Raw genomic sequence first — 144,179 nt, forward strand, 5'->3', positions numbered from 1 at the left:
ATTAACGACAGAAAAAAACTCACTACTATATATGATTGAAAAAATACTGACTTAACACTCGTTTAATATGTCATAAAATACCTGCTAGTGTAATTTAGGTGAATGATACAATTATAGTTTAGTAGCCACTCAAAGTATGGAGAGAAGACATCAATAGATTTTAAACTTGCAACAAAACAAAAAAAAAACTGTACAAAAAACTTCAACGTGCCCAATTTTGAAACTGTTCCTAATGCACTCCCCTCGTCCTTTCTTTTTGTTAAATTTCCTAGGTTAGAAAAGCTGATCTGCACTAAAAGGCAACATGTAGGCCGATAGTGAAAATTATGTAATGAGTGCATAATAGTCGAAATAACAGTGAGTCTAAACATGAAACTAGCTTCCTATGGAATTATTTGTAGGTCTCAATATAAAAAAACAGAAAAAACTGATAGGGGGGTCATAAATGCCACAATATTTCTAATAAAATGAAAAACAAAGCTGCACAAACGGAAAATTATATATCGTTTTTGCACTGAATGCCATCACAAAGCAATGACTATCTATATAACATATTTAATATAACGGAATTGTAAGCCTTTTTATTGTTTGAATCCCATCACTGAACTTTATTAGTCTATTTGTATGAGCAGAGAGACTTTATTGGTAAGATACTGATGACTACGGCCGGAATCGTTTTAAAAACAGCTTGTTAATACTACATTAGTCAAATTGACACATTGTGACTCTTCTTGAAGCACATGCAATACATTGTTTTATTCTCTCCTCTCGGTGGTGTACTCGGTTTAAATAGAAATACCAATGTCACAGAGACTAATCAGCAAAAAAGTATTCCAGCAAAGAATCATCTTGAGCAGTGTTTCTCAATTGGTGGATCGCGATACAAATGTGGGTCACGGACTAGTTTCAATGGATCGCGGGAGCTTAGGAAAAAAAACTATGTGAGGGTCTATTCCACTCTTGGACAGTTGATAAAAAAAAAAGCATGTCCAAACCTGCCAGTAATAATAATGTTCACCATTAAAGGGAAATCTATTTACTAAGTTGTTTAAGTTTTGCTGGTCATTTTGTTACATTTTTGAAAAACAACTCATTCTCATATCTCTTGTTTTGCATGCACAATCTTTTCATTCATTACATAACAGAAGTGGAAACTTGGGATGGGGGCTCCTGAAGTCAGACCAGTTGAAAACAAATGATCAGGACTGTGGGATGTAAACCTCTGTAACTTTGGTTCAGTCCGCCACATGTGAAATAAAAATAAAGAAGTCTGAGTTCAGATCGAAATGACACTTATTTTGCTTCTTGCAACAAGGACACCGGCCGAATGTGTTAGTCACCGTTTCGTCTTTTTATGCAGTTCCAGTCGTGAGAGTGCAAAACAGGATATGACTAATAAATCAATCATTGAAGACAGCTGAATCATGAGTTTAAACAAAATGAACAATGGCGACATTCACAGCGAGTGCAAGACAGGATATATATGTTTGAGAACAACCTATCTCATTTAAACTCAAGCACAGATGATCGGATGCTGTTTTGTTATCTTGAGTTTTATCAGCAGAAGTTCAAGGACACCATACATTGTTCTTCTGGGTTGAATATAAGGTCACATCACCCTCAGCAAATCTGAATTGATAACAGAAAAAGACACACATTTATAGTCTAAATTACCCTACAAGGAGATCATCCTAAAATTCCAAGTCCCAAGTTCAAGCCTCATTAGCCCATCTCTATTCAATAGAAAAATGTTTAACTTCTTTAAAGTCGAGCTGCGTCATTTGAGGTATCCTCAACATAATTGGATGTTAAGTATTGTCTCTATTAAGTATGTGTTAACAATGCCCAACTGAGTCTTAGGAGCCTGAATATTTTGTTTTCCACTGTGCCTATCTGCCTTTTCCTTACTTTAGCAAAGCTGTTCATGCTGAAAACACTAGGTAGAAGGAATTGAGGAATTTGGGGCTAGGTAGTGCTGGAGAGTGACGTCATGCCTGTTCCTGCGGGTTTTTGTTTATTTGTTAGTATAGGCCTGTGCCAAAAAGAGTCCAAATCCCAAGCCAACCCCAAGAAAACAAAGAGTTTATTCGAGTGCAACTAAACAATGCGCATACTTGCACACGCACCATGAATGATCAGACTGATGCTGCAATAACGACATGATCCAGTGAGTAAAACATTTCCAAATTCCGATCGCTTTCAATAAAAAGGGAGAGTTTCCGTTTATATTGAGTGTTAACAACGTCAGTACTTGACACACCGGATCACAATCCAATAAAAATCTCTAAGACCTCGAGTCCTTTTCAGCAGCTCATTTAAATGCTCTCTACCCACTCAGCAGCTGCGATTGGGTCGGACCTTTTCCAAATCCATCCCCATTAATCATTTAAGTGAAGCAATTTGTGAAGCACCTGTCCCGACCCTGAAGGCCGTTCGACTTTTCAACAGAGAAAAGCTCAGCGGGTTTAATAGCTTTTTTTTTTTTTCCCATGGAAAATGTGGACATAAGCGAACGGTTAATGGTGCTTGGTGGAACGGTGGAGATGATTTTAGCACTATTGCCTTTACAAAGTCATAACCTGTCTTTGAATAAGATTGTGTTATGTTGTTACAGTGATTGGTCACTTATAATGGCAGCCAGTATGACCTTCCAAAAGACCTTGCCTTGAATATAGCCGAATAAGAGAGATGGTAGGGTTTATTATAAATTATATACCTCAGGCACAGTTTACTGATCAAAGTAATAACTCAAATCTTTTTTTTTCTTTTTATCGAACTTGGATTGGGTGAAAACTTTCTACGTCTGTTATTACTATAGTTTTCTGTCATGATTACCGATGTGAATCACCTGTGCCCGCTCCTTTGGCGCCAACTGCCTCGGACTCTGATTGGTTCCCTGTTCCTATTTAAACCCAATCCTATCTGTCCCCTTTTGTCAGTCCGTCTGCGAACCTCAGTGTATACTAGGCAAGGTATTTTTTCGACCCCGACTCCCACCTGTCCCGTATTTGCTCCTGTCTGTCTCCGGCTACGCGTAACCTTTTTTGATTTTGACCACATCTGCTCTCCCGCCCCGACTTACGACCCGTTTTTGATTCCGACCACGTTTACTCTCATCTCCTTTCCTGGCTTACGACTCGCCTGCTCCCCTGACCACGTTTTTTGCTCTCCTGTCCCGGCTACTGACTCATTTTTCCGTTCCCGACACCATCATCGCTCGCTATGGAAGATCCACTTCCGCGTTCAGAGCGACTTGCTTCCCGCGCCTAGCGAACTCCGGATCGTGGGTGCAGCCCTTCCTCTTTACTTTAATAAAACTTGTGAGAAACGTAATGCAAGTGGGTCCTGCACCTGTTCTGGTCCTGACAGTTTTCTACTTTTTTAGATACTTTTAAAGCCATGTTTATCCTGTGTTAAAGCTTTAACCCAGGTTACAAAGCTTTAAAGCTGATTTGCATCTTGAGTGAACATTTTAAAGCCTTTTTAACTCTTGAGTTAAATCCTCAAAGTCCTTAACTCTGGTTAATGAACTAAAGTCACTTCGACTGTTTGTTTGATGCTATAAAGCTGCTTTGCCTCTTGTTTTGAAGCTTGAGAGACACTTAAATTCTTGCCTTAAAGCAGTGTCATTCAACTAGTGGGTCAGGACCTGTATAATCCGTTGCCTTGGCAAACTAATGTTCAGAAAGAGAAAAAACTGTAGGGTCAATAATATTCCTTAACAGTAGATGGCGCCCGAATACTTCTTCCTGTTTAGTCAATCTGCACGTTTCAGAGGAGACCCGTCTTTCATGTTAAGTTAATGCAACGCTAATAGCTAAAACCTTTCAGATGAGTTTAATGAGGTTTGTGTAAACACGTGCGAGGACCTGAACGGAAACAGGACCCAATTGCGTCACGTTTCTCACAAGTCTTATTAAAGGAAACAGGAAGGGCTGCGCCCACGATCCTGTGTTCGCTAGGCGCGGGAAGCAAGTCGCTCTTGTACTCGGATTGTGATCCGAACATGGAAGTGGATCTTCCGAAGCGAGCGATGGCGGTGTCAAGGACGGAAAAACAGGTGGATAGGGACAGAGAACAAAAACGTCGTCAGGGTCAGAAACGGGTCGTAAGCCGGGACGGGAGAGCAGACATGGTCAGGATCAAAAACGGGTCGTGAGTCGGGACAGGAGAGCAGACGTGGTCAGGATCAAAACGGGTCGTAGCCGGAGACAGACGGGAGCAAAAACGGGATTGGTGGGAGTCAGGGTTTGAAAAGGCTTGCCTAGTATACACTGAGGTTCGCAGACGGACTGACAACAGGGAACTGACAGGACTGGGTTACAATACTGACAGGGAGCCAATCAGAACCCGCGGCAGTTGGCGCCAAAAGATCGGGCACAGCTGAGTCACATCAGTAATCATGACAAAACGAGCCTAGCCTCGGCCCTCAAGTACACCATGACTAAATTTCAGGGTAAATGCCTATGCCATTTAGTTTCCATTTGATTCGGTGTTTAGTCAACAAATTAAGCATTATAAATGCATCAAGTGGAATAGTTTTGGCAAGCCTCTGGCCATTGTTTCCCCAAAGCACAACCACTGTGGAATATACAGCATAAAATCAACAATATTTTCCCTTTTAAGTAATCACCAGGCTGTATTTACCCACATGGATGTGCTTTTTATCAACCATGAGAAGACAAACGGGTGTGTCAACGTCCTCCTCTTCATTTTAACGCGGCAAGAACATTACACCGCCATGACAAGGTCATCCCACATTCATTTTCGCTCACAAGGGAGTTTTAGGCCCGAGGGAGGAGTTCTATCATTTTGAAATAGTGAAAAGAAGATGTAGAGAGCTGATAAATAACTGGCGAGGGGGCAAAATGTAAAGTCTGCAGCTGCAGAGCAACGCCTGTGCTTTCAATTTGCCTTTCATATGGCCTTTGTGTTCTAACGGTAGTATTATGAGATTAACTTGAAAATGGTGCACACGGCCTATATTTTTTTATTCTTTATTAGTATTCGTGTCGCTATCTTATTTGTTAATAACTTTGTACGAAGGTGAATTCAAAGGCTTCCGTTATTGTAGCTTCCCGTTTTCATTACGAGCCAAGCACAGGTTTGTGATCGTATAAGACGCCTTTTTTCGTCCTTTCATTTTTGCAGTTCACCTCCAGCAACCACAAATCAAACTCAAATGCAGGAAAGAGACATTAATGTTAATGCGGTTTTAAAAGTGGACCCCTAGATCGCAGCACTATATCATACGCCGACTAAGATTAATGGTCGGTATTACGGACTGAGACGCAAGATGTTCATTTGCCGATCATTAATATGGCTGCCCCTGGCAAAACGAATTTATTGTGACGAGAGGAATATATCTACAAACAAGCTGTCGTTGTGTATGCCCTCATCACACTTTGTGGGGAATATTACTTGCAGGGGCTTTCTCATTTGGAATGTCATATATAACTCAGGATTTATGTTAAAAACTAATTGACAAAATCCAAGGATTGATATATAGAATTTAAAAATGCACAAGTGATTGTTGGTGGTGTTTTTGTAACTGTGTTGGTTTTTGTAGTGTAGTTGTTGGGAATATTTTGTAATTGTTGTAATTATATTTGTTTTCAATTTGCAGTGACTGTTTTACTGTAGTTGTTGCTGTTGTTGCTATTTTTTTGTACAATTGTTGTTTTTGTAACTTATTTTGAACAACAGTTTTTGTAGTTGATGTTTTGCAGTTTTGGGCAGATCCTGTGTATTTGTATTTTTTGCATTTCTAGTAATTATAAGAAATGTTGGTTGTTATTTTTCTTATTATTTTTTGTATTTTTGTGTCAGAACCCGAAAAGACGGTGGACCCAGACGTGTAACGTTTTCACACAAGCTTTTTTTTTAAGAGAACAGGGCAGTCATGCGCGGGAACACAAACACCAGCGAAAAACGGGAAAACAGGAAGCCAGGGGCAGACGAGATTGATACCAGATACAGGATACATGAGCAGATACCGGACAGGACGGGACAGACCGGATCGATACCGGATACACAAGCAGAAAACCTGACAGAAAAGGGAAGATGGTATCAATACCCAATACTGGATACTGGAGGAAGATACCGGACAGGACGGGACAGACGGGATCGATACCGGATACTGGATACACGAGCAAGATAACGGACAGGGCAGGTTAGATGGAATCGATACAGAATACTGAATACATGAACAAGATACCGGACAGGACAGGACAGATGGAATCGATACCAGGTACTGGAGGCTGGAGCAAAATACCAGACAGGACGAAACAGACAGGATCAATACCGGATACTGGAGACTGGAGCAAGATACCGGACAGAGTCAAAATACATGTCTTGCAAGTGCAGAGATTCGTTGACGGACTGATAAAGAGTGAATGAGAGCACTGAGTTTAAATAGGAGGGGAGCCAATCAGGCTACGAGCAACAGCTGGCACCAAACGAGCGGGCCCAAGTGAGGGCAATGGGCAATCATGACATTTTGTAGTTGTGTTAAAGTATCGTTGTTGTAGTTTCTTTTGTAGTTGATGTAATAAGAAATTGTTTTTAATCATCGTTGTCGTACTTTTGTTGTATTTTGTAATAGCTGTTTTATTTGTATTTGGGGTTGCTTTCATTTTTCATGTAGTTGTTTTTATAAATGATGAGGTTTTTGTCGTAGTTTTGTAGTTGCGGCAGTTGTTTTGTTTTAGTTTGTGTAGTTGTGTTGTTGTTTATATTTACATTACGTAATACTAGTTGTTGATTTTAATATAGTTTTTTTTTGTAACCGATAACGTTTATATCCATGTGTTGTTGTTGTGGTTGTTTTTCTAACTTCTGTTGTCAATTTAGTTTTACTGTGGTTTTCAGTAGCTGTTGTTTTTTACATTGTTGTTGATTTTATAGTGCTAGTGCTTGTTGCTTTTGATGCAGTTGTTGTTTTTGTTGCTTTTGCAAAATCATGACAGTTTTGAGCGGTATATCATTTCCATGTGACATAAAAGTAGAAGAAAACTACATCCTGTCACGAAGCTCCAGTCAGATATTTTTTAAAACGTGCCATGAATACAAATGTGTGCCGTGAAAACATCCAGTTTCAAGAAACGACCGTTTTTCTGTGAGCACTTTTGCTTGAACCCAAAAAGGAAGCAGATCAAGTCCAGTGTTTTAGCAATCGATTATATTTGCCACGTATAGCATACATGAAAAATGTTTGATGGAGGACATTGCCAAGAAGACAGTTTTCCAGAGACTGAGAGGCTCCCCCCCTTTTTTTTTTGCACACAGGACCATTTATTTTGTTGCAGTGATCGTAAAGTGGACTTCCTTTCTATTATGAGATTGAGTAGTATCAGACGGGGAAAATGGATGGTGCGGATAAAGATTTTGTTTCGGAGGACTTGTTTGGAGATTAAAAGAATCAACATCAATGTACTGTATTTTACAGACTATAATGCACACCTATAAACCCCAAATTGGCCAGATTTTAAAACGTGCATCTTATAATCCTATATATAAGTTGGATACAATTTGAAATGCATTGTCATTATTTAATGGTCCTGTATACGGTAATTGTGCTGCCTTTGAGAAACATATAATATGATATTTGAGTGCCCTCTGGTGGTCAACATGTTAATTATTGTTGCTAATAGGAAACAAACGAGAAGCACAAACCTTCAACAGTAACTTTTGAATGCCTATTGCAAATCTTATTTGTGTTTTTTTGGGACAATAATTGTCCTTTGGTATGAAAGTTATTGAGATCACTTATATGAAGATTTTTTTTATTGGAACGTTTTGTACAAAATGATCTACTCTTATTGTTAGCATATCTTAGCTTAGATAAGAATGGCTCTGTATAGTTAGCAAGCTAGCGTGACGTTTTTGTACTTTGTTTATAGTTCAACACCGACTTTATAAGGGTAATGGTTGAGACCAATGACTGAATAAACAGCAACAAAAAAAATAAAGCTTGTTATTTAGTACTTTGACTTGCTGTCTAGCTGGTGAAAAGGGGATTCTTTGGGGTGAGGAATGCACAGTAACCATTTATTTATTTTAGTGGTAATGTTCATTGATATTCTATGAATTACATTAATTTCTATGCAACTCGAGCTCTAACTGTAGTTTTAATTCCATGCTGAACTTATTGTCTAGTGCAGGAATGTCCAACTCTATTGCACAAGGGGCCAAAATTCAAAACACACTTAAGGTCGCGGGCCAACCAGGATAAACATTTATTGAACACGCTTAAACTGAATGTTTTTGGAACATAAATATGAACAAAAAAAGACAAGAATATTAAATTTAAACTTTAAATAACTTATACAGTATTTATTATTTTGCTCAAAATAAAAATATCTTCTCAAATTATACAACTTAGAACTTAACTTAAACAACTTAACAATAAAATAACATTAAAATTCCTTTGCTCCCATGTAAATGTATATATTAAAAAAAACTTAAATATCCCTGCACTCTTTTAGACCCGGCATGTGCCTTACATAATGTACCAGCCGGAACAAGCATTGAACCCAAATGCGTAACGTTTCACACAATGCTTTATCAAGGGATCGGGGAAGTCAGGGTGAGAGAAAAAATACAGAAATCTGGTGCCCGCTGGGCAGAAGGAGCAGGAATCCCTCGCTGCCGGTGACAGGTGGCAAGTCGCGTAACCGGGACGGGAGAACAAAGCTTGGTCGTGGATCGGAAGCAAGTCAGGTAACTGAAGCTGATCGGGAAGCCAGGGACAGGGGATCGATACAGGAAACAGGGGACGGAATAAGGCAGAATGCAGGAACAGGTTGGAATCAAAACGGATGCCAGAATCAAAAAGTGCTTGCCTTGCATATGCTGAGGTTCGCTGATGGACTGACAAAGATTGACCGAGAATGAACTGCTTGAATAGGGAGAGGGAAAATTAGAAAACAAGTGGCAGTAGGGGCTGAAAGAGTGAGCGCTGGTGAGGGCAATTAGCAGGCAAGTGACAGAATCATGAAACACCCAGTGTCTATCCAAAGTATTTGCCCCTCAAGAACTTACTGTCATCTTGCCAAATTTCAGGCTTCAAATCTAAGGCTAAAAAAATTGAAAATATGTTCTATGAATGTGAGAGACAATCGTGAAGTGCAAACATATTATTATTATACATTTTATATTACATTTACAAAAAAGAAAAGTAAGTGTAGGCCAAAAATATTGGCCCCCTTTTCTCTCAGCTCAGCCAACTGACTCCAGACGTTCCCCGATGACTTCTGAATGATGCAACGTCGATCTAAATGAATAAAAATGACAAACAGAGTGCCCCTGTGCGTAAGACAACTATTAGTCATAGAATAAATCTGCCCTTTATGGAAGAATGAAGAAAGAGAGAAGAAAACCTTTTCTGAAAGAATACCATAAAAAAGGTCTGTTTGGCATTTGCAAGAAGCCACATTGGAGACAAAAATTACATGTGGAATAAGGTGCTCTGGATCAGATGAGACCAAATTCAAATTTTTGGGGCTAAAACCAAGGTGTTACATTTACCAGCAGGGTTGGGTAGGGTTACTTTTACTTGATTACTTTCAATTACTTTTGGATTACTCCAATACCAAATATTCTAATAAAAGACAAATAAACTAAATATGAATACAATTATGACTCACAACATGTGGTAAGCTTTCTCTCTTGGCTTTGATCTCTTTGATCTCCGGCAAAACTAACATAAAATGCGACAGAAACAAAATGAAAATAAATCCAAACAGCTTGCCAACATCATTTTTGCCGTTCCATGTATTCCGTTACTCCCCAAGCCTGCACAAAATGTAGTAATTTTATTCATATTTAGTTTATTTTGTCTTTTATTAGCATATTTGGTATTAGAGTAATCCAAAAGTAATTGAAAGTAATCAAGTTAAAGTAACCCTACCCAACCCTGTTTACCAGATGAGTAACACTGCACATAACCCTGAAAACCCCCATCCCATTTTCAATTATGGTTTTGGCAGTATCGTGTTCTGGGGTTGCTTTTCTTCAGCAGGGACTGGGAAGATCGAAAGAGTTGATAGAAAGATGGATAGAACAAAATTCTAGCAGAAACTGTGTTGGAGTTTGCAAGAGACCTGAGAATGGGGCGCAGGTTCACCTTCCAACAGGACAATTGCAGCCTGGTCATCCTGGAAAGGGGATTACCACATGTGCAGTCGCTTCTCAAGGTTTCTTCATTTTCCTCATGCTGATGTTTTTGAGTTTTTGGGGGGCCAATACCAATGGAAGGAATTGGTATACAGTGGAACCTCGGTTCTCGACCATAATCCGTTCCAGAACCCTGTTCGAAAAACGATTTGTTCGATCACCGTAATCATTTTTCCGATTAAAAATAATGTAAATCGTTTTAATCCGTTCCAACACCCTGAATGTTTACCTTGAATATTTAATGTTAACATAAAGCTAACCCAGGCTAATCGTACGTTCGCGTTATCGCAATCTTCCGTACGAAAGATAACACTAGCATGAACGTGTAAAAATAAAAAAATCAGGTTGTTTACAAGTCATTTAGCAACCGGGTCTCCACAACAAGTGGTGAGCGGTTCATTGGAAAGGGGGCTCCGTTCCAACACCCTAAATGTTGGGCTCCGTTCCAACACCCTGAATGTTTACCTTGAATGTTCAACGTTAACATAAAGCTAACCCAGGCTAATCGTATGTTCGCGTCATCGTAATCTTCCATACGAAAGATTATGCTAACATGAACGTGTAAAAATAAAAAAAAGGATAAAGAAAATAATTATGAATAGGATTTCTTACCTTTGTGGTGGTCAGCAGAAGGTGCAGGTAGACGGTGGGGAGAGGGATGGAGGGGGAAGGAAAATTATTGTTTGGAAGGATGTTCTTTTCTCTTAAAATACCGATCTAATGACACTTGCTTCTGCCTTCCTTTTAGCACTTTTCTAAAGTGACTCATGACAGTGTCATTAAAGTCATCGTACTATTGTACTGATCGTAGATTTAGCCATGCTGTATTCCCTAGCAGGATCAGACACTCACACACCTCCTTCATATTTTGCTATTATTTCGTTCTTAAATGCAATAGTTGTACGCACTACTTTTCTTTTTTCACCTGTAGCAACTTTGCAGCTTGCACTGACTTTCTTCGGAGGCATAATTAGGGGCTAAAACACTTCGTACACCTATATTAAAAGTGAAAGCAAAACGAAGCACGTCCGCACGCGATAACAGTTGGTCACAAGAAGAGCAATCTACACCCGTACGCCGCTCAGCATCGCACCCTAGCGTACGCACTCACGCATTACCGGCGTTCGAACTCCGATTTTTTGACCGAACAGCAAAGCAAGAATTTCTCGAAATTTTTGGTCGGACTCCGATTTGTTCGAACTGAGAGGCGTTCGAAAACCGAGGTTCCACTGTACCACAAAACACTACTTTTTGGGGATTCCCCTTATACCTGGTGTATAGTGTGCAAAATACTGTACTTGTTTTGGGGAAATACCATTCAGTACTGGGATAGCCTTATACTGTAATCTTATTTTAAAAAGTGTAAGTAATTTAGACATTCCTATGATATCTTATCAGGCAGGTGTCGCGGTCCCCCGGGCCAACAAATGTGTTTCTGGCTCGGCGGACCCATTTGGGGATGTGCACCAATAAATTGATCAATCTGAGAAAAACTGATAGAATAAAGCTTGATCTCCGCGGCAAGCACCGCTGGGAAATCATTGAAACGTTCCCGACGATGACATGAATCAAAGCGTAGGCAGACGCCGTGCGCCCCGGTATAGTTTTAATCTGGAGCCTTGACAGGGGAGGGTTTGTGCTCGTGGGGAAAAAAAACGAGCTTATTTTTCTTCACAATGAATAAAAAATGAGAGAGCAGGGACAAGAGACAAATATTTGAAGAAATGGATGTTCAATATATTTATTCTGATACCAGTACGAGTAAGATAACTAAACAGCATTTCATTATCATTTAAACAACCATTTCAAAATGAGTACTTTCCACATAATGTATTTTAATGTGTTTTTTTTTTCATATATTCTATACACATACTCACCAGAGAGTAAATCTAAAATGACATCAAGAGCTTGGCCGATACTGATATCGGCTGCCTCCACAAGTATTACCGTAAATTCCGGACTATAAGCCGCTACTTTTTTCCCCAAACGTTCAACCCCGCGGCTTATTCAGTGATGCGGCCAATTTATGTAATTTTTCTAACAGCCGCCAGCGGCGCTCGAGTACAAAAGGTAAGATTTAGACCGGTGGAATATATGCGCCGAGGAAGACTGCAACTTCTTGGCTTGTGCATACAGTAAATTAGATTAGCGTGAACATACCCTCATCATGTAAAATGCAAAAAGAAAGGCACATGACGCAGCTTTCAAGCTAAAAGCAATCGAGCAGTCCGATAAAGGAGGAGCGAGCGGGTTGCCAGCGTGTTTTGGGTTACGGGAGCGAGGGACGACATCTATATGACGAAGTTTCTTTTCGACACTGAGGAAGACGAGTTTGACGGCTTCAGTTCTAAGGAGGAAGATGAGGACGGTTTACCGTGATTTTTACAAGTACAGCATGTTTTTTTAACAGACCGAGCATGTTGCGAGCGTGTTGCGAGCATGTTACGAGCGTGTTGCTACCTGTCACAGGCACCGTTTGGGATGAAAACTCTCTCGGTGTACCGTCTTTCTTTGTAAATATGTGTAACCATGTATAATATGTATTTGCAACTGTATATTTTTGTAATGTCTTCATTCCAGACACTTATTCTGATGTTTCCCACGGGCAAATAAAAAAGAAGGGGTGAAAAAAACGCAGGCTAACAGGAAGTAGGGACCGGTAAAGGTGAGTGTTTGTGGACTAGGCAGACAATAGTGGATATATATTATTCCCACCCTTACCTTTGGAAATATAGATTTTTTTTTCTTGGATTACTTTCAACAGGACCCGGACTCTGCACGTCTGCATCAAACCTTAAGTACCAATATCATTTTCCGTTCATTTTGCCGGCTGTGATTTTTGGACTGTGTACTTTAATGAAGGACATTTAATTTCAATCGCAGGACTTAAAGTCGGGTTTGGGTTAATTTTGTGTTTGTGTTACATTTTTTTAATGTGGGCGCATGCGGCTTATATACAGGTGCGGCTTGTGTAAGTACAAAATCGGTTTTCCTCTTGAAATGTGGTGGGTGCGGCTTATAATCAGGTGTGCTCTATAGTCCGGAATTTACGGTATATTACGCTAATTAAAAAACATCATAAAAACATGAAAATGATTCCCAATGGGGCAAAGCTTTCTTGAGTCGTTATAAAATATCTCTGCTGTCATATGAAACATATGTATCTACATTTGTTATACTTTATTTGTATTTTATTTGCTTTTTTTTTACATTGTAAACTTTAGATAAAGGGAATAAAATAAAAATAATAGTGACACCTTTATTGTCACGATTATGTCGCTTCTCCGTGAATTGCCCTCACTCGCGCTCACTCTTCCAGCCCCAGCTGCCACTCGTTTCCCTATTTAACTACTCCATTCTCGGTCACTCTTTGTCAGTTCTTTAGCAAGCCTCAGCACATCCAAGGGAAGCACTTTTTGATTCTGGCTCCCGTTTTGATTCCGACCTGTTCCTGCATCTCGCCTGATTCCGTCCCCTGTTTCCTGTATCAATCCCCTGTCCCTGGCTTCCTGATCATCTCCGGTTACCTGACTTGCTTCCGATCCCCGACCACGCTTTGTTCTCCTGTCCCGGCTACCTGACCTGCTTCCGAACCACGACCACGCTTGGTTCACCTGTTCCGGATACCCGACTTGCCACCTGTCACCGGCCGCGAGCCCTTTCTGCTCGCTGTATTTTTCCTCTCGCCCTGACTTCCCCGATCCCTTAATTAAGCATTGTGTGAAACATTACGCATTTGGGTCTGCTGCTTGTTCCAGTCGTGACATTTATGATGTCTTTCATAGGCCGGTTTATTATTTTGACCAATATACCTCACTTGTGTTTGTTGTTTTGAGTATAACATCAATGTCATTATCCAAATCATGTTACGGTCCTTTGATTACCACACCCGTTAGGGTAGATCTGCGTTTGTGACCTAGGAGATTTAATAAAAAGAATGTGCTAGGAGGGGAGACCTTTAAAACAGGTTGAATTTTTTTATCTGAAAGCTTTGCTCCGACATCCTTAAAATAAAAATACACTGATGTATTTCTGCCTTATTTTGAGTGTCCAATAAAGCTACCAAATATATATATATATATATATATATATACATGTTTTGATGATATACTGTTATTGATAACAAAATGCATTTAAAGTTGAAAAAGGTTAATGTTATTGTAATGCAAACATGTTTGGACAATATTCAGGCTCCAATAAATGCTAATATATTAGTAACAGAATTGTCAGGGTTGCCATGGCGCCCAATTGGCCCCGCCCATGTGTCACGGTTGCCATGGCGTCTAATTGGCGCCAGCTGCAGCTTGTTGACAGATTGGCTCCCTCTGTCCTGTCAGTCCCCTTTTGTCGGTCCGTCTGCTAATCTCTGTTTTTACACGGCAAGCCCTTTTTCGCTTATCCCGTTTTTTGCTCCCGTTTGTCTCCCGCTACGATCTGTTTTGATCTCGACCATGTCTACTCTCCTCTCCTGGCTTTCGACTCGTTTCCAATCCTGACCACGTTTTTGATCTCCTATCCCGGCTACTGACCTGTTTTTTCCGCTCCCGACACAGCCATCGATCGCCACGGAAGTGCCGTCTTTTTTAAAATCTTCCGCGTTCAAAACGACCTGCTCTGCGCGACCAGCGATCACCGGATCGTATGTGCAATTCTTTCCCTTCTTCCCAATAAAATTGTGAGAAACGTTACACGAGTGGGTCCTGTTTCCGTTCTGGTCTTGACAAGAATAGATAATTTAGACTAGATGAGATTACAAAAACCATATAATTTTGCGACCTTTATTTTTTAGGGATAAAAGCAATACAGGTAATAAATACAACATACAAATGCCAAGTAATTTATTACAGTGGAACCTCGGTTCTCGACCATAATCCGTTCCAGAACCCTGTTCGAAAACAAATTTGTTCGATCATCGAAATAATTTTTCCCATTAAAAATAATGTAAATCGTTTTAATTTGTTCCAACACCCTGAATGTTTACCTTGAATGTTTAACGTAAAGCTAACCCAGGCTAACCGTACGTTTGCGTTATCGTAATCTTCCGTACGAAAGATTACGCTAACATGAACGTGTGAAAATAAAAAAAAGGATGAAATGAAATGAAATGAAATGATCTGCATTTATATAGCGCTTTTCAAGTCAAGACTTCCCAAAGCGCTTTACATTGTGCTTCACATTTTACCAATAGCGGCTGTGCAGCCATGTAGGGCGCTAACCTGCTTATTGGGGGCATTAGGGGTTCAGTGTCTTGCCCAAGGACACTTCGACATGTAACACGGAGGAGCCGGGATTCGAACTGCGATCACTTGATCCCAAGACGAGTGCTCTACCTCCTGGGCCACTGCCGCCCCAAAAAGGGTAAAGAAAATAATTATGAATAGGATTTCTTACCTTTGTGGTGGTCAGCAGAAGGCGCAGATGGACGGTGGGGAGAGGAAAATCATCAAAAGTTTTTCAACCTCTTCCAAAACTTGCGGCCGTTGCTTGCTTATAGCACTCACTCCCTTAGCCACATCACTAGATTTCACAGCCTCCTTATTCTTTAGTCTGATCGTAGATTTAGCCATGCTGTATTCCCTAGCAAGATTAGATACTAGCACACCTCCTTCATATTTGGCTATTATTTCTTTCCTAAATGCAATAGTTGTACGCACTACTTTTCTTTTTTCACCTGTAGCAACTTTGCTTCTTGCACTGACTTTCTTCGGAGGAATAATAAGGGGCTAGAACACCCGTACGGGGCTCAGCATGGCACCCTAGCGTACGCACTCACGCATTACCGGCGTTCGAACTCCGATTTTTTTGACCGAACAGCGATACAAAAATTTCTCGAAATTTTTGGTCCGACTCCGATTTGTTCGAACTGAGAGGCGTTCGAAAACCGAGGTTCCACTGTATCGTCAAACGTGGGCAAAACGAAATACGTGTGAAGCCTCAGCTTAGCTAGCCGACGTCCTTAAAGCTCATCTGTTCCACATGAGGCGGCGAGCCGGCTTAGAGCTATTGTTGCCTTCTCGGCTGTGAAAGACTCAGCGAACATCTAGGACAAGAGCGGCGCGGCGCTAATGTCACGCTCGCGTGTGTTGAGAATAGGCCGCCGGTGTGTTTAAGCAGAAGATATCAGCCCCGTATTGTGTAGTAATCCTCTCAGCATCACTACACTTCTTTTGAGTGCCATCTCATTGTTGGGTGACTATGCCCCCTCGATGGTCCAAACCACGGGTGTCAAAAAAGAAAAAGAGAGAGAGGGAGAGAGTGTGAGAAACAAAAGATAAAAAGTCGTGAGAGAAGGGGAAAAGAAAGGGAGAGGAAGAAAGAAATCCAAAGAGAAAGAGAAAGACAGAAGGAGAGAAAAGAGAAAAGAAAGTGCGAAGGGTATGAAGAGAGAAAGAGAAATGAGAGAAAAGGAAAAATGGAAGTTAGAGCAAAAGAGGTTAAAAGACACAGAGAGAGAAAGAGACAAAGAGCACCAAAGAAAGAGAAAAAGAGAGAGACAGAGATTGAAAGAGACAGAGTGGGAGAAAAGGGGTGGAAAAGAGAGAAAGAGAGAGAGAGAGAGAGAGAGAGAGAGAGAGAGCGTGAGAAAGAAAACATAAAAAGTCATGAGAGAAACAAAATATAAAAAGTCGTGAGAGAGGGGGAGACAAAAGGGAGAGGAAGAAAGAAATCCAAAGAGAAATAGAAAGACAGAAGGAGAGAAAAGAGAAAAGAAAGCGTGAAGGGAAAAGAGAGAAAGAGACAAAGAGCAACAAAGGAAGAGAAAAAGAGAGACACAGAGAGTGAAAGAGACTAAATGGGAGAAAAGGGGTGGAAAAGAAAGAGAGAGAAAGAGAAAGAGAAAGAGAAAGAGAAAGAGAAAGAGAAAGAGAGAGAGAGAGAGAGAGAGAGAAATACAAGTACAGTATCTTTGTTCGAGGCACCTGCCTTTGGCAACATCAAGTTGACATATTTCCACCTGCCGCTTGCTTTTCTCTTGCGCTTCTCTGAGTGTTGTCTCGCGGGCCAGATTCAATCCCTTAGCGGGCCTGATCTGGCCCGCGGGTCGCCCGTTTGACACCCCTGGTCCAAACCTTTTCGGACTTGTTTTCAGTCAGTCCACTTCACAACGTAAGACAAGGCTGTAATCTCTCTCCAACTGTTTTAAAATCTCTATGGAGAGGATCATGACCAAAGCCCTGGGCAAACATGTAGGGACAGTCAGCATTTGGAGGCACAACGTCACGAACCTTCGTTTGGCTGATGATATTGCTGGACAAGCAGGAGAAGATTAGGAACTCAGAGATCTGGTCAATTATATGGACAAAGCATCAACCCAGTATGGGGTGGAAATCATCATAGAAAAAACATAAGTAATGATCAACACACCTTAAGGTATCACTCTCAGGACCCACTCGCGTAACGTTTCTCACAGTTTTATTGGGAAGAAGAGAAAGGAATGCACGCACGATCCAGAGATCGCTGGTCGCAGGGAGTAGGTTGGTCAGACGCGGAAGTGGGATTTCCGTGGCGAGCGATGGCGGTGTCGGGAACCGAAAAGAGTCGAAACCCAGGAGAGGAGAGTAGACGTGGTCGAGAACAGAAACAGATCCTTATTTGGGATCCTTATTTCCCAGTTCGAATCCCGGCTCGTCCGTGTTACATGTCGAAGTGTCCTTGGGTAAGACACTGAACCCCTAATACCCCCAATAAGCAGGTTAGCGCCTTACATAGCTGCGAGGCTGCTATTGGGATATGTGGAGCACATTGTAAAGCGCTTTGGGAAGTCATTGACTTGAAAAGCGCTATTTAAATGCAGATCATTTCATTTCATTTCATCGTAACTAGAGACAAACAGGAGCAAAAAACAGGCGAAATAGGACTTGCCGTGTAAAAACAGATATTCGCAGACGGACCGACCAAAGGGGACTGACAGGACAGAGTTTAAATACTGAAAGGGAGCCAATCTGTCAACAAGCTGCAGCTGGGGCCAATTGGGCTTCATGGCAACCGTGACAGAAACTGGCGCCACAAGGCGGGGTCCAATTGGGCACCATGGCAACCGTGACAATCACAACAAACATCAGCATCATCAACCAAGAGCTTGAACCTGTCTCCAAATTTAAATATCCTGAAGCTGTTGTATCAGAAGAGGGGTCGCAACCAGAAATCATGTACAGGAAAGCTCAAACCACAGCCACACTTGCCAGACTTGAACCGATCCGGAGAAACAAGAATATAGCCCTGAAATCAAACATCAGAATCATGCAAGCGCTGGTTATTTTGATCTTCCTCAGAGACCTGGACTCTCCCAGCAAAGCTGGATAGGAAATCCAGGCCATAGAAATGTGATCTGACAGGAACCTTTTAGGCATTAACTACACAGCCCAAGTGCCAAACGAAAACTGGTCGGTAGCCGGGACTGGGAGAGCAAGACGTAGTCGGGGTCGGGAACAAGTCGTAAGCCAGGATGGGAGAGCAGACGTGGTCGGGATCAAAAAAGAATCGTAATTCGGGATGGGAAAGCAGACGTGGTTGAGATCAAAACAGATTGAGACAGGCGTGAGTCAGGATCGAAAAAAGCTTGCCTTGAAAAACAGAGGTTCGCAGACGGACTGACAACAGGGGATTGACAGGACAGGGTTTAAAAAGTGGGGAAGCCAATCCGTCAACAAGCTGCAGCTGTGGGCTTTTACTCTGCTGGGTAGAGTTAAAGAGCCTCATGGCATGAGGAAGAAAAGATCTCTTCAGTCTGTCCGTAGTACAAGACAGTGACAGCAGTCTGTCGCTGAAACTGCTCTTCTGTCTGGAGATAATGCTGTGTAGTGGATGCGATGGATTGTCCATGATTGACCGCAGCTTTTCCAGTGCCCGTCTCTCAGCTACTGTTGTTAGGCTGTCCAGCTCTTTGCCCACAACAGAGCTCGCTTTCCTAGCCAGTTTATTGAGACGAGAGGCATCCTTCTTCTTGACGCTGCCTCCCCAACACGCTGTCGCATAGAAGAGGGCGCTTGCCACAACTGTCTCATAGAATATTTTCAGGAGCTTTTTGCAGATTTTGAAGGAGGCCAGCCTTCTGAGGAAGTAAAGTCGGCTTTGCCCTTTGCGAGCTGCTCTTTTCCACATCACATGCGTGTCACAAGCCAGGAACGGAGACAGGACCCAATAGCGTTTTTTTTACTCAGTTTTTAATAAGAAAGAGAGCAGTGCTTGCATCCACGATCCGATGATCGCTGGTCACGGGTAGCTGATGGCAGGAACGCGGAAGTGGCACCTCCGTGTCGAACAGCGAGAAAAACAGGTCGATGGCCAGGACGGGGGAGCAAGACAGAAACAAGTCCAGAAAAGAGGTCGGCAACAGGTATCAGGCAGGAAATAGGGCAAAACAGGTCGATGGCCAGGACGGAGGAGCAAAAGCAGACACAGGTCCAGAAAAAGGTCAGCAACAGGTTTCAGGCATGAAAACAGGGCAGGATAACGTCAGAGAGTACAAAGCTTGCCTAGCTGAGAGCATAGGTTCGCAGACGGTCTGACGGCTTCCTTTCGGAAGACGGGAGTTTAAAAAGAGTCCAACAGCCAATCAGGTCCCGTGGCTGTTGGCGCCAACGGGGCAGCCGCAGGTTCCCCGAATCAGTATTCATGACAATGCGCTCTAAATTAAAAAAAAAAAGACGCTGATTCCTGGAATAATGTAATAACCCTTTTTAGAAAAATGTGTCCATGTAACTGGCAACATTATTCATACAATACATAAAAGGAACTAAATGGGAGGTTTGACAGTTCACGGATCCCTTAACTGCCTGGGATTGTCGGGGTTGCCACACCACCTACATTGCATATTACCGAATCTTATTGCAATATGTATTCTGTGTAGCACTATTTAGTTATTCTATACAACACGCTACAGTGGGCATTTGCACGTCACACTGGGTATTTGTATATTGTATTCTTTTTGCTTTATTATTGTATTGTTCTCAGCTCAGGGATGCTGCTGGAAATGTGAATTTCCCTTCGGGGATGAATAAAGTATCTATCTATCTATCTATCTATCTATCCATCTATCTATCTATCTATCTATCTATCTATCGCCGTTTTCCTTAGTGTTGCCACAAATATGTCGCAGTGTTGAAAATGCAGCAAAAAGTAGCTGTAAGTAGTCCAAAACGTATGGTATTTTCAGTCCATCCACCTCACAAAGTTAACCTGTCTAGTCCTTGAACTTTACTAGATCCGTAAACACGAAGTGGGCATTTTTTCCGAAACGTTGTCCACTCCTAATCTTCTTTTCCATCCGGCGGGTTAATGGAGACAATCAAACCAAAATGGGGTTTTACTACAACAACACATTAATTTTAACTACAAAGCACATTAAATTCACAACAGAGTGCAGACCTCTAAGGTGAAAACATGTCACGTTATACAATTCAGAAGATAACTCCGATTATGGTCGCTAATGACCCTGATGCAAACGTTTCGGTTCTGGGGAAAGTTTTGGTTTGTTTCTGTTGGATTGATTTCCTAATTTAAATTTCACATATACCGTAAATTACGGACTATAAGCCGCTACTTTTTTCCCAAACCTTCAACCCTGTGGCTTATTCAGTGATGTGGCCAATTTATGTAATTTTTCTAACAGCCGCCAGCGGCGCTCGAGTACAAAATGTAAGATTTAGACCGGTGGAATATATGCGCCGAGGAAGACTGCAACTTCTTAGCTTGTGTAGAAATTAAATTAGCGTAGACATATCCTCATCATGCAAATTGCAAAATGAAAGGCACATGACGTAGCTTTCAAGCTAAGAGCAAACGAGCAGTCCGATAAAGAGGGAAACTGTGCTACTGCGCGTAAACTTCACTTTGAGAGCGTGTTGCTAACGTGTTTTTGAATTAGGGAGCGTGGACTATATGACAAAGCCTCTTTCCCATACTGGGGAAGATGACTTTGAAGACATCAGTTATAAGGAGGTAGATGAGGACGGTTTATCGTAGTTTCTTCAAGTACGGTATGTTTTTTTTTAACAGACCCGTTTGCTGTGTTGCGAGCATGTTGCTAGTAGCGTTTTGCTACATTTCACAGGCACGGTTTGGGATGAAAGTTATAACATTATTATTAAAGCTTTGAAAACTCTCTCGGTGTACCGTCTTTCTTTGTAAATATGTGTAACCGATGTATAATATGTATTTGCACCTGTAAATTTTTGTAATGTATTTATTTGAGACACTTATTCTGAAATGTTTTGCGAATTAAAAAAGAGGGGCGGAGCAAACGCGAGATGACGGGAAGTGGGGTAAAGGTGAGTGAGACCTGTTGTCGCAGCGGACAATAGTGGATATATATTTTTCCCACCCTTACCTTTGGAAATATAGACTTTCTTTCCTTGGATTAATTTCAACGGGTACCCGGACTCTGCAGGTCTGCATCAGAACTTAAGTACCGGTATCATTTTCTGTTCATTTTGCCTGCTGTGGTTTTTGGACTGTTTACTTTATATTCAGTTACACTCGCGGGACTCAAAGCCGGGGTTGGGCTAATTTTGTGATCGTGATACATGTTTTAATGTGGGCGCATGCGGCTTATATACAGGTGCGTCTTGTGTAAGTACAAAATCGGTTATCCTCTTAAAATTTGGTGGGTGCGGCTTATAATCAGGTGCGCTCTATAGTCCGGAATTTACGGTAACTCTGTCAGTGCATCTTTGTAACTTTGTAAGAGGGTCTATGTTTCGCTTTGCGTCTGAGGCGCATGTGGATAACCGTCAAGTATATCTCCAAGAATATCTGACGGCCTTGCAGGGAGCTCCTGTCCGGGGGGACAACATTTGAAGAACATCATTCCGCTTGTCACTGTCCTCTTATCAGTAGATTGAGTCTGTGTATATATTTTTTACAAGATCTCAAGTGATGTTTTGGCCAGGAATAGCAGCATGAATGAATAATTGATGCGTGCTCCCACATTCGTTTCTTTCTTTAGTTGTTTCGTTATCGAGTCATATTTGGAGAAATTGCCTTCTGGACTTATTCGAGCAACATATTCTAGGTAACAGTTGTAAAAAAAGACAGAGAAGGAAGGTTTTTTTCCCCCTCATTTGTAGCCAGTAAAGCAGGGGGTTTCCTGTCAGGACCAGAACTGAAACAGGACCCACTTGCGTGACGTTTACCACAAGTTTTATTGAAAGAGATAGGAAGGGCTGCGCCCACGATCCGGTGTTCATTGGGCGTGGGAAGCAAGTCGCTCTCGTACTCGGATTGTGATCCGAACACAGAAGTGGATCTTCCGTAGCGAGCGATGGTGGTGTCAGGGGTTGAAAACTGGTCAGTAGCCTTGTTCAGGGTCGAAAACGTGTCGTAAGCCAGAAGGAGAGTAGACGTAGACAAAACCAAAAAGAGGGCACGGGAGAGCAGACATGGTCAGGATCCAAACAGGTCGTAGCCGGAGACAAACGGGAGCAAAAATGGGACAGGCGAGAGTAAGGGTCAAAAAAGGCTAGCCTAGTATACCCGGAGATTTGCAGACGGACTGACAACATGGGATTGACAGGAATGGGTTCAAATAGTGAGAGGGAGCCAATCAGAACCCGCGGCAGTTGGCGCCAAATGAGCGGGCACAGCTGAGTGACATCAGTAATCATGACATTTCTAAAAAAAAAACTTTTGTTATAACTATGTTGTTACTATTTTGTTACCAGGTTAATTATTGGAAGTAATGCTAAATAGACTCCCTCATCCACTCAAAACACACAATTTTCCAGCAGTGGTGAGCTTTTTGTAGAGCTGGTGCACAGGCAGCTTAGCCATCCTTAGTTGGCACCATGGTGCCCTTGAACACCACTGCAGTAAAGTTTTGCCACACCAGTACAGTGATCCCTCACTGTATCACAGTTTTTATCGTGCATTGTTTTCTGCATTCTTATTGGCTAAACAGCCAATGTCTGCCTTTGCGTCCATAACGTTGAATAATATGTACACATACGTAAAACAGCTTGCTGAGCGGACATAATGTATTCACAAATATTTTTCACTTTCATCTTTCTCTTGAAGCCATCATTGCAACAAAACGCTAAATTGGCCACGCCCGGGCCCAAAAAGCAGATTTGGACTTCTCAATGTGCTAATGAAAGATAAAAGCAGTGATCTAAAAGTAGTTAAATACTGACAGGGGAGCCAAAAAAGTAGTTTTGAAAAGGTAAATATCATTCTCTAATTATTTTTAACAAAGTTTGCCCCAGAAAATGGCCCAAATATGCAGGATTAATGATAACATGTGTCACAAGCCAGAAACGGAGACAGGACTCAAAAGTTTACGTTTTACTCAGTTTTATTGATAAAAAGAGCAGTGCTTGCTTCCACGATCCGATGATCGTTGGACATGGGTAGCTTATGACAGGGAGTGGCACTTCCGTGTTGAGCGAGGGTAGTCGTAGGCAGCGGGAAAGCAGGTCGATGGCCAGGACGGAGGAGCAAGGGCAGTAACGAGTCCAGAAAAGAGGTCGGCAATAGGTATCAGGCAGGAAACATGGCAAAACAGGTCGATGGCCGGGACAGAAGAGCAAGGCAGAAACGGGTCCAGAAACAGATCGGCAACAGGTATCAGGGAGGAGAAAACAGGGCAGGAGAATGTTGGATAGTACAGAGCTTTCCTAGCTGAAAGCATAGGTTCGCAGACGGTCTGACAGCTTACTCTTGGAAGACGGGGGTTTAAATAGAGTCAGGGAACCAATCAGCGATCAGGGCTGTTGGCGCCAACGGGGCAGCGGCAGGTGCCCCAAATCAGTAATCAAGACAACATGTGTCATAGTTGTCATGGCGCCCAAATGGCTCCGCCCGTGTGTGTCACGGTTGCCATGGTGCCCAATTGGCCCCGCCCATGTGGCGCCAGCTGTGGCTCATTGAGATTGGCTTTCTGTCTACATTAGGCTCAGCACTCTCTTGCTTCCTTTGTCAGCCCGTCAACAAACCTCTGCCCCGCAAGACGTGGGTTCTGACTTGGTCCTGTTTTCCTGTTGGATTTTCCTGTCTGGTATTGTTCCCGTGTATTTTGTCCTGTTTAATTTTGGTTTCCAGTTTTGTTTTTGTCCTGTTTATTATTTTCTCCAGTTTTTGTTCCCGTCTAGTTTTGCCTGTTTTTTTGGGGGGGATATCCTGATTCGTTATCCAACCTGTCTGTCCCGCCCTGTCCGGTATCGACCCCATCCGTCCGATATCAACTTTTGTAGTCGGTCTCTGGCTTCCTCTCTTTCCACGCCAGACCGACTGCCTAACGTGCATGACTCCCCGTATCCTGTAAAATAAAAGGCTTCTGTGAGAACGTCACGCGATTGGGTCCTGTTTCTGTTCTGGTTCTGACAACATGTTGTTACATTAATAACAGGTGCATAATTGATTTTTTGGGGCCTAATTTGGGCTGTTTTGATGTTTGCGAGCCCTCAGCTGCCTCACTAAAGCACCCACTTGATGCCTGTTCAAACAAAACAAAGCATTCCATCTGGCTAGCTCCTGGCATGTCCCAAGTTGTTGTCACAAAAAAGGACCTACTCGCCAATCAAATGATGATTATTTGGAACGGGTGTACGTGATTAGTCTACAAAAATGATGCCAGATATGTGTTGATCCATTCCTCCCATTGCCACGGTTTTGTTTATGTGTCTCCATAAATCCCACGCTTTTACATAAGTGGAATTTAGTTTTGGAATTCTTGTTTAAGTGCCTTCTAGTGCTGTCGAGACAGTCTTGCGAGATATCATTATTGTGTGGCCGTATTTGAATTTCACAGTGGCCAGAGTCCAAATACATTTTTCCATTTAACATATTCAGTGCCATACGCATGTCTCGAATAGGAGTGTTTTTGCCAAATGGCTTCTACCAGATTAACCCTGTAAGCCACAGTGTTGTAAAATTAAAACTTTTTGGGTTGAAATATTTTTGCTGTTGACATTTTTACAATAAAGATATACCCAAATTCTAAAACATGAAAAATGTGATAAAATAGAGCATGATTTTTGCATAAAATTTATATATACAGGGTTGGATAAGGTTACTTTAACTTGATTACTTTCAATTACTTTTGGATTACTCCAATACCAAATATGCTAATAAAAGACAAAAGAAACAAAATATGAATAAAATTATGACTCACAACACGTGGTAAGCTTTCTCTCCTGGCTTTGATCTCCGGCAAAACTAACATAAAATGCGACAGAACCAAAATTAAAATAAATCCAAACAGCTTGCCAACATCATTTTTGCCGTTCCATGTATTCCGTTACTTCCCAAGCCTGCACAAAATGTAGTAATTTTACTCATATTTAGTTTCTTTTGTCTTTTATTAGCATATTTGGTATTGGAGTAATCCAAAAGTAATTGAAAGTAATCAAGTTAAAGTAACCCTTCCCAACCCTGTATATATATATATATTTCATCGGTATGTCCTCAATTATGAAATAATGCATTTTGAAGCCAGCCTCTGTCATCTTTTATTTCCTGAGCTGTGAAATCATCAGAGTAACACCGGCACCCTCGCAAGCCATTCACCATGTTGGTTTGTGTGTTAACGGCCGAAGAGATTTAGAGGGTTTCTAACCAAATGTTGATAGTTTTTGAAGACAATGCAAAGGCGTTGTGTCGCAGATGGATACAGCACTGGTTCATCAAAGGGCGAAGAGCCAAAATGGGGGTACTAGGTAAAAATAACACACAAAGAGCCAACTGAGGCATACCCAGCCAGGAATAAACCAACGGACACAGCAGGGTAGCCGGCTGCTCAAGAGGGCTAACCAGGACTGATCCGCAGCAAAACGGGAGGCCAACGAAAAACATGCAGTCAGCTGCCCGGCTAATTGGCAACCAACAACGGAGAATGGTCACGGCAACAAACACAAACCCGGCCGGAAATAAACCAATGGACACAACAGTCTAATCGGCTGCTAAAGAGAGACAACTGGGACTGTCAACGCTAAGCCGGAGAGCCAAAAACACACAGTAAGTCGCCAGTCTAACCAGTAACCAACAAACAAAAAGCAAATACTGCGACAAATACGAACCAAACCTGTAATAACCCAATGGATGCAGCAGACTAGCTGGCTAGCTAGCTGCTAACGGGGGCCTACCTGGACCAAACTACACTAGAAGCCTCGTTACAATGGGAAGCTAGCCGGATAATATTATACTAATCCCGAGACACATGGTGAAAAACACAAAGGAAAAGCCACAATCGCCTACCTAAAAGGTGGTGGAGGTAAAAAAGGAAGCAGGCAACAACAGCTCTAAGTAAACTTACTTCAACACAGCTTTTGAAAATCAAAGCATTTCAAAACATTTCATTTTAATCTGTAAAGGCCTCTTATAACACCATCGAAGTGTTTTTTTTAATCTGTTTCTGGATCTTACATGGTTAACTGTTTTTAGAATGCCTATCGAAAATTAAATTCTGTAGGTATTCTTGCATGGAACTCACCAAATTAAAGATTTAACTCTTTTCTTTTACTAGAACGTAATTATCATCCTTTTACCACAGTACTGTGTAGAAGAATATTGGTACATTTTGTTAAAATGCTTGTTTACAATAGAATGGAACAAAACGTCATTGTAACATTAGTCAAATGCACATACCATTTCAAGGGAAGTAACAAAAAATATTTTTTGTTGTCACGGTTGCCCATTGCCCTCTCTTGGCCCCGCCCGTTTGGCGCCAGCTGCGGCTTGTTGCCTGATTGGCTTCCCTCCTATTTAAACTCTGAAGAGTCGAGAGCAGCTGCAGCGTTCCTTGTCCACGCTTCAGACGGACAGCAGACCCGACCTGAGGGAAAAAGCCCAAGAACTGCGCAGGCACATTCAGAGCCAGCCGTGAAAACAGTCATACAGATTTGTCTGTGGTAAAAGTACTGTATTTTCAGCACTACAAGGCGCAACCCCCAAAAATAATCTTGTCAGAGAGATTTTTGTTACATATGGGGCAGAAAGTTGCGTCCACAGTAAGAGCTACCGTGTTCTGTCATGTATAGCCGTTGAGCTCTTTACACACTTAGGGTATATAAAGAGTAATCAGTCTAATTAAAATCGCACAATGTTTGCACCAAAAATTTGGCGCCAACACTATTCCACTGGACAACGAGGCTTTAGAGTTTCATGAACCTCTGCACTTGCAAGACTTGTGTTTTGATTCCGTCCGGTATCCTGCCCGTGTATCCAGTATCCGATATCGATCCTGTCTCCTCCTGCCCGGTATGTTGCTCCAGTCTCCACCATCCAATATCGATCTCGCCTGTCTCGTCTTGTCCAGTATCTTGCTCTAGTCTCCAGTATCTTGGATTGATCCCGTCGGTCTCGTCCTGTCCAGTATCTTGCTCCTGTCTTCGGAATCAAGTATTGATCCCGTTTGGCTCGCCCTGTCCGGTATCTTGCTCCAGTATCCGGTATCGATCCCGTCTGTCCCGTCCGGTATCTATCCGTGTGTCCTGTATCGATCCCATCTGTTCCGTCCGGCTTCGATCTCGTCTGCCTCTGACTTCTCTGTCTCTCTTCTTCCGCCTGAGTATTGATTATTTGTACCATATATGTTGATGTATTTTGCATTGCTGCATGAGCCCGTATTTTGCAATAAAACCCAGTACATTTTTTATCATTACCTTACTTTCATCACTTTCACTAAGTGGAATCAGCCAGGGATGCATCGCCTAGACAGAAGCTGCTTATGGCCATCCTCAAGCACACTTCCAAATGACCATCAGTCATGGTTGAACGGTATTTGGACTTCATCAAATTCATGTGGGAAAAAGGCCGACTCACATAATTAAGTGGGGCTCAATTATGTAGTCAAAGAGGTATCACATTTCCTCGTGTGAGAGTACTTTACCTGTTAGAATACTGTATTTTCACGATCATATAGCACAGCGTGTTAGAATTCGCAGTCGCACTTCCTGGTTTTATTTCTGTATTTAAAACATACATACGGCGCACCTTACTATCGAGCGTGGGTGGCCTCTTCTATTGTACCGTGTCATTTTGGGGAGTAATTGGATCACTCCTCGTTAAAGACAAAAATACACATAAACAGGTACGGCTTCCTTGGAGAGCGACAATGTCGGCACCCGTTTATTGAAAACACAACCCTGAACTTCAACTGTCGTGCACACACTCACAAACGCCCATCTGTGTGTACTGTAAGATCAAACATCCAGTTGGATCCACCATTTCTGTTTGTCCCTCACCCCCCTCATCACACCCCCTCTGGAGGAAGCAGAGCCTATTTACAACAAAGACAACAAAGGCAGTTAAAACATGTTCTTTGTTCCTTTATCTCTTTGTTTCATTATCCTCACTGTAAAATGTGGAACTGGCGTCGTCCAATTTCGTTGTTAGAATATACCCTGTGTTGTGAAAATGACAATAAAGGCATATTCTATTCTATTCTATTCTATCTTTTTGCGCGTACACTACATCAAGTCAAGTCATGTTTATTTGTATATTCTTTAATCACAAAGAGTCTCAAAGGGCTACACCGATAACAGACCATTGCAAACTACAGACTATTATTGCACCATCTGATCCAAAACCTACATGAGGGCAAGGAAAAACTCAAAAACCTCAACATGAGGAAAATGAAGAAACCTTGATGAGGGACCTCACTTGAGGTAATCCCCCTTCCAACATGACCAGGCTGCAAAAATAAAATATAAAGTAATTGAAGTATAATAAAAATGAAAAATAAAAAGGATAACCAGGTTCCAAAGGATGCCCTCCTTTCATAGTCTTCCTTACTAGAGGGCAGTCTCAGTATTTTCTTTCCTACCCAATAACAATGCTTCTGGCTGGTCCACTTTTGCAGTGAAAAGGTTCTGGTTCACCTCAACCCACTCTGCTATATCGCTGCAATTTCGATAAAGTCGTTGAACTTGATACTCTTTTACTTGTGTGGCCACATCTGACGGGCTTTGGACCATGACCTGCTGCTTTTCTTCCTCAATCTTTTCTTCGACCCTCCTTTTCTCCAGCCTAAAAAACTGGCAGCACATCCCCTCGAAGGAGGGCTTTTGACACATCTGTCCAATGGGCAAATACATTTCCATGTCTTTCAGGTTCTCTTTCAGGAGGATAAACCACCACTTCTGCAATTTTGGCATGTCCCCAATTGCATAGTCGATGGGAGCATTCAAAGTGGTGTAAAGAGCATTTATCAACATAAAGAAGCCACAGTCATTTCCAAATGGTTGTCCTGGAAATACTGCTATAATACTGTATTCGAAATCTCGTCTCCACGTCCACCTTACAACAAAACAGACAAGCATTCAAGTGTGCCTCTTTATAAGTACAGCGAGAGTAAAACTGAGTTCAGTTGTGGTTTATTTAGAAATTGATTACAAAGTGCCAACGTTTTTTAATCATCGATAGGCGCAGGCATGGTAAAGCACTCGGATAAAAAAAATAAAAATAAAAAAAGCTGGTGCAAAACTGAGTTTGGTACTCACATTTTTTACCAATCATCATTATCAATCATACCCATCAAAGTCCTCATTCTATTTCTGCACAAAATCTCCAAAGAACATGCCAGGATCACTATTTTCATTGTCAGAGTCACTTTCCATTACGTGCTAATCCTCGGAAATGTCAAGTCAAGTCATGTTTATTTGTATAGCCCTTAATCAGAAAGAGTCTCAAAGGGCTGCACAGACCACAGATTATTGCAAACCACAGACTATAATTACACCATCCCCTGATCTAAAACCTACATGAGGGCAAAGAAAAACGCCGGCTTTTGAAAACATTTTAACAACAGTCTGAGCAGACAAGTTATCCCAAGGCCCCCAAGCATCTACAATCCATTTGCTAATTGAGGCGTAACGCGCATTTCACTCTTATTGAAACTGTGGTCTCCATCGGTCGTCCATCGCTCCCATGCCACTCTTAGCCTTACTTAAAACGGCCAGTCGTCTATTATGTCCTCCTTACAACACAATATGGAATTTGAAGAAAATATAAATCTTTTATGTGCCTCCTATGGGGCTGAAAATACGGTAGGTCCCAAAACTGTCCATGTGCCCTGAAATTCAAATCAATTCAGATTCAGATTCAGATTCAGATCTACTTTATTGTCATTCTAGTACACGTGTATACAGAACGAAATGTCGATGCATCTGACCCCCACAGTTTCCTTGAATGTACAGATATAAATAAAGTTGTATTGTATTTTGGCTACGTATAGTATTTTACCATAGTGCCGATAGTGCAAGAAGAGTAGCTAACCAGATGTGCAAAATGGGCAGTCAGGTTAACAAGTCAGGTACACAGTATGTCAGTAGTCTCAAATCACCTCATTCACTCTAAAAATGTTCAAGTGAAACAGTGCTTCAATTTTATTATGCCTGTCATGATTTGCCCATTGCCTTCACCTGTGCGCACTCGTTTAGCCCCAGCTACTGCTCATTTCCTGATTGGTTCCCCTCCTATTTAAACACATCACTCTCATTCACTCCTTGTCAGTCAGTCAGAAAACCTCCGCACATGCAAGGCAGGTACTTTTTGACTCTGGCTCCCGTCTGTCCCTGTTTCCTGCTCGACCGCCCCTGGCTTACCGATCGTCTACGGTTACCTGACTTGATTCCGTCCTCCGACCACGCTCCGATATCCCATCCCGGCTGCCCGGCTTGTTTCCGTCCTCCGACCACGCTGCGATCTTCCGTCCCGGCTGCCCGACTTGTTTCTGTCCTCCGACCACGCTGCGATGTCCCGTTCCGGCTGCCCGACTTGTTTCCGTCCTCCAACCACGCTCCGATCTCGAGGGCTCTCCTGTTTCAGCAAGCACCTGATCCGTGTCGTTTGTGTCCCCGTGCCTGACTTCCCCGATTCCTCAATAAAGCTTTCTGTGAAACGTTACGCGTTTGGATCTCTTGTCTGTTCTGGTTCTGACAATGCCATTGAATCAACCTTAGTATCATCCCAAAAAAGGTAGCACATCAATGTGGCGACTGGCTGCAATAAATCAAAGACTTGGAAGCGGTTGTCAAACCGTGACAGACAGGTTTTTGAAGTTTCCCAAATCACTGCCCTGTAGCTTTGAGGAGAGATGTTGGATTTTTCCTTTGAAACTTTCTTTGGCTGATATCTGAACATGTTTTTATCTCTACTTTTTGTCTCAGCTTGACGCTAAGATCATTCAGCATGTTAGTCTTTCGACTTCTTTAATGAAAATAAAAGCCTTGGATCAAACACGATAGGAAGCTAACTTGCCATGTAGGGGGCGCCCTTGAGTCAGGAGAGCAATTTTGAGAACCAACCTATCTATCTATCTATCTACTTTGGTCATATCCCTCAAGGGTGGTGACCGACAGCAAGACAAACACATACAAATACAAAGAAAATAAAAAAAGGGAAAAAATAGCAAAAAACTCACACAAACATTTTTGCACCATGGCCAACCCAAATGCCCAAACACCCAAACAAGTTATGCATCTCGGCACCTAAATTGGTCATGCTTTCGTCCCTCCAGATGAAACGGGACACAAGAAAGCGGCCATGTCACTCAGGTCAGGGTGACACAACACACTCTTTCGTTCAACAGCAGGGCCCGACAACTTTCACTGGTTTACCCCTGCCGCATCATACAGGTGCCCTGCTCATCCCTAAGAACGCATCCAAACATCCCACTATCCTTTTATAGAACCAACCTAACTGTATGTAAGCCAATCCTGTGATCTAATGATTTTTTATGATACAAAACACTGAGGAACTAGATAGTTTTTCTAAGTCTTCCCACATCAATGCCACAATAAACAGATTACTCGCAAACGTTTTTCACATCTTTTTCATTTGGAGCAAATTAATGAGTGAGTTATTTGGACCTGAAACCCAATGTGGAATAAAATCCACGCTGTGGCCTCTGCTGCCCTTTTTTTTTTTTTTGGTTCTGACTTTTGTCTTTACAGCGTTCAAAATTGAATATAACCACCTATTCATTTGAATGTCTTTCCTGCACTTTGAAGCAATATCTTTCACTGAATGGAGCTCTATAAATAAACACGCTCTGCCTGGTTTGAGTTTTAAACACATTCAAGCAACAAGCCTTTTCATACGTCAGTGATGTGGCGAATGAGCCCTGTGGGGATATTTGAGAGAAATGTGTTCTTGTTTTGTTTGCTTGGGTTTAATCTGCTAATGCCTTGCCGTGGGCGTCGAATGCACGTCCTACATGCACTATGGTAGCATCTTTCCTGAAGAATTAGTGATCTTGGGAAAAGTCAATTTTGCATTGTCTTATCTGTTGCATTCCAAAGATTTGACTTTTACGTGCAGTCTCATTCTCGGGTAATGCAACAAAATACTTCTCACATCTGTTTCGAATATTTTCTGCTCCCCATGAATTGATAGCTTTGAATACAAAGTATCCAGTGCTTTTGTATATTCTGCTAATGGCTTGCCGTGGGTGTTGACTCCACGGCGTACATGCACTATGGTACCATCTTTTCTCAGGAATCAGTGGTCTTGGGAAAAAGTCAACTTTGCTTTTTCTATACAGTTGCAATTCTAAAGCTTTGACTTTAATTTTAAGTGCAGTCTCATTCTTGTATAGTACAACAAAATGATTTCTATTCTTACTGTTACATCTGTTTTGAACTTGTTCTGCTCCTCCTGAATTGTTAATTTTGAATAGAAAGTATCCTTATGCATTGTCTTCAAAACACTTTCGAGTGGTGTGTTCCGGGTTTCTTGTTTAATATTGTCTGGATTTCTGTCAGATATTGTCAAAAGACAAATGCTCTAGATTTTTGCAGGCTTGCATCACTAAAACAAAGCCAACAACATTATAAAGGGCTCATCTAAATCCTCCCACCGAATCTTTGGACTGTTGCCCTCTGGTAGGCGCTACAAGTCCCTTAGAACAAGGACTTACAGGCTCGATGAGTTTCTTCCCCAGGACCATTACCATCCTAAACAGAAACACGAGACTGAAAATTATGAATTATGCCAGTTGCACTGTAAAATGTGTTTTCATATCTTATTAAGTATTATTTGTATAATTAGTTGTGGATCAATATCAGTGCACTAATATTACACTACTTTTCTTTTAACTATTGTTACAATGCAATTCATGTCATATTTTTTTGTATAGCCCTTAATCGCAAGGAGTATCAAAGGGCTGCACAGACCACATTATTGCAAACCACAGACTATTGGCTCTTGGGATCACTAGTAAAACCAACTTGTTTCATGATTAACAAAATCAAACTATAAAAAGAAAAAATATATGAACTTATTAACAATACGGCAGTAGCTCAGGAGGTAGAGCGCTCGTCTTGGGATCAAAGGATCCCAGTTCGAATCCCGGCTTGTCCGTGTTACATGTCGAAGTGTCCTTGGGTAAGACACTGAACCCCTAATACCCCCAATAAGCAGGTTAGCGCCTTACATGGCTGCAATACAAGGCCGCTATTGGGAAATGTGAAGCACACTGTAAAGCGCTTTGGGAAGTCATTGACTTGAAAAGCCCTTTATAAATGCAGATCATTTCATTTCAATAAATAGTTTTCTAAACTTTTTTAACATTAAATAAAACCCTTTGAAATTTAATAAAGATTAATTTTCAGTGCCTTACCTTATTATTCACTGTTTGAAATGTTATGTCGAAAGGGAGTTTTGTATGTCAGTTGCTTTGCAAGCTCAAGAAAAGGCGTCCTGGGAAAATATTTTTGGTGGCTAATAATAACTGCATTGGAATTGTATAGTACAAAACCAATTAAAAATGGCTTCAATAAGTTGCTGCCACAGACAAATAACAGGCCTAAGGTCTCTTTTTTTTGGACAGAAGGCTTGAGCCATCGGGATGATTTCAAGTGAGTGCCAGAATGGCATCCATCTGGATTCTTTTATGAAGTCAATGAGCAAACGGTCTTAAATTCCACTGAGAGTATTGGGCACTAGCAAAAGAATGATCATTATGGTGGAGGGGAAGGAGGGGGAAATCAGTCCTAGTTGAAACGTTTGTTGGAAAATACCTGAGGGAAATTTGATATATAGAGTGTTTGCTTTCCAACCCCAAATATTTGTTTTTCTGGTTCCACTTGACAAAGCGGGTCTGAAAAGCAACAATGGCTCTTCTCCAAATTGAGGGCTCGATACCATGTGATTTAATCACCTTTCCTCCAGCTTTCTCCTTGCTTAGTATGAACAAGGTTTTCCAATTTATTGCTCCGGGGTTTATATCAGATCTCTGCAGCTATGAACTTTCTCCCACATTTTGAAGTAAATTTCCTCAGTGTCAGGTCGTAAAGCCATGAGTTGAGTGAGCAATGATGAAACCCATGAGACCGTACTTCCCCGAGTGAGTCATCAACGCGAACGTTCTTGGATTTTAAAATATGACCCGAAGATCAAATGGGAATTCATCGGAAATGTGTACCATAGCAAAGATCTGAGAATGATGTTTCTGTCATTGCAGGATAATGATAAATCTTGATGTCGATAAGATAGTCGTTATTTCATTAAGTCATTGATATTGAACTAAGTCAGTGACATTCCTGTCTATAAATCGTTGCCGTTTAAGATTAATTTCCAGGCAGGGAATGAGTTAAAAGCAATATACAGTATAATAAATGTGTTAAGTGAGCAACTCGGTAGTCAATTTATTCTGTTTAAGCACTTAGTCATTCGGATTTTCTTTGGATAAAAGGGTAGTTTCAACACATTCAGTGCCATTTGCAGGTATAGACGTCAAACCTCAGTTTTTTATTTACAGTGGGAGTACAGTGGAACCTTGGTTCTCAACCATAATCCGTTCCAGAACCCTGTTCGAAAACCGATGCGTTCGATCACCGAAATCATTTTTCCCATTAAAAATCATGTAAATCGTTTTAATCCGTTCCAACACCCTGAATGTTTACCTTGCCGAACCATTGACACATACCGTTGGGGTGTGCAAACTGCTGTTTATTGATAACAGCTGGCAGGAGATTTAGCGCTATGCTAATGTTAGCATCCGGTGAAACGGTTAGCGGTGGAAAGTAAACAGCAAACACAAAGACCACAGTTAACTCTCCCGGTACATAGAAGGGTCTGCACGATACTGCTAGAAACTCCTTATCCTCACTGTAAATGTGGAACTGGAGTCGTCCAATTTCGTTGTCACAGCATATCCCATGTTGTAACAATGACAATAAAGGCATATTCTATTCTATTGAATGTTTAACCTAAACATGAAGCTAACCCAGGCTAATCGTACGTTCGCGTTATCGTAATCTTCCGTATGAAAGATTACGCTAACATGACCGTGTAAAAATAAAAAAATCAGGTCGTTTACAAGTCATTTAACACCCGGGTCTCCACAACAAGTGGTGAGCGGTTCATTGGAACCAACACCCTGAATGTTGGGCTCTGTTCCAACACCCTGAATGTTTACCTTGAATGTTCAACGTAAACATAAAACTAACCCAGGCTAATCGTACGTTCGCTTTATCATAATCTTCCGTACAAAAGATTACGCTAACATGAACGTGGAAAAATAAAAAAAAAGGATAAAGAAAAGAATTATGAATAGGATTTCTTACCTTTGTGGTGGTCAGCAGAAGGCGCAGGCAAGATCAGACACTCGCACACCTCCTTCATATTTTGCTATTATTTATTTCTTAAATGCAATAGTCGTACGCACTACTTTTCATTTTTCACCTGTGGCAACTTTGCTGCTTGCACCGACTTTCTTCGGAGGCATAATTAGGGGCTAAAACACTTCGTACACCTATATTAAAAGCGAAAGCAAAACAAAGCACGTCCGCACGCGATAACAGTTGGTCACGAAAAGAGCGATCTACACCCGTACGCCGCTCAGCATCGCACCCTAGCGTACGCACTCACGCATTACCAGCGTTCGAACTCCGATTTTCTTTGACCGAACAGCGAAGCAAGAATTTTTCGAAATCTTTGGTCGGACACCGATTTGTTTGAACTGAGAGGCGTTCGAAAACCGAGGTTCCACTGTATTTAAGTATTCAGTCAAACAACTAATTGTGTAATTTCTCCCACTTGAAAATATTAAGAACATCTTTTAATAAATGATGTAGTCATATCAGTTGTGCCTTCATATATTTAGAAAAGATTATTTCATGACCTTACTGCTATTCCCAAAATACTTACCTCAGTTTTTGGACACTTTTTTGTTGCACTTTTTTATTGTCAACATTCTATTGATACAAAAAATAAAAATATACGTTTTTTTTGTTTGTTTACCTGCAAAAATATGCAGAAAAGAGGAAGAATAAGTCCCCACCACTTTTTGTGAGTACGTGGGCAATGTATTTATTTTTAAAAATAAGCATGAAATTAGCAGTATTTTGCTTTGGACGTTGCTTCCAATAAGGTCAGCAAAATTGCTAAATTTTGAAATGAGTCCAATCTTATAAAGTAAAATATAACCAAAAACACCTCATGAAGCATCATAAATCCTACACTGTTGGAAATTGCTATTTAACTCATATTTAGGATTCTGCAACTTGCTTTGATATACTAATGAGCAGGCTATTCAGACCTATTGTTAAAATTCCAGGCAAATTCACTACCTGCTTTAGACAAAAGCAAAATACGACCTGAGATAGGATGATATCATCAACTCCACTGACACAGGAAAAAAATGACATCATAGAGTAGCTGTGACTCACCAGGTTAAGTACCTCGTACAGACGGGATTCGAATAAAAAAATGAAACCAGCGACAGTCAGAAAAGGAAAAATTAAGCAAAAGAATTGTAAAATGCAGACTGTAAGACTGCCTCAAACCCAGGCAATGGTGTCAAAATGCAAACCAGTGGCAAAGAGAACCCCGGAACATGTTGCATTGCTAAATGGGAAGGAATCTGAAAAAGTGAACAAACCTGGTGCAATAATTCGAGAAAATACCAGGGCTTGCTTTCTTAATGTGGTCAAAGAACCCGTTGTGAAAGGCAAAATACTCTGCGTCAAAGATCTGCTAACGACAGAAGATGAAACAACCCAGTCGTTAGACAGAAGTCCAGAACCTAGTTTCTTCCCCAATTTTCAGAGACAACTCTATTACCAGGATTTAATTGATCAAAATGCAAAGGAGAGGAAAAAATTGCAGAAGGAAGCACAGAAACAACACGAGAATGAACAGCACGAAAAACTCAAACAGTATCTGAAGTTCTACATGGAGGAGCTTAAACAAGAGGAGGAACATCAAATCAAGAGGAGTTTGTCGCGAGAATCGCGGCACAACATTTTGGACAAAATCACGGAAGGGGAACATTTTGCAAAGACTTTACGAGTAGAGGCTGCCAAAACGAGCTCAAACTTCAAACCTGATGAATGGACGCTGCAAAAAACTGATCAGACAATACAACAGCACAAGCACAAGTTACGAGTGGATGTTGCAGCAGATGAAGCTTTTACGGTTTTCATTCAGTGGTGATCATAAAACTGATCCCAGATAGCTCCCTCCAGATCTAAAAACCCAGGCAAGTGTTTATGTCCACTCGGTCCTACTTCATGTGTAATTTATATCCTCCTCCCAACTGGCTTCGGGTCAGTCGCAAATTAATCGTGTTTACATAAACTGATAAAAAAACATATGCCACAAATTGGAAAACCCTACAGAGGATAATAAACATGGCCCAAAAGATCACCGGCTGCACCCTGTCTATTCTGGAGAACATCGCCAGCTCTCGCTATTTCAGCAGAGCTAAACACATCCTGAAGAAGTGCTGACACACCAACTGTTACCTTCGGGCCGACGGATCGGATCCAACAAGGCTGAGCAGACTGAGAAGATAGCTTTTTCTCAGATTTTAACACCCTTAACCACCATTTTAGAACACAATTTTAAGTGCAATATCCTTGTGTATAGTTTTTATTTTAGATGTGAATACTTTATAGTCATCTATTTATAATTGTATATTTTGCCAACTGGAATGCATGCAACTCTAATTTCATTTTAGCGACACAATGTAGATAAAGGTGATTCCGGTCCAGATATCAAGTAGCTTTAAGTGACAAAGAAAAAATAATCAGAGAAGAATGCAATCTATGGTTAAAGAGACTTGTCCAAACATAAGGAACTCACTAGCCATAGCTATCAAACACAAATAATAAGTTCCGCAGCTCAAACTTAACTTAATCAAACAATTAAAACAGCCAACTCCTTTGGGAATTCCAAAACTAATCCCACCAGACTGGGAAAGTGTAAAATGATGCTCAAGTAATATTCATATATTTGGTTAAGTATGTAATATATTTCTTAAATTCTTACAATTTAGAAAATGTCCTCAGTTTAAAAACGAATTTAGTTATTATACTAGAAGTCATACCTAAAATAATTCTTAAGATACAAAGAATACGTAGATGAGAAAAATATGTGATAGTATATTCAAAATGAGAAAAGTATGGAATGCAAATTCTTACATGTAGATATTTTTTTTCATTTTAATATTTCTTTCTCATTCAACCATTTGTAAGTCTTAATATGCGGGAGTTCTTAAAGACAATAAGACACACCAAAAAAGCGAAAAACTGCCAGAAAATCAAATGAACGCCGCAATAATCAGGTGTGACTTAGACTGGAAAATATAGTGATTACAATCAGAAATGCATTATTAACATATTATTATTAATTATTAACATAATTTTAGATTCTGTTTATTCAATGCATCGCTCTTACTATTGTTTAATTTTTGTGTGCCTTATATTTCCGTACGCCTTATAAATGAAAACACATTTCACAAAATACGTTTTTGAAGGTGCGTCATTATTAGGTGCACTTTATAGACTGGAAAATACTTAATTTCAAAATGAGAACATATTCTCTAGTACAGTACAATACAAAAAGTATTTAAAAATGTGGAAAAATAATCTGATCTTTCCCAATGTTTTGTTGAAGTTTTTTCTTATTTTACATTAAGTCATTCTTAAAACAACGTTTAGAATAAGAAAATTAATATTTAAAATGACACACAAAAAAAACATGATTCAAAAATATTTATTAAATAATATAGTATATTTTCTATACTGTACATGAAAAAAAATAACTGAAAAGTGATGTTACCTATATCTATTTTTTTACATAGTTTTTCTTATTTTGCCATTCATTCTTAAAATAAATCTCGGAAAAGTAATGTTTGAAATGACAAAAACATTTAACAAGATTATTTTACTTAAAAACATGACTCATTTATCTGTTTTGCCGTGTTTTGTGTGTCATGTTAGAGGTTGACACAGAAGCAGGACTTATGATTTGGGCCAGTATCGAGTTAAAAATATGACATGAGACAACTCGGGATGTCCCAAGTCAACCATGTGACTGGAAATTATGCCCAATCACATGATTGTTAACTCCAGACTAAATAAAAGGTTATTTTTCTTTTAGATCCCACTGACCTCTGTATATGCCCATTTGTAGAATGAACATGTAGCAGTGTCCTTACGGATATGAATAAATAATAAAGGTTATCCTAGATGTTTCTCTTTTCCTCACTATTTTGGGTTGAATTTGAAGCATTTCTATTGGTTCTGGATAGAACGAATCAGAGTAAAGGCTCACGACTCCTGAACAGCGACGATTCGTTTTTTTTGGTTTTCAGTTTTGCATTTCAAATTGAGAAATTGTTGGCGGGTTCATTGACCGGGACTTTGAGGCAACTCAATGATATTAGATGATGTCGCCCACTGCTAAATGAAGTACAAACGTGTCACTCGGCTAAAACCCTATGATGTCGCTCCACAACCTTAATATAAAAGCAAGATGTCATTCGCTTTACACCCGTGACATCGTCGACTGCCCTGACCAAAAGCTGGCGCTGTCATGAATTTGCTCTGTTACAAAGCGCTCGGGACGACAATGTGACTCTTGTGACATTTATCTTGCAGGCCCTGAAACACAGCTTAGATTAATCACAAACAGCGACCCCACACAGAAATGTTCACAACAAGAGCGCCGAGACGCAGGGAGTCCGTCAGAGGGATAATACAGGAACGGGTTCCTTCGGCCAAATCAACACAACAACATGGGTCGGCAAACGAAAAGAAGTCGCAGGAAAAAATCAAGGAGGCGACTAAAGCAAAGTTGATCGCCAAAGCAAAAGAGCTGGCTAAAGCGAAAGAACAAGCCAAAGTGGACGAGATGGAGAAAGCTCAAGAACTGGCGCTGGCTGAGTTAAGGATAACCGAGGCCATGCTCCAAGCACTGGACCCAACTCGCCTGACCGCCAAGGAGATGGAAAGAGAACAGCATCTGGATAAATACCAGGAGATCTTCACTTTTGAGAAACACGTGGACGACACTCCCATCTTGTATACGGTCTTCCACAGAGACACCATGACGAACGAGAAACTCATTGAAGTCAAAAAAGGTTTGCAGACAATGGAGACCAAACGGGATAAAGTCTTGGAACATGACAAAAAGCAAGAGCTGGAGTCATACTGGAAAGCCAGAGACGAACGAGTCCGTCAGAATTGCATCAACGAGAAGGCGTTTTACGACTACAACCGCGAGCTTATGAAAGAGAAGCAGCGCTTGCTGGAAATCCAGCAGCAGATCGCTAAAGATGAACGAGACGAAGCGGCTCGGCGGCGCGAGCGGGATGCTCAGGATGTCAAAAAAGAGGAGGTCAGGAAGCACAAATCCAAGAAAAAGATGTACAAGGAGATACAGGAGGACATCTCAGACAAAAACAAGACGAGGGAGAAGAACGCCATGAGGTTAAGGGTTGATGAAGAGAAGGCCCGTTTCATGCAGGTGGACATCGACGAGAAGGAGCGTCAGATGAAACTTCATCACGACGTCAGGTTGCAGAAGCAGCAGACGCTCATCGACGTTGCCGCCGAGAAATACACTGTCATGATCATGAGGCAGGCCATCTCCCCCACCTGGAGGAACAAGGTCCAGTTGTTCAACGATTGAAAACTTTGATGTATAAATCCATATCAATAGAATAGTTATATATCTTACGTAAGTACAGTGGCCTTTCAACATAAAAGATTAAATTGTTCCCGTACAGAGCTTAAAACTAAAACTTCTCTTATCTGGAACAAACTTTGCCCATAAGAAATAACCATTTTCAGCCTCCCAAAATCATCCAAGTTAACCCTAAATAGCTATAATACACATTTTCATAGCTCACAAAGATCCATTAACTACAAGGGTGGTCTAGACACCACTTTCTGTGGTGTGTCTTGAGCAAGAAAAGCCTGGCCACTCCATTTTTAGCAAGGGTTTGCTTCCTCACATTAAACAGGTGCTGGTTCCCATGGTAACCTGTAGGGGAAACCCCCTAATCAGACTCAGATACAGGACCTATACCATCCGGTTGTTTTTTGGTGCAAAGCATCATCCCATTCAAAACAGATAAGTCGGGCTTCAGCATTGACGGGCAGCGGCATGGCAATACCGATTCTACTGTCGTTAATCTCTAATGAAAACTATTCTGTTTGAAATTTCGAGTATCACATCTTACTGGTCAGTTGAATAAATGTAAATAGTAATTTAACATAAAAACAGTTATTAGTGGAGAAAGTCGGCGGTTTCTAATTTCACTCTGCTTAATACATCAGTAGCTTTACTTTGTGGTCACCACGGCATTAGCATACAATGCTAAAATTAGTCAATGTCTCATGGGCTAGTGGGCCTGGAGCTTTTTCTCCTCAGCAGTGATGAATGTCCTGCATGGGCATTTTTTTTTCTAATTTTTTTATTAAAAGGTCTGTCTTAGTGCAGTTAAACACCTGCAACTGTATATAACCTAAAAAAAATAGTAAAGCAAACACTAGGTAAACTCGTCCGCGGCTTTGGAAAATGCACTCGCTGCTTCCCCATGCTGTACCACGGAGTGAAGGCAAATAATTTTCGAGCATTTTGCCTTCAGGCATTTTTGCTCAAAACACATTCGGTATCTTAAATTAGAGTAGTTCTTATGTGGAGGGGCCACTGTATATATATTATATCATATATACATATATATTATGTTTATAAAAACACACCAGAAGACAGCACGGAGACTATGATTGTCAGCCAGAGCATTTGCTCTAAAAATAAGTTCTACCAGCTAACAATCAGAACCTCGAACGGACCGTGGTAAACTCCAGAGAGGACGTCTCCTCGGTCTGTTGCTCAAACGCGTCGCTGGAGACTGTTTTCCTGCGTGTCAATTATCAACGTTTCCTCACATGGTTTGTGTTTTGCCCACTGCACAATATGTCACTCTGAAATATGATTTTCCAGTATCCAGGTACTAGTACTACACACCATGTGTGTATTAGAAATGTATCGATGATATCTGTAGCAAAATACCAGAGTGTTTTGGTAGGTAACAAATTCATGGCCGACTCAAATTACGGTAAAATGTCATGTCTATAGATGTCAAAGGATCTTTTTCAATGAAGAAGTTTTATACCTACATTTCATAGTGTATTTTTGATTGTTTTTCAAATAGTCAGAATCTGAATCAACTTTATTAAGAACCATATTCTCCAGAGGGGATCAGATAAAGGATTACTTGAATGAAAGATTCATAAGATAGACTCATATTGCTTGTCGCCTCACTTATTTTAAATTCAATGAGTTCTCAAATCATTCCAGCTATTAGCTATGAGTATGCTATTTACATGATTAGCGTTGCTAATCTTTCAGGGGTTTTCTTTGTTCTTTTCTTCGAAATAACATCTTTGGCAGATGGTTTTGTGAAACATTTGTTTATATGTTTATAATTGTCAATGTAGGTTGCGGTGTTGTACAGTTGCACTACATACGAATTAGCCATTTCGAGAACTTTGAACTGCTAGCCTTATCCATTTTATAGTTCTTCAGACGTACTGATAGAACGGTACGTCTATTTATTTTTGTAAACAACACAATAGGGATGTACAAATAAAGCTTCATGAAGCACTTGCCATTATTTTTATCTAAGGATCCACTTGAAATGTATTTCTGATAAGACTAGTCTAAATGTCCAAAACAAAATCAACTTAGAGAGTGATTCATGAAGCTTCATTTTCTCTTAAGTGCTGAAAAATAAAATATCAATTTTATCATTGTCTGGACCAGTGGTCTCTGACATTTTCTAGTGCAATGGGCATCCAGTTTGATATGCATTTACAAAATAATTTATGTTATTACTATGTTGTTATTATGTAAATTTAAACATTTAATAATTGAAAAAAATGTGAGCTATCATAAATGTTAATGTTTATATTTATTCATAGGTAGTAAAATATGTATTTTTTTACATTGCAATGGGCACCCAGTATGATATGCATTTATAAAATAACAAGTCATGTTATTACTATGTTGTTACTATTTTAAATCCAGGTTAATTCTTGGAAGTAGGTTAAAATAGACTCAGACTCATTATTTTACTAGAAAATCACAATGGCCCTGCACTGGAGCTATTTTCAGATTCGCTGGCACCTCAGTTGTCCTCAGATGGCAATGCATACGGGGACCATGTTGGAGACCCCTGGTCTGAACTATTATGATTTTAATGGATTTTAAACAATGAATAATTCAGGATGCACATTTATTTAGAGCGAGTTGTATTGATTTAAAATAAAAATGCATCCCGTAGAAAATATTTAGCCACACTTCCGTGTGAATTTAGAAAATTTTGCCTCCTTACCACAATTAACTATGTTTAGATATTCAACAGTTTTCTGTGGTTTAAATTAAAAACTATTAAATTCCTAACCTAGGTTTCTGGATATGGCAAATGTTCAAAATAAAGAATTAAATTAATTTAAATCTTGTCCAGCCTTGTTCTTTTTTGTTATTTTAAGTCAAGGGGTAATGGAAATTGGTAAAACATATCAAACAGAACATAATACAACTAAAATCTTGAGTGAACTCCATCCATCCATCCATTATCTGCACCGCTTATCCTAGTAGGGTCGCGGGGGTGCTGGAGCCCCTCTCAGCTATCTTCGGGCAGTGGGCAGGGGACACCCTGAACTGGTTGCAGGCCACACAGACAACTCACTCGCTCATTCACACCTAGGGACGTACATGTTTTTGGAATGTGGGAGAAAACCGGAGTGCCCGAAGGAAACCCACGCAAGCACGGGGAGAACATGCAAACTCCACACAGGAAGGTTCGATCCCATGACCTCAGAACTGTGCCGCACACGCACTAACCACCGTGCTGCCGTGCTGCCCTTAATGTGAACTAGTCCCCCAACTAGGAAAGAGGGAAATGTGACTCAAGTAATATCCTGATTTCTGGCCAAGTAAATTAAAACATTTTTGATTTCTTAACATGAATAAAAATTAAGTAACTCAGTATAAGTACTATTACTGACTCACAGATTAAACCAAGGGTGTTGAACTCGTAAGCCAGAAAAAGAAAGATACAGGTACCGGACTAGCAATGAATGGCATTAAAAGTGTGCCTTCGGTGTACGGTGTCATGATTACTGATGTGACTCAGCTGTACCCGCTCATTTGGCGCCACCCGCCGCGGGTTATGATTGGCTCCCTGTGACTATTTGAACTCAGTCCTATCAATCCCCTGTTGTCGGTCCGTCTGCGAACCTCAGCGTATACTAGGCAAGCGTTTTTCGACTTTGACTCCCACCTGTCCCGTTTTTACTCCCGTCTGTCTCCGGCTACGACCCGTTTTGATCCCGACAACGTCTGCTCTCCCGTCCGGACTTTCGACCCGTTTCGGACCCCGACCACATTTTTGCTCTCCTGTCCCGGCTTTCGACCCGTTTTTTCGTCCCAAATACAGTAGGTGGGTTCCTTTGGGAGTGGTGCCTGTTTTGGAAAGAATCCAGTGCAGGTTATTGTTTGACATAATGCAGCTCATTTTGCTCCTGTGCTTCACTTAGCATCTCGTGGGCAATGGCACCACCAGGTGGCGGTTTAGGGTATAAATTTGTTGGCCACCCCACTTGTCAGTATATCGTTAGATTGTTGTAGCATTAGTTATGGCATTTAGCTTTAGTGTGCCACCCAAGGATTTTAAGTGGCCCCATCTGGTCACCCCTGTAAAAAATTTCAATTGGTCAATCTGATGTGGTTGCGCCGTATGTTTGATACCCCTGGTCCAAATAATCTTTCAGGAATCCCCAAATCAGGATAGGCACTGATGTGGTTAAAGAGAAATATCCCCTCCCACTCTCCCTAAATTCAATTCCCACTCGTGTATATATTGAATTGCTGCAGTTCACCAACTCTACACGAAAATGCAAATTTCCGACTGCGCCATTTGATTGTGTAATTTCAAAAATCTTAATAATTCATCAATGATTGAAGAGGGAGTGCGTTATATTGGGACTGCATTATTCTCTTTGCGAATATATATTTTGCGGCTTAATCGCTCACAGACAAAATTGACTGATATAATTGCTGGGAAAGAACCATTAATAATTCACCAGGCTGAAAATGTGAAAAGTTGGAGCTGTGGTTTTGCACACTCAAGGGAATCGATTCTGCTCTTAGCTGTTTTTTTGAGGAACTGTGGAAATTCATATAAAAATGCTTACCGACGGGAGAAAAAAAAAATTGTTGTGGATATTGCCCAAAAATGTGTTGGTGCTGTACAGTTCTCATCAGTGTTCATTTTACCTCTGAAAAGTGATGGGTCCTGGGGACTCGCATGCTCAAAAATCTATGGGTCCCAACAGAGATCTATGGGTCCCCAAAATTTAGTGTTATCGCGGTTGAAATTGTAAATCGGCGACAAATATATAATATAAATCCATATATTCATTCAGTTTTAATCATCACAGTTAATTGGTAATACAAAGCATTTATCACTTCAGATTTTTCAGTTCACAATATTGTACACTATACAAAATAATATTGCTGAAATATTTATATAGTCTTGCAAATTTAATCATCACAGTTAATTGGTAATACAAAGCAGTTATCACTTCAATTTTTTCTTTTCATTTATTCTTTGTGGTTTCCAGAGTTGTAATGCCTTCTCAAGGTCCAATCCATTATCATCCTCCTTATAGCGTAACCAGGAATATCATTTAGTCCATTTTGGCAGAAAAGTCCTTTTCTTGCTCGGAGTATCCTTTTGTTTATTTCGCTGAATCGTTCGCTTCAAAACACATGTTTTCCTTGCCTTCACAGTCTTCTGAAGAATTTCTCCGCTGTTTTTTCGTGCCGGAATTATTGCCGTTGTTACCACTTTCTGCGTTACGTTTCGACTTATTACTGACACTGAAGAAATTACCAATTTTTTGTTGATTTGTACCTAATACCAACTGTTTATTCGGAGGCATACTTCTCTTTCACTCAACAACCGCCACAACAATGACGTCATCTCGAAGCTACGAGATCTCGTTTGCAGAGATCGGCGCGAGACCAAAACAACAATGGCGGATCTGCCTGACGAAAAGTTTGGAGTGCGGTAAATCTTTGTTGAAAAGAAAAAAAAAAGTAATCGGGTAATAATGACAATTTGGTGTCAAAAACGTTGCGTCCCGGGGACGCACGTTGATTTGACCCAATGCGTCCCCAGCAAAAATAATGGGTCTAGGACGCAGGGACGCGGGCAAACGAGAACACTGGTGTTGGGTGCGTTACTAAAAAGTAATGTTACAGTTACTTCATTTAAAAAGTAATTCAATTACGACCAACCCCCTGAATAGTACAGCTGTGTTTGTCGGCTGTTCCCTAACCTCGTCCACTGTTTTCTATGGTTTTCATCTGTCCGTCATGGTGTCGTCACGTGGTTAGGTCGTGTGTGTGTGTGTACAAAGGGTCAATAAACCCCCTTTAGATAATTATTTTGGCAGACCGAGGAATTATGTGACAACAGAAGTACAAGTATTCAACAATTGGATAACACTAAAATTCTGTATTTTCATTTATGAAATAGCGTGTGAACATATTCACGCAACCAATAGCAATGTCAGTTAGCAGAGCTGTTGGTAGCCATTTGGGTGCACTAAGCAAAAATTCTTTATGGTTCCAACACCACAAAAAAATAAATACATTTGAATTTCTTATTGCAACTCGTTTATTTACACTGCCAACGAAAATGAAAACTAAATAAGTAATTTTATTTAGTTTTTTGGGGATTAATAAGGTGACAACGTTTTAATTAGTTGTCTTTGTCATGATTACTGATGTGACTCAGCTGTTCCAGCTCCTTTGGCGCCAACTGCCTCGGACTCTCATTGGCTCCCTCTCCCTATTTAAACCCACTCCTTTCTATCACCGGTTGTCAGTCCGTCTGCAAACCTCAGTTTACAATAGGCAAGCCATTTTTTGACCCTGACTCCAACCTGTTTTTTTCTCCTGTCTGTCACCCGGATTCGACCCGTTTTTGATAATGACCACGTCTACTCTCCCGTCCCGGCTTTCGACCTTTTTCGTCCCCGACCACATCTACTCTCCTTTCCTGGCTTACGACTCGCTTACGACCACATTTTTGCTCTCCTGTCCTGGCTACTGACTCGTTTGTCCGTTCCCGACAACGCCATCGCTCGCCACGGAAGTCCCACTTCCGCGTTCAGAGCGACCTGCTTCCCGCGCCCAGCGATCACCGAATCGTGGGGGCAACCCTTTCCTTTCTTCCAATAAAACTGATAGAAACGTAACGCAAGTTCTCCGTTCTGGTCCTGACAGTCTTGGTTAAATATTGTTTTAATATGCTTTGTATGAGATTTGTGTTGGTAATTTAGTGCAGTTATAAGGATATTTTACATTATCCATCCAAAACTTTCATTGAGAGTGTGACACTGACAGTGAAAGCACGCCTCCTAGTGACAGTTTTCATTATCTGCCCAACACATCATCCACGTTTGAGGGCTTTATTTTAAAGAAAATGTGATTGCCAAACTGTTCAGTCATTTTATTTTTATTTGTTTCTACAATTTTGGTGTATTATGTTTTACCTTGTGATACATACTTGAGTAGACCACAATTAAACTCAAAACGTTTTATTAATAAGCACGCTTGTTTTGGTATTAAAGGCGGTCGCATGAGACTCGCATCTGATTGGTCATTGCGCCGAAACAGTCGCATCCAATAGGCCAACAAAAAATTCGAACCAAGAAGAGTGCGCCCTTTAAAACAGTGCACCAAATGAGTTTGGAAATACAGTACAACAAGGAGCTTTTTTTCTATTTTACCATTCACTACCGGCAAGCGTCGCATGAGCTTCACCTTGTTTCTTCTTTTTGTTTCTTTTCTTCGCTCTTGTTGGCGTTTCGCACAGGTGATCACCAAATTGTGAATGAGGGATAATCAAATATACGACTGTGAGGGGAGGGGGCTCCCATGAGCAATGTTCCCTCTAATTTTCCACGGGTCTGGGTCGTTTGTTCTTACAATTCTTTCACAAGATATCCATTTCTTTTTATTTCCTGATATGTTTTGTCGCATAATATTAACTATTTTGAGGGCTCATTTAGTCGGTTGTAGGATACAGAACTGTACCTAATCACATTTTTTAGTGGAAGTACAATGTTGGCAACAAGATTCACTTGATATCATTGGAAATTATTTGAATGCAACACAAACTTTTTATTCTTTTTTTTCTGTGTTTTTTTTTTTTACTTATTTTTTTTTAATTCCTTAAAAAAAAATCTCATTGTGTTTCTTTTCCCGAGCTGTTACTTTTTCCTTTTTGTTCTCTATTTACTTTTTTCCTACATTTCTTTCTTTTCTTTTTTTCTGGCTTTTTTCTCAATTTTTCCTTCTTTTTTACTTTTCCTTTTGTTTCTTTTTTTCGCAGCTTTTCACTTTTTCATTTTGGTATTTTTTTCTTTTTTGTTGTATTCCCCCCTTCCTTTAAGTCATGTTGTGCATAATTTTACTTAATATTTGGTCATGTTGGGATTAAAGAAGCAAAAACAACCTGAAGAGCCGTTTAGGACCCGAAAGAGCCGGTTCCTTTTTAATGAGCCGAGCCGAAGAATCCGGTTCTCGACATACTCTACTAACTTTACTCAACTTCGTTCGACTTCAAAATACCGCATTTAGGACACAACGTCAGGGGAACCCGTGTATTTTTACCTTCATGCACTGTAACTTTGACTTAAGTCGCTTCTTAATTAGTAATTATGAGCCCTCATTTTTGTGCGCTGGCTAGATTTTCTTGTGCGCTGAGAATGTGCGAGCAGTGCGCAATTGTGCACTCGCGCAGCTTAGAGGGAACGCTGCCCATGAGACAGGGGCACAAAGCAGATTCCCCCTTTTCTCTGGAAATTTGGTTTATACTGCTTTTGTATCGTTTAACCATATTAGCGCGTATTATTTGTCAGGACCAGAACAGAGACAGGACCCACTTGCGTACGTTTCTCCCAGTTTTATTGGGAAGAAATGAAAGGATTGCACACACGATCCGGTGATCGCTGGTCGCGGGAAGCAGGTCGCTCTGAACGCAGAAGTGGCACTTCCGTGGCAAGCTATGGCGGTGTCGGGAATGGAAAAAACGGGTCAGTAGCCGGGACAGGAGAGCAAAAAACGTGGTCGAGATCAGCAACGAGTCGAAAGCCAGGAGAGGAGAGTAGACATGGTCAAGAGAAAAACAACAGGTCGAAGCCGGGAAACAGACAGGAGCCAAAGCAGGAGTGAGTCAGGGTCGTAAAGCTTGCCTCGAGTAAACTGAGGTTCGCAGACGGACTGACAACCGGTGACAGATAGACGTGGGTTTAAATGGAGACAAGGAGCCAATCAGAGTCCAAGGCAGTTGGCGCCAAATGAGCGGGCACAGGTGCTTCGCATCAGTAATCATGACATTATTAACACATTACACTTGTTTTTCACGACCCTGATTTATTTTGGTGCCCTCCCGGGAATTTGATGACTCATGTGCGTTTCCTGTCAGTTGGGTAACCAGATTGTATAAATAACAGTTCTCAATAGAGAGAATAATAATTGCGTTGCAGTAACGTCATGCTCATTTTTGCAAAAACAAAAAACAACTCATCAAACTTTTGAAAAATGCAAGCCGAGGTCACCTTAAGTAATGGAAAACACACAAACACGGAGAGAAACACGCTAGCTGTGGCTATTGATACAAACGAGATGCCATTTAAACTCCCCTTTAGCCCAAACACATCCTGACATTAAAGGAACAAGATGTCTCGCTTTTTTCGGTTGTCACTCACCATGAACCCTGCTACCCCTTCCTCCTTACCTTACAATGGGAGTGTCAGCTCGTTTCTATGATTTTACTGCCACCTAGTGGTGTAAACGACGTGGGTTTAGGTCCCCATGGATTGTCAATAACAAAGGTAATTTTAAGGCAAGAAAAAAATTGATTTCACTAACTTGCTAGAAAATTCTATTTTGGTGGATAGTAATTTTCTCTTTTTTGAATACCTATACATGCAGATATTTAAATCTTATATTTTCGATTATATTATATTTGTTTTTAATGACATTTTGGTTTTGAATCACACACAATCGAAAGAAAATAATATATCAGTTCACTGTTTTAAACACTAAATTTCACATTAAGGTTTTTGTAGTGGTTTGAAGTATTCATGTAGTAATATTTTTGCAGTATTTCCTCAGTAATATTTTTGGAGTATTTCTGTTGTATTTTGTATTATTTATGTAGTAGAACCTTCGTAGTACTTCTGTGGTATTTCTGTAGTAGTATTTTTGTAGTAGCATTCATGTATTATTTCAATACTAGATTTTTGTTGTCCTGTATTTTACTCTTACTGCATTTTCATAGCATGTATTTATTTTATTTTATTTTCTTATCACAAAGAAAACAAAATAATTAACTGGCCTCCTTTTTAAAGGTTATACATTTAAAATTTGGTTTTGTGGTATATCTTGTAGTATTTCTGTAGTATTTTTAGTAGATACACTGAACCACTGGGAGCAAAGCCAAACTGAAAAACTACATATTTTTACTATTAGTACTCATATTTGGGAAGGTAAATTTTCAAATGTATGCAGTTATTAATCACCTTGATTTACCTTTTTTTGTGAAATGACTTCCAAAATTAGAAATTACCCAAACATACATTGCTTTGCACATAGCCACAAAAGGTTTACTCTTACTGCCTATTTCATTTTAAATTCATCTGTCAGAGGGTTTGTACATCTTTCCTTCCTTCATAAATAAAACCATCATTTATTAAGTGCATTTTTTATTTAAAACTAGTTACTTTACTCATTACTTGCTTTTGAACAAGACTTTTTTTTGCTGTAGTTAGTACTTGATTCAAAAATACATCAAAAATCTATGTTTTAAATGATCCCCCACCCTCATTATATTCTTGATCTATCAATTATTACAGTCCTAATTTATCATGGTTATTTTTTCTTTATTTACTGTAGGTTTACTGTTTTTATAACTGTTATGCTTGCAATATTTGCACATTTACTGAATATTGTGTGGGAGGTATGGTTCTCATGTTGACTTTGTTATAGTTCATTTTTTGTTACACTGCTGCTTTTTTGGTTTAACTATCATGAATTTTGTTCTGAAACAGTTGGAGTAAATGTATTAATATTTATTTTGATTTCTGAAAAGCGGGATGACACTTTGGGGTGGGTGGGTGATTGGATACCTAAACCACTAGGGTCATAGGGGCACCATTTTCTGTGGTGTGTCTTGGGCAAGTACAGCCTGATGACACCCATGAAAAACATATCAAGACTATCTAAGGGTGGTGCGGCTTATAATCCAGTACACCTTGTAGTGCGGTAAATACGGTACATGGGAATGACTGATGGATATCTGTGTAATTTAGAAAAAAATTCTCTAGACACATCGCGGGAAGATAATATTAAAATATGAATGTATGTTTCTGGTTTCATTTAGGAACCTAGCCACCGCTATAAACAAGGGATAACTGTATTTTAAAATCCTTTAGAAGAGGGGACACTATTACAAATGGGAGTGACTCCCTGTCAGTCCGTCGGCGAACCTCTGCATACGCAAGGCAAGCACTTTGGCTTTGGCTCCCGTCTGTCCCGTTTTCATCCGTATACCACCCGTCTGTTCCTGATTCCCCATTTTTCTCCGGCTATCAACCTGTTTTGTCCTTTTGACCACGTTCTGATCTCCCGCTCTGGCTATCGGCCCGTTTTTGTCCCGGCGAATCACTTCCACATTCCGATCACGCTCCGATCCCATGAGCTGCATGCTTCCCTCGTCAGGTGAGCACCAGATCGCTGGAGTTTGTTTTCCTCTATTTCTCAATGAACTTGTGAGTAAACGTTACACATCTGGGCCCTCCTCCTGTTCTGCTTCTGACAAAACAAAGAACCTGTAAGCCTTAAATATGTCACAAAAGCAAGGGATGGCAAGTTTGTTTTTCAACAAAAATATAAATACAATAAATGATACAATGCATATTATATGACCTGATACTCAAAAGTTTTCCTGAGTAATTTGGGAATAAGTACTGTCACACGCTGCTGCCCGTCAATACCGAGGTCAGCCTCGTCAATGAAAAGAGGGATGACACAACAAAAACAATGGCGACCTGATAATGACGGAGCTGTATCTGAGTCAGATCATGAGGTTACTCCTGCTACTGAGAACCGTGGAAACCAGTACTATCTCTTCAAACCCTACCCCAAAAAAAAAAAATAAGGAAAATAAGACTTAAACAACATGATTTATTTTCAGTGGCAAATGCTCAATTACATTGCAAAATCTTAACGTCAACAAATCTGAACGTCCCATTCCTCGTCCAGGCTGAGCCCCAAGTTGTTAACTATAAGTTGACCTCGCACCCCGTCGTAGTGGAACTCCATGGAGACGCCTCTACTGCCCTCCGACGCGAAAACCCGCACCGCCGACGGCTCGTCCCGTAGCCCCAGAACCACCAGTGCGCTCACTGATTTGCCGCATTTGTACTTTCCCCCTCCGCCAGAGCTTTTGGGCAAAAGAATCGTAAAGCAGAGATGTTAGGAAGAAATGTCACCTTCCTGCGATTGGACGGACTCACCGGCACTGCAGACGTCCCTTTAGCATGCTAAAGGAGCGCAAGGAAAAGTCTTGCTTGTTGCAGTACGAGAAGCTGTGGCCGTCGTCTTCGTACACTTCACCTTTGGCGGAACCCTGCCAGGAAACGAGCAGTGGCACCACATTTAATGAGAACCTCCACACCAGAGAATTTCAATACAAGTTATTTCTGGACAAAAATCTTTAGGGCAGTGGAGCAGTCCCAGAAGCTACCACTAGAGACCGCTAATCGCCATTAGCACAGTCCAGTTTGTGCATGCGATTCCCCCTATCAAGCACCAGATTCCGAGCCCTCAGTCATACTTGTAGAGTACCTGTATTCCGCAGGAAATTTGTTTTTATCACATCTCTTTAATCACATTTTATAGCATCTCCTATTTGAGAATTTTTGTGGCATTAGCCATCGGTTGCAGAAAAGGAAATGGTAAGGTATCTGAGAAAAGAAGGATATTGATGACAATTGAAACAAATCAAGAAATAACGTAAAATCCCGAGCATGGTGTTTCTGTGACCAAGTTAAGGAGTACAATCGGTGAAGCAGTGGCGATTACAAAGCTGCGGAAGGATTTATTCAGTACTTTCCTGCAATAAATTCCAAAGCATGTTACATTCATATGATATATATATATATATATATATATATATATATATATATATATATATATATATATATATACAGTGAAGAAAATAAGTATTTGAACACCCTGCTATTTTGCTATTTCTCCGAACATAGAAATCATGCAGGGATTGCAGAAATTTGCATCGGAAGTGCATGTCCACTGTGAGAGAGATAAACTAAATAGAAAAATCCAGAAATTACAACGCATGATTTTTTAAAAAAATATTTGTGGTATACAGTTGCAAATAAGTATTTGAATACCTCTGTATCCTCTAGAATTCTGACCCTAAAAGACCATTAGCAGTCCACCTGCACTCCATATATCATCCTGTATCAGATGCACCTACTTGAGATTGTTAGCTGCATAAAGAGATCTGTCCACCCCATAAATAAATATATATATATATATATATATATATATATATATATATATATATATATAGATGGGCAGCACGGCGGCACAGTGGCTAGCGCATGTGCGGCACAGTTCATGTCATGGGAATCTCCTGCGTGGGTTCAAATCCAGCTCCAGACTTCCTGTGCGGAGTTTGTATGTTCTCCCCGTTTGCTTGCGTGTGTTTCCTCCGGGCACTCCGGTTTCCTCCCACATTCCAAAAACATGCATTTTAGGTGAATTGGGCGAGTGAGTTGTCTGTCCCTGTGTGCCCTGCGATTGGCTGGCAACCAGTTCAGGGTGTCCCCTGCCCACTGCCCGATGATTGCTGGGATGGGTTCCAGCACCCCCGCAACCCGACTGAAGATAAGTTGTGCAGCTAATGAGATGAGATGAGATGAGATATATATATATATATATATATATATATATATATATATATATATATATATATATATATATGTATATGGGGAAAAAACGCTCTTAGTCTTATTAGTTGTTGCTTTCACTGAAAAAAAGAGCATCCAGAATAAGTGGCATGCGACAGCTCTCTTTCATGACAATTGCCTTAAGCATTTTCGTAACATTTTGACAAATCTCATAAGATACGTTTTTTGTTGTTGTTTTTTTTTCTTCTAAAAGACCTGTCGAAAATTGCGGATCTAGCTAAAAAGGCAAAATAAAGTGATGAATGAAAACTGACACAGGTAACGTTTAGAGCAACTTTAGATCTAAGTGCACAGTTAGTGCTTAAGCGTCATTTTAAAAAACTCCCACAACCCCCTTCTACTACCTTACCTCTACACAATACTTTTACATTTGACCTTGCGATTCATCATTTAATTGTGTTAATATCATCTTATTTACCTCATTACTGTATGTGTTATGTTTAATTAATGTTTGAATGTCTTTTAGTGATCAGGAAGATGTGTTTTCTCGCGTTTTTCGGAGGTCGGGAACGGGCCAATTCATTTTTGATCATTTCATACCGGGGAAATTCACTCATTACACGGGCAATTCAAGCAACAAGTACACTCCTGGAACGATATAGGCTTATATGTCGAGGTACCACTTTATTTCACAAAAAAAAAAAAAACAGAAGGTTGAAGGCTGTAACACTAGATGCTATCCCTCTTACCTGAGCGTCCAGAGCGACCGTGATGCCAAGGGGAGTTCTATGAAGGTCAGCAGTGCAAGTCCCGACTGCTATGGCGCGGCACACCATCGTACCACCTCGCTGAAACACTGGAATCTTGGAGAAGGTGAGAAGAACATGAATCCTCATTAAACGCAGTTTGTAAAGTTTTGTATATGGCTGCAAGATTAACCAAAATCGAATCGATATTTGTCAGGACCAGAACAGGAGGAGGACCCAGATGCGTAAGGTTTTACACAAGCTTTATTTTACGGGAATGGGGCGTGAACACAAACGGCAGTGATTCGGCGATCGCTGGGCGGAAGAAGTAAGACAGAAGTCCGGCATGAAAAAAGAGAAAGCCAGATGCCGACGAGATCGATACCAGATACACGAGCAGATACCGGACGGACGGGGTCAATACCGGACAGGACGGGACAGACAGGATCGATACCAGATACTGGAGACTGGAGTCGGATATCAGACAGGACGAGACAGACTGGATCGATACCGGATACAGAAGACTGGAGTCAGATATCAGACAGGACGAGACAGACGGGATCGATACCGGATTCTGGAGACTGGGGCAAGACGTCGTAAAGAATAAGACAGGCCGAATCGATACTGGATACCGAAGACTGTAGCAAGATATCAAAAAGGACAAGACAGACGAATCGATACCAGACACTGGAGACTGGAGTCAGATATCAAACAGGACGAGATAGATGGGATGGATACCGGACAGTCATACGTCTTGCGGGTGCAGAGGTTCGTTGACGGACTGACAAGGGTTGAGTGAGAGCACTGAGCTTAAATAGAAGGGAAGCCAATCAGGCAACGGGTGGGGCCAACTGAAGGCAAAGGGCAACTGTGACAACATCACGATGTGACGGAGTGCAATAATGTAACTACAAAAACCACTGCTGTTTTTTTTAGGGATTCCCACTTCATTTGTTACTTGATTGTGTTTGGCCGACAAGAATTGTCACATTTCGTGGTTTCACAGCACCGGCCAATCAGAATCGGGTTTTTTAATGGCACTACCATTAAAGGAGAGGCAAAGTTTGCAAAACGTATGTCCACGAGTCATTCTTGCAGTGCTTGCACAAATGGCCACCAAACCTAATGCCACAGCACGTAGGTTTAATTTGAGGGAGCTTGAACACGCCCAAAAACGGGCTGGTTATGCCCATGGTTTCACCGCTTCCACATGTTGGTATACACTTTTTCCTTTATTTATTTTATCAGTTACTATTTATAATCAGTCTAGGGGGTCAACTTCAATGTGAGTATGTATGATAATCTATAACACGATTACTTTATAAATGAAGTAACTAGTAACGGTAACTAGTTCTTCTTCTAAGTAACATACCGAAAATGGTTTATAAATATCAAATACTAAAGCAAAAATAACGAACACATCACTAGCAGAGTTTTGCAGCCCTAAAAGGTTACAAGTGTTTTGAATAAACGTCCACAAGAGGACGCTAAAGACCCCATAACAGCCGGCTGCTGCTACTGTCTCGAGTGTACAGTACGTAGACCCGACAGATCAGGAACCAACATGAAGCAATAGCAAATATTATAGACATAAATTGTTAAAAAAAAGTGATAATCAAATAACTAAAATGTAACTTTATGCAGGTAAAAGTTGACATGAGAGTTGGATCATGCTTTGTAATAATAATCTGTGGTCTTTGCAGCCCTTTTGTGATAAAGGGAAATATACAGTACAAATACACATGATGAAACTTGACTTGGCAAAACGGACCTCTTCAACATAAGTGTGCATGTGTTCTGTGTAGGAATTATGCCATTTAGTAATCTTTTGAAGGCACAGCATGTAGGAATATGAATTTATAAATGCTACGCTTTTTTCAAATTGCAGTATGTTGTCAGTAATGAGATGAAATCGGCTGATTGTTTTTCTAGGTGGTAAATATTTTCTTAGTGGGTAAAGACCATCCGGGGGGTTAAGGGTCCATGTGAACCGTGAAAGTCATTTCACACCTAAGACAAAAAGGGAGGAAATCAAATAAATTAACATATTTACCCTCTCAATGTTCACTGGAATACTCATTGTCCCGCCTCCTTGGCGAACCTCCGCCGTTTTGATATCATACCAAAGCTAAAAGAATATAAAACAAAACTTTGACAGTTATGATCTCCTAAATAAATATTTACAGAGCCATATAAGTCTTGAAAAACACATTTATGTTTTATTTATGTATAATTATTTTAACGGTTAAGGTTTTAACAGCAACTGAATATAAAAAAAAAGATTAAAAAAAAAAAGAATACAAAAACAATTGAATGATCAACAACTACGAGTTGGTTCTCAAATATGTCATGCACCCATGTATTTGTTTCAAGAATACAAAACAAACTTCAACAGTTATGATCTGCTAAATAAATATTTACAGTGTCATATACGTCTTAAACAAAATACATTTTTAAAATTTGTTTATTATTGTTTTTATTCTTAACTTGGAAAGTTTTTACAGCAACTGCAGTTCAAAACCAATGAGTGAATGGCGATAAAAGATTATTTTTTTCCAGAGAATAAAAAAAAAATATTATCCCCCTTAGAATTCTCTTAAAAAAATTATGTTGGTACATAAAAGCAGCGAAACATTTATTGTTGACAAATTTAGAAAATTATTATGATTTAAATACATTTTTTTACAAACCATCGAGGGACAATTTAGATGATGAACCCACGAAAACGAAATTTGGAGTAAATAAGTGTTTTTCACATCGCTAATTGTGAGATACTATTTCCTTTTGGTAGATTTTGAAAGTGTTTTTTTTTAATCTAAAAATTGAATACCTTTTTTGAGGGACGATTCAGATAATGAACCAACACAAACAAATTTCAGCAATGTTTTTTTTCACATCACTAGCTAGTTCGAAGCAACGGTTTATTTTTCAGGAGAGAACAACGTCAATTCATTAGCTTGGCTTTCTAACTGTTATTGTGGGAATTCAAATCTACAAAAAGGGTTATAAAAAATTAAGGTTGTTTAAGGTACCTGTTGCTCTCCCGGAAACAGAACTTGAAGTTCCACAATGCCGGATTCAGTGACAGGACACACCATCAATGCGTCACCTGTATTTAGCATGAACATAAAAATGATTATTATACGTTTTTTGCTGAGCAAACGAACATACACAATGGAACATCACCGAGCATGTATTGGCGTTCCACGCCGAAGAGGCGCTGTTCCTGGGGAAACTCAATCCAAAGAGGCCTGAGCAGATTGGAGAGTATATTAGGGATTCCCCCAAAACCCAATGACACCCACAAATGATCAGAAAATTTGGGATTTGAGGTGGAACAACAGCTACTTGGGACTTACCTGAGCACCGGCAAGCCATCTGTGTGAGCACGGTAGAAGAGCGTGTAAAGGTATGGCAGTAAGCGATACCTGAGAAACCAAACACTCATTATTTAGATCTGTAGGATACTGATGGACCACGAAAGCTTCATGAAGCAACTTGAGGTATTACTTGATGTTTCTGTGTCTTACTATTGGTTTACAGACAAGTTGGCAATTTGAATCAAGAAAGAACCATCTCAAGGAGTAAAAACTATATTGCAAGCAGTGACGTGTGGTAAGGATTGTGTCTGGTGAGGCACAGTCAGAATTACAGATAAATTAACCTACATCTTATTTATCATTTGATTGGCAGAGCAAGAAAGCAAAATATAAACGTAGAAGAAAACGTTTGATTGTTCATCCATCCATTATTTGCACCGCTTATCCTCAGTAGGGTCGCGGTGGTGCTGGGGCAGATCCCAGCTATCCTCGGACAGGGACACCCTGAACTGGTTGTCAGCCAGTCGCAAGGCACACTCACTCGCTCATTCACACCTAGAGACAATTTGGACTGGCAAATTAACCTGACATGCAGGTTTTTCTCTGGAAGAAACCCACACAATTTCGGTGAGAACATACAAACTCTGCACAGGAAGGATAGCAGCTGGATTTGAACCCATAACCTTAGAACTGTGCAGCGAACGCGTTAACCACTCATCTGCTGTGTCAAGTTTTATTGCCTTGCTTTAATTTATAAATAGAGTGCTTTTAAATAAAAGCAATAGATAATTAATCTTTTATAAATAAAGGCCATGCAACAAGAAAATGTTATTAGATGAAGCAGCGTTACCAGTGGGGAGGAGGGCAGGGTGGGGCAATGCCCACCCACGGACACGCTCTGCCCACCCAAAGAAAAGTGGATGGAGAGTGACGGCAATCTAGGCACTGGATATGCTATGACATTCATACATAATTTTGTATGTCAAAGGACACTGTACGTCAGTGATTGCAAGTGCATCATGAAGCTTCACGAAGCTTCATTTTCTTTCCAGAATACTGCACCTCTCTTCAATGATACATCGTATGGCTTTGGTCACGTCCTCGTTAAACAGCCAAGGTTCCCGACGCGGGGTGCTCTTTGCCGAGTGACCTCGGAAGAACGGCTGCAGACAAGCTGCTTGGTACCAGCGAAGCAGCAACTCGGTACTCGGTTCTGGAATGAACCCGCCAACGTCGGCTGGAAACAAATCAAAAGTTAGTTCAGTTAGTTACATCAGGAGTGGGCAAACTTTGAGGACCACCTTGGTTTAATAACAGGGGGAAAAAATGTCTGATTGATGTATTTGATTTTTTGTATGTGCCGATAGAGAGTCGTAAATACGATACTTCGGCAATACATGAGGAGGAAAAGATAAAATGGGCTAATCCATTTTTTTTCTGTTTTCCTTTCGCCTATAAAAGTGGTGTTTCATTGTTTAATGGTTTATAAATGGATCATTCCATCCAACTGGTTGTAAAACACCCAAAATTCACAACTTAATATATGTATTTACAAATAAACACATTGAAATAAAATACTGATAGTAGCAAATTAATATCACACTTTTTAAGCTTGAAATTTGAAAAACGCAATGGGGCTACTTCAGGAGTGTGTTATTGCATGACATTTTGATAATTAAAACTGATTTAAGAAATAAAGTACAGAAGAACTGAGCCAGAGGTTTGAATGTTGGCCATGAGCAAAATGAAAAATTACGTTTTTTCGTTGGCACATATAGGGACACTGGATTACATCCATCCAGTAGTTTCACTGCTTATTCTCAGGGTCGCGGGGGTGCTGGAGCCCATCCCAGCTATCTTCGGGCAGTGCGCAGGGGACACCCTTAACTAGTTGCCACAAACAGAGGGCACACAGAGACAGACAACTCACTCGCACATTCCCACCTAGGGACAATTTACACTGGCCAATTAACCTAACATGCATTTGTTTGGGAATGTGGGAGGAAACCGGAGTGCTCGGAGGAAACCCACGCAGCCACGGGGAGAACAAGCAAACTCCACACGAGGAGGCTGAACTTGAACCCCGAACCTCTGCACCGTGGAGTTGCGGGCTGACCACCCAACCGCTGTGGCGCCCCCACCGGATTACAAAGACACAACAATACCAACACATTATTATTTAGTGGTTGTTTTTAAAATATATGTTAGCATTATATCTTTAATATTTTTTTGTTTAACAGGCCCGGTTAAAATGCCAAAATAAATAAACGAGTTAATTATTTTAAAGTCTTTTTCTGCTTTTCTTTGTTTTTTTTTCGATGGAAATGTGTACCTACTATTGGAAAGATTGCTGTTAGATTTCATACCTGTTAGAAACGAGCTAAAGCTTATTTAAACTTTTGTAAAGGAACCCATAAGTGATTTTGTTATAGTGTATTTTTGAATCCGGGTGAGTGTAATTGTTTGCCTTAAACAGTGAGTCCCTGACTTTTCTTTTAAGAAAAACAACATCTGGATGGCTTGTTTCCTCAAATGTTCTCTGATTGATAAACGCTAGTTTGCAAATACAGCTCTGGGAGTGGCGCTTAGTTTCGGCTACATCCAGTGGACACATTTATTAATGCAGGTTATTGTTTGATGTGGTTTATTTTAGTGCTTCTCTCAGCTTTGTCTCACGGTTCGCATTAAATCCATTAGAAGGCCTGATTCAGCCCGCGGGCCATAGTTTGCTGACTTATATTTTAACTCAGGATAAGTAATTTAAAAAAGCATATGTTGATGTCCTGGGCAGCACGGCGGCGCAGTGGTTAGCGCTTGTGCGGCACAGTTCATGTCATGGGAACCTCCTGCGTGGGTTCAAATCCAGCTCCAGACTTCCTGTGCGGAGTTTGTATGTTCTCCCCGTGCTTGCGTTGGTTTCTTCCGGGCACTCCGGTTTCCTCCCACATTCCAAAAACATACATTTCAGGTGAATTGGCCGGTCCAAATTGTCCCTAGGTGTGAATGAGCGAATGAGTTGTATGTCCCCGTGTGCTCTGCGATTGGCTGGCAACCAGTTCAGGGTGTCCCCTTCCCACTGCCCGGAGATGGCTGGGATGGGCTCCAGCCCCCCCGCGACCCTAATGAGGATAAGCGGTACGGCTAATGAGATGAGATGAGATGTGATAGGTTGATGTCCTGTGAGTCGCCTTACCACCACAAAACGAAATCCCCACTACGGACATGGACAAACACATAGGAATGCAGATCCTCAGGTAATCCCAAGTGGCCATGTTGTCACCAGTCCACACCGCTCCTGCATGACAAAAAGCAAACTCACCGTACAAAACCTTTGACTAGAATGCAAAGACTCATACCTAGCCGCTGGGATCCGGCAAAGAAGGCACGGGACAGAACAAAAGGTCTCTCATTGCCACCGGAGCGAGTCAGCAGGCCGTCCACTGCTGCCATTTGCTGGCAGAGACAAATAAGATTGCTTGGAACTGTGGATGTTATAGATTAAATACCGATATATACTGCATAATCACTTCAGTATGTATCGCACTTTGTAACAGTAGCACTAGAAAATGTGAGAGAGGTACTGTGAAAATGCTGGGACAAAATTAACCTAATACGTCTCAAAATTGAAAAATTCCCTTCTTCAATTTTTAGAATGAAAGGATTGTGCACTTTAAAGCGGAGAACGACAAATATCTTCACATTGAAAAAAAATAAAAAAAATAAATGACCAGCAAAACCCAAATCACCTTAGGTACAGTATATACTGACATATAAACCTACAATGCATATAAGAGGCCCCCAAAAACTAAAACATAGCCACATACTAAAATAAATACAAAACATAAATAAAACTCGTATTTATACAACTTTAATTTTTAAATAGAAAGTAAAGACTATCCATCCATCCATCCATTATCTGCACCGCTTATTCTCAGTAGGGTTGTGGGGGTGCTGGAGCCCATCTCAGCTATCTCCGGGCAGTGGGAAGGGGACACCCTGAACTGGTTGCTAGCCAGTCGCAGGGCACACAGAGACAGACAAGTCACTCGCTCATTCACACCCAGGGACAATTTGGACCAGCCTGGAGGAAACGCACGCAAGCACGGGGAGAACATGCAAACTCCACACAGGAGGTTCAATCTCATGACGTCAGAACTGTGCTGCACACGCGCTAACCACTCCGCCGCCGTGCTGCCCGAGTAAAGACTAATATACTCGTGAAAAGCCAAATATATAACACTTTTAAACAGATACAGTACCTTCCAGCAGTCCTTGGAGGGCACCCGTACACTATTTTTTCGTATTTTACAATCATTTCCTTCTTCGTCTCAATCGTGGTCATTTTTTTCCTCTTTTCCTTTTTACTGTGGTCGTTTTAAACACAATTGAGATGGTGTAGATTGACTAAACAGGACGATTGGGTTGGGAACTATCGTCATCTACTGTTAGGGAGTGTGATTGACCCTCTCTTATTCCTTATTAATTTGCCAAGGTAAATGCCTTACGACCTACTGAAACTGGGTCCGTGAGCCACTTCTGGGTCCGACACACTAGTTGAGAAACACTGATCTCGGCAACTAACATATTGCTTTTCATTACGTTTGTGACTCAAAGTAGTGTTTTTTTTTAACCTTTAATTCAAGGATAAAAGTATAAAATGACGATGATTAAAGTTATAGTATGCCCAGAGAAAAACTTTTTTAACAATGGGGTTCAATATTGCATGCTGAAGGAAAATCTTTCCAATCAGCGTCTTTTTTTTTGCTGATTATTTATCCATTATTCTGGAATGTACTTTGAGAAAACTTACTACATTACTTATGTAATATATAAAATATTTTTGGGAAATAAAATCATAATAATAATAACAAATAAAAATAAATGCTCATCTAAAATGTAATTATTTTCTATATATTTTATAAAATATGGAAAACAGTACTTCAATGAAAAATATCGTAAGTGAAGTATATTGATTGTATTATTTAATATCAGATAAAAACGTTACATGAATGTTTGAATCCGGGTGAGTGTAATTGTTTGCCTTAAACAGTGAGTCCCTGACTTTTCTTTTAAGAAAAACAACATCTGGATGGCTTGTTTCCTCAAATATTCTCTGATTTTTTATCTTTTCGGAAAAAAAAAAAACTTTTTTTAAAATAAAAATTCCCTTTTTATTTTTTTCTCATTTTTGTAATGGAAAAAAAACTTAAAAAATACTTAATATTATTACTATTATTTTCCCTTACTAATTCAGTAGGTCGAAGAAGGAAATAGTCAAGTCAAGTCATGTTTATTTGTAACGCCCTTAATCACAAAGTCTCAAAGGGCTGCACAGACCACAGATTATTGCAAACCACAGACTATTGTAACACCATCCCCTGATCTGAAACCTACATAAGGGCAAATACTGTTCTTTGATTTTGCATTGCGTCTTTAAGAAGGGGGACCGGAGAGTGTGTTCCAACTACAGGGGAATCACACTTCTCAGCCTCCCTGGTAAGGTCTATTCAGGGGTACTGGAGAGGAGGGTCCGCCAGGAAGTCGAATCTCGGATTCAGGAGGAACAGTGTGGTTTTCGTCCTGGCCGTGGAACACTGGACCAGCTCTATACACTCTTCAGGGTCTTTGAGGGTGCATGGGAGTTTGCCTGTCCGGTCTACATGTGTTTTGTGGACTTGGAGAAGGCATTCGACCGTGTTCCTTGGGAGGCCCTGTGGGGGGTGCTTCGGGAGTATGGGGTACCGCACAGTCTTATCCGGGCTGTGCGGTCCCTGTATGCCCGGTGCCAGAGTCTGGTCCGCATTGCCGGCACTAAGTCGGATTCGTTCCCGGTGAGGGTTGGGCTCCGCCAGGGCTGCCCTTTGTCACCGATTCTGTTCATAACTTTTATGGACAGAATTTCTAGGCGCAGCCTTGGCGGGGATGGAGTCCGGTTTGGGGGCCTCAGCATTGCGTCACTGCTTTTTGCAGATGACGTGGTGCTGTTGGCTTCCTCAGGCCGTGATCTTCAGCTCTCGCTGGAGCGATTCGCAGCCGAGTGTGAAGCGGCCGGGATGGGGATCAGCACCTCCAAGTCCGAGGCCATGGTTCTCAGTCGGAAAAGGGTGGTATGCTCCCTCCGGGTCGGGGAGGAGGTCTTGCCCCAAGTGGAGGAGTTCAAGTATCTTGGGGTCTTGTTCACGAGTGAGGGTAGGATGGAACGGGAGATCGACAGACGGGTCGGTGCAGCGTCTGCCGTCATTCGGACCCTGTACTGGTCCGTCGTGGTGAAGAGGGAGCTGAGCCGAAAGGCAAAGCTCTCGATCTACCGGTCGATTTTCGTTCCTACCCTCACCTATGGTTATGAACTTTGGGTCATGACCGAAAGAACTCGATCCCGGATACAAGTGGCTGAAATGAGTTTCCTCCGCAGGGTGGCTGGGTTCTCCCTTAGAGATAAGGTGAGAAGCTCAGTGATCCGGGAGGGACTCGGTGTAGAGCCACTGCTCCTCCGCGTTGAGAGGAGCCAGTTGAGGTGGCTCGGGCATCTAATAAGGATGCCTCCTGGACGCCTCCCTCGGGAGGTGTTCCGGGCATGTCCCACCGGCAAGAGGCCCCGGGGGCGGCCCAGGACACGTTGGAGAGACTATGTCTCTCGGCTGGCTTGGGAACGCCTCGGGGTCCCGTCGGATGAGCTGGAGGAGGTGGCTGGGGATAGGGACGTCTGGGCTTCCCTTTTAACGCTGCTGCCCCCGCGACCCGACCTCGGATAAGCGGAAGACAATGGATGGATGGATGGATGGATGGATGGATTTTGCATTGGTGCTACCTTTCAAGGTATTTTTTCAAATCTCAGTTATTGATGGACGAAAATGATAAACATGTCATAAAATACACTGAAAGTTCTGCCACTGCTCTAAACACTACAGAATGTTTACGATCTTGAAGATATGAGAGACATGCTAGCATAAAGAAAATAACAATTTTTAGGTCTGCAGGTTTTAGTGGAGCCAGGGGTTTTAATCATACATGGTAAAGCAGCATATCTTATGTTGCACACAAATGGAATACACTGTCTTACGTAAAGCATAGTGTATTACACTATGTAAATACCTTCCGTTGCTTTAATTATTGGCACTTGCAAACATGCATGCCTCAGTTAATAGTAACTGTCATAATAGCATGGTATTTACTTTCACTTTTTACCCTCTCACCTGGTAAAACCCATACAGATTGTGCAGGTCTCTGTGTTCCCAACCCCCGTAATGCAATGCGTCCTTGGGTAGCGTCAACTCAGGTCCGGTGAATACGGTGGGCTCGTTCAAGTCTGTCCACACATGCAGTACTGATGTCGAGCCCTGCGTCCAGAAGAAAACAAGTCAAAAGTTCTAACAGGTCTTTTTGAAATCTCAGAAACATCCTCATGCATGACATAATTTGGTTGGACTTTAGTATATGCACTAGAGGTAAGAATTTAAGCCCCAGCCCGGCCCGACATTCGGGTTTGGCCGGTCCTAAAATGTCATTATCTTTGAGTTTGGGCCGGGTTTCACTCTCGCTGACTTTTGTTTTAATTACCCACCCTTCATTCTTCTTTGTTTATTTTACTTTGTGGAGGATCGGTGCAATGGATTCTGTCCCACTCTCGCACAAGGCAGCCCGTGTTCAAGTGCTCAGAGGAGCACCCCTCCTCCTCCCAAGTCCTCACAAATAAAATATAAAAATTTGGGTTTGCTTCTAGCTTAGTTCATCAAATCAATTAATTTGCTGGGCTTGGGCTGGTTCGAGCTTTAATATACAAGGGCCGGGTCGGGCTGGATTTTCCATCTTCTTACTTACTTCTAAAGCATGTGGAAACTTGGTACTTGTACGTGACAGAAAAGTTGTTTGAAATACAAAGGAACATTCTTGCACAAACCTTGTATCGATCCAGGGCAAAGCACTTGGCGTACCAGGCTCGTGCATGGGGGCTGCTAAAGTCTGGGTAATGCGATTCACCTGGCCAGCAAATTGCCTTGTATACCTTTCCCTCTCTGTCCAAGACAAAATGCCCTCCATCCTTTCCTTCTTCATAGAGCGACCAACCATCATCAATCATGATAGGGGGGTCAATGATAACTACGATCTGAAAAAAAAAAAAAAACAGGCTGATTTTTTTAACACTTTAAAAAAGTAATTCGTTATTGTTACTTATTATTTCTTCCAAAAATAACTGAGTTAGTAACTGAAACATTCTATAGTAAAAGTAACTAGTTACCATGGAAAATAACTATTTACGTTACTTTAAAAAATGTATTTATGTCAAAAATGTAGTTTTCTGATCAGTTTTCGAGTCAGTTGAATAGAGAATAACAAACACCTTGTAATATTTATTGCACCTCACAAGCAACATATTTATCATACATTCGAAGTGCAACAAAAAATAAACAGTAAACAATGTGAAACAACATGCATCAGTAAACAATATAAATTGAGTTTAATAGATTAAATCTAATCCTTTTAGCCTGAGACAGCTGGTCAAGTAAACATAGCTTACTTTACTTCAAGTATTTTCTTCACAACAAATGTCAACTGTAGAGCAATATAAAGAGATTTCATTCTATAGAATAATTCACAATCTCTAGTAAGTCAATTGCTCAAGTAGTCGTATGCTACTGCACTTCAAGTATTTTCACACAATAAAAGTAAACAGTTCAACAAACTAGTGCGTTTAACACTGCAGTGTAGAATAAATTAATCAAACTCTACAACCTGAAGTCAACAGTAAAACATTATACAGTGACTATCCCTCTCTTTATGTGTTGTTAAGAGCTACATTCCCCACAATGTCGCAATGTGACTGAGCATGCATGGTGTGTCCTTCAATGTTCAAAGTTGTATGTTATGATTTACTTGTGAGTGACACACCCGTCCACGCCAACACTCCTTGTCTCGATTTATTCAAAGTAACGCACCGCTTTTGACCGTCATTAACAGTAACGGTGTTGTTATGGCGAAAAAAAAAATAATTAGTTCGACTGCGCCATTCCTGAAAAATAAAATGCCGTTATGTAACTGTAATATTTAATATCAGATAAATTATAACATTGTTATTCCCAACACTGGTAGAGACACAAGTATTATGAAGTATTTCTAATTAATTCATACTTGGAACCAACAAATCGGCCACAAAAAAGATCCATGATTAAATATTGGGAAATAGTTCTGAGGACATGACTGAGGCTGCAGGTTTAGATAGATAGATAGATAGATAGATACTTTATTCATCCCCGAAGGGAAATTCACTTAGCGCTTGAGTATATGATTGAGAACTAAAGGATAAATTAGGTACGGTCAATCTACATTCCTACCCTCACCTATGGTCATGAACTGTGGGTTATGACCGAAAAAACAAGTGGCTGAAATAAGTTTCCTCCGCAGGGTGTCTGGGTTCTCCCTTAGAGATAAGGTGAGAAGCTCAGTCATCCGGGAGGGACACTGTGTAGAGCCACTGCTCCTCCGCATTGAGAGTTGAGGTGGCCCGGGCATATGATGACTCCTGGACGCCTCCCTCGGGAGGTGTTCAGGGCATGTCCCACCGGCAGGAGGCCCCAAGGACGACCCAGGACACCCTGGAGACACTATGTCTCTACGCTGGCCTGGGAACGCCTCGGGATCCCGTCGGATGACCTGGAAGAAGTGGCTGGGGATAGGGAGTTCTGGGCTTCCTTGTTAAGGCTGCTGCCCCCGCGACCCGACCCCGGATAAGCGGAAGATAATGAATGGATGGATGGGATTTAATATTTAAGATTTAAGACTAAGTTAAGGCTAAATATTTGGATAACAGAGAACCTTGATTTAGGAGAAGAGACCAGCATTCACTCTAATGGATGAGGGAACTGGATGTCAGACATTGGTCGAACAACCAGACATGATTGAGAAAAAGTGAAAACTGAGGGGCATTACTCAGAACAAAGGTGACAACCTTTCTGTTTCTCTCCTTAAGGTGGTGCTGCAGTCCAACCGGATCGGGAAATGTCTCAGGGTCCCAGGTGAAGAAGCGCTTATCATCTGTGTGTTCGATGTCCAGCCACAGAACATCATATGGTATGTAGTGGCTGTCGAACCCAGCATCCACCCCCAGGACAACCTCTTGGGTGTCATTGTCCCAGCGGGAATGGTGATAGCCAAGGCTGAAAAGCGGAGGGAGTGCTTGGTACCCTGCAATGCCAAGTTAGACTATGTTCCATTATATTTCACTTCCAAGAGGGTAATGAATTATTTACAGTATTCTGGCCATAGTGGTAGCGTTATGCCCTTTACAATATGTATTGGCAGTTGCTTTAAGAGTGGATGCACACATACCAGTCAGCTCAGCGTACTGGCGATAGAGCTGCGCTGGATTCGGGCCCAGCAGAACCATGCAGTCCAACACTCCACTCTCAGATAGCCAGTGGACATCAGTGTAGGGCTCTGGCCCATTTTCTTCCTGAAGGGAGTCAGGAAAATGTGAGATTCATTAATTTGAGGAGGGACAAAAATTAAATTCAGCCTAACGGACAATGAGGTTTTTGGTTCAAATTGTGCTGTAACTTCTTTTCCACTGCTTCTTTGTACTGTTAGGGAAGTTATGTGGTTAGGTTTGATTAATTGAGATTTTAGGGTTTTCCCCTCTGTTAATCCAGGTTTTAGGATAGGTGTTCGCTCATATCCTTATAAGCCAAAGACCTTGGTTCTCAAACTTTCACAATATCATCTTGTAGACAATGTGTCAATAATGTGATAGTCTTTTCTCTTCAAAGCCTCTATAGTTACATGTTTTACCCTGGGCTGGAATATCTCGTTGCATACAATGTTTCCCAAGGTTGATGTCAATGACAGTTAAGACAATTTCAATTATAATTATTTCTAACACAAGATTTTGGGACTTTACGAGCTAGGACGGCTTTGGGCAGTTTTGGTCTAAGGAAGTTCTGCATTTTTTCTCCAGCACATGTGTTTTAGACAATTAGCATAATTAACAAACTTCTGCAAAATTTAACAATTTCTCGAGAACCGAATTTGATCTTTGGACTAAAACTGAGGATTGAATAATTACCTGGCTGTAGTTGATGTGCACAAATGTGTTTGAGGCATTGAGCCAGAAGACTCCCAGTGTACGATCCTGCTTGTGGCCTACCACAAATGGGACACTGCCATAAGTACCGAGGCGGCTGTGTATCTCATAGGCATACACGTCCAGGTTGAATAGTCGGTATGGTTCACTGTCTCTGATAAAACAACAGAGGAGAAACTTGTTTGATTGTTGTATCTTTACCATGCTACTACAACACTTTGTCACAAAATGGATAAGGTATTTAAAAAAAACAACTATTTTGCTAAAAAATGCACTGATCAAAATTAGAGAATACTTTGAGATGCCTCCCACTAAATGGTGCTAATCTAGCACATGGTGCTAATTTCCTTGATTAGTTGGGTTCATTGCTGAACATGGTAAGGATCTGTCTTGCCGTATGGTGTCTTGCGGTTTAAGAGCATTTGGACTGAAGTCCCACACCGCAGTGATTCAACTTCTTATTGGCAAAACAAATAATCAAAAAGCTAGATTGAGCTTTGCTAAGGAGAAGGCTGTGTGGACAGAGTTAACTTCAGTGATGTAAGCAAAGTTAATTAATTTGGATCTGATGGGAAGCATCATGTTCGGCGACACATTGGAGAAAGACTAAACCTAAAGTGTGGCAAAAAAGTCAGTGAAAGGTGGAGGAGTGTGTGTGTGGCTAGGGGCATTATTTCTGCAGCAAGAGTTAGGCGTCTTGTACAGCTACATGGCCGAGTGAATGGAAATGTGAATCGAAACCTTCTTCAACAGCACATGGTTCCTTTTTGTGTTCATTGCCCAATCACCCTGCAGTCTTGATGCAGGACACAACCCCATGTGACAGAGCAAAATGGGTAAAGAATTTTCTTTAAGTTGAAATAATAATTAATCGCAACAGCCTGTCGAGAGTCCTGATTTCAACTTTGTCACAAAATCCTTGGTGACAAAGTTATGGTCAAGATACCCACTTCAATCACTGAAGTTTGGAGGAGGCTGGAAGAACGGGCCAAAATCATACCAGAACAGTGTGACAGACCAGTGCTATCCGGTGGCCGCAGATGTGCTGGAGTAATCTACAGCAGAGGCCTGTACAGTTCTTAGTATTTGCAGACTGATGTAATGAGTATTCCTTTATGATGTACTAATATATCAATATGTACTATCCATATGAATGACTGAAGATTTAGATTATTGGTCTGAAAAAAAATTGGAAAAAAAAAAGTTTATTCTTTCGTTTGACCGTTACACTCTTTTGATATTGCTCCTAGACAATTTTAACTTATTTGACAACAGCTCACTTAGAAACTCAAATGCAGTTCTTCAAAACCAGATTTCCTACAGTATTAACATAGTAATTTGGGGTAGGGAATATAATTATGCCGTCAATGACATCCAACATACTTCAAATGCCGACACCAATCATTGTGAGGATTAAATTATGTAAGGTGAATACTAGGGTGAAGCTTATTTTCAAAGTAGCAAAAAGTCACTGTCTTACCCCCTAATTGTGTTCTGTTACACAAAAGAACAATCGCTGTGCAGTTTGCTCTAAATAAAATACATTTTAGATGTAGCTCAATTGCTGAGAAGTTTGGCTTTTCTATCAGTTTTCTGAAATGGGAGTTATAGATATGCTGGGATAAGCCACATATGTGTTAGTTTATATCTCAAACAATAATTAGCCACAAGACATTGCTCAGCAAGATCAGTCTAATTCAACTAGTATAATTTCCCTTGACCTACTTTTGAAGACAAGGCCAGCAGACCTTTTTTGTCCTCCAAGAAGTGATTGACATTCAACGATCAGCATCAGGTAAATATTCAGTACATTCAAACATTTCTCACTTATATATTCTTCCTGATCACAGCTTGCACAAAACACATTTGTCACACCATTATACAGTTTAATATTATATCTGCATTGATAGTCAAGGAACATAATTGAGAGACTTTCTAAGCAATGTTCATCCATATTGCAAGCCGCCTTCCCATGAACAACATGGTTTCAACTAGATCAAAGAAAGAAGTGTATTTTCTTGGTACTTATGTTTCTGAACTAACTGGAAGCAAGCTACCATCAGTTCACATGGCTCTTGGTTTCTTTTTTTTTATCAACACTTGGAATTGCACAAGCCCATCAGACTGTCTTCCGCAGTGTCAGTGAAAGAGATATCATCATTTTGGAATAAAGCAGGAATTCCAATTCGAGATCCACAAAATTGTCTGACGAAACTTGAAAAACATTTTCAAGCATGGCGCTTGCTAAAAAACAAAACAAAGGACGACAAACAGCAACACAAAAAGCCAAGGAAAGTGAGTTTAAAGAAGAACTTGATGACTGTTTTGACATTGCTAATGCTCTCAACATAATGACAATTCCAGAAGACAAAGTTTTTGTTGGCTCAAGGAGCAAAGGGAAGAAAGGGGTCAATGACAGGTGTTGACAAAAAAATAGCAGAGAAAGAAAAAAAGACTTGAAGAAAAACAAGGAAAGACCTTGAAACGACGCCTAGAATCTGAAGCTGAGCAAAGAATTGCGAATGAGTAAGTTCAATTATCATATAGCAGTAGTAGTTCGGAAGAGGATAAACCAGGAACAAGTCATGACATATCAGGTGTTGGTATCTCAAATGGAATTAGTAATGATTTGTCTGGGTGCCGTACCTGCTAGGTGTGTACGATTTATGGCACCAGGAGCCATGCACCATGCCAGATGGATGTCAAAAGTGATTTATTCTTTAAAAACATGGATGTTTTGATCCCAGTTCCGTTAGACTAGAAGGGAAGAACAAGCACTCCTTGATGTGTGTGTCTTCACAGTAAGGATCAACGTGAAGGCCTGGATCATGGCACCTCTTTCTCTTTAGATTTATACACTGTTAAATGTCTAGAAGACTTTGTGTCATCTAAATCTAGCACTTTCTTCAAATTCATGGACCTTCCTGTTGGCTATCTTGATGTTGAAACACAGGAATGGGAATCACGAGACGACTTAAAAAAAGCTTTGGAAACTGTTCAGGCAATACGTGTGGTCAATGATCTTGCAGAACGAGGAATACTGTGGTCATATCACAAAAGATGAAACTTATCTGCAGCATCTGCTGTAAATAGTTGAAAAACACCGCAAAACTTTTCCTGACAGCCATAATGAGACTTTAATAATGGACTGAGTTTTTCGTATCGTTTGTATTATGTACCTAAGCCATCATTATTTTGTGTGTGCAAACGGCTTAGTGGGCGCTAATCCAAATTTATACAGTGATTGAGCTACCTGTAAATATCAATTTACATGACTGAAACCTCTGCTGTGTAGTTTTTGGTGGAAGTGGAACATTTTTGTGGGGTAAGAAAAAATAATACACGAAAAAAAATATATATATTGGTCCTTTAAGCTCCACCCTAATTAATACATTTCTCACCGACACTTACCTGGTGTCTACTAAACGGAGACTATCGGCGTGTTCTGGCACCCCGAAGACATCCCGGAATCCTTGTAGACGCAAGTCAACACCAATACTGCTGGGTCCTAGTGGAAACACACATGGTTTACCTTAGATTTGCCAATCCAAGAAACTTGTTCATGATTGATTACTGCATGCATTCTGAGGTATATTTAAAATGATATAAAGAACCCAACCATTCAATTTGATGTCAACAAAGTCACTGAAGGTTTCCCGCCAAAGGTTATCCTCATTCATCTGATAATAATAAAACATGACATAAAGACTCCCGTAGCCTCAAACCAGTTTTCACATTTGGAAGAATGCAATGTTTTACTAAAACCTTGTATCCTTCGGCTTTGATCCTAAAAAAAAAAGAAAATAAATACCAAAACAAAATTAAGCATGTCCAAGGTTAGGTAACTATTGTGGAACTCACTCATCGGGGCATTCCTGCATAGCTTCGAACCACAGTTTGCTTTGTGAGTTGAATGTCAACACTACTTGGTCATTGCACAGGAGCTCCACGTGGAAAGGTGACCGCCACAAACGGCACCTGTAAAGCTCTGAATCCCAGGAAAGCATCATGGAATCAGCTTGCTCATCTTCCAGCCACACCCTGTCAGCGAATGGCGACAAAGATAAAGGTAGGTATGTAGGTATGTACTGTAGGTATGTAGGTAAGTAGGTAGGTAGGTACGTTGGTAGGTAGGTATTTATGTAGATGGGTTGGTCAGTTTTTTGGTAGGTTGGTAGTTTTTTTTTTGGTAAGTAGGTAGGGAAGTAGATAGGTAGGTAGGTAGGTAGGTAGGTAGGTAGGTAGGTAGGTAGGTAGGTAGGTAGGAAGAGCCCTGAATCCAAGGAAAGTGACACAAAGTCAGCCTGCTGATCCGCCAGACACACCCTGTCCATGGGATGGGATAAAGATATTGGTAGGTAGGGATGAGGTAGGTAGGTGGGTAGATAAATACGGTAGGTAGGGAGTTAGGTAGGTACGTAGCTACGTACCATGGCAGGTAGGTAAGTAAGTACATACATAGGTAGGTAGGTAGGGTAGGTAGATAGGTAGCTAGATAGGTAGGTAGGTAGGTAGAACCCTGATTCTCAGGTAGGTAAATAGAGCCCTGAATCCCAGGGGGGTTAGTAGAACCCAAAATCCCAGTTATGCGTCAGAGTACCCCTGTGATCTTCCAGCCACATGATGTCAATGGGATGGGAACAAATAGATAGGTAGCTAGCTAGGTAGGAAGTTAGGTAGGTAGGTTTGTTAATTATGTTTGTAGGTAGTTAGTTAAATGAGTGGTTTTGTTGATCAAAAGACGGACGGATGGACGGACGAACTGACTGACTGTGAGATAGATAGATAAATAGATAGATAGATAGATAGATAGATAGATAGATAGATAGATAGATAGATAGATAGACAGATAGACAGATAGATAGATAGATATCCTGATAGAGATGCGCTAATTGAGATGTAGCAATTGAGGGTTTTATAACCAAGTAATTACAGTCACAAACTTGCCAGCACATACCTGACATCAAACCCTTAAACAGTTCTTGTTGATAAACAGGAATTTGTGAGATTCTTAGACTAGTTTCTGGTTAAAGTAAGCTATTTTTAGCTTGAAGGTCAAAGCAACTGCTCTGTAATTTTTTTACACATTTATTTTACCTTTGGCTCTGCGGCTCTTGGGTCAGAACATCCTGCACCCTGTAACGAGGTTTGATGGGCTTCAGTTCGTCAATCACAATCCTGACTGTGTGGTTTTTGCAAGGTGAAATGCATACGATCAGCTTACTCTGTGAACAAATACATACATTTGAGGGTAAATACTTTCAAATGTTATCCTTTAAAATCATTTTGAATTCTTTCTTTTCCTGTGATGGTGGACATACTCCATGCCCCCATACCTGTATATTTGGTTCTAGTAACTCAAAACGAGCTCCCTTTTCGGTGAGGACGAGGGTATCTAAAAGGGCTTGGTACTGCAACTTTGGACTCTGAGTCTGCCGCCTTGGAGGAATAAATTCATTGTGTTTCACAAAAATGACACATATGTACAGTATGTTACCATTCAGAATTTTGGGGTTGCTTGGACATGTCTATTCTTCAAGGTTTAGAGGATACATTTTTTTTCAAAAAAGGGTGACTTTTCATGGAAAACACAATATTGTCTGGTTGACCCCAAACCCCTTATAACAGTTATATATTTGTGGGGGTAATATAAAACAAACAACATTAAAATGTTGCAATGCAAATATAAAATGCAGTTAGTTTGTATCAATATTGCCTTTGGTTCAGCAAAAACATACATTTGTTCTAACTGTTTTCTCTATTCATCGTTTCAAAACATTGTGAATCATATAAAAATGATTTAATACTTAATAACACCTGTAAAAGGCAACTTCATGGCTTTTCATGAACTTGTATTTTCCAGGAGGCACCAAACTGTAAAAGCATCGGAGACAAAATCACACATTTTACATGATCACGGTTAAAGGTATCATAATTGCATCTGTAACAAAAAAATATATAAACAATACCTGACAAATGACTTTTTTTTGTCCCCCATGTTGGTGGTAAAAAAAAGGAATGTCACGCTGACGGACGAGCACCTTCTAAGAAGAAGCTGCAAGCTCGCACTTGTGACGTTTCACAATACAATAAGAGTATTCCAAACTAACATGACTAGTCTTGCAAGAAGTGCTACAGGGATTTATTTTTCAAAGTAAAAGAAAGACAAAAAGGCAAGCTCCCACTTTCTATTGGCTTTAGGGATTATTTAAGTGATTCATCCAAGTAATCAACTAAAGCTGATTTTTTTTTCTTGTTTGATAAGCAATTGAAGAACCATGCCAACCAGGCTGACATGTTAAAGAAACGAATTCATCAGCTTGGGGTGACTCATCAAACATTCAAATGCTGTGGCAGATTGGGTGTTGTGCAAAAAGTAGACAATCGGTGGAGTAAGGAGTAAAGGACTGAGAAATGAGCGGCGAAAACAGTGAAGAATTAGATAAGCGATGGAAGTGGGGTTGATAAATTGAATAATGAGTAGATACTAGAGTGGGAGGTGAAGTTAGGAGTCAAGAACTGAGTAAAGAGAAGCAAAAAGAAGTGAGTCAATAAATGAGTAATGAGTGGAGCAAACAGACAACGATCAAGTAAAAAGTCAAAAATATATTTAAGAATAGAAACGTATTGGAATTGAAAACTTAGCCAAGAATTCTGTGAGGAATGGAGTAAGGCAGAGATTGGTAACCTATGGCCTAAGTTGCTTTTTTCATGAGCACATCTGGCTCAGAGATCAAATAAAAACTGCATAATTACTAACTGTATTATTTTAAGCAAAGCGTTTCAAAGCAGGTCCAAAGCTGAGACAACACCTAATTTATGTTGGGTTCGGTCCAGTATATATGGGGCACAGTTGTAACTACAGTGTCACACCAACAGATCAAGTTTGGTGGTCCACCGCTCAATAATCCTTAATACGGAAGCTCATTAAACAATGAATGTTCACTCTTGAGACACGTTATGATGAAAATCCTCAGAACAAACTGTAAACACCCCAAAACACCGGACAAGCACCCTGAGCAATTTGATTGTGACCTGTAGGAATGGGCATAGCTATACAGCGCCAACACGCCTTCCCCCCCTTGCCCAGGGCCATCTGCACCAAAGGTAAATACAGACATAAAAGCTATTGTCATAAATCGTGTTTTTTTGCTTATGCATGCTCATTTGATTCTAGCTGACGAGAAAGTAGGTTAACAAAATAAAGGCTATGCGTGATGACCAGAAATTTCAATGGTCTTATTTACAGAACATTTTGGGCATTTCGCTCTGCTTCCTTCTCTCTCTTTCTTGCCCTGTCTTTCTCCCTCTTACTCTCTCTTTTAATCTCTGTAATGCTGCCCCCCCCCCCCCCCCCCTTTCCACTCTCTTCCTCCTTCCTGGTCGCTTTCTTTCTCCCTCTCTCTAATTCTGGCTCCGGCCCTCTCTTTCTCTCTCTTTCCTGTCCTTTTTCTATCTCTCACTCTTTAGTTTCTTTCCCTTCCTCTTTCATGACTGGTCGATATGAGTAGCGTCATCTCTATGTTGGTTGGTTCTTATAAATGATTTAAAATATTAAATTCGGGAAATTTATTTTGCCCTTCTCTTTTTCTTCTCCTGGACTCAATTGCCTATCACACATTTTTTAAGTCCCTTAAAGGTACAGCATTTAAAAAAAAACATTCATAGTGTCACGGTTGCCCATGGCGCCCAATTTGCTACGCCTGTTTGGCGCCAGCTGCGGCTCGTTGACTGATTGGCTTCCCTCCTATTTAAGCTCAGTGCTCCTTTGTCAGTCCATCAACGAACCTCTGCACCCGTAAAACGTGTTTTGACTCTGTCCGGTTTCCTGCTTGTGTTTCCTGTCCAATATCGTTCCTCTCTGTTTCGCTCGTATCTACTCGTGTAAGTGGTATCAATCTCGTTGACCTCTGGCGTTCCACGACAGACTGCTGCCTTACGTCTTCCGCCCAGTGATCACCGAATCACTGGCATGACTGCCCCATTGCTCGTAAAATAAAGCTTGTGTAAGAAACGTTACGCACCTGGGTCCTCCTCCTGTTCTGGTTCTGAAACCACTAATTTTAATGAATACATTTCAATTACTTTTGTCGTTATTGTTAATCTATTTCTAAATAGATAAAACTGATACAAGGTAGAGCACTGTATATTGAAACAATAACATCCAAACTAATGAAATAGTATAATACATTTTTAGAATTAATTAATATAGTGCATAGTTTTTTTGCAAACATATCGGGCAGCACGGCAGCGCAGTGGTTAACGTGTGTGCGGCACAGTTCTGAGGTCATGGAATCAAACCCAGCTACCCGACTTCCTGTGTAGAGTTTGCATGTTCTACCCATGCATGTGTGGGTTTCCTCCGGACACTCCGGTTTCCTCCCACACTCAAGAAACATGCATGTTAGGTTAATTGGCCAGTTCAAATTATCCCTGGTGAATGGTTGTCTGTCTCTGTGTGTCCTGCGACTGGCTGGCATCCAATTGAGGGTGTCTCCTGCCCACTGCTCGAAGATAGCTGGGACCCTACTGAGGATAAGCGGTGCAGATGATGGATGGATAAAAAAAATAAATATATATCTGAAGAACCATTCTGTAGCCAAAGAGACTTTATAAAGAGACGAATATCCTATCACTAGTGTGAGTATATTTTAAAACACCTAATTGGGTTGTAATAATAGCAATTATACTACTACTACTAAAATAATGATAATAGAAATATAATAATTATAATAAAAATAATCAAAATACTTTATAAAAGCAACCGGAAGTTACCTGGCTTAGCTTGGGTAAATGCGGGAGTGGAGCGGAAGTTCATAGAGTCCATTACCTGCAGTTCATTGTCTCCTCATATTTTTTTCTTTAATTCCATAACACATTCTACGATATGTTTCTGAAATAAAATAACCAATATAATAGTACTATAATACTCGTTTATGCTGCTCAGCTCTAATTTACCTTAACTCACCCACAGACGAGTCATACTCTTTCTTCACCACAAGAGAGAGCCACAGTAAAGGTGTCTTTTTCCCTTTCTGGACGGAATGACAAATTAGGGGTCATCAATTTAACATTTTAACTTGGATGAGTTACTTAACCTTCGTTATAAATGTATCAAAAACATATTCACTCGGTCAATTTCACTTGGAGGGTTGTATGACGTAGAAATCAACTTTATACAACCAGCTAATTTCCGAATATTGGCGCCACAATAATATTGCAGTTCGTGGGTGGCACAAACAAAAGATCCCGCAGTAAACATATAATGTTCTATAAGCGCGCACAAGAGTTCCGCAGTCTACCGTCCATTTCTCAGTGCCAGACAAAAGCATCCTAAGAAGGTTCGCTACAGGTGTCACTTGTCATTCTGCAACTGCATCTCTGCGGGAGATGCGTGGAAACAGAAGGCGGAGGTGCGTGGATCTCTAACGGGAGATGAATGGAGCTGCAGGATCTTCGGAACCGAACTGGGCTCGCTGTCTCACTCAGTATGGTGCAACAATGAAGTCTGATCCACTCCCAGATATCCACGCTGAATCGCCGTGTACGCTTTTTGGAGAATTCCTTCAGGTAAGAACTTTGATTTTGCTGCTCTTTTTTTGCATTTGTGATGCCTTCAATATCTAAGAAATGCTTTCCTTAAACACAAGGGCACTTTACTTGCAGACTAACATTTTATTGCAAGAACACACAAGTTATGCATGAACGATGCATGGACTTTGCCAGAAGTTTTCAGTATCTGATGTTTCCTGTGACGTGATCACACAATTTCAGTCACTCGGGTGCCGCCCACACAATCTCAATTACTAAATAGAGGGAGCAAAGCAACACTAACGGGGGTGTCCTCAATGTTTGGACAAATATATGGTCACCACCATTCTTGCCATGTAATGGTGATTTAGAATACTGAAGTAATTCCCAGAGGCTTGATACTTACTGATCAACAGCTCCTAAGCCCTATAATATATATTTTTGAAAATAAAACCAAAAAATATATTGTTTTGTTTGGCACTCAAGGACAAGGCTTATGACAACGTATTTATACTCGAATGAGTTTATACTTGTTGGTCAAAAATGTGTATTCATTTTACTTCACATGAGGCTCACCTAGAGGGAGCTGACTTGATTGTCTGCCATCTTGCTGGTCCGGGTACACCTCGAAACCAACAGCCATGTGATGGGCTGGGCAAAAAGAAAAACAAATGGGGAAACAAATTGTGTTTTTCAGTCACAATAAGTCTCCATAACTTGTATTTTCCTTTGTACTTTGTAACACTTGTTTTCCAGTTGCAGAACACCATACAGCTATTGATCAAACATTCCATACTCTCCCTCTAAAGACAATGAATGAATGAAAGACTACAATAATTAATAGATTAAATTAAATTACAGAAACAAAGACAATCATTAAATGAAATCTGAAAATTAAACAATCCCCCCAAAATATAAATCAAAATAAAAGAAATGCAATTAAAAAAATTGAAAAAAATTAAAAATCAGAATAATTCTTCGGTTCCGGAAATGAATGACTGACTGAACTTTTAGCTGGTCATATGAAAAAGCCTGATGGGGAGTTTGTGTTTTTTTATTGAGGGGTAATAAAAGGGAGAAAAAATCACACCGTATTTATTTGTGTGTAATGCTCGCTTGTGTATAACATGCTCCCCTATTTATTGTTGATTAAAAACCGATACATAATTTTGTTTCACTTTTTCAAACTAAGCTCAAACTAAGCATTGTAAGGGACAAACCATTAATATGTGCAGCCATGATTCAAATCGTTTATCGACAACGTCAACTATGAACACAATACCAACATAATATATACATTGTATTTAATGTCCTTCAAAGTTTGATTCATCATCAGATACACCAAAGAGTTGTTTACCTCATCATACTTTTTCCTGTTTGTATATATCTTTAAGGATAAATTTCTGTTCTCTTCATTCGCTAACAATCATCTCTGGTACCATGACTGAAAAGGTGTGACAACCTTTGATTTTTGCATTTCGGAGATGGAATATGAGCTTGCTCTGTCCACTCCACGCATCGGCCCGGTATTGCAGTACCTCCGGGAACGGTGCATTCGCAATGATCGCAGCAAGGCTTTAGGGCTAGGACCTTAGCTTGGCCTTTTGGCTGAGAGTAAGTGTCCCGGCTCCTAGGCTTTGTAGCGTATTATGAACTGACCGATAACGGATAATGGATAATGAATAACGAAGATAGATCAATAACCCTTAAAAACCCCTCTCATCACTGTGACCTGGGTCTGATCCCGTTGTACCCAATGGTTTCAACTGATTAACTAATGCCCAATTATGGTAATTACCCAAACTTCGAGTTATTTTTTTAGTTACAAAAAATACAAATAACTATATTATGGATACAGTATATCACCAGTAAAAGTGCTTCATCAAGCTTCAATTGTTCATCCTGATAGTGAAATGTCCTTAATGTTGTGTCTTGTATTGCCGCATGCGTCCTTTCAATACAAGTTCCAATAACAACCGTGCAGCAAGCGCACCTGCACTTCCTTCCAGCATGAGCTGAGTCACATCACCACCAAGGCTTGCTGGCCGGCTTTTCTTTCAGCAAGCCACTCAAGCTGAGCAACGGATTTTCCAGTCCCTTGAAAAGCAACTGGGTGCTCCCTGTCGCGATGGCTAATTCCTTTGGAACCGGTGGATCCAGTTTGATCCATCCCTCTGCTTCTTTTCCTTCTCAACCGCACGGTGACTCTTCCCTTCTCGTCGTCCCTGTCGCGCTTCAGGTGAAGTCGGGTCCGACCCCGACTTCTTCTCTCAACTCCTCACTTCCGAGCACTCTGCGTTGAAGGAAGATGCTCTCCAGAACTTTTCGTGCACACATAGCTAAAACTTGCTCTCATCACCTTCCTGGCCGGGTTTCTTGAACTGCTTTAATTCAACGAAGCAGAGTTTCTTTGCATTATTTAAGGGAATACAAGTGATTTGGATTTTTGGGTAGGGAGGGGGAGACGACTTTCTATCTCGTCCTTGAGTCCTGGACCGAAATTGACAAATCATTTTGCTCAGGGGAGACATTTGAAGGTAATTATATCAGCTGAACTGTATTTGTTTTTTTGTTTGAATGTGTTTTTTTTATTTGGGCTCAGCACAAAAGAAACAATCAGTGTTCAACAAAAAGAAACAACAAAATATTGCAGACCATTGCACATAAACAGCTGTACATATATAGATATAATAACTGTAGCAGTATTTTTAGGCGCTATAGCTCCTTCAAAACAAGGACCCTAATTGGGCGCACAAAACTGTAAAAACATCATGTGACTTATTTTTATTTTTAATTATTGTTGTTGCCCAATGTTATTGTACAAAGGTTCGAAAATATATACCATGTGACTTATTTTGGTTTCTTTGTGTTGCTGCTAAATGTTAATGCACTTCTTTTTATTGCACTATTGTTATGATGCAGTATTCTTTTCGTTCATGCACACTGCACTATGAATATATCTCGGGCTCTCTCGTTGAACTCTGTTGCAAAAGATGTTCTTATAAGAGTCTTTTCTCTTTAAAGTATTTTACATGTCCAATCGTGTTGCATACAATGGTTTCTAATGTTAATATGATAATAAAGACAATTCAATTTAATACAATGATACAATATATAATCATGTTCCCAAAATGTAGGCTGGAGCAAAAGCTTTTTAATACTAGAAGCTAAAGAAAATATTTTTTAAAGTAGAGGGTCAAGCGGATTTTTAAAACTTCAGTTGGTTCCTTATGAGTAGAGGTAAGATCTTGGGCCCAGTCCCAAACCTGACCCAAACCTGGCCTAACCGTTTACTTCACCGCTGTACTTCAAACTGCACACTTGATTTGAGGGACTCAGCCCTAAATAAACCCCAAGCTGTGAACTTCAGCTGAAGCGCGCACGGCGCCGAAGTACAGCTTCTGGTTTACTCCGGGCTCGGCCCCTAAATCAAGTTAATCGGCTGGGTTCTGCCGGCTTCAGGCTCATATACCTGCAAGCCGGGTCGGGTCGGACAGGATTTTTTTAGGATCGAAATTTACCTCTAAATGTGAGTAATTTTACAAATTAGTTCTTTGTTGTTTTTAGAGATTAAAAACCAAATGTGTATTTCAACTTGAATTACATGAACACAATACACTAATTCATTAATTCACTTGATACTGATGAGGTGTAATAGTAGTCTGTAGTCTGTACTCCCCTTTGAGACTTCTTATCATTAAGGGCTATACAAATTACAAGGATTTCACTTTTTTTTTTAACAAAACACGTTTTCACTAAAAAAAACAAAATATGAATGAACTCTGGGAATGGAAATGAAAATGTGTATGGCCGGCCATTCAAGTACTTTTTTTAGATATGTTATTGTTACTAATCTAGTATGTAGTTGATATGATAACAGAACAATCCCAGAGGAGGGAACAAAAAGGTTTTAGTGATTTTAAGATTTTTTTTTTCTCCTCAGCAGCAGCACCGAAGGACTGGAAATGGAGACACCCAATGGCTACACGGCTAGTAAGTTCCCCCCACTTCAATCCATGTAAACTAATCATCCTTAGCATGGTAACTATTTTAAATACCGATTTAAATGTACAGACTACTTCCAAGTCTTGTACGTTTTTTAGATATTCACATCAATGCAGAACTTTCCAAGTTTAATTTTCAAATTACATTTGATGTCAAGAATATTGCACCAACATAGCTAAGTAATTTTTGAAGTCCTTATCAAATGCTGTGGCGGGCCAAATCTCTTCCCTTGAGCCTAACCTGAAACCTGTTGATGGAGCAAACATGGAAGTGATCCGAGAAGATTGTCACAATTCTCCTTTTTTGCATTCCTTACATGCCCATTACAGAAAACAAGGAAACTGCTGAGCAGGAAGAGATAAACTGGTATTTTTTTTTTTTTTGATGGCACAGACTTAAAGCATGCTGGTAAACACGCAGAGGCAAGATGCCATTTATTGTTCTTTTAATCATTGATGTATTGTTGATATTACTGTACTCATTTTGTACTGAGCAGTGAAAAGAGAACAAATACAATTATCATAGTCAAGCTTTTGTTCTTCCTTATTCGTGATGAGATTTTTGCCAACATAGAATCTCATACAAATAGTTTTTGTACGAGAAGACTACTCCAGATTATTCCTGGAAACTTTTGTATTTAGTATTGTGACGGACTTACAAAAAAAAATATTGGCGAAACCTTCAAATGTGTTTCACTACTAAACCATCAGTCTCATCAGCCATAAAAGTAGAGTTATGCTAAAGGTCTTCCGGACAGACTGAAACCACAGGCTGAAAACACTGTAGTTTCATGGAGGAAAGAAGCACTACAGAACCGATTTTTAATCCGTGCATCCTATGTGAGAAGTTTCAACAACAGAGAAACCTCCATCAGGTTTTTGTTGATTTCAAGAAGACACTATGGCAAGCCGCTTTATGGGCCACTATGCGGAAGTACAACATGGGCCAGAAACTAGTTCAGACTTGTATTCCAATGCCAACAGTGCAGTACTGATCAATGGTGCCATTGGAGCGTGGTTTAGAGCCAAAGTTGGCTTTAGACAAGGCTGCATTCTCTCTCCAACTTTATTCAACATCTTCATGGAGAGGGTCATGTCCAAAGCTGTGGAACAGCACAAAGATACAGGCAGTATTGTAGGACACAATACTCACTATACTCTGTTTTGCTGATGATATCACCAGATTGGCAGGAGACAAACATATAGATCTTATAGATCTGGTCAATCGCCTGGACAAAGCATCAAGTCAGTATGTAATGGAAAGTAACACAGGAAAAAAAAAAAAAAAGTAATGACCAACAATCCCCAAGGTATAACCACAAAAATCACCATCAACCACAGAGAGCTAAAACCTGTCACCGAATTTGAATATCTTGGAGCTGTCATATTAGAAGAGGGGTCAGAACCAGAAATCATGACCAGGATAACTCAAACCTCAGCCGCACTTGCCACACCTGAACTCATCTGGAGGTACAAGAACAGTAACATCAAAGATAAGGCTCACACAAGTGATGGTTACTTCTATTTTCCTCTACACTTGCGAGACATGGACTTTCCCAGCAAAATTGGAAAAGAGAATCCAGGCAATGGAGATGCGATGCTACAGGAAACTTCTAGTTATTAACTTCTTAGCCCATGTGACAAACGAAACCGTGCTCAACACCATCAAAAGGCATTGACTGTTGTCAACTGTGTGCAGACGGAATCCTCAGTGGTATGGTCACGTTACAAGATTATCAGGACTGCTGCACGATTAACCAAAATGTAATGTAAACGTAAATGGTCTGCATTTATATAGTGCTTTTCAAGTCAATGAAAACCTCCCAAAGCGCTTTACGATATGCTTCACACTTTTCCTTTTTACACACTACCTTTTACAACTAACCGATTGCCAGCCATGCAGGGCAACTACTTGCTATCGGGGGCATTAGGGATTCAGTGTCTTGCCCAAGGACACTTCGGCATATAACTAGGAGGAGCCGGGAATCGAAGTTGTGGCCTCTTGATCCCAAGACGAGCGCTTTACCTCCTGAGCCAATGCCGCGTGATATCGCGATGTGACATTGCACGATAGTGTAACCACAAAACATTTTTTTAAAAGAGTATAGTTCCAGTTTGTTATTTGAGTGATGGAGTGTTTGGCCAACCAACATTCTCACATTTTAGGGTTCAACAGCATCGGCCATTCAGAAGAAGGTTTTAACGGCACCAGCCAATAAATACGGGGCAAAGTTTGCAAGACGTTTGTGCACAACTTTGATAGGCTGGTATAAGCGCTCGGTCAAGCAGCTGGGCGGACAATTGGCCACAAAACCAAATATGACAGCTCGTAACTTTAGCTGCTCGTTACATTAAAAATTAATTGATCAGGAAAGTCTGAAGAGTGCAAAGAAAAGCTAATCACCAGTGGGCGCTGCCTGCAATTTTATCACGTCCGGGAATTGTCTCGTCATTGATGCCCCGACGACCCATGTGATTAAGGGATCTGTATGTATTAATATCCATCAATTATCTGCACCGCTTATCCTCACCCAGCTAACTTCGGGCAGTGGCCAAGGGACACCCTAAACTGTTTGCCAGCCAATAGCAGGACTATATATAAATATAGAAAAAATAAAAATAAATGAATATATATTCATTCATTCATTCATTATCTGCACCGCTTATCCTCAGTAGGGTCGCGGGGGTGCTGGAGCCCATCTCAGCTATCTCCGGGCAGTGGGCAGGGGACACCCACAACTGGTTGCCAGCCAGTCGCAGGGCGCACAGAGACAGACAACTCACTCGCTCATTCACACCTAAGGACAATTTGGACCAGCCAATTAACCTGACATGCATGGTTTTTTTTTAAATGTGGGGGGAAACTCCACACAGGAAGGTTCGATCACGTAACTTCATAACTGTGCCGCACACGCGCTAACCACTGCATACTGCGGCGCCATATATATATATATATATATATATATATATATATATATATATATATATATATATATATATATATAGTGAGTTTGCATGTTCTCCCCGTGCTTGCGTGGGTTTCCTCCGGGCACAATTTAATGTTATTGTTATTATCATTATGGTCCTTCCCGCTACTCTAGTGAGGATGAGTGGTTCAGAAAATGAATTAACTAACTTTTTCTTGATGGTTTTTTTATTTATATTTATTTAAAATTATTATTTTTTTATTTTTTTTTTCTTAATTATCATGTATTCTTCACTTTTGCATTTGAAATTCTTTTGTATTTCCCACAATATTATTAAATTTCCTTCTTTTGTATGATGAGCATAAACGTAATATAATGTGTCTAACGCTATACTATTCACTTAGAGTTTCATATATCATAAGACCTGAATTGGTTCTATGTGGCCCTCTAAAAAATATCCTTAATTAAAAAGCGGGACTCGTCATTAAGACCAAATAACTTTATTGGGTTCCATATTTCTAATTAAATGCTGTTCGTGGAATTTAGCACTTGGAAATGCTAAAACCAGTTCAACTCTCTGACTCGGATTTCCACTGTTGACGTGTATTCCCGCCGTTTCAGTGAATCTTCTCATTGTTTTTCGTCAGACGGACAGGAACTGTAAGTCAGGACACAGTGAATAGTACCTAGACATTTTTCTATGGTGATTGTGTTGATTGTAGCCCCAGGGTGAAATGAATTACATTGTGTTAGGGAATCTCCTTTTGTCCTTTTTGTGTTGAAAAATTAACATTACACTAAAACACGATCGGAAATTTGTTATTGAATTTCAGGAGTACAGATTTGGATTCAGAGAGGAATGCTTTGATTTCACCAGGTTTATCTATAATCAGTAAAGTTTGTTGAAAGACCAGTAGTGTTTGTGTTTTGTGTGTGAAGAAGACTGTAGGGAGGAGGGGCAGTTGACAGGAAAAACCACATCCCGACCAAACAGGACAATAAATTGTGTCGTGACAGACGTTGTGTTTGTGTGCAAGCCTGTTGATAGTCTAACAAATACTAGTGTGCCTTTGTCATGAGTCCAAAGAAATGCTAAAGAAAAAAAAACGTGGCAGGAGCTTCAGCACCACCTAGTGTTGACCTATGCATACCCACCTTCATCCATAAATTTATTGTTTTAATTAATTCAATGCAATGGAGATAAAAATGCTGGTAAGGTGAAATATATCACTTTTTCAGAAAGTTGATTAGCACCTATTTTCACTGATATAGACAAAAAAAATAATTTTTGTTTTTATAAATATAGGCCCAAATTATTATTAGTCAGATATGAATCAGTTAAATAAAATAACTTATTTTTGTTATCACTGGTAGCACGTTCTGTGATATTGGCACATTAGAAAAAATAATGACAGAAACAAAATGAATTTAAATTGGACAAAAGTATACGTATTATCTTTATGTGGCAGATAATTTTGTTTTTTGTTTGTAATTGTCTATTACGTACATTGCATTTTCAGTATTATACGGCAGTAAAATAATAATTGCTGTATCTTGCTGCTACTGGTAAAAAAACTGCCAAAAACCTCAAGAAAAGCTGGGCAAAAATGAAAAGAAAAATGCTGCTCTTTGGGTTTTTTGAGTCTCCGTAGTTTGTATTATTCCTTGTTCTTTTTAGCACTTGTTTTCAGTTGCACTGCACAATTCAAGTTTCGTGAGCAAATAACACACACGCTCTCTTTAATACCAATACAGGATGCGTGCAAATTTTGAATTGAATAGAATTGTCTTGGCAGCACGGTGATGCAGTGGTTAGCGTGTGTGCGGCACATTTCTGAGGTCATGAGATCGAACCTCCTGTGTGCAGCTTTCATGTTCTCCCTGTGCTTGCGTGGGTTTCCTCCGGGCACTCCGGTTTGCTCCCACATTCCAAAAACATGCATGTTAGGTTAATTGGCCGGTCTAAATTGTCCCTAGGTGTGAATGAGCGAGCGAATTGTCTGTCTCTGTGTGTCCTGCGACTGGCTGGCAACCAGTTCAGGGTGTCCCCTGCACACTGCCCAAAGATAGCTGGGATGGGCTCCAGCACAGCCGCAATCCTACTGAGAATAAGCGGTGCAGCTAATAGATGAATGGATGGATAGAATTGTCTTTATTGTCATTAATATCAACGTTGTGAAACATGATATGTAACAAGATTGGACATGGCAGTTCCGGGTCAACATGTGGTAAAAGACTAAAGAGAAAAAAAGACTATCAGAACAAAAAAAAACAACAACATACATTTAAAATGTAGTACTTAGAGACTGGCCTAAGTTATAATAATAGCACAATGTTTGTGAATGTAAAAGAATAACTTTGTTTGAACGTATCAACACTTGTAGTTTCATATATGAATCGAGAAATTATTTAAAATATACCAAAACAAAACGGTTAAAATATGGTTTCTCCTGTTTCTACCAAATTGAATAGATTTCCTCCATGTTGTTGCCTTGTACTGTTCTTCCTGCACTGCCATGTTCTGTGTTTTGGTGCTTTCAATGTGATTTTGCCTTTTGATGTCTTAAGGATTTGATGTCACAAGGTTTTTCCTCAAAGATACGATGTCACAAAGAGTCTTTGGGAGTGTATAAGGGCACTCACAGTTTCCCAAGTTTTGTTGGATTATTGTTTCTCTCTGTACCTTCTTTCCTCATGATCACGATGTCTCTACTGATTGCTCATCGATCGAGCCTTTTGTATGGTAAATTTCGGTATTTTATAGTATTCCCGTAAATGTTCTATCAATGTGCGAATATATGTCTTGCATTGTCTTTCACGTTATTTCCACTTACAAGTTGGTTGTGACCCAAAATATTCTGCGCTGTTGTTCTGTCCACCTGTGGTAATGTTTCCTTTCATGTTTTGTTCGATACATTGGGAAAATGAAAGGAAGAACGTTGTTGTTTTATCCGTAAGTCTTTCATCTTTGTGTTTTGCTGAATTAAAACAATTTGGTATTCCAACCAATGTTCCCTCTAATTTTCCACGGGTCTGAGCGTTCACACAAAGTTAGCAGCGCTTGAAACAACAGTGAGCAACCATAATCCCAAGTGTGGCAAGATAATTAATTATCAAACATGTCCAAAACTTGACATCAAGTTACATTTTGCTGAGTTTCCGGTTTTATTTTTCTCTTTTGAATGAATTGACTCTTGTACTATTGCAAAGGTTGTACGGCCTACAAACGACGTTTGTTCTTACAATTCTTTCACAAGATATCCATTTATTTTTATTTCCTGATATATTTTGTTGCATAATACTAACATTTTTGGGGGCTTATTTAGTCGGTTGTAAGATACAGAACTGTACTTAAGCACATTTTTTAGTGGAAGTACAATGTTGGCAACAAGATTCACTTGATATAATTGGAAATTATTTGAATGCAACACAAACTTTTTCTTCTTTTTTCCGTGGTTTTTTTTCTTCTTTTTTTAAAATTCCTTTAAAAAAATCTCATTGTGTTTATTTTTTTCCGAGCTGTTACTTTTTTCTGTTTGTTCTCTTTTTACTTTTTTTCTGGCTTTTTTCTAAATTTTTCTTTCTTTTTTCTCTTCCTTTTGTTTCTTTTTTTCTCAGCTTTTCACTACTTTTTCATTTTGGTATTTTTTTTTTTTTGTTCTATTCCCCCCTTCCTCTAAGTCATTTTGTTCATAATTTTACATAATATTTGGTCATGTTAGGATTAAAGAAGCAAAAACAACCCGAAGAGACGTTTAGGACCCGAAAGAGCCGGTTCCTTTTAGTGAGCCGAGCCGAAGAAGCCGGTTGCCCGACAAACTTTACTAACTTTACTCAACTTCGTTCTCCTTCGACTCGACTTCAAAATACCGCATTTAGGACACCACGTCAGGGGAACCCGTGTATTTTTACCTTCATGCACTGTACTTTTTGACTTGAGTCGCTTCTTAATTAGTAATTTTGAGCCCCCATTTTTGTGCGCTGGCTAGATTTTCTTGTGCGCTGAGAATGTGCGAGCAGTGCGCAATTGCGCACGAGTGCAGCTTAGAGGGAGAACACTGATTCCAACATATCCCTTGTTCCTCTTTTACATTTTGTTCAATAACAGGTAGTTAATCTCCCAACATATTCCATGTTATTGTTCTGTCCACGCGTGGGAATTGTGTTGTCAACCTTCATGTTTTGTTCTGTTACAACCTGTTGGTGTTGGAACATAACGTTGTTGTTTTATACGAGGTTATGTTCCCTGCGGGGCAGCACGGCGGCGCAGTGGTTAGCGCTTGTGCGGCACAGTTCATGTCATGGGAACCTGTCGTGGGTTCAAATCCAGCTCCAGACTTTCTGTGCGGAGTTTGGATGTTCTCCCCGTGCTTGCGTGGGTTTCCTCCGGGCACTCCGGTTTCCTCCCACATTCCAAAAACATGCATTTCAGGTGAATTGGCCGGTCCAGATTGTCCCTAGGTGTGAATGAGCGAATGAGTTGTCTGTCCCCGTGTGCCCTGCGATTGGCTGGCAACCAGTTCAGGGTGTCCCCTGCCCACTGCCCGAAGATGGCTGGGATGGGCTCCAGCCCCCCCGCGACCCTAATGAGGATAAGCGGTACGGCTAATGAGATGAGATGAGATGTTCCCTGCATCATTTTCCTTTGTTATTTGTTCAATTGGGACAAGTTGCTATTCCAACATTTCCGGCCTTTTTTTACTTTCATATTTTGTTTTGTTAGAACTGGTTGGTGTTAGAACATAATGCAGTAGTTCATCCACGGGAGAGTATTTTCCCTGCATCCTCATCCTTTTAAATTTTGTTCAATTAGAACATTTGGTATTGAACAATATTCAATGCCGCGTTGTCATACTTTTACATTTTCTTCAGTTACAACATGTAAGCTGTACGGCTAATGAGATGAGAGATTATCTAGCAGGGATATCTAGTCGAGCCTTTGCCAGGGTAGCTTTGATACCTTTGAATTCTCAAGATTCTTGTGAACATTGCTGATCTGTTACTGTGCTCAAGGGGTGTCAAAGACAAAAGGATGGAAGCCCCAAATTAAAAAGCAGAGGACCAGGCTGATTTTAATGTTTTTGTTTTTTTAAAAAAAAGATGCATATGGTCTAGAAAACCTAATTGAAATGACTGCAAAGCTAACAAATATATTCCAATATGATCAGATATATAAACAATATTTTCTTATGGTTCTAGTCAGTCATCTTTAATTGTCAACAGGGACAAAATAGGATTTTCCTAATGTAAATAATTCCATTATATTAACATTCTTTGAAAGATGCTGGTATTACTCAGTGACCTTAAGTAGCCTATATTTTATATTTGAACATAATTTGGTTCAAATCGAACAAACCAGTCAAGTCAAGTCATGTTTATTTGTATAGCCCTTAATAACAAAGAGTCTCAAAGGGCTGCACAGACCACAGATTATTGCAAACCACAGACTATTATTACACCATCACCTGATCTAAAACCTACATGAGGGCAAATATTACACAAAAACATAAAAGCAATTTTATATCATATCCAAAACTTTAATGAAATAAAGTGATAGGAGAAGGAACGTCCAATGAAAAGGAACACACGATTCCTGGTTTATGATACAATAATCAATCAAGTTCATCACACGGGTCAAAGAAAACCTTCACATGGGCCTGATTTGACATATGTGCTGTACACTATCTGATACCGATTCCTTTTCTGTAAATACTGTATTTATATGTGTATAACACACTCATGTATAAGCCGAAACCCTAATTTTTAGGTATACGATTTTGTTTCACTTTTTCTCATCTCAACCTACACGCATTGTAAATGGCAAACATCGTTGACGTGCGGCCATGATAAAAATCATTCATTGACAATGTAAACTATGAGCCAAATACATAACATTTTGTATGTATTTAATGTCCTTTGTAGTCAGATTCTTTGCATTCATTTATATCTTTCAGGACAAATTTCAGTGTCAGTGTAATTTCTCTCATGTTTAACATTCATCTCTGGTACTGTGACTAAATATGATGTGATAAGATACAATGTCTATTTGTAAATCATCAATGTCGCTGGTGATCGAGTGGTTAAGTTTTGGTGCTCTCACAACCACGACCTAGGTTCAATTCTCATTGCATCTAATGCTTTGAGATTGTGGTCAGCGATATTTTTGAGCTGGTCAATCATTGCACGAACACGGTGATAAACTACCGTAAAACCGCTTATACAATGCATACCCAAAATTATTTTTTTTAAGTTAAAACATGCGCATTATACACAAAAAAATACAACAATTCATTTTCTTAACTCCTAATTAGAGTTTTTATTTATGGGATTCACTTCTCCAGCCACACTGGATCATGACAGGATTTTAACTCACCGTGGTCACCTGAGATTTCCTCTGTCCTGCAACCCGAACCCAGACCTGAGGGTTGTGTCATTGGCATCTGTCATCCCCCTCAAACTCTCTCTTCATGAAATGCTTTCTCTGTTACTTTTTCTGCTTATTTTAATACATAGTGCATTTTAAAACCTCCATTTGGCACTAGTTTCTCAGCTGTTTATTGGGTCAGTTGGGTGCGCTTGGCTGCAGTATTGTTTCTATGACCTCAACGGAGGAGGCTGTAAGAGGATAAGGGTTTGGTTGGCTCTCCCTGCGAGTAGACACAGGCTATCCATGGCCCAAGACTCCGAGGGCTTGCAATCCGACCCATGTTTGCTGGAGGTTCGGCTTCCATAGTTACATAAGGTCGCTTGGCTTCCTTATGCATTCAGTGGCGTTAACTCCGATGCAGACCCTGATGAAAACTCTCCGGCTTTTTTTAAACTGCGGCTAAGAAAACTGTATTTGTTGACAATTTGTGCGGCATTGGTAGACATTCAATGCAGCACTGCTGACCTTTATTCCCTCTGAACTGAAAGAATTTCTATCAGTGTTAATTGTTTTTTTTCACCTGGGATGTAAAAGTCAATACATTCTTTTATCACAAGTCTTGTAGGTTGTCTATCTTTTTTGACGTTTTTATTGTCCCTTTTCAGTGACTTTATTGATTACTGTATTTCCTCTTCTCGTCCAATTTGTCATCTGGCTGTACTAATTTAAAATGAAATTGCTAAGGCCGATATTTATCAGTGCCCTGACTGTTGATAAGAAGTCTTTAAAGCACTATTCATGAATTTGTGACTTAATAAAATGAATCTTAATGAAGCACTTATTATACTGTCATCTCACCCCTGTAGATAACCCAAACCCTAACCAAATACTGTTCCTATGGATCTTGCAGAAAAACTAGAGAGGTCAAACCCCAAAAGTGCTTCATAAAGCTTCATTTGTCAATCACTACATACTAGCCACATTTCCACTCTAGAAAGGGGAAAATAGGCTAATGTGTCCCAAGAAAAAAGCAGAAACACATTAATTCAAAATCATGTATCACAGTTCAGTTCCTTAACCACATAAAACGACGGTTTTGGTCTTCATCCACACAAAAATACAAAACACTAAAACAAATCCATGAGTACTATTGGAAGATTTGACAGAATGCTTTAAATCAATGATTACTTTAAGTGAAATAAACTGTCATCTACATAAGTTTTTAAAACACAGCTCTGCCCAAATTTTGTTCATAGAATAGCAAATTTGCTCACAAAAGACCATTTTATACACTTTGTATGGTGTGCGAAAGATGATTAAATTGATTTGAAATGATTCAGTTACGTATTAAGATTACAATTTTACCCAATTTTTTTCTGTTCGTAATTGCCATTTCATCTGAGTGAGCTTGGTAATAAAAGTACAGTAAATCACAGTTTGACACATTTTTTGGGAGTGAATGGATTGGATCTTAAAACAATGTTCTGGTTTGACTCAGTTTGTTCATACTCATAGTAGCCAGTGCTTGGGAAGTGACATTCACTTTGTTTTTCAGGTAATGGCCAATGCTCTCCAGGCAAGGAGAAATTGAGAACGTTGAAATCTAACGGACAAAATGATGCTTATGGTCATAATTCCCCCAGTGGTGAGTGTTCAGCAAATTTCATACACAATTACAATTCTTTTTTTTTTGTCAGGTTTAATTTTGAGTAGCTGTAGCTGTAACTACGTTCCTCCTTAACTGAAATCAACACCTCCTTACCAATGTCTGTCCTCAACCACAACCAAATGATATAATCAGTTCTTTACTAAGCTGGGAACGTGCTGGACAATTATACTAGATCCGCAACGCTTGTTGCCATCAGTTGCCAAAAGGCTCCACCAAATGTAACCTTACAGAAAGACATGTCGCAGTTCAGGCTTCTCAACAACGGCCCATGAGTCAATGATGGCCAGTTGAATGATTCAATCCGTCCTCCCACAAATTTCTGACTAAATAAAGGTCATTTCTATCAAAAGTAATCATTATTTTTTAGATAAATGCATACCAAATGCTCTTTCTGGCTGCTAGATGTTAGTGTTAAGTTTATATAATGTGGTTAGTTGGTTCTGGCGTAAAACTGCATCCACTCAACTAAAGTCAAATAAACCAGTTAACACATTCAATGTGAAAAATAATATTTTTCTCCATTGTTTGTGAATAAATGTGTAGTGTTTAGAAAAGATCCCTTGTCATTTGTGATCATAATATGTTACTAATGCAGACTGAATGATAAAGCATAATACTGAAAAACTAAGCTAAAAAATTGGCATTCTTTTACTGATCCTGCCTGACTCAGAGCAGGTTGTCTGGATCTGGCTCGAGAGCAAAATTGAGTTTGACATCCCTATCGTAGTCCATTATATAAAAAAAAGTAAATATAAAACGATAATTCTGGTAAGTTTATATTGAGTTGTGTTTACAAAGCCTTACATACACTGCCATTTAATAATCGAGTACCTGAAGTTGCCGTAAGTGTATATATATGAGTTATATTCAGGGTTCCAAAAATGCTAATTTGCTTCAAATGTGAATTACATTAAATAGCTGAAAGTGCTTGAAGTAATCCTCAAATGACCGCTTGAAACATTCAACTCAGTCGCACTAAAAGGAGACAGAGGTAAAGATGCAAGGTCCGTTCCTTGTTGCCAGGATACCGACGTGAAGACGAAGCCTTTTCATGATTTTTCTCCTAAAGTGGAAGTATAAATTGCGAGCTTTAAGAAGTGTCTGGAATGCCAGATGCTAATTTCCATCTTGGACCAAACCTTAAAGGGTTAAATTAAATAAGACTGCACTTGCCTGAAGGGAGAGCAGAAGGATGTCAGATTGGAAGCTGTAGTTAAACCACCAAATGTGGTCACGGCGTTATTTTTGCTGCCGGAAATCTAAAAACCAGATCATCTGGACCAGTAAGTTTGATGTCTAGGCACTTTTCACACACTGCGAAGATTGGAGCCCCTTTATAATAGTGACGGCATTTAACACCGCAGGCAACTTGTGTTTTACAAGAAATACGAAACAAATACTAAGTGTAAAGAAAGGAAGACGTGTACTGTAGTTAACAAAGGCACTGATTTTTTTATCTGTGAAAAAGAGGATTTAGTTGTTACGTTTTTGCTCTTAATTTACTATTTTTTCTGTACTGTAATCCCTCACTATTACGCACTTTGTATTTTGCATCCTCAGCGCATTGCAGGTAGAAAAATATTCCGATCACATTTTGCTGCAAGCGTGGGCTTGCAGAGCGCATTTTTGTTGAACCTCATCTCATCTCATCAGCTACACCGCTTATCCTCAGTAGGGTCGCGGGGATGCTGGAGCCCATCCCAGCAATCATCGGGCAGTGGGCAGGGGACACCCTGGTCCGGTTGCCAGCCAATCGCAGGGCACACGGGGACAGACAACTCACTCGCTCAGTCACACCAAGGGACAATTTAGACCGGCCAATTCACCTGAAATGCTTGTTTTTGGAATGTGGGAGGAAACCGGAGTGCCCGGAGGAAACCCACGCAAGCACGGGGAGAACATACAAACTCCGCACAGTAAGGCCGGGAGCTGGATTTGAACCCACTCAGGAGGTTCCCACGACCTCAGAACTGTGCCTGTTGGCCCTAATTTGCCTTTACATCCACCTAAAATGCACTTCAATTGTGCAGCTGCAATCCATTATCCCCGATCACATACTGCTGCGAGTAAGAACAGGCAAACCTTTGCCAGGCCAGGTGGCTCCTTGGGATCCATTATCCCCAATCGCATATTGTTGTAAATGGGGACCGGCTGAAAGCACTTTTGTCAGTAGCAATGCCGAAAAGAAAATGACCGATTCTGGCTGGGATCCGTTATCCCCGGTGGACTATTTCTGAGACAGAATGCATTTTTGTCGGGCTTGGCAGACCTTTTTTTGACATGTCCACCAAAAACTGAAATGCTCTCGTGTGGCTAAACCTAATTTTTGATAGCGACGCGTGTCCCAATAGTTTTGTCCAGGTCATGGGCTAGTTTTAGAAAGCATCTTAAGATACATTTTAAGTTTGCTTGACCCGTAAGCGAACATAGCCATGTGTAGAAGCGAATGTCTATATCTTCACGCACAGACGCGCATTTTTCGCAACAGCTAACCCGCATCGTTGCCTTCATATCCATTGCTGGGAAGGCGCAAAAAACATCTTGGCCTTCAACACTCCCTCTTTCCCTGGAGACAGCAAGGAACCAGACCAGCCTGTTTATCTTCCTTCTTTTTTTTTGCGCCATCGCTTCAGTCCATCCTAAAGCGCCCCAACACGTTCAGTTGCCAGGTTACGGTCTGTCCTCCAGACAAGTCCACTAATAATTCCCATTTATTGTTACAAGCAGTGTACCTTACTTCTCCTAAACATTTTCATCATTTCAAGTTGTATTGTGTGTTGAAAGTCAATTTATATTTTGTTTTATAGAGTTGAGTGATAAGCAGATAAAGGAAGAAGACACTTGCGAAGAGGCCGTCAACAGTCCAGCGAGGGAACCCCAAACAGTCGAAGAGGGGACACCAGTGGGAGAGTCGATGGCCGGGAGCCCGGGTAACGCTCCGGATGGAATATCTGGACAAAACGTGACCGTGGATGCACGTAGTCGGCACGCTAATGGTCAGTGCTACCTTAAAAAATTCACAAAGTAACTGTATTGATGACATGGCTCTAAAAGTAACTTACTTACTGCAATGATCACCTTACTTTAAAGGTGTTTTGTGTCAATTGTTTTCCTTAAAAAGTTGAAAGTTAAATATTTTCTGTGTTAACAATGCCCAATTTAGTCCAAACAAGCCTTTTTTTTCACAGCGCCTATCTGCTTTTATCTTACCTTTATCAGAGCTCTCGGGGCAGAACACATTAAGTTAGAGCAATGGGGGCTGAAGGGAGTGCTGGAGAGTGACACCATGCTCGTCCTCGCGATTTTGTTTTCTATTCGTTCTGTAAGTGTAGCATTTGAACATTGAGAGGCCTTCTTCAAGTACAGCTCCAACACCAACACAAACCCTAAGAGAATTGAAAAGAAGAAAGAGTTTATTCGTGAGCCTCTTAAGAAATGAACTCAAGGTTCTTTCATTTTCCTCATGTTGAGGTTTTTGAGTTTTTCCTTGCCCTCATGTTGGTTCCAGATCAGGGGATGGTGTAATAATAGCCTGAAAAAATAGTCTGTGTAAAAATGACTTGACTTGACTTGCCATTGTACCATACATGAGCTGACTAAGGCTGCAATTATGACTTTAAGCCAGGAGATGGAAGCAGAGAGTATCAGGGTTTCCAAATTCTGTACAGCTCCTTTGAAAATAACTTTACTGACTCATTGAGTTGAGTGTTTTATAAACGTATCTAAAAATGTTTTCAGTCTTTAGTCAGTCTTTACCAGATTAAGAATTCTATGCATTGATTTGCACTTTTAACATTTTAATTCTCAGCCATATGTATTCATGAAAAGAGCCGCATATGGCTCGCAAGCTATAGGTTACAGTCCCCCAGACATGGGGACTTGAGACTTAGTGACTTGGACTCGAGTCGACTCGAGTCGCTGTTTTTATGACTTGTGACTTGACTTGGACTTGGCAATCTAAGACTCGGGACTTGACTTGTGACTTGACTTGCCCAAGAAAAAAATACTTGGGACTTACTTGGGACTTGAAGGTGAAGACTTGAGACTTACTTGAGACTTGCACATGTGTGACTTGGTCCCATGTCTGCAGTCCCCTGACCTAGAGAGAGCTGACAGCTACTGGTACCCAAAGAACCATAAGGCCGGGCAAAATAAAGAAATTGAAGAAATATAGTGGTTTGTGTTCACTTTGAGTCTCCATAGTTTGTATTCTTACTTTTGATTTTTAGCACTAGTTCTTCAGTTGTTCTCCACAATTCACCAATGTCTAGTGGTCAATTAATACACACACTCTCTTTAACTCTTAATTTTGCGACAAAAACTCTGGAGTGAATTATAATTTAAAAAAAATAACATTTGCTTGGTGCACATAAAACTAGCGTCCTTTCGTTTTATGCTGAAAATAAGAGCCTTCTACAACTAGAATTATCTACTTTTGCGCCTTGTCTTCTATTTAAACAATTCTGGTTGTCTTCTTATGCGTGTAAAGTACATGCTGCGTCTTAAAGCTCAAGTAATGCAATTTACTAATGCAAAAAAATATAAATTTTCACCCATGTTAAACAATTTGACGTAAAACATTAAAAATGGTCCACACAAGGTCATTTAAGACAATTTTGATATTTTGGGTACCAATTTTCTCATTTTTCTAAAACAGACAAAAGAAAATATATCCAAATAAAAAAGTTACACCTAAAAGAGGCTAATTTTCTGCCAATAGGATTGTCACGGCTGCCCATTGTCCTCACTTGGCCCCGCCCGTTTGGCGCCAGCTGCGACTCATTGCCTGATTGGCTTTCCTCCTATTTAAGCTCAGTGCTCTCACTCACCCCTTGTCAGTCTGTTAACTTCTGCACCCGCATGACGTGTGTTATGACCCTGTCCGGTATCCTGTCCGGTATCGATCCCGTCTATCGCGTCATGTTTGATATCTGACTCCAGTCCCCAGTGTCTGGTATCGATCCCATCTATCTCATCCTGTTTGATATCTGACTCCAGTCTCCCGTGTCTGGTATCGATCCCGTCCGTCTCGTCCTGTCTGGTATCTTGCTACAGTCTCCGGTATCTGGTATCGATTCTGCCTGTTTCATCCTGTCTGATACCTTGCGCCAGTCTCCAGTATCGATCCCGTCTGTCTTGTCCTGTCCGGTATTGATCTCGTCTGTACGGTACCTGCTCATGTATCTGGTATTAATCCTGTCTGTCCCGTCCTATACAGTATCGACCCCGTCTGTCCGGTATCTGGTATCGGTCCTGCGCCCTCTGGCTTCCTGTTTTTCCACGCTGGACTTCTGTCTTACTTCTTCTGCCAAGCGATCGCCGAATCACTGGCGTTTGTGTTCACGCGCATGACAGCCCCATTCTCGTAAAATAAAGCTTGTGTGAAAACGTTACGCATCTGGGTCCTCCTCCTGTTCTGGTTCTGACAAGGATAAGATATAATTTTAGTTTGTATTTCAAAAACATCTATTAAAATTCAGGCGATTGGACAAGGGCGATTAAGGGTTGATGATTCTGAATCAGGGCAGCACGGTGGTGCAGTGGTTAGCGCATGTGTGGCACAGTTCATGTCTTGGGAACCTCCTGCGTGGGTTCAAATCCAGCTCCAGACTTCCTGTGCGGAGTTTGTATGTTCTCCCCGTGCTTGCGTGGGTTTCCTCCGGGCACTCTGGTTTCCTCCCACATTCCAAAAACTTGCATTTCAGGTGAATTGGCCGGTCCAAATTGTCCCTAGGTGTGAATGAGCGAGCAAGTTGTCTGTCCCCGTGTGCCCTGCGATTGGCTGGCAACCAGTTCAGGTTATAATAATAATAATAATAATAATTTCCTTTGTATTGTCATTCTTTGTAACAATGTACACAGAACGAAATGTCGATACACCTGACCCGTTGTAGCGAGCCGATGCAGCCGCAGCCAATAGAGGGCGCCGCCATTTTACCAATTAGGTATGACTCGGCCGAGGCGCGAACCAGCGACCTCCCAGTCTCAAAGCGGGCACACTACCATCTAGGCTACTGAGCTGGTCCCCTGCCCACTGCCCGATGATTGCTGGGATGGGCTCCAGCACCCCCGTGACCCTACTGAGGATAAGGGGTTGTAGCTAATGAGATGAGATGAGATTCTGAATCATCACAACAGGGAATATTGTGGAGGAGAGCAGTCAACTTTGTATGAACATCGAATGGAATGTGAATCTTATCTAAGAGTCCAGGAAGCTTCGGAATGGTCATCTTGACCAAACTTGGAGATGTTTTCCGAACTGGTATCCTTATATCGTCCGCAGGGCTCAGTTCTGATCAACTGTAATCTATGTTGAGTCATTTCTTCCGAGCAACTTTTGGTCAACATTTACTATAAAGCGAAATTAGATTACAGTTGATATATGTGTTTACTGCTATATCTGGCTTAAAAAAAAACGTTCAACCTATGTTTCAAGTTTAAGAGAATAAATTCATTAAAAACTTGTCATCCTTATTTCCTACTTAGTAAGCCAATTACTGGCATTATTATGAATTGTATTATATTTACAGGCAAACAAGGCCTTTTTTCAAAATCTTTTTTCCTGTTCTCAAGATGAGTCAGACATTTTTTCAAAAATAGGGCGTGGGGCCCTTTTCTTTCATTATGTGTGTTTTTTTTTTCTCCCAAGGCAACAACTCAGACCTGAAAATATTATCAGGGAAAAATATCCTCGGAATCCCCCGCAACCTGTTCCAGTTGACGCCACGGCAGCCGTGGTTGTCACAGCACAGGATCACATTTCTCCTTTCCAACTGCCTGCTGATCAAATGATTTTCCATGGGAACGTTGTATTGTAGTTACAGTATAACAACAAATGCTTTTTGTGCCTGGAAATATACAGATGAATCAGTTGTTTGCCGGTTATATAAATTGTTTTTACAAATGGGGGATATTTTGGAATCTCCTGCTCAGTGTCAAGAAAATGTAAATCAATGTTGCAACTTTTTAATTAAAAGTGAGCCTTCAAAGTCAAGCATTGCAAAGAACAGTTACGGTTCGTACGGGTTTTTGAAATCCTTGTGTTGTGTTTTCAAAGATTGAAAAGTCCTTGGATTTTGGGTGAAGTGCATGTAAATGTTTGAAATTGTTGACATTTTTGTCAAAAACTCTGCTGCTGGTATTAGTGAACCCTATGAAGCATCATTGCCTCTGCAGGAGTACAGGTGCATGCTGCACTTTATCAGGGCACTATGAAATGTGTATTAGTGCAAGGATTACATATCAATCATAAACATTTGTTACGGGCATGCAAGAAATTTTGGTAGCATTTCACAGTGGTTAATTGAATGGGAAGAACTTCCTGCAACTGAAAACGTAAGCAATATAGTACCGTAATTTTACCCAACATCTTTATGAGTAGAGATTTTTGTGTCAAAAACAAATATATTTACGATTTACTCAAGATCTTAATATTGTATGCCCCGATTAATGCATACACATGATTAAAACATGCATATGGGAATCACAGACATGTATGGGGATCCGTAAATTAAAAGATTCACACCGAAATTCTTTAAATCATACTGAAGAAATAGACAAATTTGCTTTAAAAGTCTTAAGAGGTCCTTGAATTTGGCCATGAAAGATGAACACCACTGAAAAGTATACTTTTTTATAATTATTGAAATATTTAGTTCTATTGTTATGTTTGTTTTATTTAAATAACCATAACCAGCGTTACTGATTGTTCATCAGTCTACACAGTGTTGTAAATTAATTTTCAAAATTGACAGTTCCTTTAATCAGTATGTCTCAATTCACATATCTGATTCCTCAGGTGAGCGTCCGTTCCAGTGCAACCAGTGCGGTGTCTCGTTCACTCAGAAAGGGAATCTGTTGAGGCACATTAAATTGCACACGGGTGAAAAACCCTTCAAGTGCCCCTTCTGCAGCTACGCCTGTCGTCGCCGTGACGCCCTTACGGGTCATTTGCGCACACATGCTGGTAAGACTTGTCTTCTTTTTGTTTTGTTTTGTTGTTGAACAGGCAAGCTCTTCCCACCTTCTTGACCTTTCATTGGCATATTTTATTGGCAACAAGTTCAACATTAAAAAACGAAAAAGTGTATGTGTTTGAATGAATGAATGAATGAAAACTTTTATTTCGAACATAAAAATAAAAACAGGACAAAAACAATGAGTCAACAACAGAATAATGTCACATAACATGTTCGAAAAGGGGTAGTCAGAAGCAGATGCTTATTTTTCCTATCCCTTTATCTTCCCTATTAAATACATTTTATAGATATCTCCTCTTGTGTCCAATACAACAAAATCTCATGGATATATTACATGGGTCAGATATCAATAATTATAATAGTTACAATAATCACATATTTTATTCACTAATCTTCGCAATACCATCCCTCAACATCATAATGCGCATAATGTCACTGCGGCACCAGTGATAATAACAATTAAAATAAACACAATACTTATAATAACAGTTCTGATAATAATAGCAACAATAACACCAAGTTAACCACAGTTTGAAATGCAGTATTTCCAATCTCCCTCATAACCCATTTTCTTCATCCCTGTATTTCACCAGTAATGCTTTTTTTGTATTTAAATTTGAACACATGGATAGTTGGACATTCTTTGATCTCATTTTGCAAATTATTCCAAAGTCTGACTCCACACACAGACCCACACATACTTTTCCTGGTGGTTCTCACCTTTGGGATTTTGAATTCACCACAGACCCTCAAGTTATAATTTTCCTCTTTCCGAGTGAATCAATTGTGTCTGTTTTCTGGCACTATGTTTTTGTTGACCTTAAATAACAGTTGTGTTTTGTCACTAAAGTGTGTTTACAGAGTCATTATAGGGCACAAATTGTGTTTTTTGTATATTGGACCCATGGAGTTAAATAAAAAGATGATTCCATCACATCGTGACAGTAGTGACAAAGGCCAAAAATACTCTTTGATCTGTTAGGTAAAGACACTTTCATCTTCCTGCAAAAGCTTTGTTGCTAGGAACCAAGGACACACTTCACTCACCCAGGAGGAAACTGATGGTTAAATAAGAAGCGCTGGTGGAGACTCATTCCGTCACCCATTTTCCTATCAGACAACATTTCTATGTGCTGCCCTCGTTTGCATCTCTAAAATCAAGGTCATGCAAAGCTGTCATTTTGAGCTTCGGGATTTAGTCACGCAGTTCCCTTTTTTATGATATAGGCGAATCCTGATACTGCTTCTGATTGACCTACTGCATTCCTTCTTCTACATTCAAGTTGTTTCATTACCGGAATGTGCTTGTAGCTAGAAATGCTTGCATCCTGGGCAAATTTTCCCCATACAAAATAACTGAAAAATCCATTCCCAGTCACCTAAAAGCATGCATGTTAACCCTAAATAGCTATAAAATTATATTCTTCCTGAGCACTAAAGGAACAGATTTGATGTGTGTGGTTTCCTGAGCCTAGTAAAAAACAAAACAAAAAAAGTCTAATGCGGTGAGCTGTCTTTAACAGTAGCATTCGGAAATTCTCGTAACTTTGATTCCCTCTCGCATGTCGGTTAAGGTTTCTGTCCGAAAGACATATCTCTAATCTCTTGTATCCCAATGGGCTTGGATGTAGAGGTATGACTGTATTTTGTTTCCAAAGACAATATCTATGTATGTTTGTGTGTATGTGTGCTTCCCTGTTGCGTGTGTTGTGTCTGTCTCTCTTTGGTGTTCCAAACTATTTTAGGAATGCTTGTAGAAGAGTCAAAGGTCCGTGGACAATTATTTTCTGACAATGTCTAATAATTTATGAAATTAAAAGTTGATTATGATATATTATTTAAAGATAAGCCTTTGTAAATGACAATTTTGAGTAAGCAGTATATTCTTGTATAATGTGCACATGTGAATAACTTACATTCTTTCTATGAGTTTTCAATGAATTAAGTTTCACTTTTTCTCAGCTCAGACTAAACATTGTAAGTCACTAACGTTATTGAATATTGTGCGGCCTTGATAAAATAATTTATTGACAATGTAAACTGTGAACACAAACCCGAAATAAAATTCACAATATTTATTTAATGTCCTTCAAAGTCTGATTCACCAACAGATACACCAAATAGTTGTTCCCATTCTTCTTGATTGAATGTGTCATTGGTGTCCCAGTCTGCAGAAACAGGTTAACTTCATTTTCTTCACTTTCTTCTGAGTCTGAATTCGACAGCAGTTTGTCTTCTCTAACATTTGTCTCTTGACACAGTCAATCTATCTGCTTTTAGCTTGTTCTCGTTTCCTCTACTTACCTTGAGTTGACATCTAACTGGTACCAGTGTATCAATAAAGTATGAAGAACACTGATTTGAAACTTTCTAGTTCAAACCAGGTCAAATGTATTTGTAAAGCACTTTTCAGGCAAAAAAATACCTGAAAAACATTTAACATACAACGAGACATACAATGGTTAAAATACAATAAGTACAAAATAAGTAATGATAGAGATGAAATGTGATCATGTCAAGGCACGGACTCTCCATGTGAGGAAAAGGTCCTGAGAGAGGCTTACCTATACTGATAGGGATATAGGGATGGCAGCTGATGGCCTCTAGCTTTTCAGCCATTAAATCACTCCAAATGAGGAAACACTGAAATATAGAAATAGAAAAGAAAAAGAAAAACAACTGCAGAACAAAACATAAAAGTACAGTATTCGGTAAAAAAAATAGTAGTTAAACAGATCAAAAAATTTAAATTAAAATGATCAATTTAAAGCCATATTAAAAAAGTGGGCCTTGAGCCTCCTTTTAAAAATAGAAAGGGTTCATTCGGACCTGATGTCCTCCGGCAGACTTTTCCATAGATGAAGACCAAACATTTTAATGATCTGTACTCTGTACTGTGGTTGCTTCTAAAACCAGACTGACATTTCTCTAAAATGCTGTTTTTCACTTTAAAAATAAGAATTCACCAAATTATAAGATTTTAGTTTAGTAGACACTCAAAATTTGGAGAGAAGACATCAATAAATTTTGAACTTGCTAGGAGAACTGGAGAGGACTGTAGAAAACCCTCACCACATAAAAAACCTGTTCTAAAGGTCCTCACTTGAGCCCTTTTCTTTTATCAAATCTTCTAAGATTCAAAAAGCAGATATGCCCTAAAGGATGTGGGGAACCATAGAGCAGCACCATGATTAAACAATGCATAATAGTCATAATAACAAGCATCAGTCTGTAATAATCCTCAAAAAGACCTAACCCTGGCATCATAAGCAATCTCCTTTGCGGGTGCACAAAAGTAAAAACGGAACCAGATTATTTATTGTAAGCAACATAATAAAACATAATCCGAAAAACAAATAATGATTTACTTATCAGTGTGTTTACTTTGACTATATTCTACGATATTTTACAAATGTTTCAATACAAATGAAATCACATAATTAAGTGAATGTCATCCTACATCAGATGTAAATCAAAAAAATAATAAATACAAGTGAGTCTTCCATTTATAAAAATAAAATAGCATCTGAAGGGTTCATTCTAAAGGTCTATTTAACACCTGCACATTGTCATTCATATGCTGCTGGGTTGCTAAATATAAAAACAGTTACGTCTCTTGCGCCCACGTGTGAAAACTATTGAAACTTGTTGCTGTTAGCCGCTGGCTTTATTAAAATTAAGTACTTGATTAGCAATAATTATATCTATATAAAACCTCATGATGTAAAAGTGACAAGATACTTGAACGGAAATGTATTAGTGTTTCAAATATATTAAGATGGAAAAAAACAGTGTTACACCATTGGGATTGTAATTAATGCTTCCATTTTGGTGAATAAATTAAAACCCGTTTATATTCTTTTCTTTTTTAGTTGGCAAACCACACAAGTGTAATTACTGTGGGCGGAGCTACAAGCAGCGCAGTTCCCTGGAGGAGCACAAAGAACGCTGCCATAGTTACCTGCAGAGCATCGGTCTGGACCCGGATGCCAACACCAGCCCTTATGCAGGTAATTTGGATTTCATGCTTATGATGTGTGGACCTTAGCCACCAGTGGGAAATATTGTAGAGACATACACAATAACAAAGATGAGTTTCACAGCTACTATGTTTTCATAGTTAGTATGTGATAACTGGTATTTTGGTGTTAAAGGCTGGATTTCAAGAGGCAGTCTCCATTTTTTTTTTCTTTTCTTTTTTATACAAACAGATTGGAACTGAAATAAAAAATGGTAAATGGTCTGCATTTATATAGCGTTATACAAGTCACTGAGGACCTCTCAAAGCACTCTACAATGTGCTTTACACTTATCTATTCATGCATTAATGCATTTTTAGTTAAATAAGTTTTCCACCATTAGGAGGTGCTAAATAATACAGTGGCTTGCGAAACTATTTGGGCTTTGTTTTTAAGGTACGCCTTATAGTGGAAAATATTGTAGTTATCTTTCTTTTTTTGTTGTAACATTCAACTTGGAATAACAACAAATGGCTTGAAGCAAGAACTACACTTTTTTAACAGGTATGAAAGAAAAAAAATGTTGCCAATCCACAGTTTGAGTCTCGTGAATCATTTATTACAAGTTAGGCCAGTCTCTAAGCACTATGTTGTAAACACTTATTTTCTGCCTTTAATTCTGATTGTCATTGTCTTTTTTTTCTTTTTAAAGTCTCTATTAGATGTTTAGCCTTGAGTGCCATGTTTATTCCCGTTGCCTACAGTGATTACGTTGTTATCAATTACCAATCAATTAATTCATTTGCCATTGTATTTTATTCGTAACTGTGTTCTGAGTAAAAACATAACAAACAAAATAACGCTTTTTAAAACAATAAATATACTATGATAATTTAAAAAAAATGTGGGAATAATTTGTCTTGACATTTTCTCCCCAGGTGAGGTTCCGAAAGAGCCGAGGCCTCTGACGACATTTGAGCGGCCACTCGTTATTGAAAGATTGCACAGTAATGTTGGAAAAAGGAAGAGCTCCACACCACAAAAATTTGTGGGTGGGTATTGATCAACACTGTAAGATAGATAGATAGGTTGGTAGTTAAGTAGGTAGGTAGGTAGATAACACATAGCTTAGCAGCTTGCTCTGTAGCAAACTAGGTAAGGAGACCAGTACAGAATAACTTGTATGAAAGTATGCTAGCTACAAAGCTAATACCTAGATAGAGGGGCAGCCTGAATTTGACAGTATTCAAGCTAGAAAGCTAATACCTAGATTGATAGCAAACATAGATGAGCTGCTTAATATAGTTGGCTAGCAGGGTTGGGTAGGGTTACTTTAATTGGATTACTTTCAATTACTTTTGGATTACTCCAATACCAAATATGCTAATAAAAGACAAAATAAACTAAATATGAATACAATTATGACTCACAACACGTGGTTAGCTTTCTCTCCTGGCTTTGATCTCCGGCAAAACTAACATAAAATGTGACAGAAACAAAATGAAGATAAATCCAAACAGCTTGCCAACATCATTTTTGCCGTTCCATGTATTCCGCTACACCCCAAGCCTGCACAAAATTGAGTAATTTTATTCATATTTAGTTTCTTTTGTCTTTTATCAGCATATTTGGTTTTGGAGTAATCCAAAAGTAATTGAAAGTAATCCAGTTAAAGTAACCCTACCCAACCCTGTTGGCTAGCTATATTGAATGGTCTTTATAGCTAACTTGCTAGATCTACAGGTATAATTACTGCAATAGTTCATTCTAATTTGATTCATTAGAAGATAATTGATCATAACAGATACCGTATTATAGAGTATTATAATTCCAAACCAAGCACCCAGTATTGTTAGATACAGAGATTAAGTACGTTCACACAGCCTGTGGCAAGGATTTTTTATTTTTTGTCTTTTCATTTTTGTGGTTCGGTACTACAGTACTGTAGCTTAGCTTTCTGCAGTCTTATTAAGTGTCAACAGCATACTGCATCCGTGCTCTTCAAGGTTTGATCACCTTTAGTAGGTGGATGGGGCTTTCCACTCATTGTTTCACACAATGAGCATCAAGTACTTGCAAATGACAACTGAAAGTTTGCCCAAAGCTCAAAAGAAAACTCGTTTTGACTCTCCTTCCTTGTGTAGTTCCTTTGTGGCTTCAAAAAAAACATTTCTCTTTCACATCCTCAAAGCCAAACATGAATGTATAGTAAAATGTTGATTGTTTAAAAATAACAAACACGTTCCAAAACTGTTTTTTTAATTTGCAAACTTCTAAAAATGACGACGCGTGAGGTGTACCTAAACGTCCATGCGCTATTACAGAAAAATGGGACCTTAGTGTCACAAAGTCTATTCATTGAGTTAAGAAAAGGAGCTTTGAAGAGTCATTGAATTGGTCGTCCTTGGAAATGTATTGGGTGGATTCATGGATCAAACATCCATTGTGAATTTTCCCGTTCGTTTCCTTGTTAGGGAACAATAAGCTTCGTGGAAAGTAATACATATTGAACTGTTAAACTTGAGCGTTCACAATTATAAAGAAGGTCATATTGCTTCATTGTGTATAGTCATAAAAGCCTTTACTGTCGGTCGATCCTGTAATCTTTTCCCAGAGCTCGATTGCTCTCAGTTTTTTTCAGGTTTGTTTACTTAATTGAAAAAGCTCACAGCAGTTTTAGAAAGTTTTGTCACACCATTTTATGTGTGTCTGAATCTAAAGTGCCAAACACTTCGACAGTGAACTACTGATAGAAATAGAACTAGGAGGCTTTGTGAAATTTCATAAAACACTTTCCATCAAGGCAAGATTATTACTATAAATTCCGGACTATAGAGCACACCTGACTATAAGCCGCACCCACCACATTTTAGGGGGAAAACCGATTTTGTACTTACACAAGCCGCACCTGTATATAAGCCGCATGCGCCCACATTAAAATATGTAACACAATCACAAAAATAGCCCAAACCCGGTTCTGAGTCCCGCGATTGTACCTGAATATTAAGTACACAGTCCACAAACCACAGCCGGCAAAATGAATAGAAAATGATACCGTACTTAACGTTTGATGCAGACCTGCGAGTACCCGTTGAAACTAATCCAAGGAAAAAAGTCTATATTTCCAAAGGTAAGGGTGGGAAAAATATATATCCACCATTGTCCGCCGCGACAACAGGTCTCACTCACCTTTACCCCACTTCCCGTCAGCCCGCGTTTGCTCTGCCCCTCTTTTTTAACTTGCAAAACATATCAGAATAAGTGTCTCAAGTAAATACATTACAAAAATATACAGGTGCAAATACATATTATACATCGGTTACACATATTTACAAAGAAAGACGGTACACCGAGAGAGTTTTCAAAGCTTTAATTATAATATTATAACTTTCATCCCAAACCGTGCCTGTGAAGGGTAGCAAAACGCTACTAGCAACACGCTCGCAACACAGTTAACGAGTCTGTTATAAAAAACATATCGTACTTGTAGAAGTCACGGTAAACCGTCCTCATCTTCCTACTTATAACTGAGGTCAAAGTCGTCTTCCCCCATATGGGAAAGAGGCATTGTCATATAGACGTTGTCCCACGCTCCCTTATTCGAAATCTCGCGAGCAACACGCTCGCAAGGTAAAATTTACGTGCAGTAGCTTTGTTTCCTTCTTTATTTGACTGCTCGTTTGCTTTTAGCTTGAAAGCTACGTCATGTGGCTTTTCTTTTTGCAATTTGCATGATGTGGATATGTCTACGCTAATTTAATTTGTGCACAAGCTAAGAAGTTGCAGTCTTCCTCGGCACATATATTCCACTGGTCTAAATCTTACCTTTTGTACTCGAGCGCCGCTGGCGGCTGTTAGAAAAATTGCATAAATTTGCCGCATCACTGAATAAGCCGCAGGGTTGAAGGGTTGGGAAAAAAGTAGCGGCTTATAGTCCGGAATTTACGGTAGTAATAAATTCAATTTCCAATTTCATCTTCAAACTGATAAAACTATAAAGAAGTTTACAAAAAATACCACAAAAGCTATATGCAAGGAGTCGTAAATATCTGATCCAATTCAAAGGGACAGTGTGTATTATTTGCCCTCTAGATGCCGCTGTATTGTGTTTAACCAAAAACAAGTGAGACAAAGCACAAAGAATAATCTAGGAAGATTCAGAGAGACAAAGCTTTCTCAAGGTTTTGGGTTTTTGGGGTACCAGTAGCACCAAGATGGCGGACAATCAGGTCAGCTCTCTCTAGGTTAGCCTCCAGTGATGTAAAATACAAAATTATTAAGTACTTACAAGTATTTTATGACAAGGAAATCTTGTTTATGATAGCTCATTTAGTTTAGTTATTATTCAAATCAATATAGTTTTTTAAATAAATAAAATGTTTTTTTCGCTAGATGGTGCTGAATATCACACAATGCCCTTTTAGGGTTTATATTTTTTCAGGAAAACATGTACGGATTGCAAAAAATTAGACTAGACAGACGAAAGTGCGTTGGAATGTGTTGGAAATCCATTATTTATTTTTTTAAATACAGCTTCTTGGGAAGCTAGCTAACTACGTACTCTAGATTGACACAATCTAAATACATTATAGACCTGCCAAACATTGAAAATCATATATCAGAATGGATAAAGAGAACTTTTAGATGTAATTTTTTTTTCGTAGTACCATTTAAATGTGCCATTTTTAAGACAATAGTAGCTCTTAGAAAGTGTCCACCAGAGGAACACTAATGCACCATAAACTTGCATATTTAACTACGATACGTAGTATTGGCGGGCAGCACGGCGGCGCAGTGGTTAACGCGTGTGCGGCACAGTTCTAAGGTCTTGGGAACCTCCTGTGTGGGTTCAAATCCAGCTACCGGACTTCCTGTGCGGAGTTTGTATGTTCTCCCCGTGCTTGCGTGGGTTTCCTCCAGGTACTCCGGTTTCCTCCCACATTCCAAAGACATGCATTTCAGGTGGATTGGCTGGTCCAAATTGTCCCTAGGTGTGAATGAGCGAGCGAGTTGTCTGTCCCTGTGTGCCCTGCGATTGGCTGTCAACCAGTTCAGGGTGTCCCCTGTCCACTGCCCGATAATTGCTCGGATGGGCTTCAGCACCCCCGCGACCCTACTGAGGATAAGCGGTGCAGCTAATGAGATGAGATGAGATGTAGTATTGGCGTACGTGCCAACCTTTTGACTTAAAACAGCTGTACACAAAAGCGTGTTCGAATCTGGAAGTGGCTCATTTTTACCAAAATGGAAATCTAATACATTCGCTCTTTATTCTCGCATAAGGACTTAGTCTCGCTTCAAAATAAAGCAGCCCTAGACTAAAACACCAGACTAACAGTAGTCCTGGTTCAAGAATTTTTTAGTTGATTTTAATTTGAAAAAGATGCTAGATTTTTTTTTTAATCTTAGGATTTTTTTAAGGGAAGAAAAGCGGTAGCCTAACACATAAGGTGGTAGTTTAGCACTGAAATCAACATGACAAGATAACAATATCAATAACAGTTCTTGTACCTACCTATGGTAAAATAACCATTAATATGCAAAAAGCATTTCAGTAAATGATGGGCATTCTATTAACAAATTAGGGTAGCTCGATACACATAAAGGTAGTGAATTCTAATCAACCTCTTCTGAACCCCAGTTATCGTGTAGTCTCACTAGTGGAAATATCCTATATAAATGAAGAAACACCGTTTTGCAGGTTATGCAGACATCACACAATGTTTATTTTATAGTCAACGTGTACTAAGCATAAGGCCCCAGTCGACCTTGTCTCAGAGAGATTCTGACAACTGCAAATAATTGGCATACTACACTACAGTTCAAAGATTTGTGGTCGCTTAGAAATGTTCTCATTTTTGAAGGAATAGCACTGTTTTTTCTTTTCAATGAAGCCAACATTAAACTAACAGTAATTTAGGAATACTAATGACTATTTTAGCTGCAAATGTCACCCTTTTAATCTACATAGGTTTAAGCCTACAGAGGCCCATTTGCACCAACTATCAGTCAAATTTTGTAATAGTACACTGCGTTTGCTAATTGCGTCATAAGGCTAATGGATGATCAGAAATCCCTTGTGCAATGATATTAGCAGAGCTGCAAACAGTTTATCTAGTTAAAATAGCAATAAAACCTTACTTTGAGCCCGTCAAGTTCTGGAGCATCACATGTGTGGATGTGTTTAACATTTTTGAATGGCCAGAGAAAAATAACTTACATGTGAAGTCTAAGAAACGAAGGCGTTCCATGCGAGAAATTGCCCAGAAACTAAAGATCACCTACAATGGTGTGTATGGCTCCCCTCAGAAAATGGCTACAACCAAAAAATGAGATCTAAGATTGTGTGTGTCATAAACAAGGTTTTACTATGTATGAGCAATAATTTAATCTCATAACATTGGGTGCAACAGAAATCGAACAGGGGTCACGGCAGCGAGAGCGCTAAATACTCAATACTAGACAACCCTTGACATAAATAATATACAAAAAGGCTTTAGGGCTGATCTCATTATTACTGTCTTTATTCACAGTACCAACAAAAATGTTAGGGAATGGAGAATAGAGAAGACAGAAAGTCATCTTGAAATATATAAAGAAACGCAAAAATAAAACAAAGGGGCAAACAACTGTGCGGTTTGAATATGACTTTGAAGGACATCAATAAAATACAATGTCAATTTTATCTTGGCATTGTGCTCATAGTTTTCGTTTTCAATAAATTATTTCAATAATGCGCACACAATTTTAGAGTTTGTCACTTACAATGCTTAGTTTGGGCTGACAAAAAGTTAAACAAAATGTTATATTGATTCTTAATGAAAATATTGGGATTTACAAGTAAATGCAGTAATTACTGCTAAATATAACCCAACTCTATTTTTAACAGGGGAAAAGATGCTGCGCTACAGCTATCCTGAAATTGGATACGAGATGGGCCTCAAGTTTGAGAAGCAGGCAGAACTCTTGTCCGCCCACATGATGGACCAAACCATGGGTGGCGCCATGGCATATTTGGGATCCGAAACTCTCCGACCCATTCTCCAGCCTACGAGGCACCCCCTCATGACCGACATCATGCCCTTGGTCAACCCTCTCTACCATCACGTCCTACCTCTCGACCAGAGAGTGGACCGGGGTAATATTGACTCGCTGCCTCCTCAGCCCACAATTCCCTCTGATTTCCCAAGTAAAACCTCCAACGGGCCGGCCTCCTCAACCCGTCACGGTAGACCCAACCAACCAGGACAGGATGAGACGCCGAGCAACAGCGGGGAAGACTCACCTGAATCGACTCGCAGCAGCCCTCAGGAACGTCACGCTGACCTCGGTAACAACCTCAGGTCCCGCTCCAGTCCCGGGGTGTATTCAGTAAATCATTTGATGGATGCCTCGCCAAGAACCGGGTCCGCGGGTGTGCCTCGAGAACCCCCAGAAAGACCCTCAGTCCAGGAAGGGGTCCGAGTGTATGGGAGGGAAGGTCGGGAGTTGCGGGCTTTCCAGTGCGACCATTGCCAAGTGCTCTTCCTGGACCACGTCATGTACACCATCCACATGGGTTGCCATGGATACAGAGATCCACTGGAATGTAATATCTGCGGTCATCACAGTAAGGACCGTTACGAGTTCTCTTCGCATATCGTTCGTGGTGAACATACGTTCCAGTGAAACGATGGATACTAAGATTTTCGTATTTTTCATTTTTTATGTTGCTGCTGACCCATGTAGCACGAGTACAGACTCTTAAACTGAAAAACCATATGAAAGCTTCGCAGTGGCGTGAGCCATGATAAACGACCAAAACTACTTTCTGCAGCCATGTACAAAGTGACCGGGGGCGGGTTTGTTCTATAGGTGCAAAGAAGTATGAAAAGCACTCTGAAGAGAGAACAAAAATTGACGAAAATTATCGTAAAAATATGAGAAATCGACAATTAATGCAAATATTTTTGTGGGGTAGTTATTATCAAGTGTTTAACAATCAAAATACTGATTTACAGTATGTACCAAATGGTGAAACAGTGCATGGCAGCTTTCTAAATCCCCTGTGTCTTTTTTGTTTACATATTTGTGGGAATTACAATGTTTGCTTGTTTATAGACTCCAGAGATTATCGTATTTCTGGGACTATACATCTCTCTGAATTATAATTCACGCAAGACTAACAAAAAAATGTATGAACGGCATGCTGGTGTACTACTTGTACTTTTAACGGGTAGAAGATTTTTTTCAGTTTAGAAGACAACAATACCTCATCTAGAGAAAAAGCTTCGTTTAGCATTGAAGATGCATGTAAACGACCCACCAGGGGTGGCGTGATAGCACAGTGTGAAGGAAACGCATTAGTGCAGCAATGTCTTTATTCACACAGGGTTTATTACACTGGGAGTCCGAAATCGATACAGCAGTGTCAAGATCACCAGAGGCAGCAGATCCAAGAAACAGAGTTGGTGATCTGGTGTACTCACTTTGGCAAAGGCGACAGTCCAAATGTTCCGCAGGCGGTACTCGAGGTCAGTAAAGGAGGCAAGGGTTTGGTGCACTGGAAAACAATGCTGTGACAATAAGGCTTGGAACGTGACGAAAAACAGATTAGCACAAATCCAAGAAAACAGGGGATTTAAATAATGAAGAGAGAGTGGTGTGATTGGAGAGTAACCAGGACAAGTGTCACTAGGTGTGATTTGGAGATTAGAGGCAGGAAGTGAGTGACCAAATAAGGTAAAGACAAGTGAGAGGAAGAGAAAGAGGAAATTAAACCTGACACCGTTAGCCTCTACCGGCTTTCAGTATTTTGACGTAAAATGAAATGCCAGATTCAAACGTAGAAATTGATTATTTACTTTTATTTAGTATTTGAAAATAAGATAATTTTAGGATCGAGGGAGACGCTAACTTCCAGAAAAAAATATACACTTGATTTTAAAATAGAAGAAAACAAAGCTAGCTTTTCAGGGTCAAGGATTTTGCTAGTTTTTGACGCCGAAAGAACATTTGTTTTGAGAACTGAAGCAAAGGATGCTTCATTTTAGCATAAAAGAGGAAGATGCTAGTTCTCGGTCTAGAATGACAAGGTATGTTTGAGCGTAGAAAACGATTAATGATCTTTTCAGCGACATTTATGTTTAGTACTTGAAATTTTGCTTATTTTCAGCATAGAAGGAGGAGTTAGTCTTTAGCATACAAGTAAATGCTGTATTTTTTTAACAAAGAAGAGAACTATGGTTGTTTTTGGGATTTAAGATTAAGCTAATTTTCGGCGTAGAAGTAGGAGATAAGCTAGTTTTCGGCGTAGAAGTAGGAGACACTGTTCGTTAGCACTGAGTAAATGTATGGTTGTCTTTAGCATTGAATAAGTGGATGCTATTTCTCACCAGGCAGCACGGCAGCGCAGTGGTTAGCACATGTGCGGCACAGTTCTGAGGTCATGAGATTGAACATTCCTGTGTGGAGTTTGCATGTTCTCCCTGTAATTTCGTGGGTTTCCTCCAGGCACTCCGTTTCCCTCCCGCATTCCAAAACATGCATATCAGGTTAATTGGACGGTCCAAATTTTCCCTAGGTGTGAATGAGCGAGTGAATTCTCTGTCTCTTTGTGCCCTGCAACCAGTTCAGGGTGTCTCCTACTCACTGCCTGAAGATAGCTGGGATTGGGCTCCAGCACCCCCGCGCCCCTACTGAGGATAAGCGGTGGAGAAAATGGATGGATGAATGATTAGGTTTCGGTGTAGAAGTAGTAGACACTGTTTTTGATTGCACTGAGTAAATGTATGCTTGTTTTTAGCAGTGAATAAGTAAATGCTAGTTTTTCACCATAGAAGACATTTTTTAACATAGAAAAAAAATGTCTTTCAGGGTTTAAAATGATGCTTATTTTAAGTAGGGAAAAGGCAGTTGGTTGTAGCAACAAAAGGATCCTTGTTTGATTTCACTAAACAGCCTACCAATATAAAAGAAGTACTTAAAGTCCTGAATATGCGATGAATAAATGAAGATTTCAAGTAGAATGCAGGTTTTTATTTTTCATTTTCTTTTTCTCCTTCTCAATTTTCTTTTCGTAAAAAAGAATATGCTGCAAGCTGTAGTTTGATCTCCCGATGCTGCTCTGTGTCCATTTGGATTTGTTTGCCACTGGTTACATTATATCTTGCTGTGTTGTAGGAATACTCACGCTTGTGCCATTATAATCTATGTTACAGTATTTAATTTAGTTTTTCTTCAGTTTTCGTTTGTGTTTTTAAATGATGATTTACAGCTAAATACAAACACATTGGCAATGGTTGCTCAGGTAGTCCAGAGTGTTTTAACGTTTTTATGAGTTTGGGTGTCTGGAAAAATAACATTTTTGTTGTTGTCGGGGGAGATTACACTTCTGTGAAAAGCGTGTACGCCCCTATTTTATTACACTGCATTGCATATATTATTAACAAATATTTAAGAATGTAAAAAAAGGTACTTTTCCATGGTATTGTAAAAATAACTGTAGTAAAGGGTGTGTGGCAATGTTTATATTTTGCTTTGGCTTTGAATTAGTGTAAAAGACAATCAAAACGTGCGTATATGATGAAATTAATCAACACAAATGATTCGGGTGTGAATTTTTTTAAGAAAAGCTTTGAATTAGGGCAAATATTGATTCACAGCAACATGAAATTCGGTTTGAATTCACGATATTTTTTAAACTCATGTCAGTTCGTACAAGTTTTGAGAAGGATTGCATGAAAAAAAACGGGTTGCATTCCTTTTCAAGCATTTTTTTCCACAAAGTACAGCAAAAATTAATGTTTATAGTACTGTTAATGTTACTGGGTTGCATCTGTAAAATGTGCTCTTGTTCATACAGTATTTTGAAAATGATTCATCCACACACTATGTGTGAATTACAATAGAATAGAATAGAATATACCTTTATTGTCATTGTTACAAAATGGGTTAACATATTGTGACAACAAAATTGGGCATGACACTCCAGAGTCACACATTCACAGTGAGGTAAAAAACCCAAGAAGATAAAGGAACAGAGAAGATAAGGTTATGAGACAAGGTGGATAAGGTTATAGTTATAATTTACACAAAATTTACACAAGAATTACATTAAGCCTTAAAGGGGCAGTGTCAATTATTTGACTACTACATGTTACTGTATTGGGTAGTACAACTGAAAACGAGTGCTCTACAGCAGAAGAACAAAATACAAACTATGGAGTCTCAAAGTGACCAAAACGCCCATATTTTGTTCTTTTTTTTTGCCTAGTCTTTTGCGTTTTTTAAATCTTGTTCGGGTACGCTAAGCAGCAACATGGCCGACCATTAAGTCTGCTCATTCTAGGTGAGGCTTATATAAAATAAATGTATTTTTTGGCCCCTGAGTATTAAAAAATCATATTCATGTATTTTTTTCTTAATTAGGAAATCATTTTTGTGTCTTTTAATGAATGACGTTTTATTTTTTACCACTAGGAAGCGCTAAATAATACACACTGTCCCTTTAAACTTTACCTCAGACCAGTTAATTTATATTTTGAACACAAGTTAAATATACGCACTCAAAAAGTTGTTGGATTAAAACTCGACCCGCCAATCTTTTGAGTGACACCGTCAAAATTCGTTATGAATTTATTCCATGAAATGAGTCTGTCAGGACCAGAACGGAGACAGGACCCACTTGTGATACGTTTCTCTCAGTTTTATTGGAAGAAAGGAAAGGTTTGCTTCCACGATCCGGTGATCGCTCGACGCGGGAAGCAGGTCGCTCTGAACGTGGAAGTGGGACTTCTGTGGCGAGCGAAGGCGGTGTCGGGAACGGAAAAGCGGGTTAGTAGCCGGGACAGGAGAGCAAAACGTAGTCGGGGTGGGAAGCGAGTCGTAAGCTAGGAAAGGAGTGTAAATGTGGTTGAGGACGAAAAAGGTCGAAAGCCGGGACAGGAGAGTAGACGTGGTAAGGATGAAAAACGGGTCGAAGCCGGGGGACAGACAGGAGCAAAGAAACAGGTTGGAGTCAGGGTCGAAAAAAAGGCTTGCCTAGTGTAAACTGAGGTTCGCAGACGGACTGACAACAGGGGAAAGATAGGAGTGGGTTTAAATAGGAACAGAGAGCCAATCGGAGTTGGGCACAGGTGAAGCATATCGGTAATCATGACAAAGCAAATTCTGAGAGGCATAAGAAGTCAAGTTGTGAACACGCACTTTGCGGGAACATTTTTCTTCAAGTGAAATTACCGTTGACAAAAACGTACACTCCTAAAAACATCCTATCCTTAATCTACCTGAGAAATAACGTCTTTGTTTTGCATCATTCGAAAGCAAAACCGTAATCCTCCGAGGTCAACTCAGCGACTTAATTAACCTCAGATTTTTTTCTATTAATTAAACATTCTCATTTAAAAGGCAGCTTATTCTTCTCTTCTTCTCTGGTGCTAAGCAACCACAAAACTTTGTGTCTGCAGAGCGTTGCAAAGAAATGTGTTTACATCTTGACCCTGTGAAACGTGTGCTACTTTTATCGAAGCGGCATGTGGAAAAAATGACTATTTTTCTCTTTGTGTTTTATATGCATATACCTCTATACATATAAAATACGGGTAGAGAACTTTTATTCAAAAAGGTTTTGATCCTATGCATCAAATCAAAACTTTCCACTTGGAAATTGAGATATGTATTGATTGATTTTTGAGGTATTCATGAAAGACTTACAGTATATCTTGGAACCGATATTTACCTGTCCCAAAAGGGGTGGGCAAACAATTTGAGGCGTAGGGTAAAAAAAATTACAGAGGGGCCAGGCTAGGAAGAAAAAAAATATTGATTCGATCGATTTTTTTCTCATCTGCTGATAATTGTGTCGAATCCGATACATCGGCGATAAAAAAGGTCAAACGACAATGTTAATCTTCACAATTTTCTCATATTCATTGATAAATATACATGTCGATATCTACAATTACTTTTATTATATTTTCTTTTATAATTGTTTACAAATCACTTAATTTCATTGTAATGTTTTGAAACACTCAGCATGAAAGAAAAGTGCCTTATTTTGCGGAGGCACACCTAAAAACGTATTTGAAAGTGTGCTAATAGACCAGAAAATACGGTGGATACAATTGGAATTGCATCTCATCTCATCTCATTAGCCGTACCGCTTATCCTCAGTAGGGTCGCGGGGGGGCTGGAGCCCATCCCAGCAATCATCGGGCAGTGGGCAGGGGACACCCTGAACTGGTTGCCAGCCAATCGCAGGGCACACAGGGACAGACAACTCATTCGCTCATTCACACCTAAGGACAATTTGGACCGGGCAATTCACCTGAAATGCATGTCTTTGGAATGTGGGAGGAAACCGGAGTGCCCGGAGGAAACCCACGCAAGCACGGGGAGAACATACAAACTCCGCACAGAAAGTCTGGAGCTGGATTTGAACCCACGACAGGTTCCCATGACATGAACTGTGCCGCACAAGCGCTAACCACTGCTCCGCCGTGCTGCCCTTGGAATTGCATAGTTACAACTAAACAGTAACTATATATTAATAAAATTATTTCTAGTGGTCAAATCAGATGTCATAATGTTAATTTGTGTTCTACGAAACAAATTATTTGGATTTAAATGTATTTATCTTTTATCCAACCCTAGTTAATACTGTAATTTTAATTCCATGCGTCTTTAATCTGGCGCGCATGAAAAATATATCATAAAAGGCAATTTTGGGGGTTTTACCTTTTAATCCAGTGCACCTTGTAGTCTGGAAAATACGGTAATATATTATGCCCCTCTTTTAAGCGTGAATTGTAATAATCAGGGGATGGTGTAATAATAGTCTGTGCAATAACCCGTGAAGCCCTTTGAGACTCTTTGTGAGTAAGGGCTATACAAATACAAATGACTTGACTTAAAAAACTCAAAACGCAAAATTGTTTTTTAATTGCACGAAATTTGACAAATATCTTGATGAATAAGAAAAAAAACATGCTTAAAAAAACACCAGGGGACATTGGGGACAAAAGAGGCACCAAAACATCATTTTTCACCATCATATACTTTTACCTTTTTTGGGGGCAGGCCGAGTTAAAAGCTTGCCGGGCAGTATGTGGCTCGTAGGCCGTAGTTTGCCCACCCCTGATTTACAATTTCATAGGAATTATTATCATACGTACAAATCCAATTTTGCCTCTATTCAAAATCCTTTTGTTGCACCACACAATATATGTATCTATGTATGTATATATATATATATATATATATATATATATATATATATATATATATATATATATACTATTGAAGGTATTCATATTCAATGAAGGTATTCATATTAAAGTGGGGTGTGTTTTCTGATGTATTTAACTTTTTTTTACAAATGAAACAGTTGACAGGAGCTCAGGTATTTGCCTATCTTGTACATTCTTTGACTCCTTTGATCGAAGCACTTAAATTGAGCTTCTCTTGTTGTAACACATTTTTGAAATACTGTATAAAGGCTTTGAATCAAGAAAAAAATGTATTACATGAAGGTACACTTGCTGTGAAGAATGTCTTTGTTTTGGTGGAACGGGTTTCTCTTAATAAAACTTAAAAATTCTGCCTTGATAAGTCGGCAGTTAAAATAAAATGTCTTTGAAGTACTGAACTGTTTCATGCTAGATAATTAAAACATGTTTGTCATGATGTGTCAATTGCCCTTACCTGCGCTCTCTCTTTCAGCCCCAGCTGCCACTCGTTCCCTAATTAGTCCTCCTCCTATTTGAGCACGTCATTCTAGTTTACTCCTTGTCGGTCCGTTAGCGAACCTCAGCAGACACAAGGCAATCATTATTTGACTCTGGCTCCCGTCTGTCCCGACCTGTTCCTCTATCCTGCTCGACTCCGTCCCTTGTTTCCTGTATTGATCCCCTGTCCCTGGCTTCCTGATCGTCTATGGTCCCCTGACTTGTTCCGATCTCCTACTAAGCTCCGTTCTCCCGTCTCAGCTACCCGACTTGTTCCAATTTTTGACCACGCTCCGTCTCCCATCCCGACTTGCTTCCAATCCCTGACCACGCTCTATTCTCCCGTCCCGACTGCCCGACTTGCTTCCGATTCCCAACCCAGCTTTGTTCTCGAGGGCTTCCTGCTCCTGCCCAGCGATCACCGGATCATAGTTGTTTTTTCCTCTCGCCCTGACTTCCCAGTTTCCTGAATAAAGCATTGTGTGAAACGTTACGCATTTGGGTCCACTGCTGGTCCCGAGTCGTGACAATGTTATATATTTGTGAACACCATTTCCATTGTGGCATTTCATATTTATCACCGTTGTGTGATACGTTTATAGTTTAGTTCACACTCAAATTAAGGAGAGAAGATTTTTAACTTGCAAGGGGAGCAGGAGAGGACCAAACCCTCGAATAAGAAATTCCAACCTGTTCTAAAAGCCCTTTCTGTCACGATTACACATTGCCCTCACCTGTGTCCGCTTGTTTGGTGCCAGCTGTTGCTTGTAGCCTTATTGGTTCCCCTCCTATTTAAACTCAACGCTTCCATTCACTCCTTGTCAGTCCGTCAGCAAACCTCCGCACACGCAGGGCAAGCACTATTTGACTCTGGCACCCGTCTGTCCCGTCCTTACCTCTATCCTGCTCGTCTGCCCCTGGCTTCCCAATCATTTCCAGCTCCCTGACTTTTTCATCCCTTCGACAACGCTCCGATCTCCCACCCCCGCTACTCGACCCGTGTTTGCCCACCGACCGCGCTCTGATCTCCCGTCCCAGCTACTCGACTTGTTTCTGCCCATCGACCACGCTCTGATCTCCCGTCCCGGCTACTCAACTCGTTCCCGCCTTCCGATCGCCTGAGCATGGCTGTTTGCTGGATTACTGGCGCTTGCTATCCCATACCCGACTTCTCAGCTTCCGCTATAAAGTTTGTTGTGAAACGTTACGCGTTTGGGTCTACCATCTGTTCTGGTTCTGACACTTTCTTTTTACTGAGTCTCTTAAAAATTGGATTACAAAAGCAGATCTGCTGTAGAGTGCTGAAATTAAAGAACTGCAACATGATTGGAAAATAGTATCTATGTAAACAGTGCATAATAGTCAAAACAATCAACAACAGTGAGGTACAATAGTCAAAATAATGAACTGGCATCCGATGCAATCTCTTTTGCAGTTGTTTGATATTAAAACAAAATAGACATATTGTGCACAACTTATTATACAGTGTTGTGCACAAATACACTCTATTTGGTGCTAGAATTCCTGTCATTCTCATCTCATCTCATTAGCTGTACCGCTTATCCTCATTAGGGTCGCGGGGGGCTGGAGCCCATCCCAGCCATCTCCGGGCAGTGGGCAGGGGACACCCTGAACTGGTTGCCAGCCAATCGCAGGGCACACAGGGACAGACAACTCATTCGCTCATTTACACCTAGGGACAATTTGGACCGGCCAATTCACCTGAAATGCATGTTTTTGGAACGTGGGAGGAAACCGGAGTGCCCGGAGGAAACCCACGCAAGCACGGGGAGAACATACAAACTCCGCACAGGAACCCACGACAGGTTCCCATGACATGAACTGTGCCTCACAAGCGCTAACCACTGCGCCGCCGTGCTGCCCCCTGTCATTCTTGTCTTTTCTCTTAAAAAGGAGAATTTTTTAAAGTCTCATCTCATCTCATTAGCCGTACCGCTTATCCTCATTAGGGTCGCGGGGGGCTGGAGCCCATCCCAGCCATCTCCAGGCAGTGGGCAGGGGACACCCTGAACTGGTTGCCAGCCAATCGCAGGGCACACGGGGAAAGCCAACTCACTCGCTCGCTCATTCACACCTAGGGACAATTTGAACCGGCCAATTCACCTGAAAATGCATGTTTTTGGAACGTGGGAGGAAACCGGAGTGCCCGGAGGAAACCCACGCAAGCACGGGGAGAACATACAAACTCCGCACAGGAAGTCTGGAGCTGGATTTGAACCCACGACAGGTTCCCATGACATGAACTGTGCCGCACAAGCGCTAACCACTGCCCCGCCGTGCTGCCAATTTTTAAAAGTATTTTTAATAAATTACTCATAATAACATACATATATAACCTCTGCAGAATGTCTAAATTTGTGTATTTTGTTTTGTTAAAGGGGCATTGTGTATTATTTAGCGCCTCCATTAAAACAAATGTTAGTTTTGAATGAAATGCAAAAATTCATCCATCTTAACTTTCACAAAAACGTGTATTCATTTTGATACCCATAGGTCAAGAAATGTGTATTTAACAAGTCTCACAGAGAGGGAGGGGACATTATTGTCTGGCATCTTGCTGTTACAGGTACCCCCACATACTAAAAACCTTGTGAAAGTCAGTGTAAAAATTATGTTTTATTATTTGTGCTTTTTGAACCTTTTGAGTTGCTGTAGATAGTATTCTTATTATTACAGTATTTTCCGTATACTCTGAAGCGAATAACAAGTATGATATATGAATGCATAGTATGCTATTAGCTCTTTTTCTTTTTTTTTCTTTACTGAAAACTAGCATTATCTACTTTAATCCCAACATCAAATGTGTTTCTATGTTATTGAAATAAAATATAAACTACACTGCTTTCAACATGATATTTCTTTCTACTGAAATATTACTTTTTAGCCGGTGCAACTTATACTCCAGATACTTGTGTTAAACAAGCGGCCTGCGGGCCCGCTAGGGGATTGGATCCGGCCCGCGAGACAACGCTCAGAGAAGTGCAAGAGAAAAATAAGCTGCAGGTGGAAATATGTCAACTTGATGTTGCCAAAGCCAGGTGCCTCTCACAATGACACTGTACTTGTATTTCTCTCTCTCTAATCTCTCTTTCCCTCTCTCTCTTCTTCCATTTTTCTCTCACTCTCTCTATCTCTCTCTCTTTCACTCTCTCTGTCTCTTTTTCTCTTTCTTTGGTCCTTTTTGTCTCTTTCTCTCTGTCTTTTTACCTTCTTTTGCTCTCTCTTCATTTTTTTCCTTTACTCTCTTTCTCTCTCTCTTGCTTTCCCCTTCTGTCTTTCCCCTTTCTCTCTTTCTCTCCTTCTCTCTTCTCTCCTCTTTTTCTCTCTTTCTATTTCTCTTTGGATTTCATTCTTTCTCTTTCTTCCCCCTCTTTCACTGTTTCTGTTTTTATCTCTTGTTTCTCACGCTCACTCTCTCTCTCTTTCTCTCTTCCTCTCTCTCTTTCTCTTTTTTGTCCCACCCTCTCTACCTTTCTCTCCCTATCTTTCTCTTATTTCTTTCTCTCTTTTTTTCTTTCTCTCTAGAGAGAATGTTCGTTCTATCGTGTGGCCCCCGAGCTTAAATGAGTTTGACACCCCTGCTCCAGAGTGTTTTATAGTCTGGAAAAATATGTTTTATGTATTGTTTTTTATTTTTTATTGTTTGATTTTGGAAGGGCTTAAACAATCACTAGCTATTCAAAATAAATGAGCAAAAGAGCAGCCAAACTAAGATGTATATATTTAAAGGGACATTCTGTATTATTTAGCGCTCCCTAGTGCCATAAAAAAATCATTTGAAAATAAAAACAATATTGAGTTAAATGATGAGAAACTATACAAAATCTATCATACAAACGTATATTTTTTTAAAAAAAGCCCCAGTGTTTATTATTTGGCATCCCTAATGTGAACAAAAACTAGTGCCACAGAGCACAGCGTAGCAGCAAGATGCCAGAGAAACATGGTGGCGACTTCTAGGTAGGGATTCCACTAATAGTATCGACCAATGATTTCTTTTTTCTTTTATAAAAATTAACCTTGGTATGATAATTCATGTATATTTACATAGTATTTAAATCATTTTTTCCACTGGATGAAAGTTATTTTGTACCACTAGGAGGCACTTCATATTACAAACTGTCCCTTTGGGGACTCATAAATTACAAAATTAGTATTTATTTTACATAATACGAGGCTCACCTGGAGGGACCTGACCTAATTGTCCTCCATCTTGCTACTACGGTGTACACTAAAGACCGAAAACCAGGCGAAAGGCAGGGCTAAAAAAATGAGAATAAAAATGACAGTTTGGTCACATCCAGTCTTAAAAGTTTGTGTTCTACCTAGGACAGCATTGGCTCAGGAGGTAAAGCGCTCGTCTTGGGATCAAGAGGTCGCAGGTTAGATTCCCGGCTCCTCTGTGTTATATGTCGAAATGTCCTTGGGCAAGACACTGAATCCCTAATGCACCCGATAGCAAGTAGTTGCCTTGCATGGCTCATGCTGCTATCGGTCAGTTAGTGTGTAAAAGGGAAAAGTGTGAAGCAGATTGTAAAGTGCTTTGGGAGGTCTTCATTGACTAGAAAAGCACTATATAAATGCAGACTATTTACCTTTTGCTCTGTAGCACGTGTTTTCGGTTGCACTACAACACAGGTGTCAAACAGGCGGCCCGCGGGCCAGATCAGGCCCACTAAAGGATTGAATCCAGCCCGGGAGACAACACTCAGAGAAGCGCAAGAGAAAAACAAGCTGCAGGTTGAAATATGTCAACTTGGTGTTGCCAAAGCCAGGTGCCTCTCACAAAGACACTGTACTTGTATTTATTTCTCTCTCTCTCCCTCTCTTCCTCACCTTTTCTCCCAATCTCTGTCTCTGTCTCTTTCATTCTCTGTGTCTCTCTTTTTCTCTTCCTTTGTTGTTCTTTGTCTCTTTCTCTCTCTGTCTTTTTAACTTCTTTTGCTCTAACTTCATTTTTTTCCTTTTCTCTCTTTTCTCTTTCTCACTTTCTATTTTCTCTCCTTCTGTCTTCCTATTTCTCTTTGGATTTCCTTCTTCCTCTCCTTTTTTTCCCCCTCTCTCACGACTTCTCTTTCTATCTCTTTTGTTTCTCCCTCTCTCCCCCTCTCTCTCTTTCTTTGTCCCGCCTTCTCTCTTCTTTTCCCTCCCTCTTTATCTTATTTCTTGATCTCTCTTTTTCTTTCTCTTTAATCTACTAGTCCGGCCCCCGATAGAATGTTTGTTCTATCGTGTGGCCCCCGAGTTAAAATGAGTTTGACACCCCTGCACTACACTATGCAGTGACATCTAGTGGTCGCATGTTAGACAGTGTCCCTTTAGGATTTTCTCAGGTCAAAATTTTAGAAGAGAATATGTTTACCACATAGCATTTTGAGGGGGGGGAATTGTCCATTCATAAGGGAGTGTATATATTGAAGCAGTGTGCTCGTGGTTGAATAGTTGTCATGATTACTGCTTCACCTGTGCCCGCTCCTTTGGCACAACTGCCTCGGACTCTGATTGGCTCTCTGTCCCTATTTAAACCCACTCCTATCTGTCCCCTTTTGTCAGTCCGTCTGCGAACCTCAGTTTACACTAGGCAAGCCTTTTTTTCGACCCTGACTCCAACCTGTTTCTGTACCCCGGCTTCGACCTGTTTTTGATCCTGACCACGCCTACTCTCCCGTCCCGGCTACTGACCCTTTTTTCCGTTCCCGACATCGCCATCGCTCGGCACGGAAGTCCCACTTCCGCATTCGGAGCGACCTGCTTCCTGCGCCCAGCGAACACCGGATCGTGGGTGCAATCCTCCCTCTTTCCTTTAAAAAAACTTGGGTGAAACGACACGCAAGTGGGTCCTGTTTCCGTTCTGGTCCTGACAATGGTACACACTGCCTTTAATCTGGCCTTTTTCTACAATTATTAGGGCATAGAACTCACTTCGAGACTCCAGAGAGGACCAAGAAGTAAAATAGAAGTAAAAATAAAAGCAAAGTAGTATAGAATTAAGCCAAGGTCTCCATCATGGCTTTTGTGTTGAGTACTTCAAGAAATCCAATTAATTGAAAAGAAAATTACGTTGATTGTGTTTCGAGAGGTCGATTTTCAAGTAGAAAAAAAAATTTGGTTGAACTTTAGAAAAATAATCGAATTAGTTATATAAAAACCACGAGAGCCATTCCGAATAAATGACACTTGAAATAATCATGGGTTCTTGTTTTTGAGATGACATTTTGAATAGCAAAACACATTAAAGATTGTATACGTACGTTGAATACGTGTCTGGCATATGGAAAAAGGAATTTTTTCTGCATTTTCACCTTTCCAGACTGATTACAGTTTTCGTGTCAGACGCTTTTGTAAAATAACATCTTTGCCGTTCCATTTCAAACGCGTTTTTTCCGACCTCCATGGCCGCATGGTTTTTCTTTCATGACTGTGCTAAAGGAAGAACTATTCACAACTATAGACTGTAAAGAAAATGCAAACAATGACGTTGGACCAGGTGCTGAAAAAGATCTTCTAAATAGAAATTCAGTTTGCAGGCAAAATATGAGTAAAATGTACTAAAAAACGCATTAATTTTAATTCTAAAAGCATACTCCACAATTACGATTATAATGATAATGTTAAGAAGTATATTAGCTCAAAAGTATTAATAGAAAAAAAATTGTCCTGTTTTTTAGGAGGCAGTAGCTGGAGTAGCCTGCTGATCTGACTTGAATACAGCACCTTCATCATCTGATCACCGTTGTTTTTAGGTGTACAGCTTCATCCCGCACCGAAGAGATGAGCCAGACTGATCCCAAGAGCCAAGAAGAGATCTACAGGTTCCAGAGCGTTCTCTATTCGAGCCCTGGTGTTGTGGAATACTCTGCCCACTGAGATTCGATCTGCAGCCTCAGTGGAACTGTTTGAATCTAGGTTTAAGAAACTTCTATTCTATAGCTTATGAATGACCTTGTCAGAACCAGGACCCTGATGCGTAACGTTTTCACGCAAGTTTTATTTCACGGGAATTGGGCAGTCATGAAGAAGCAAGACAGAAGTCAGGCGTGGAAAAACAGGAAGCCAGAGGCCGACGATACCAGATATCGGACAGACGGGGTCGACACTGGACAGGACGGGATGGACAGTATCGATACCAGATACACGAGCAGATACCGGACAGACTGGATCAATACCGGACAGGACAGGACAGACAGGATTGATACCAGATACTGGAGACTGGAGTCAGATATCAGACAGGACGAGACAGACGGGATCGATACCGGATATTGGACACTGGCGCGGGATATCGGACAGGATGAGACAGGCGGAATCGATACTGGATACTGGAGACTGCAGCAAGATATCAGACAGGACGAGACAGACAGGATCGATACCAGACACTGGAGACTGGAGTCAGACATCAGACAGGACGAGACAGACGGGATCGATACCAGACACTGGGGACTGGAGTCAGATACCAAACAGGACGAGATAGTCAGGATTGATACCGAACAGGATTCACAAGCAGGATGTCGGACAGACTCAAAACACACGTCTTGCGGGTGCGGAGGTTCGTTGACGGACTGACAAAGGATGAGTGAGAGCACTGAGCTTAAATAGGAGGAAAGCCAATCAGGCAACAAGCCGCATGTGACACCAAGCCGGCGGGGCCAAGTGAGGGCAATGGGCGACCGTGACAGACCTATATTTCATGTTGACAATAGATGTGTATTATTTGTTATAGTCATATTTAATATTAAATCACTGGGAGAAAACTATTTGTAGTATTACATTTATACTGTATATCAGAAGAAAAAACGTCTCACCCCTATTAGTAGATATTTTTATACGACCCCAAAACATGTAAAGAAGATAATGAAGATAATGGTTTTATCTTACTCGAAAATAAATCAGAAAAACTAAATATTATCTTTTATAATATACTTTTTTGGTTTTAGTATTATTTAAGTGTGCTGAATATATACTTAAGGGTGGCACGGTGACTGGGTGGTTAACACGCAGCTCCACGGTGCAGAGGTTCACGGTTCAATTCCAGCCTCCTCGTCTGGAGTTTGCCGGTTCTTCCCATGCCTGTGTGGGTTTCCTCCGGGCACTCCGGTTTCCTACTACATTCCAAAAACATGCAGTTCAGGTTAATTGGCGTGAGTGAGTGAGTGAGTGAGTGAGTGAGTGAGTGAGTGAGTGAGTGAGTGAGTGAGTGATACCCAGCACCCCCGTGACCCTACTATGGATAAGCGGTGCAGATAATGGATGGATGAATAAATAAGGGCGGCATGGTGCTGGGTGGTTAGCCCGCAGCCCCACAGTGCAGAGGTCAACGGTTGATTTCCAGCTACCGCAGGATCCCCATGTGGAGTTTGCATGTTCTCTCAGTACCTACGTAAGTTTCTTGCGGGCACTCCGGTTTCCCCCTCATTCCCAACACACACATGTCAAGATAATTGGCCGGTCCAAATTGTCCCTAGGTGTGAATGGACAAGTGAGTTTTCTGTCTCTGTGTGCTGGCTGGCAACCAGTTCAGGATGCCCCCTGCCCACTGCCCAAAGATGGCTGGGATGCGCTCCAGCATTCCTCGCAACCCTAGTGAGGATAAGCGGGACAGAAAATGGATGGAAATTTATATCAAAAAATACAAACGGATCTGGGGCAGCACGGCGGCGCAGTGGTTAGCGCTTGTACGGCACAGTTCATGTCATGGGAACCTCCTGCGTGGGTTCAAATCCAGCTCCACACTTCCTGTGCGGAGTTTGTATGTTCTCCCTGTGCTTGCGTGGGTTTCCTCCGGGCACTCCGGTTTCCTCCCACATTCCAAAAACATACATTTCAGGTGAATTGGCCGGTTCAAATTGTCCCTAGGTGTGAATGAGCGAGTGAGTTGTCTGTCCCCATGTGCCCTGCGATTGGCTGGCAACCAGTTCAGGGTGTCCCCTGCCCACTGCCCGGAGATGGCTGGGATGGGCTCCAGCCCCCCCGCGACCATGATGAGGATAAGCGGTACGGCTAATGAGATGAGATGAGACAAATGGATCTGGTATGACAGAGGTCATAATATGTTCATCTTGTTCTTGATTTTTTGCAATAATAATAATAATTTTAAATGAAATACATAATGTATAATATTTTTGGTACCTGGAAATCCACTTGGATTATAACAATAGGCCCCATGTTTGGAAGTATGCAAGACCTCTCAAAGCAAAAAAAAAACTGAACACATCAGAATAAAATGCATGTCACTTTCCAAATGGCGTGACTTGTCTCAATAGTTTTGAATTACAGTACAAGGAAACAGTTCCTGCTGTCTTTTTTTCCCACTGAAGTAAGAATCCTTAGCAAGGTTGTGTAATCACCTGGTGACAAGTCCAATTCCTGTTTTTCCTGCAAGGTCTGGTCCTGCCCTAAAAAGTTCACAAACGCCATTAAAGGCTTGAACAACTACACAAACACCCAATACATTTCTTTTGTGCATATTTTGTTCTGTGGGAATCCGGTCAAGTATGAGGTGCGGTATTTGCACTTTGAAAGTAAAGCTTATTTCTTGACAACTGTTATTGACGATGCTCATAACATTAGATGCATTGGAATTTTGCAATGATGGAACCAAAATTTTTAAATGAATCATCTCATTTGTAAACAGGTACAAATAGGGACAATAAAGGGTTTGCATTGTTTATGTGAGACAAAGACAAAAGCATTTACAATGTGAGTCAAAATAAAATTCAAAGAAGCCATGTTTGGACATGTGGGATTAAAAAATGTCATTCTGGATGCATAAAGCTGGATTATCTCATTATAGTTACCATGCAAAGGCTTCTGGGTACATTTAAATAGATTTGTGGTCAGGGTTCTCAAAAATTTCTGAATGTGAGAGGTGGAAATGAAACAGGACTGATATTTATCCAATTGTCACTAAATGATCAAAGAATTTACTCATTTTTACTCATTTTGTCCTGTGGTGAGGGGCCCTCTCTCCCTGGGCGGCGTGTGGTAAGAGGCGACTAAAGTGGAGGGAGCTAGCTACTGTTTCTCCTCTGTATCTCTATTCCCTAAGAGACAGCAAGGCAAAGAAAGGGGGAAGGGAGACCGAAAGGTCTCGCAAACCCTAGTTATAGGGTCACTAAATGTGAGAGGATGTGGAAGTAAAGAGACTGAGTGGAAGAAAGAGGAGATCGGAAGGATGATGACTAAAAGGAAGGTTCATGTGTTAGCCTTGAGTGAAACAAAGATGAAAGGACAGGGTGGATTACAGCTTGGAGGTATGTGTGGTAGAAAGTCTGGAGTTACGGGTGGACATGCTAGTGAAGGAGTGGCTGTGCTTGTGAGGAGATACAAAAGGAAAAACTGGTGGACTGGAAAGTGATATATTTTAGATTGATGTGGGTGAGGCTAAAGTGGGGTGTAGAAGTATGGATGTTTTCAGTGCATATGGACCTGGTTCAGAAAGAAGTGCTGAGAAGAGAGAAGAGCTCTGGAAGGTTTGGTCCGACTGTGTTGCAAATTGCGAAAGAAGGGTGGAAAGTGGTAATGAAAGTGGGTAATATGATTGGTAGATATGGAGTACCAAGAAGAAATGAGAATGGGAAGAAATTGATTGCGTTATGGGTGGAAAATGAGTTGGTGATTGCAAATAAAATGTTTAAAAAGAGGGACGTGAATGAGTATACCTTTGTCAGAGTGGATGGTGGTGAGATGGTGGACAGAGCACTGATGGATTATGTAGTGGTTAGGAAAGGGATGTTAAGTAGATTGTCGGATGTGCATGTTTACAGAGGTGAAATCAGTGGTATGCCTGATCATTTCATGTGGAAAACTGAGAATAGATGGATCGTGGAGGGCTAGTTATAAGAAGAGTAAGGTGATGAAGTGTTCACGTGATGGAGTGGGCATGGTGTTAGAAATAAGGTTGCATGGACAGGTGCTGGAAGAAGTTGAAAGCTTTAGGTACTTGGGTTGTGATGTGGCTGCAGTTGGAATGGAGTGTGTTAGGAAATAAATACATTAGAAATGTATCGTTTACCAAATTGTTTTGATTAGTTATCTGACTCCATTAACCAAACACCACCTAACAATGCATGCTCGTTTCTTTTTGTGAAAAGACGGAGAAGAGACCGGCATTTCCACATGAGGGCAGATTTATTTTCTTAAAGTATTTAACTAAGTGAACTTCATCGAAATAGCCAAATTAGCTGAATTAGCCGAATTAGTCTTCATCCAGCCTCTCTCTCGTTCGACATCAATCTTCTCTCAACACACGTCTTTCTCCCAAGCTGGCGTGTCGGCTCCTCCCATGGGCGCGTCAGGAAAAGCCCCCCACGTGGGCTCACCATCTCGCCTCGATGTGTGGACCCCGAGCGATTATCAAATCAGTGCCTGGCGTCCTGCGTCTTGGCATTCTCCGTCAGAGTCCTGTTATCAACAGAACTAAAAAAAACATTCGCATTCGGAATGGCGTGACCTGTCATTGAACTTAAGCCTTCTCTGTGAAAAATCTTCATTGCATTCAATAAATCCTTGTATAAAATCCTTTATAGTGAAATGTATAGAATCCTTTTAGTATGAGGTATTGCACAGAGTGAATCAAGGAAGCAAGGTTTTGGGTGCTCGGAGAAGAGTGATGGCAACAAGAGTATGAGTATGGATGTTAAGAGGGGACTGTATGAGAGTGTGATTGCGCTGACTGTGTTGTATGCTGCAGAGATTTGAGGCCTGAACGCAGATTTGAGAAGGAAATTAAATGTTTTTTAGATGTAGTGTTTGAGGAGTATGTTGGGAGTGACAAGATTGGATAGATTGAGAAATAAAATTGTGAAAGACAGAAGTAGTATGTTACATTTGATAAAATGTCAAATGTTGAGAAATGTGTATATCTTTTACATAGCGGAATCCGTAACTTATAGTCGGTGCCATGTTTGTCTGGCATCTTGCTGCTACGCTTTGCTCTGTGGTACTGGCTTTCATTCGCTTCAGACAATACAGTGCCATCTAGTGGTCAAATATTACAACACTAGGGCTTTAAGTAACTCATGTAGCCAATGTTCCCTCTAATTTTCCACAGGTCTGGGCGTTCACACAAAGTTGGTGAGCAACACTTGAAACTACAGTGAGCAACCATAATCCCAAGTGTGGCAAGATAATTAATTATCAAACATGTCCAAAACTTGACACCAAGTTACATTTTGCTGAATTTCCGGCAATGCAAAATTATTTTTCTGTTTTGAATGAATTGACTCATGTACTATTGCAAAGGTTGTACGGCCTGCAAACGTCGTTTGTTCTTACAATTCTTTCACAAGATATCCAATTCTTTTTATTTCCTGATATATTTTGTCGCATAATATTAACATTTTTGGGGGCTTATTTAGTCGGTTGTAAGATACAGAACTGTACTTAATCACATTTTTTAGTGGAAGTACAATGTTGGCAACAAGATTCACTTGATATAATTGGAAATTATTTGAATGCAACACAAACTTTTTCTTCTTTTTTCCGTGTTTTTTTTCTACTTTTTTAAGTTCCTTTAAAAAAAATCTCATTGTGTTTATTTTTTCCGAGCTGTTAATTTTTTCTTTTTGTTCTGTATTTATTTTTTTCCTACATTTCTGTCTTTTCTTTTTTATGTATTTTTTCTTAATTTTTCCTTCTTTTTTCTCTTCCTTTTGTTTCTTTTTTTCTCAGCTTTTCACTACTTTTTCATTTTGGTATTTTTTTCTTTTTTGTTCTATTCCCCCTTCCTTTAAGTCATTTTGTGCATAATTTTACATTATATTTGGTCATGTTGGGATTAAAGAAGCAAAAACAACCTGAAGAGCTGTTTAGGACCCGAAAGAGCCGGTTCCTTTTAGTGAGCCGAGCCGAAGAAGCCGGTTCCCGACAAACTCTAATAACTTTACTCAACTTTGTTCTACTTTGACTCGACTTCAAAATACCGCATTTAGGACACAACGTCAGGGGAACCCGTGTATTTTTACCTTCATGCACTGTAACTTTGACTTAAGTCGCTTCTTGATTAATAATTTTGAGCCCTCATTTTTGTGCGCTAGCTAGATTTTCTCGTGCGCTGGGAATGTGCGATCAGTGCGCAATTGCGCACGCGCGCAGCTCAGAGGGAACACTGCATGTAGTTGTATATTGTTGTTCGTTTTGGGCATTAAAACGTAATGAGGCAGAGGCGAAAGCTGTATACCAAAAGGAAACAAGGAAAATCTTTATGTTCTTCCTTCCACTTTATTATGTGCACGTGGGTTGTTAAGCTGCTCTTTTCCCCCCTAAATTCATAATAATAAATGTTCTCAGTGATTTAATGCGGCTCCTTTTATTTCTTGCTTGTTTCTGTCTTTTTTTTGTGGGTAAAATGTATTCTTTATTAATTTACAATAATAAAAACATGACTCAAAGGGAAAAAAATGTCTCTCGTTGTTTTGCTTTTCTCGTTTTATGACATTTTAAATTTTCTTCTGGTAAAATAAGAAAACAAATATATGGCAACTCACTAACTTGCAGGGCTCAAAAGCTGTACAACATATTTACCTGTTAATTCAAAAACACATTTAATAACATAGGTTATTTAAATTCATTATAATTTGGCACTCTCAGGCTTCCATACTATGAATTAGTACAATGAGGGCTATGGAAGCTTAACAATGCCAAAATGCAAAAATAAAAACAAATATGGAACTAAAAAAGCTCTGTTCTATTAGACCTAGAGCATCACCCGCGTTGAAGCAAAAAAGTATTTTGGAAAGGTCTTCAATTTGGCATAGCAAATACATTTTCTCGTTTAAGGATTGTTTTTGCACTTTATCCTCCCTGCGTGGGATTTGCACGTTCTCCTGCATTCCAAAACACAAATGTCAGCTTCATTAGAGGCTCTTATTTGGCCTCGGGTGGGAATGTCAGTTTAAAGGGGATGCCTGAAATAATAGACGTTAGAGAGAGAAAAAGAATAAAAAATACTCATGTACTCCCCGTGATAATGTGATTATTATTTAATTTTGTTTATTTTTATTCTTTTTAAATTCATTTTACATGATTCAAAAGGTACAATATTGTTCTCTTACCATTACTGACACCATGTGGTTTGATAGTGTAAACACAAAAATACATCGATAACTTACTTTTCCGTTCATTAAACGCATTTTAGTTTAATTTTGTGCGGAATATTTTGATTTATTACTGGAGCCAAAAGGCATTCAGTAAATACCTAATAATACCTTCGAGTTTTATGATTTTTATTTTGTATTTCCCAGCCTCCTCCCACTCCTACTTAAGTGCACTGTTTTTATTGTCCTGCAGATGTCAGCATTGCAAAGGGAAAAATATTTTCAGCTGTTAAAATATTTTCTTTCAATTTGGACAAACAAACGAATAGCGTTTCTTAACTTACTTTTTAATCATTTTAATTTTATTCTGTTACTTCCTCTAAGTCTTGGTTTATTCATACATTTGGCATTCAATCAATTGAAATCAATCCTTTATACATCAATGAAACACTACACAGCAAAAGTTTTAGAAAAAAAAAACAAAAAACAAACGTGATTCCTACTCCTTTAATTTTAAGACAAATTCATAGTCAACGTCTCATCTCATCTGATTAGCTACACCGCTTATCCTCAGTAGGGTCGCGGGGGTGCTGGAGCCCATCCCAGCAATCATCGGGCAGTGGGCAGGGGACACCCTGAACTGGTTGCCAGCCAATCGCAGGGCACACAGGGACAGACAACTCACTCGCTCATTTACACCTAGGGACAGTTTGGACCGACCAATTCACTTGAAATGCATGTTTTTGGAATGTGGGAGAAAACCGGAGTGCCCGGATGAAACCCACGCAAGCACGGGGAGAACATACAAACTCCGCACAGGAAGTATGGAGCTGGATTTGAACCCACGCAGGAGGTTAAGTTATTTTGATATTACTTAAATATTTCTTTTCTTTAGTTTGGCATTTAAATTGAATAAAGAGCTCGTGCACAGGATCAAGGGTGAAACTAATCCAGGAAGATGCCAAAAATACTACAAAAGTACTATAAATATTAAAATGACTACAAAACTAAATATTGGATTTAGTGCTTCAAAACCGGTACGTAATGTATTATTTTGTCTTAATTCTGATAAGAAAAAAAAGGCGCTATAGAAATACTACAAAAATATTACTACAGTGATACTAAGAAAATACTACAAAATACTATAACAAAAATATTACACCACAAATACCACAAAAAAATCAACTACAGTAATAGTAAAAATATTAATAGGAGGTAAAGCGCTCGTCTTGGGATCAAGAGGTCGCGGATTCGATTCCCGGCTCCTCCGATTTATATGTCGAAGTGTCCTTGGGCAAAACACTGACTCCCCAATGCCCCCGATGAGCAGGTAGGCGCCTTGCATGGCTGCACGGCCGCTATTGGTGTGTGAGTGTGTGTATAAAAGGGAAAGTTTGAAGCACATTGTAAAACGCTTTGGTAGGTCTTCATTGACTTGAAAAGCGCTATATAATTGCAAAATATTTAAATTTACATTGTACTGTTCATTTTAAAATTCCAAAGAAAATTCTTTCCTACTACAAATGATCCAAAGTGATCTTGCATGGCAGATCATTTTGCAAATTTATTTTATTAGTTTTACTTTATTGACTGAAAATACATTTTTAAACAAATCATAAAATAAGAATATTTGTATTTAAAATGAGCAAAAATGTTTTAACCTAAAAAGGTGGATTATATTTCTTGTTTTTTCTATGTGTTATCAAGCACCAGAACTGGATCAGGAACCAAACGCGTGACGTTTCTCACACAAGCCTTTTATTTTACGGGAAATGGGGAGCCATGCACGTTTGGCAGCAGTCTGCCGTGAAATGATAGGAAGACAGAGGCCGATCAGATCAGATCGATACCTATTGCCCGAGTAGATAATGGACAGATGGGGTAGATCCTGGACAGGACGGGACAGACAGGATTGATAATGAAACAGGATATCGAAATAAAACAGGACAGACTAGGCGGGAACAATACCGGACAGGAAATACCAACAGGAAACAGGACCAAGTCAAAACCCACATCTTGCGGGGCAGAGGTTCGTTGACGCACTTACAAACAAAGAGTGAGAGCACTGAGCTTAAAAAGACGGAAAGTCAATCTATGAATGAGCCGCAACTGGCGCACACGGGCAGGGCCAATTGGGCGCCATGGCAACCGTGACACATGCATCCAATCGGACTTTTAAAGGCAGGGGAGTCAAACTTATTTTAGCTTGGAAGCCAAATGGAAAAAGAACATTCACATGGGGGCCAAACTATTAAATCAAACTATTAAATAAATTAAAAGCATAAAAAGTAAGCCTTAACTGGAGGGGTTGCAAGTCTTTTCGGAGGCTCACGGTAAAATGAGTCAAAGATGTAAGATTTGATTATAGAACGATTATTGAAGGTTTTTTCCTTAATTCTTTTCCCCTTCTCTATGATTTAGTCTTTTGTAATGTTTAGCAAAAATGTATTGGGGAAAAAAAGAAAGAAGAAAACCAAAACAACAATTTAATTAGGGGAAACTCCTGCAGACCGAAATTTGACATGCATAGCATACAAAGACACCTGAGATGAGTGCAATTTTTGTAGTTTTATATATTTCTTTTCAATTTCCTTAAATTGCGACTTCTACTTTAAAAAGTAATTCTTTGATGGATTTCCTCACTGTTCTCTGGTTGATTAATGATCATCAACAAATCAGCTAGAGTGGGTTCTTTGCGAGTGGGACCCGGCTTTGGCGACATCCAGTGTTGTGCCCCTGCAATTTCTGCAAGTAATAGAAGTAATTTAAGTTTTGAGAGCTAGATGGCAGCATAGAGCTTCACATGTGCAAACAGGAAGAAGTAAAACCAGGAAGTGATCCAGCCTCAGTAGAATGTTAAATGTGTACCAGCTCGGTGGCCTTAGGGTTGGACACCTTCCCAGATACTGGGAAGTCACAGGGTAGGGCCTTGACCAAGTCATACCTAGTACCATACTAATGGTTAGTTAGTTGGTTTCCTTAACCACTAAGGTGATAGGGGCACCATTTCCTATGGTGTGTCTTGGGCATGCACATCCCTCTCAAGGCCGACAAATGTATCCAGCCGTTTCTCAATCTGGGAAACTTTCGCATATTAGGCGAATCTGCAAACCATACCCTACCAAAACCAGTACTGTACCAGACGCTCCTTTACTAAGGGACATTTGACTGACGAAAAACGGTAGATACAAACATTTTAACCGGGATGTCGAGAAACATCCGGACATTGCTGTAAGATAGATTTTGTCTTGTGCACCCTTTTCCAAGTACAGGAGAGTACAATACAGTAGTGCTTCTTTCCGTTGCTACCGGCGTGTGGCGCTGTGAGCGCTCACCCAGCATCCACCCCGAAGAAGAAATCCGGCTTCCTCTTCTTAGTTCGTGTGTAAACATTCTATACCTTGTCTCCAGCGCGCTAAGAACTTTGACATTTTTATCGTTTAATATCTTGTGCATCCATGCAATATGGTTGGTAGGAAGTGTTAAAGAAGAGGCGAGACGTTTCATTTGAAATGAAAGTGCAATAAGAAAGCTCGATGCGGTTGAGAAAATGGTTAGATCGCTTTTTTGGGCCGTTTTCTACCACAGAGGAGGAAGTCGCCTAACTCTTGAAGCTCACGTTCCAAAAGTAAGTTGGACTTCACTTCGTTTATATTTATAGAGCATATTATTCTATTAAATGTTTATCAATACATGTTACCTATACAAGCCTTAAACATACAAAATATAACACTGAAGCAACTTACGAACAAATTCAACTTACGGACGATCTCGTTCGTAAGTAGGGCAGCGTCTGTTGTTGTTTTATTTATTTATGTTAGCTAATATATTATACTGTCTGACTGTACATATTCAGGTTTAATGTCAAACACCTTTTTATCGATAGTTCACTATCTGTAATCTGTTAAGAAATTATGTTCTAAGATATCATCATGAAGAGAGATTGGCTTGCTGTTTATCAGCATTCAACACTGTAAACATGTAGAGCAAGCAGTACATCCGGTTTACATATTTAAATCTGCAATCAGTTCATTTTTCTCATATGTTTCTCTCAGCATTGTCTCGCGGGCTAAATTGTCTCGGCTAAATATGAGTTTAAAACATGCGTGTCAGGTGTTCTTAAATAATGCACACGCTAATTTTGAATCGTCCTCATCCTATAGCTACTCTCTTAGGGACACCTATCTGGTTAAAACTAGAAATGTATTCTATTTGTATTGCAATACCCTTTATATCTAAAACCTGAGCACCATCTGCAGGAGTAAAATAACATTGCAACTGCTGCATGAAGCTTCATTGTCAAGTCAAGTCAAGTTTATTTGTATAGCCCTTAATTAAAAGGAGTCACAAAGGGCTGCACAGAACACAGATTATTGCAACTACAGACTATTATTACACCATCCCCTGATCTAAAACCTACATGAGGGCAAGGAAAAACTCAAAGTATAGTCAAGTCAAGTCATGATTATTTGTGACGCCCTTAATCACAAGGAGTCTCAAAGGGCTGCACAGAACACAGATTATTGCAAACTATAGACTATTATTACACCATCCCCTGATCTAAAACCTACATGAGGTAAAGGAAAAACTTAAAAACCTCAGCATGAGGAAAAAGAAGAAACATTGAGGAAACCAATGGTGTCAAAGAATAATGAAGATTGGTTTGTGAGGAAAGGACTGATATAAAAAATACGCCGTTTCGATAAAATTTGCACAGGTTTTAGTAATTAACAATTATTTTCTAGTGGTTATTATTTATTTGAAGTAACATTATAGATGAATGGTTGGTTGGATTCCTCAACCACCAGGGCTGTAGGGGCACCATTTCCTGTGGTGTGTCTTGGGCAAGTACAGCCTGGTGTCTTGTCTGTTCTTTGGAAGATGGGAAAAGTACTTTCCAATTGAAATAATGATATGGAAAAAATTCTCTACATGGAACCAGGCGGATGACCTTTGCCTTGAGACTGACGGGCAGCTTTTCGGAAATTCCATTTCGGCCCACTGTGGATTCTCCAGTCGCTGCGCATTGATCAGCCTACTCTGTAGTGAGATGCAACTCTATGGCAGTGGATGTTTCCCCTAATGGGAAACAATTACACACTTGGTGGCTTCTCCAGTGACTTGTGATGAGTCTCGTTGGCTGAGAAAATGGCCACGTAATCATGTGTGCGGAATGGGCTAACGCTGCTTATTGCTCACTGAGCCGAGCTGCAGAGGGAAACATCGCACTTTCGGTCCAAACCGAAAGACTTTTTGATAAACTTAGACTTTCATGTGAGAAATGCCAAACGGTTTCAGGATCTGAGACCTTTCAGGGTTGTTGACGAAAAACTGTCCATTGTATCATCGCAGCAACCTACTGTATGACCAGGGTTGGGTAGGGTTACTTTAACTTGATTACTTTCAATTACTTTTGGATTACTCCAATACCAAATATGCTAATAAAAGACAAAAGAAACTAAATATGAATACAATTATGACTCACAACACGTGGTAAGCTTTCTCTCCTGGCTTTGATCTCTTTGATCTCCGGCAAAACTAACATAAAATGCGACAGAAACAAAATGAAAATAAATCCAAACAGCTTGCCAACATCATTTTTGCCGTTCCATGTATTCCGTTACTCCCCAAGCCTGCACAAAATGTAGTAATTTTATTCATATTTAGTTTCTTTTGTCTTTTATTAGCATATTTGGTATTGGAGTAATCCAAAAGTAATTGAAAGTAATTAAGTCAAAGTAACCCTACTCAATCCTGCGTATGACCAAAATTTCTCATGTTGGGTTTTATCAATTTTGTTTCAACAAAACTGTTAGGAATGCCTTTTAAGAGATCTTAATTAGATTTCTATACATTTAATTAAATAGGGATGGGCAAATGAAGCTTCGTGAAGCATTTGTGTGTGTGGGTTTTGAAACTCCTCTAGATGAAACACATGAGAATGAAATTGTATCGATTTCTGTTGCACTAGCTGTTATTTACGAACCAAGACCACCATCTAGAGGAGAAAACAAAAATTACATTCAATAAATTAAACAAACTTGAAAAGAAAATACAATTAATTTAAATTCCAAATAAAGACCTAAATAAATTAACAAAAAAACAACAACAAGAATATAAGAAAAAATAATGAATAGAAGTGTAAATCGAATAAAATCAATACTAAAAGTAACAAAATAAACAATGAATAGATAAATACATGTGTGAATAAACTAGACAAATAGATACGTTCATTAATTACAAAATAAATACATACATAAATAAACAAATAAATACATACATCAATACAAAACTGAATGAATGAATGAGTACATATATAAATATATAAAAATTCGACAAAGTTTGAGGTCAATGTTTTTATAAATACTATTTTATTTATGTTTTGCAAAAATATAGGTGTTATCCAGTATAACAAAATTTAGATAAGATTTTTAAAAAATATTTACCATTCTTCTTAAATATTTTCAAATGTCTATTACTAATAATAAAAGGTAAAAATTTGGTTCTAAAAATAAACAAATCTATCTGCAATCCAGTATGTCGGATAACTTTCTTCATTTAAAGGACTATTTTTCCTTTACATTTCTACTTTTTTGATAAGCACGGAGCCAGGCATGACACGACTACACTTCTCACCTCTGCTGGTTACCTGACTATTTGAGTCAGCTAGGAGTCACAAATATATGAGAATAGCCAACCTCATCTCATCTCATCAGCTGCACCGCTTATCCTCAGTAGGGTCGCGGGGGTGCTGGATCCCATCCCAGCAATCATCGGGCAGTGGGCAGGGGACACCCCGAACTGGTTGCCAGCCAATCGCAGGGCACACGGGGACAGACAACTCACTCGCTCATTCACACCTAGGGACAATTTGGACCGGCAAATTCACCTGAAATGCATCTTTTTGGAATGTGGAAGGAAACCGGAGTGCCCGGAGGAAACCCACGCAAGCACGGGAAGAACATACAAACTCTGCACAGGAAGTCTGGAGCTGGATTTGAACCCACGCAGGAGGTTCCCATGACATGAACTGTGCCGCACATGCGCTAACCACTGCGCCGCCTTGCTGCCCTAATAGCCAACCTACCTAAATCTATACTGAAGGACTTGAAATTTCTAGTTTTTCTTATTTCATCAATAAAATGCCATACAAATATGGTCAAAAATGGTGAAATACAAAAAGTGTTTCATGGAGGCTAATGAAGCTTCTTTTTTCAACCATTTAACATACTGGTGCGGCACGGAGGAAGAGTGGTTAGCGTACAGTCCCAAGGTGCAGAGGTTCAGGGTTCAAGTTCAGCTACTGCAGCCTACCTGTGTGGAGTTTGCACGTTCTCCCCCCGTAATTGGCAGACTAACCTGTTCTTAAAAACATTGTGACTTTAAGAGACAACTTGATGAAGTCATTCAATGTAGGAAACCATATTTTATTTTTAATTTGAATACGTTTACCAATTATCTAATGTTTGCTGTCCCGTAACTGGATTTGTCCGTTTCCCCGCACTATAAGAGAAACTTACTGGTCATCATTTTCTTCCTGAAAGGGTTGAGTTCGGGCCTTGGGAGGGGCGATTTCAGTGCAGTGGTTAGCGCGTCCGCATCACAGTGCGGTCATGGGTTCAAATAGAGCTTCCAGCCATTCTGTACAGAGTTTGCATGTTCTCCCCATGCTTGCGTGGGTTTCCTCCGGGCACTCCGGTTTCTTCCCACACTCCCCAAGGTTAATTGGCTGTTCCAAATTGTCCCTAGGTGTAAATGAGCGAGTCAGTTGTCGGTCTCTGAGTGCCCTGTGACTGGCTGGCAACCAGTTTAGGGTGTCCCCTGCCCGATGCCTGAGTTCAGCTGGGATGGGCTCCAGCACCCTTGTGACCCTACTGAGGATAAGCAGTGTAGATAATGGATGGATGGATAAATCTTACTGGTCTATAGCAGAATCTAAACATTAAATCTTCATTTTCCATTTTGTTTTTCAAGTAGGATTGCAACAAATAATAATTCAACGTCAATGTAATCATAGTCAAGCTTACAATAGTCAACAATCAATCGATCAATCGTTCGAAACTTTTAAGACTTTTTAGGCAATGAATTGCAACTCAAAAGTGCCACAAAAACATTCCATGTACATTGAAAACATATATTTGTTTTATGATTACTGATGTGACAGAGCTGTGCCCGCTCCTTCGGCGCCAACTGCCGCAGGCTTATTGGCTCCCTGTCAGTATTTAAACTCTGTCCTGTCAGTCCCTTTTTGTCAGTCCGTCTGCGAACGTCTGTCTTTTAAGGCAAGCCCTTTTTTCGACCCCTGACTCCCGCCTAACCGGCTTTTGCTCCCGTTTGTCTCTGGCTACGACCTGTTTTAATCTTGACCACGTTTGCTCTCCCGTCCCGACGTTTTTGATCCCGACAACGTCTATAATGGAATAAATAAATAAACACACCTTAAAATCTGTAAGAACGAAACAAATAAAACACCCAAAATAGTCAAGAAAATAGGTTTATACAAAATTCAAAAAAATATTTTTGATGAACACAAAAATGTTATGATTACCGACATGCATCACCCGTGCCCGCTCCTTTGGTGCCAATTGCCTCGGACTCTGATTGGCTCTTTGTCCCTATTTAAACCCACTTCTATCTGTACACTTTTGTCAGTCCGTCTGCGAACCTATGTTTTTCAAGGCAAGCCTTTTTTTTTGACCCCTGACTCCCGCCTGTCTTGCTCCCGTTTATCTCCGGCTTCATCCCGTTTTGATCTTGACCATGTCTGCTCTCCTGTCCCGACTTACGACTCGTTTTCGACCCCGACCACATTTTTGATCTCCAGTCCTGGCTACCGACCAGTTTTCGCGTCCCTGACACTGCCATCGTTTGCTACGGAAGTTCCACTTCCATGTTCGAATCACAAGCCCAGTACGAGAGCGAACACCGGATCGTGGGCGCAGCCCTTCCTCGCTCCTTCAATAAAACTTGTGGTAAACGTTATGCAACTGGGTCCTGTTTCCATTCTGGTCCTGACAATTTGTTCATACCCAACAACCCAAAACACCAAATACGGACACACACAATGGTTAAAATAAAATGACAACAGTTATAATGAATACATACAATTATAACAAGGCACAGAGTAACCATGTGAGGAAAAATGATACAATTACTCGTATCATTGCCCTCCAGTGAAGGCATTGACTTTATTCCCACACAAATCGTTTATAGTAATAACCATCGACAGTTGTTATTCGGACCCGGAAACATTTCCTCGGGTGTGCAACACGTGGCCGATTGTTCATCACGCTTTTTTTTTCCTTTCCGTGCGGGAACAAGATTGCTTTTTCGCTCACCGGCCACCAACGGAGCAAAATAACATACAGGACGCTTAAAAAATGACTTCATAACCTCCGTGTTGCGTGTTCGGCATCATT

General features: G+C 40.2%; 2 protein-coding genes and 1 pseudogene across 14 annotated transcripts; 2 read left to right on the forward strand and 1 right to left on the reverse strand.

The window, feature by feature from the left end:
- Positions 1-52,657: 52,657 nt before the first annotated feature.
- LOC148352633 (neutral alpha-glucosidase C-like) lies at positions 52,658-79,047 on the reverse strand. Of its 13 annotated transcripts, none has more exons than XM_088353021.1 (25): positions 78,699-79,047; positions 78,527-78,603; positions 78,344-78,461; positions 75,386-75,442; positions 74,905-75,007; positions 74,666-74,793; positions 73,430-73,609; positions 73,334-73,355; positions 73,188-73,248; positions 72,980-73,076; positions 69,551-69,722; positions 68,818-68,941; positions 68,438-68,673; positions 66,392-66,598; positions 65,688-65,831; positions 61,851-61,947; positions 61,688-61,789; positions 59,557-59,731; positions 58,534-58,602; positions 58,361-58,425; positions 58,207-58,283; positions 57,228-57,302; positions 55,178-55,291; positions 53,010-53,122; positions 52,658-52,936 (listed from the first exon to the last, which is right to left on the reverse strand). In XM_088353021.1, exons 4-25 carry the CDS (start codon positions 75,412-75,414, stop codon positions 52,723-52,725), a joined length of 2,604 nt encoding a protein of 867 aa, XP_088209147.1. In that variant the 5' UTR covers positions 75,415-75,442; positions 78,344-78,461; positions 78,527-78,603; positions 78,699-79,047; the 3' UTR covers positions 52,658-52,722. The 13 variants fall into 13 exon arrangements, with proteins under 13 accessions (XP_088209147.1, XP_088209149.1, XP_088209148.1 ...); XM_088353023.1 differs by having other exon boundaries at positions 78,667-79,047; XM_088353022.1 differs by having other exon boundaries at positions 78,344-78,398; positions 78,527-79,047.
- Positions 79,048-80,482: 1,435 nt separating this feature from the next.
- LOC148352634 (U2 spliceosomal RNA) lies at positions 80,483-80,659 on the forward strand (annotated as a pseudogene).
- Positions 80,660-88,689: 8,030 nt separating this feature from the next.
- ikzf2 (IKAROS family zinc finger 2) lies at positions 88,690-118,821 on the forward strand. Its single transcript, XM_088353035.1, has 7 exons — positions 88,690-88,773; positions 93,953-94,042; positions 96,874-97,062; positions 101,865-102,032; positions 105,918-106,055; positions 106,943-107,056; positions 112,894-118,821. Exons 1-7 carry the CDS (start codon positions 88,725-88,727, stop codon positions 113,670-113,672), a joined length of 1,527 nt encoding a protein of 508 aa, XP_088209161.1. The 5' UTR covers positions 88,690-88,724; the 3' UTR covers positions 113,673-118,821.
- Positions 118,822-144,179: the final 25,358 nt, after the last annotated feature.

The sequence above is a fragment of the Urocampus carinirostris genome, chromosome 14 (genome assembly GCF_059441175.1).
Source record: "Urocampus carinirostris isolate Australia breed hairy pipefish chromosome 14, RoL_Ucar_1.0, whole genome shotgun sequence".
In the NCBI taxonomy this organism is placed as follows: domain Eukaryota; kingdom Metazoa; phylum Chordata; class Actinopteri; order Syngnathiformes; family Syngnathidae; genus Urocampus; species Urocampus carinirostris.

Excerpts from the sequence above, each read along its gene's own strand:
- LOC148352633 (XM_088353021.1), bottom strand. The coding sequence starts at position 75,414 with ATGAAAAGCCATGAAGTTGCCTTTTACAG. Across the intron at positions 58,284-58,360 it reads GGAACGCCAATACATGCTCG|GTGACGCATTGATGGTGTGT; the intron begins GTGATGTTCCAT and ends TGCTAAATACAG. Across the intron at positions 55,292-57,227 it reads TTCCAGTGAACATTGAGAGG|ATTCCAGTGTTTCAGCGAGG; the intron begins GTAAATATGTTA and ends ACCTTCTCCAAG.
- ikzf2 (XM_088353035.1), top strand. The coding sequence starts at position 88,725 with ATGATCACGATGTCTCTACTGATTGCTCATCGATCGAGCCTTTTGTAT. Across the intron at positions 106,056-106,942 it reads CAACACCAGCCCTTATGCAG|GTGAGGTTCCGAAAGAGCCG; the intron begins GTAATTTGGATT and ends TTTTCTCCCCAG. Across the intron at positions 107,057-112,893 it reads CACACCACAAAAATTTGTGG|GGGAAAAGATGCTGCGCTAC; the intron begins GTGGGTATTGAT and ends TATTTTTAACAG.